At 40.0% G+C, this 122651-nt stretch overlaps 1 protein-coding gene across 1 annotated transcript; it reads right to left on the reverse strand.

The window, feature by feature from the left end:
* Window positions 1-1432: 1432 nt before the first annotated feature.
* LOC124789102 (aspartate aminotransferase, cytoplasmic-like) lies at window positions 1433-81497 on the reverse strand. Its single transcript, XM_047256390.1, has 8 exons — window positions 81306-81497; window positions 34499-34680; window positions 19250-19358; window positions 18813-19030; window positions 18529-18679; window positions 18277-18442; window positions 18044-18186; window positions 1433-1575 (listed from the first exon to the last, which is right to left on the reverse strand). Exons 1-8 carry the CDS (start codon window positions 81445-81447, stop codon window positions 1433-1435), a joined length of 1254 nt encoding a protein of 417 aa, XP_047112346.1. The 5' UTR covers window positions 81448-81497.
* Window positions 81498-122651: the final 41154 nt, after the last annotated feature.

The following is a 122651-nucleotide window of genomic DNA, read 5'->3' on the forward strand; positions in this document are numbered from 1 at the left end:
TCGGATTAGGAAAGGGTGGAGAAAGAAGTTGCCCATGCTCTTGCAAAGGAACCATCCCAGCATTTGCCTGAAGCGATTTAGGGAAATCATGGAAAACCTGAATCAGGATGGATGGACGCGGGTTTGAACCGTCGTCCTCCCGAACGCGAGTCCAGTGTGCTAATCACTGTGCCACCTCACTCTGTGCATAGATCATTGTGTGAATTGGATACAAATTGTGAGGAAATACAAATAACCATGATAGTTGGTTATGAAAAATTTGTTTACTTCCATTAACTAGTATTTGAGCTCTTTTCATGCTCGTCTTTAGATGATGCAGAAGTTACATATTCGTGGTTGTTAGATGTTCATGGTTTGCACACATTGTGAATGTTGGGAGGGCTACAGAGTGGTACAGCAACTGACATCATAGTAAAACTGAACTGGAGCAGAAACGGTTTGCGAGCATGTTAACACAGCAAACATAAGATTTACTTAACTTGTATTGCTCCAAGCAAATGAAGACTCATTACAAATGTTGCAGCAAGAAATGAAGTCCAGCTCTCAGTGTCAACAAGGGGAAGGCTCTCTGAACTAAGCATGAACAAAGGTGTCAGAGCCATGGCAAGGTGCCACAGACATAGCATCACATAGCAAAGAGGTTTCAAGTGGGAGTGGAGTGAGTGGCTGCCACTGGCTATCCTATATCACAGTGACAGAGGACGATCATGGTACAGAACCACAAGAGGCATAGCTCAGCGGGCACTCTCCACTGGGTCTGCCAGATACTGCATGACCGCTATTGACATGTGAGGGGAATCTTGCAATTCCATTGCCAACTTTGATGGTCATGGTGTGGTATTGATATGTGACACCACAGTTGTATTGTGATTATGCATACAGGAGCTTGCTTGTTGTGGCAGAAAGTCAGTATTGATCATAATATCCACCTCTCACCTTCCATGTCCATTGCCTGTCAGCCACAGAATTAACCTCTGTTCAATACAAACGCTGAGTGTCATCAGAAGTCAGCCACCATCCAGCATTCCAGTACTCTCCATCACACCACAAATGTGACTATGTAACAGCTGAATGCATTATCTGAAGATCACTCTGAAAAGGGTTGTAAAGTAATAACAGAAATAAACAAATCTTTCGTAGGTGACTGGTCAGTGTTATCTGTATTTATATTAAATTAATACATACTCACAATGTTCCATAATGTCCACAATGAAAAAGTTTAATTCATGAGTGAAGTTCTATATCTGGTTTCCCAGTGACCCAAAATGATATGAAGGAGTGAGTAGTGTTATTGGTTATGCAGTAGAATTATAGAGGCTGTACATTTCATTGATACTTTATTAAAATTTCATTTATGTTGTACAATTATTTTCATACTTTCTGGAAGTAGTATATCTACAAAGAGTTTCATTTAATGTATAATTCTTGAGAGTTATTGAGACACATTTCTGATAGCATCATTAAATGCCTTTGCAACATAACTGACATTGTGTGTGTTTATACCACACATATTTGCTCTCCCACTCCGCATAAGATAAACATGCCATTTATCCTTCAGGTAGTCAACTTGCTGGGCTGCAATAAAGCAAAATATTTTACCTTCATCTGTTAAGAACAATATTATTTTCATTAGTAACAGATACGTGCTCAGAAGAGAAGAAGAAGAAGAAGAAGAAGAAGAAGAAGAAAATGCATGATGAAGGAATTATCAAAATGGGATGGAAATCGATAGATGTGATGTACATGTACAGACAAACAAATTATCACACTTTCAGAAAAAAGTTGATTATTTATTCAAGAGAGAGCTTCACAAATTAAGCAGGTCATTAATGTATTGTTCCACCTCCGACCCTTATGCAAGCAGTTATTCAGCTTGGCACTGATTGATAGGGTTCTCGGGATATCATACCAAATCCTGTCCAGTTCATGCATTGCATCATAAAATCCTGAGCTGATTTGAGGGCCCTATCCATTATGATCCAAATGTTCTCAATTGGGGAGTGATACCATGACCTTGCTGGACAAGTTCGGATTTGGCAACCACAAAGACAAGCAGCAGAAACTCACGCTGCATGCGGGCAGGCATTATATTGCATGATTTGCCATGAAGAACAGGGTGCAGACTACCATCAATGTACCACTGTGCTGTAAAGTTGCCAGATGACAACCAAAGGGGTCTTGCTATGAAAGGAAATGGTACCACAGACTATCATTCCTAATTGTCAGGCCATATGTTTGGTGACAGTCAGATCGGTATATCACTGCTGTCTGGACCATGTCCAGACACATCTTCTCTGATCATTGGGCTTCAGTTTGAAGTGGGACATATCACTGAAGACATATCTACCCCATTCAATAATATTCGAGCACAAATGTGCCCAACACTACTGCAAATGGGCTTGTTGGTATACAGAGATGTTACATAGATGATAATGTTGAACCTGGTGTCTTGAGTGCCTCTCTGACAAATGCTCGGTCCTCTTGTTGTGTCATCTCTCTTGTCTGAACACTTGGTTTTTGATACTCTGTTTAGCTACGGTTCACCCACTCCTGCCAACACAATCAAACAGTGGTATCATCCCTATTCAAATGTTGAACAGTTTGCAGGTTACTCCATTTGGGTTTTTTGAGCCCACCATATTTCCTCTTTCAAATGCTGATATGCATATATTATTCACATGCCTGTGTGCAAGGTGTAGTTACTGTCCAACTGAGTGAATGGAATGAAATTCCTGAAGGCTTTATGCCCTGGTCTGAAAATGTCCACTGCTTGCTATCCTTGCCAGCTGCACAGCGAAACTGCACTGCAGCATCATACATTCATCCAATGGCTGTCACAGATTACAATTTTACATTTTGAGTTGACACATGAATGAATATCAATTTGTGACCAATTTGCATAACCCCTTCATGGTGCATGCTGTTAGTGTGTGCAATGCCACACTCAGTACCAACATATAAAGTATAAAACTTAAGCCATACAGACTGTTGAATCCATATGGACAGATACTTTAAAGAATGGACTGAAGATGTTTTGATGTTCACTTTTAACTGACTTATGCTTCAGCAGTTATGTGTCCATTAGTTACACCATATGTTCACTAACACATAATGGTGTGGAATTTGTGATTATGACAAAGAGAGTTTTCTAAATTGGCACTTAATTTACTGACTGCTGTCTGACATAAAAAGATTCTGCACTAATAATGATACAAACACAGTCAAAGAGATAAAAAATAGTAGGAAAGTAGTAGAAAAGTAATTATGATGATATGCATGCTGAAACTAGTGAAATCAGCCATATCAGCTATTGAAATCTAATTACTACTTCATTTTGCAAAGTGAAATAATGTTATAATTTTATGTCATTGCTATCAGTTTAGGGAATATGCAGGTGTATATAATGCTCACTCTTTTCTGAGTGTCAATGTAGTGCACTAAAAAAGCGTACTTCATCACAGAGTCTTTAGGAACTTACACTTCCTTCATTCCAGTTCATAAGACAATAGCTACTACAAATCAACAAATGTTCATCTATGTGCTACCAATTTGCTGTGGGGAAAGAGAAGAGTAGAGCAAACTGGACAGATGTTGGCAGTTTGAACATCTAATATACTGCTCCTGCCTTATTTATATATCTATGAAGCACTAATATTCACAAAAGGAATCATGTTAAAAGTAGAAATTATACTTAAACATAGCTATGATTTTCACATTTATGATTCTAGGCAGAAGCATAAGGTACATCTCCATGTAGTAAGTATAAGCATTTGTGAAGAAGGAGTAATTCATAATGGCACTATGCTGTGTAACCACATGCCATCCTATTTCAAACAGATACCAATGTTACATATGTTTAAAGTGAAACTGAAATAGTAATTGCTTGACTACTGTTTCTGCTCTGTTTCTGATTTTTTGGAATACCATACAAATTTGTATAATGGATCACACATTCTTAAGCACACTTATTGTGTACAATCATTTTATTTGTATTTATAAATATGTTACCAATATGCAACATTTACTGAAATATCATTTCAGATTCAGAGTAAATATAAATTGCATTAACAATCTGAAACCTGGCTTGCATTGTATCACATGTGCAGACTATGCACCAAACTATGGATTATGGAACCAATAAAGAATACAAGCACAAATACCAAAATAAATGACGAGCATAGGAAAGGAGATGCAACAGAGTCAATGCCTGTTCACATTGGTTTGTAGAGGAGATTTGAATCCTTTAATCCCCCTATGTTACAAGTCTATGCTGTGAAGCAAGTCCTCAGAACAGAAATCAAAGATAGTTTACTATATCAGCTGTTTGAATACAGGGATTGTGAAAATAGCTGCTAAAATGTACTTCATTGTGGAATCATATTAATAAAAACTGTATAATTTATTCTAAAATGTACATTCAGCATATTCTATTCTTTTGTTTATTTTGTAATTACTTACTATATTGTGCTACCAACATTTGCCATTTGACTTCTGTTATACGATGAAGGCCTCCTCTAGATGCTTCTGTACATTACAGTCATTGGCAAATGTATCCATGACCTTCTTGTAGGCTTCCTGGTGACATTCACCCACCTCCCATTCGGTCATCACCTTAGTCCTTTCTTATCACTTGGAGTTTAGTGAAGATTGTCTTTGGCCAACCTACCACTCATTTATCTGGTGGCAACATGTTTCACTAATTACCATTTAATTTTCATTATAGTCATAAATACATATTTCCCCTCAGTCTGTTCTCAGATCCATGTGTTTGCTTTCTTGTACCTCTGACTCATTCCCACCACCCATATCTCTAAATTAATGACTCTATTTTAATTTGAACACCATATTGCTTCCCCCAGTAAAATATGATAATACACACTGATTGTAAACTTTTCTTTTCAGACATATCAGAAACTTAGTTACTGAAATCTATTTATTTTATCAAAAGCACTCTAGGCTAATTTTACCCTGGTGTTTATTTATTTTCCCACTCAACCAGATGCTGTTTTCAATTCTCTTTGTAACACCATAGCTCTAATGCTCTACTGATTTATTTTGCCTTTTGTTTTATTTAATGTTACATCATTGAGCTTCTGTAAATGTGTTTGATTGAATTGATAACACAAAATTGTATACTCCTTTCTTTGTAAAAACTTTTATGTCTTTTAGAGTGTAGGAAGTGTAATCTTTGTAATATGTACAGTATGAGCAAATTATATGTTTTGTCTTTGTCACATAATCTCTTTGGTTATCTTTAAAATTAAATAATTTTTTGTAGAAATGTCAATATGTGCAAATGTTTTGTTTTATTTAATATGTTTGGTTGCTGTTATGTAAACTGCTGATCTTCACTTAGGGTTCTTAGTTATTTTGTATGTAAAAGATGGTGTGGTTCCCCTCCAGAATGGAACTTAGTAGCACGCGCGTAATGTGGTTGGCCTAGGTAGAAATGGTGGAATTGAGAGTCAGTCGGGGATGAGCTACCAAACTGTCAACAGCTCATGTAAAAGTTGTATATTGTGCTGGTGCAAAGAGAGGCTTTCTGTGCCATTTTACATTGCCTCGGATGGATAGATAAAGAGCTGGAACTATTCTGGAACTGATATCTATCATTGCCACCAAGAAATGACAGAGTCCAGCAATTCTATCCGTAAATCCACCTACCAACATGCAATCGCCACCACATTGCGCAATCACTGAAAAGGAACCAAGGAATAGTAGAAATGTATGATGAAGGATCAGCATTGGATGTTTTAGTGTGCGCAAATATAAGGTAACTTATACTCGAACTCTTATATCTACCTCGATTTTTTTTATCGCTAGTCACACAACCACTTAGGGTCCTTCCCATGTCAAAAATGCTTACCAAGTGTCCATATTGTGAAAATAGGAAAGCCAGTGTTTTACTAATTAATGCCACTTGAACATAGTAAAAAGAAAATTAAAGTTAATGTGGCAAGAGAGTGAGCTAAAGTACATGATGCTTGCTGAACATAATTTTTGTATTAAAACTGCTTGTTAATATGTTGTTGCCAACTTCAAAATTAAAAGTTCTTAAAACTGAGGCTTATAAAGTTTTGCTTAGTAAATGATCACATTGCTGCATGTTGTAAATCGCAAAAGGTGAGTCAGTATCTCACAAATATGTCAATTTTGTGTCTCACTGTAGTAAAAGTTGAAAACTGCAGTTGTGGAAAGTTATATACTCATGCTTGCTAATCACTTGTTTCTCTTACGTATTGAAAGTGTATATTAATAGTGTAATAGGATCCACAGTGTATCCTTTATGTTCATGATAAATAACAATTAATAGAAAGACCACTATCTATGAAAATGGTAACTTCTTTATTCAAAAGACAGTGAGAAGTAATTTGTTAGTGAACTCCATTTAATTTTCATTCTAAGTAGAAAGTAGTGAGAGACTAAATCTATGCACAGTTACTAAATTTGCTGTGAGCCATATCCATATTTCATGTCAGATAGGAATTTGTTTGAAATGTAATACTAAACCTATGTCCAATTTACGATTCTACAGTGAATATTAAGAGTAAAGTTATTGAGACCATTCAGTTTGACTAAGTCCTCAAGATAATAGTGTGTTTTGCTATCTATTATATTTATGCAAATAGTTTGTTCTGATCTGTTAGCTCCAACCTTAACGTGAACATACTGTATTCATGTGCCAAGGTTCATTGCACTCGAGTGTGGCAGAGTATAGGTTGTGTTTGTCCGTTAAAGTTACTCATACCTATTTTCTTGAACAAGAATGTCAATCATTCTCATGCCTAATTAGGCTGGCAACAATTTTCTTTATTTTTTGAACAGTGTAGATAGAAAAACTAATTGTTTGTTACTGTTTAAATATTTACGTAATTCTGACTTTCACTTCTGATAAGCCACCTCCGTTAGATATATCACGGTCAACACAACTAAATTCCTTTCAGAGGGTAATACTGCTCTGCTTCTTTGTACTGTAATTGCTTTAATAAAAATAATTTCACTATACGAACTGCATCCAACTTAGAGGTTATGGTATAGTAGTAGCAGACAGTAGTGTTATATCCCGAATACGGAAACTGATCAACTGGTACTATGAATTCATTGCTAATCAGTACTATTTTCTTTTCGGTGTAATTGCTGTATATTTTTGTGTTATTTCAATTATACTCAGGATTACTTTCAAACTTACTCTGCAAACTTCTTCCAGTAGCTATTGAAGTTTATCTACTTTAGAGGTGAATAGTTTAATCACTGTAGTTGATATATTCTTCATGAGAGAGCGGCAAGTGTATTGTGTGGTGTAAACATACCACATTTGATAAAGCAATGTGTTCCACAGTGTCTGTCTAGCTGACAAATCATAATTGTCACAGTAAAAGTACTTGCTATTAGTCAGTTTGTTTAGAAAAGTACAGTGTTATTGTTTGTGGATGTATACTAGCCTTCACGGATGCTGTGCATCTCCAAGGTGGACAATGACAGCAGTTTTGGTATGCATTCCAGTACATTCTGGATGGGTAGTTATTCTTTGCATGAGGTACTGGTTCAGAGAAGCAGAATGTGCCATCATGAAAATAGGCAAGTCACAACAGTTTGAGTGTGGTCTCAGCTCTCTGAGACTGCAGACGTGTGTGCAAGTTGCATTTATATATATATGTGTGTGTGTGTGTGTGTGTGTGTGTGTGTGTGTGTGTGTGTGTGTGTGTGTGTGTGTGCCTCTCTGCATGTGACTGATTGTCTAATGCATCTTTTTAAGCAGTTGCAGTCAGAGCTCTTCTGAACAAAGGTGGAAGAACAACTCAAAAATTTGGAGTCTCTTTTTCAAATTTTAACTGAGAAAGGGCTCAAGTGTAATTTGCAGAAATGTTCATTTTTCAATACTGAAACAGAATATTTAGGTCATGCCACTGATGTCTGCAGCACTCATCCCTCACCTAAGCATCTAGAGGCCATACAGTGATTACCTTTTCCTGCAAAGCAGCAACTCCAACTACAATATCGGCGACGTCTTTCTCCACCACACCCAGCTCACTGCTGGCAGCTATGCAAGAGATGCACTTTTAAACCTTCCACCAGCACACCACTGAGTGAGCAGCACTCTTCCATTTCTCACAGTTTCTGATGAGGGGTTGCCACGCATGTGCCACAAGCGGATGCTAAAATTATGTGGCCTTACTGTGTGCATCTATGATTGGCCTTCACATCTTTTTAAGCAGCCACACTCAGAGCTTTGCCCTGAGATTCATTGTACTGATAAACTTATCAACATTAGTATGGAAGACAGCATTGAGAGCAATGCATCAATGTGCCATGTCACTAGTAAACTTTACTATTTGTCAGTGACTCCTAGAAGTGCTATAAGTGTACTGACATTCAAAATCATTACTACTATGAAGAAAAGTTGTATTGTCAGCAATTAGCATGTATAGGACTTAATAAATGATGGGAGGTCATTATAAGAAGCAAAAAGTGGCCCTGTACAGATCCCTGTGGAATACCTACCTTGTTCTGTACTGGGCGTGTCTCTGTCAACACACAAAACCTGCTTATGATTCTTTCAATACTAATTAACAGTCAAGAGATTCGCTTAGATCACAAAAATTGTCTTGAGGAAAATCTTTATCCTGGAATACTCGAAGCAGGTATTTGGCTACAGAGTCAATAGCATCAACAGTTGACAAGTTTTTTCTAAAACCATATTGTGACCCACTAATTATTCATAGATTTTCAAATTATACAGACAACTGTCGGTAAATTACACATTACAGTACTTTCTAAAAAAAACTAGGACAATGGAAATTGGTCTGTAGCTTGAAGGTGAGTCTATATCTACTTTTTTATATTTTGGAACTACCCTCCAACATTAGGAAAATATCCTTCGGATATACATTTTTTTATACAGTACCTTAAAAGATACAACACAATCTATTTCTTTCTATAGTATGCTGTAAGATATGTCATTTATATTTACATTGTCTGATAATTTCAGCTGCTTTACTATTTTTAGGACAAAACCAGGTGAGAAATCAGAGAAGCTAAACATTAACTGATCAGCCAGAACATTATGACTACCAACCTACTATCTATATAAACCCATCCAGGTTATAGCAGCATCATCTAACAAGGAATGACTACTAGTCAGACGCATGCATGGTGCATGTAGTATTAGGGGACATTCTGTCCATGTGTAGAATGGGAAAGGCATGCAATCTGTCTGAGATTGACCAAGGGTAGACTGTGGTGGCCAGAGGCTTGGCATGAGCATTTCAGAAATTGCATGACTTGTCGGGTATTCAAGAAGTGCTGTGATGAGTGTCTTCAACATGTGGTGAGACCAAGGTAAAACCATGTCCAAACTTCATGGAATTTGACAGCCATGCCTCATTACAGATATCAGATGTCATAGGCAGGGCAGACTGGTAAAACAGGACAGGTAGTAAACTGTGGTGGAACTAACATCAGACTTTAATGCTGGGCAGAGTACAAGTGTGTCTGAATACATGGTGCACCAAGCACTCCTAATGATGGGCCTTCACAGCAGACAACCCATGCATGTGCCAACATTAACATCATGACATCGGCAACTACAAGTGAAATGGGCACGTGACCATTGGTACTGGATGTTGGCGCAGTGGCAGAGTGTTGCATGGTCTGATGATTCCTGATACCTTCTTCATCATGTGATGGGATGATGTGAATCTGTGGTCCTCTGGAGGAACAGCTCCTTGTCACCTGTACTGCAGGATGGAGACAAGCTGGTTGTGACTCCATTATGCTGTGGGGAACATTCATGTGAGCATCCATGGGTCCAGTGGAGCTTATGCAAGGCACCATGATGGCCAAGGAGTATTGAACACTGGTTGCAGACCATATATACCTCTTCATGCACTGGCAGTGGCATTTTTCAACAAGATAATGCACCATGTCACAAGGCCAGGAGTGTGATGGAGTAGTTAAGGAACACAGTGGTGAGCTCAAATCGATGTGCCACACTGTAGATGTGTAAGGTTGCTAAGCAACTGTAGAGAGGTTACATTACCTAAATAAGACTGTTTCAGGAGCTTAAGTGGAGCATTGCAGGATGTTAGCATTAAGTCTTTGAGGATTGGAAGAATGTTAAGGGAAAATGTGCCCTGATACAGTACTATTTCTTAATTTCCTAAAAGCATTTGACTCAGTAACACATCTACCCTTATTATCAAAAGTACAATCATCTGGGGTATCAAGCAAAACTTGTGACTGGAATGAGGATTTCTTGATATGGAAATTGTCTTGGATGCAGAGCCATCGACAGATGTAGAAGTAACTTTGGGTGTTCCCCAGGAAAGTGTATTAGGATCCTTACTGTTCACACTGTATATTAACAACCTTGTGGACAATTTTAATAGTAATCTCAGACTTTTTGCAGATGATGCAGTTGTCTGTAATGAATTATTGTTTGAAAGAAGCTGCATAAATATTCAGTCAGATCTTGGTAACATTTCAAAGTAGAGCAAGATTGACAAGTTGCTTTAAATGTTCAGAAATGTAAAACTGTGCACTTCACAAAATGAAAAAAACATAGTATCCTTTGATTATAGTACCAATGAGTTGCAGTTGGAATTGGTCAACTCATACAAATATCTGGGTGTAACACTTCATATGGATATGAAATGGAATGATCACATAGACTCAGTAATGGGTAAAGCAGGTTACAGACTTGAGTCTACTAGTAGAATACTGTGACTTATTCTAGAGTACTGCTCAAGTCCATACAGGACTAATGGTGGATATTGAACATATGCAGAGAAGGGCTGCATGAATGGTCACAGGTTCATTTGTTCTGTGGAAGAGTGTCACAGAGATGCTGAAGAAATTGAACTGGCAGACTCTAGGCGATATATGTAAGCCTACTTGCAACATTTCGAAAACTGGTTTTAAATGATAATATTTGGAACGTACTACAACTTCCTATGTATCACTCCTATAGAGATCATGAAAACAAGATTAGGTTGATTACAGCACATATGGAGGAATTTAAACAATCATTCTTCCCATGTTCCATATGTAAATGGTACTGGTAAAGTGGTAAGCACTCTATGTAATGCACTTCACAGTGGTTTGCAGAGTACAGAGGCAAATGTACTCATAGATGTAGATATTTAGAGCCACAGCAGCATAATGTTCTTGCAATAAGCAAAAATCAACTTGGGTCACGTTCAATGGAACACAGAGGAGTACACTTAAGAGACAGCAGATGGGAAATCTCAGTAATCCGATAGTGATTCTAAGTAAAATAGTAACAATTTATCTCAAGGTATAGGGATAGAGAGATAAGTGCTGTATAATATTAAACAGCATACTGTACCCTTATATAAAAATCAGGTAATGAATAGGATAGGTGTACCAAAGCAAGGAGGACCTACACCTAAAGGGGGATGAAAAAGATTATACATATAATCTGATAAGCCTCCTTGTTTCACAACTTTGGAGAAAGCCTCCACACTAGCAGTATTCTACTTCTGTAGAAACTTTCGATTACACCTTGACCTCCTTTCTCAAAAGGCCATCTTGTAGCCATCAGCAAATTTTCACAGAAATAAAGATAGAGGGGAGAGAGATAGAGAGAGGTCATTGAAAGCTTCTATAGAATAGAAATGGAATACTGTTCATTTTGAATCTACTCCAAAGTTGTGTAATAGAGGGGCTTACCTGATTTGTAGCAGGTGAATTTCTATACTGATTTACTAAATGAATAATAGTGATGAAAGATGTTGAACTTTGTGCACTGTCCATAATGTAGGTAATAAGGATTAAAGAAGTGTAGTATACAAGGCAACAAAAGATTGCTAGTTGTTCCAAAGTTGTAACACATCTTGATTGGCAGCAGCAATGAAATCAACACAATCATATGTATACTACTAACTGCACCTGTACAGTATCCTCAATATGTTGCAAGCTGTAATGATTGTAGTCCTATCGGAACCATCACTCAGTTACTAAAATGTTCAATACCATCTAAATTTTAGACAGACTTAGTTGATTTTCTTATGTAAATTACATAGTTTTAATCTGTGAATGTTCATATTGATTTCTGATTGTCAAAGACAATATTTCTCACAATACAGGACGCCCCACTCAAACCTCCCTGATTTCAAGGACCCAGGAGAGGAAAACCACAGTAGATACGACAATGAAAAATGCGCCACATTGTAGAGCATCTCAAAGAATTTATATTCCCATGTCAGAAGTGAAAAGTATTGTCGGCAGAGTGCAGCATGGTCACAAACTAAATGTCTGGTGCGGGGCAATGCATGAGAGGATTGTTGGACCATTCTTCTTTTTGCGGAACAAACGGTGAATGGGTCAGTGTATCTGGTCATGTTGAAGCAGTTTATGTACCATCAGATACAAGACTTGCAACCTAACATCATTTTTCAACAAGATGGAGCTCCACCGCATTGGTCAATAGTGGCTCGCAGGTTGCTGGATAGGAAATTTCCCAATCATTGGATCAGATGTGGAGGACCCATTGCCTGGCCACCATGTTCACCTGACATTACGACACTTGATTTCTTCATGTGGGGATTTCTGAAGAATTACATATATGCAACCAAAATGAACGATATTCCTACATTGCGACATCATACCACTAATGTGATAGTCTGCGCCTGGTAGCTGAGTGGTCAGCACGACGGAATGTTGTACCTGACGGCCCAGTTTCAATTCCTGGCTGGGCTGGAGATTTTCTCCAATCAGACACTGTGTGTTGTGTTGTCTTTACCATCATCGTTTTCTCCCTATCAACACACAAGTTGCTGAAGTAGCGTCAACTCGAAAAACTTGCATCAGGCAAACGGTCTACCTGACAGGAGGCCCTAGCCAAATGGCATTTCCATTTGCTAATGCGATTGCAACACTAACAGAGGAAATGTTACAAGAACTTGGCAAGTACTTGAACATAGACTCGATATTCTTTGCGCTACAAATGGTTTACATGTAGAGGTGTATCGATGATAAATAAATAAATTCTTTGAGATGCTCTATAGAGTGGTGCATTTTTCACTGTCGTATCTACTGTGGGTTTTTACCTGGGTCTTTGAAATCCAGGAGGTTGGAATGGGACACCCTGTATACTTATATTGTTTATATATTGATGTATTATCAGGTATTGATCTTACACCATGGAAATTAGTAGTCATAATTTTAAAAGTAAGTGATCTGAAAAGAAGTCTACATTAGGTACAATAATTTCTATTGTTAGTGTTATATACGAACAAAATATCTGTCTCCATTTATAATTTTATTAATTTTACTATTGATAATGTAATCTATTTTATAAAAAAAAGGAAGTTTCTATTTTTCACATTTTCAAAATCTGTAACCTTTGTTACTTACCATTAGACCTGTAAATCTTCATTTTAACAATAAATTAATAAATAAAAAATTAAAACTGATAAACAGTTTCAGTAACAAAAGCTATCCTAACAGTAACTTAGTTTACTACCTGTTCTCAAAACTTCTGGAATGCATGGTTATAACATATATAAATACAATTTTTTTGTGCCGAGCATGTTAGAGTTTTGTATTACACTTCATGAGATTAGTCCAGGCTACTCTCAGATTGCTATCAGACAGTTTTCAATGATGGTATTTGAAAGGCATCAAAATACACATTTTCTACAGTGTGTATTTGAAAAACTGTATGTAGTAATTATGGAAGCATGTGTGTTCAAATGTGAAGGGGCAAATGAACACTAATTGTGAACTGAAATCATTAATTCTTCAGCCAAAGTTAATGGTAACACCCAGGACCTCTTTGCATAGAACATTACACAGCAGCTGCAGAGATCTAGACACTGAGGCCATCTTGAAAAGATAAGTAAAGTTTCTCAACTTAATGTAATGCAATCTATGTTAAACCTAGGAAATCATTGTTAGAACATGAGAGAAATTACATAGCAGTGTTATTACAATGAAGTAATTCAACATTTTAACTGTGGAACATATAAGGTGGGGTCATTACAAAGTGTCAGTCATATTCAGAACAGTGCTCCATGTAGTTGCGAGTGCATTATATCAGAGCTAAAGGGATTCAAACATGGGAAAACTGTCGGTGCTCATATGGAGGGTGCTTCTATAACCCAGAGGGCCCAAGTGTATGGAGTTTCAAGACATACTGCATTGAAGATTTTTACTGTATAGAGGAAAAGTGGAAAAACGCCATTTGCTAAGTCACAGTGCAGACAAATGTGTGTGTTGAGTGGTCATGACAGATATTCACTGAAGAGACTTGTGATGACTTTTGGAATGATTTAGAAATTTATTGAGATAACTTACAGAATCGGTAGATGTGTCAATTTGCAAGAAACAACCTCAAGTCTGTTGATTTACATAATGTACCAGGACCCCATTCTGCTACCAGGAACACCAGCATAGTGCACACTTAATATGGATACTCTCACTGTTCTGGAATGAGCTTATTGTGCGTTTTGGTTTCGTGAATCAGACTCTGCAACAATGGTTTGGCTTAAATTTCACATCATATATGCCAAAGAACCTCAAAGTAGGCCTATAATTTATTCTTGGCACAAGAACTTTATTGAGACAAGTTGTTCACTGTGGCAGGATAAATCACCAGGATTATTACATCAAACAGGTTAGGGAGAGTTTTTCCTCTAGTCTGCAAAAATCAATGCAATGTACATCTTGTGAGACTGGCATTTCACAAAAGACTGTTTGGCAAGTAGTGCATAGATTTTTGCACTTGAAACAATGCAGATTCACAATAGCACAGCCCATTAGCGATTCTCATGGGGAATTCTGAGCAGAAATGTTGTGTTGGATAAAGGACAATAAGACATTCCTGAACAAAATAGTCTTCAGCAATGATTCAACATTTCATATCAGTGGGATGGTAAACACCCTCAGTTACAAAATATTGGACAGTGAAATTCCATATGCAACCCTGACACACATTTGTAAGATGCCCAAAGTTAATGTGTTTTGTGCGCTTAGCAAATTGAAAGTATATGGCCCTTTCATCTTCACAAATAAAACTGTCCTGCTATTTGAAAACTTCTTAATTCCATAGATCAGTGAAGGCAACTAAGATAGGATGGTTTACTATCAGCAAGACAGTGCACCACCTCATTTCATCATGGAGGTTTGAGGCTTCTTTGATAATCACTTCTCAGGTCAGTGGGTTGGCCATGAAGGGCCAATCGCATGTATACCTTGCCCCCCAGACTTGACACAACTGGACTGCATTCTCTGAGGTTTCATAAAAGACTGTGTGTATGTTCCTACCATAACAACCAATTTAGCTGACCTGAAAAATTGAATCTATGCTGCCATCACAAAAGATGCAACTGATTATCTGCAATGAGTGTGGGAAGAAATTGATTACTGGTGGGATGTTAGCCACATTGGGACAAAGCAAGCCGGGATACTTTTACTACCCCTCCTTTTTTGTCATTTGCATCCTTAAAATTCATTTTTTCACTTCTGACTGATTACCATTAACATACAAGAATATAATCTGCATTTTCATAAAAGAGAAAGGTAGGACCTCAGTTTTAAAGAATATAACACCAGTTCTAATTTTGTGCTTAGTTTTATGCATGTAATTGATTTTCTAATTTATTTTGACTATGCCTAGTTAGTATCTTTTGTTATAGTGTGAAATCAGTAATTGTTTCACAAATTAAATTCTATTGTTGATGTATAAACAAATAGAAATTCTGTATTAATTATAAATATTTGGAAGACGAATTACTAATAATCATAAAGTACCTTTACAGTATATTGATAATTTTTACTTATGGACCGTCTGACAGCAACTCAATAAAACACAATTTTAGTGCCATATGCGTTTCACATTTATTTTCTGCAAGGCATCATCAGTGGCAGGTTGCGTGGACAATTTCTTACATATTACGCTCCTGTTGCATTTTTGGTGTTGTTCTTCTTCTTATGAAGACCAATTTGTGGTTTTTTTCCCACATTCCACAGCACTATGAACTGAACACTTGTTTTAATGCAATGCGTTCAGTTCATGTGCTGTGGTATGTGGGGAAAAAAACTGCAAATTGGCATTCATAAGAAGAAGAACAACACCAAAAATGTAACAGGAGCGTAATTGCATTAAAACAAGCATTCAGTTCATAGTGCTGTGGAATGTGGGAAAAACAAACCACAAATTGGCATTCATAAGAAGAACAACAACACCAAAAATGCAACAGGAGCGTAATATGTAAGAAATTGGCCACGCAACCTGCCACTGATGATGCCTTGCAGAAAATAAAGGCGAAATGTGTATGGCACTAAAATTATGTTTTATTCAGTTGCTGTCAGACGGTCCATAAGTAAAAATTATCAATATACCATAATATTACACACAACTGAGGAAGACAGGACTACAAAAGTTGAAAATCTTAAAGTATGTATTTGGCTCTATTCGAAAACATGTTAGCAAAGCCAGCCCTTCATTAATTCTAAAGTAATTAACAGTTTTGTCAAAAGTATTGTTCATGTATCTATATATGTTAATTTCATCATTTAAATAAATAATTCAGCTTAACCTTGTAGTAGAAGAAACTGTTAAAAGGAATGAATTTTTTCATGTATTCAGATAATTTAATGAGTTAAATTTTGGTTGTAAGTGTAGTTTAAGTACCTATTATTGTGAGGATATATAAGGGCCTGATTTTTTGTCCCAAGACAGTCAGTCCATGGCCAAGTTTCAGATGAGAAACCTGGGTTGATTAGAACAAGAACAATGCTTCAACTTAACTGTGAAATAACTGTTACACAATTAGACCATGTGTTAAAACAATGACAGTGTCTGCTCCATATGTACCTTTTCATTCTTCAAGAAATCTGAATTATGTGGTTATGTTTTTTTACTGCTCATAGACATTCAACAGTAAGCTATTGTAGCAGTATGTGGATGTTCGCCTGAAAACTATTAATGAGGGATATCGAAAGTTAAACAATAGTGCACTGGCCATATTAAATGTGTATGTGGGGGGTTGTGAAAAGTGAAATTAAACAACTGTGAAATGCAAATGTGTCCCTGTCAGCTACATTATTTACAGTAGACAGTACTGCACTTCCACCCCCTATTTTTTCAGCCAGTACGTCGACACTGAGGACAACAAACAAAGAAACAAATCAGGGAATGTCATCACAACATCACAAATGGCAGTCACATGAAACCAAAATGACACTTGACATCTTTATGTGAAACTTGAGGTTATTCGCTACAAACTAACACATCTATCAATTCTCTAAGTTATCTCAATGAATTTCTTTCTCGATCCAAAATTGTAAAGTCCTTTTTGACTCACCTTGTATGGGAACAACAGTTGCAAAAGTCACTGCAAAACTGAATGTCAAACTCATGTACCCTGTCAACACCAAAGCAACATGAAGGAGCTCTGTGAGCAGGGAATTGGAGAATTCCAGGGCAAGCTGGAGTTCCAAAACCATTCATCAGTGATGCAAATGCTTGTATCAGAGGAAAATGCATAAAACCTGGACTATGTGGCAATGGAAGAAAGTCATTTGGTCAGACAAGTCTTGTTTCACACTGTTTCCAACTTTTGTCTGAGTTTAGGTCCCAGGAGTGAAACATGGTGAGGATTTTTTGATGGAGGGGATTTTGGCAGCCACATTGTACTATTGCATGGGCATAATAAGTCACAAATTGATGGAACACAGCTTTCACTATGGAACAAGCCTCAGAATTTGTTTGTTAAGAGCATAAACTTGTAATCTATTTTTAAAATAAAAATTTAAAATAAAACCAGAGAATTACCAAAGAATTCACTCAAGTGCATATAATTCTGAAGCAATTAACTTTGGTTTAGTTAGCAACTCTCATTCAGTATTTTCTGGTCAGTAAATCTATACTGAGCATTGATTGAGTTTTTATTCTGTGTGAGTTAATATCAAACCGACAAATTTTATTAAATCCATCAATACCACACATATCTGAAAGTAAAAATGGGCCATAGAAAGGTATTGAACAGAGATAACATATTCTAAGTGAATGATGTACCTGTGAGGCCAGTGTAAGAGAACATTCCTTTATGTTCAGTTATGTGGTCCCAGTTACCTGGGGTCTTCAGCCTTTCAAGAGACAGCTTAAACTCTGATCTAATGCTCTGCAAACGTTTTGTCATGCTCTGCAAACATTCTTTCCTGAAACACATACAGAAAATGGAACACAGCTGATTTGAACTACATTATATCTGTTGATAGACACTATACATTTCCATTAAATCTACTAACCACTCTTTAGTCAGCTCTGGGTCATTAAGTATACAATCAACTACTCGAGCTCCATGAGCTGGTGGAGTCAGATACATTGCTCTGACGATAGTGTGCAAGTGAGATTGTATTTTTAATTTGTCTTGGATGTTTTTGGGTACTACTGCCAGATTTCCAACCCTTTCACCTAAAATATTGACATAAAAGAGGTATTAGATTTTAAGAGCCATGTGCAGACTATATCCTCATCTAGTGATTGTGCTTAATACATACTGTATAGGCCAAAATTTTTTGAAAATGATTGTGCACAAAACAGTTCGAAACCTCTCTCTTCAAAGTATCTAACAGGCCAAGCATCTTCATCCAAGTCCCCAGATGCAAAGCCAAGATAAGCTCCATCAAAGAAAGGGAAGAGCTTGTTCTCCTACATGAAGAAAAATGCATCATAGTTCACTTTACAATAAAAACTTTTAAAAATTGAAAAGAACATCGCTTTCATTTGTCATAAATCCTGAAGCACTTTGTATTTCATCTAAATGCAAAATCTTTATATTTACCTGCATGACATCAGCAATTTTAATCCACTGTTCCTTTGTAGGATCACAACCAGTTGGATTATGAGCACACAAATGTAACACAATGACAGAATTTTCTGGTGCAGTAGAAAGATCACTTATCAGACCATTAATATCCAAAGATCTTGTTGCATTGTCCCAGTATCGGTACTGCCGTATATCACCAAAGCCAGAGAATTGTAGAATTTTTTGATGGTTATCTGAAATTCAGATTTGGCCTCATTCAAATTGACTTTTCAAAAAGCAGTTTTCTAAGATTCTAATTGTGACATATCAAGTCATGTCACTGACTTTTTTGTGAAATAATTTATATTGAAATGTTATACAGAAAGTAAATATTTTCAATAGCCTTTTTATGATTCCAACAATAAGGCTAAATATATCATAAAAATCTCATTAGAAGGGCAAATACAACATACCCCATGTTGGAGTGGGAACATAAGCAATATTGAAGTTTAGTATTTTTGACAGAAACTCTGATCCAATTCTGAATGACCCAGTCCCACTGAGTGAATGCACGCCAAAGGCCTTGAAAAGATTTAATGGAAAATTATTTTTGTATAAAAGCAATAAAAAATGCAGTGGCAACTGCTATAACTGCCACTTCAAAAAAAGTAACAGTAATTAATAACAAATAAAATATGAACTCTTTGAAAGAGAAAAACCTTTATATAAAAGTTAATGATGCTATTAATAATTAATATCATAGTCAATAATATTTTACACAGAAGAATAAAGTCTACTTACCAGCAGCTGAAAAATAAATAGCTTAAGTTACTCTGGTTGTGCATCATTAAATGGCTGTTAGTACGCACCCCTCTCCTGTCTTCAAGACTACTTTTAATATTCAAATTTTGCTTTAATGGTAGTAATGTATTTTATGGTATTCTCAAACAAATACAGTATTTGTGTTCATGTTCCATATATTGTGAAGTTCAAAGCAGAAACTCTTTCACCATTCTGCTTGATTGGCCTATTTACAAATGACGAAGGAATGGTAATTTCCTACATATGTCTGGTAAGTTCAATGATTTCTCTGACATTATCAGTGTGGTCTATATGTGATTTCTATGTCATTGGCAGTAGTTACCCTACTGTTTGAATGATTCTCTGGCACAACACTAGATGTTGTTGTGAAAACTGTATAACATTGCAACAGGATGGCTGCTCTTGAACCACTCCCTTATTAAACCCACTTTTATTGACTAGTGGATTATAGCCTAACAGTTTAGAATAGTTTGACCACGGGTAACTGTTGAAGGCTGATCGGTTAATATTTGCACGGGAGTTGTCTCGTATCAAATCCAATAAAGCTAATTAGGATGTCAGGTAGCAATAATTGGTAAATACTTGGTGTTAATTTTCTTTATTTATTGTCGAAACAGCATGAATGAGGCAGTTACTCCCTACATCTGACAAAATAATAATGGCTAACTCATAACAGGTCACCTATTAATGTCGCCACTTGCCATTATTCTTCATGTGGCACTGAATGCACAATCCTCACTGCAGTCCAAATCGTGGGTGTCTGACACGGTTGTTGCATAATCACAGTATGCAAATGAACACTTATACACATCAACAAATCACTCAATTAATGCCATTTATGTATTTGCTGGAGGTCAGGCCCATGACATTGGGTGACACACACAGCAGTTAAACAATTGTAACTGCAGTTGGCCATCCTGCCAAAATCTGCCCTGCTCACTTAGCAGCCAACAACTCACTTGCTTGGAGTCTCAACACTGACTACTCTCTGCTGCACTCAGCGCTTGACTATCCATAGTACCTACTGTGACCTGTGTGAGGCAATGATATATTGTTCTCAATACATAAGGGGCGGTTAACCCCTTACACTCTCCATCTTGAGGTGCGCCTGTGGAAGCTGCAGTGGAGAGTCAGTTCAAATTCTAGCTTGCTAGAAATGCACTGACAGGGGAAGTTGACATTCATAACACCCTGCTGAAGAAACAAGCAACGGATACCACCACACTGCACAGCTGGGGAAGCCTGGCTGCAAGCTGCAGGTCTTGGCATAAGTGCTCCAGAAAGTTGTTGATGCCTTACCCAGCTGTCCTGAATTTGAACCCCCATCAGTGTGTCCTCTTTCAATTTGTTTCTCTCCAATTGATGATGACTTAGCGCACAGTCATGGCTGGTTCCCATGCTTTGTTGAGCCTCTTTAATGACCAAGTCATTCTCCATATAAGGAGTAGTTATAAAGTTTCAATTGTCACCTTAAAAATAAAATTACAGTTTTATTCTTTTCATTTTTGTAGGTACATATCTGCAGTCCTAGTACACATTGAACTCTCCATGCCTAAGTACCATAGCACACTGCTAAGGGAGCCAAAACAAAACGGTGCTGCCACTGATAAGTGGAGTGCTGTTCGGTATTCTGGTGGCCTACATAACATTCCACAGCTGTGACTCTGGCATGCAGATGTATGAGTGCCACGGAAGTCAGAAGATGACAGCACTGGCAGAAACCCCATATTCTTGGATGTGTATGCAACCCCTCCAGAGTGCACTTGACCAGCTGGCCGGTGACCTATCTAGAGTTGAGCCTGGCCAGTTTCGCACACAGTCTGATATTTACTCCAGCTGATGTGACAAGAGCCAGTAGTGCAGCCACTCCATGGCTTCCAGCTGCCAACTATTGGTGTGTGAGACCTCATGCAACTGGGTAATGGACAGCACTTCATTGAGGGAAGGGTTTTCCAATTGTATGGCTTGTTGCTGGACTTCCTTATTAGAAGTGGTGTGGATTATAACATTGCAAACCACATTGTCGTGTGCAACTCTTTTGACTTGGACACAACGAAACGGCACTTGCTACTAAGGCCATGGAGAGTTGTGTTCCAGGCATGATAACATGATGGGACTGTTTCTTGCATTGGTAGAATTCAACCCTAACAGCCGCAACATGTGAGCAGCAGTGATAATAGGAAGACAACAGCAAGCACAAACTGTCAAAAGATAACGAAGAAGGTTCCTGTAATGGGGCCCACTGCCACAACATCTGATATGAGGTGGGAGAAATCTAGGAGTGAAACAGTGCATGAAATACCTCTGAATCTATGGAAGGCATGTAAATGTTGCTGTAGGTGGTGTCCATGTGCTTCCCAATCTTCTGCTGCCCCATCAAACAGAGGGAACAGAGGAGGAAAAACAGCCAGAGATGAAGTGGGAGAGAGCAACATTGGCATAGCCTGTCCAGGATTGTGAGAAGTTCTGTCTGTTGTTGAACTAACATTTGAAGCAGAGATTCCACATCACAACAAGAAAAATATCACAACCAAATCCAGAAAGCAACCACATAATATGAGGGTTGGAACTTACACAGTGGCAACTATTTATTCACAACTGATACAAAAGAGTTACAGTAGTAATATTGGTAATTTTTGCCTCACAAACTGTAGTATATGCTCAATAGTAAATGCCTGATGGCCTGAAGTTATCAAACAATTGTAATGTAAAAGAAATGAACCGTCGCATAGCAACAACAGAATCTATTATTCTTTATCTTTGCGACTCCTGCATGGTGGCTGTAAATCTCTATGTACACATATTGATTAATGATTTAAAAAGAATTCTGTTGTTTCAAGGTTGCATAAAAATGGAGGATGATGACAACACTTTGCAACCAAGCAGCAGTAAGATGACAGGTGCTCTGCAAGATCAACAGCCTCAGCACACAGCACCACAGGGAAAGAATGTGAAAAGCAGTAAACTGCTGGCATTCTGGATGTCAAGGCCAGAATTCTGGTTCTGCACATGGAAAGCGGTTTCTGCCAACATGATATACAGGATGATACATTACTGTTCCATTGTGTTGTTGCCCACTTAAATGAAGTTCAGTCATTGCAGAAGGTACTTTATGCATGCTTAGTTATGCAGCACTTAAGGTCTGCCTAATCGAGTGCTTGGCACAGTCACCAGAATACAGGCTCTGCAGCGTAATGGCAGTTGATGGCTTAGGAAACATGTCCACCACCCAGCTACTTTGCAACCTGCACTTGCGAGTGGGACTGACCTATTTTTCAAACAGTCCCTCCATATAATACAGCTCAGCAGTCTTTCAGAGAACATGAGACTTATCCTCACAGCGGATAAAAATGCTACACTGCATATGGTGGCAGACAAAGCTGAAAACATGGTGGCTAGCATAAAAGGATAGTGCAAGAGTAGTCATTCTGCCAGCAGCCCAGGCCCGAGTATTTCAGCAGCCACCAGAAACTTCTGCCCTGATGCAAGTGTGCTGGGTGAAGCATTGGCCCCTACATCTGATCAACTAGCCCTAGAAGTTAAAGCACTTGCAGAATAGGTGGGAGCACTACACAGAGCACAGTGTTCAGGAGAACAAAGCCAGGGCAAACAACAGGATTGTGATTAACTAGATGGTGGATGGCACCAGAACAATATGAGCAGCTGGTGCTGATATTACTGCGGTTCCACAACAAAGCACACACTTGCTCAGCCCTGCATCAGTAACTAAACTCACCCAACAGCTGCTAAAGGGCTTAGCTCAACATTCAAGCCACTCTCCCTCTGCCACAACCACCTTGCTCATTTTTAAGGAGTCTCATACCCACACTTTTGTTTATAGCTTGCACCCAGGTGAACAATGTGCAAAAATGTCTGTGTTGTATTTCACATTGACATCTCAGTTCATTGACTCAGTGGCTTCTCCATGTGTGTCTTCAACAATGGGATTTCACGCTCATAATGGACAGGAGTAGCAGGATGACACACGTGCATATAAGGAGAACAACACTTTTCCACTGGTCGCATGCACAGACACAATACACATGCGCTGCAAATACATTACCACCTTTCCTGGCTATGAAACCTTCAACTTTGAAGAACTGAGTTTTTATGGCAGTCCTATGCAGATCCTCACCCATGGATCACTTTTGGTCAGTTTCACCCACTCACAGAAAATTTAAAAGAGGCTCTTCGTGACAGACAAAATATCACAGTTTTTAGGGATCACTGGCTCTAACATCAGTGTTTTACCAAGTAAATTGTTTCAACCGGACTGTATGAACACTCCCTTCTACATCACGGCAGCTAATAACACATCCATTTTGGCATATGCTGAGAAGAGATTGTTCATCGGCATAGGTCTACAGGATCCAATCATAAGGAATTCATAACTGCATACGTCGGGAAACCTACCGTTGAGGCGGACATACTACACCATTTCCAGTTACTCATGGATGTCCTCATGCCTGACAGCTCAGGCATGTTGTTATATGGACAATTTCCTCATATTTTTTCAATCACTGACACAGCGTGCTAAGCACCTATGACTTCTTTTTGAATGACTCCAACAAGCAGGGGTTGTGATAAACACAGGTAAGTATGTTTTTGGCCAGGGTAATGTCACGTTCCTAGGGTTTGAGATGTCAACAGCAACCGTTTTGCCTCTAGTGGAATGAGACAGACTGATTTAGGAAATGACATGACCAAGGAAATTCAAGGACCTATGATGCTTTTTAGGTATGCTCAACTACTATCAATGCCACCTACCTCTTGGGGCATCATTGCTCACACCTCTCGCCATGTTGCTTAAGGGAAAACACATGGTGACTTGGAGCGAGGAAGCAATAGCCACATTTCAGTCATTGAAAGAGTATGTCATACAAACTGTACTGCTGAGTCATCCACACAAAAACATGCAGACAGCTATTATGGTGGATGCAAGCCAGGTCATGGTAGGCACTGCCCTCCAAGAGCACACTGATGGCACATGGCAACCCTGACATTCTTTTCCATGCTGTTAACAGAGAACTGAAGAAACTGAAGTGCCATAGATCAGGATATGTATGCCACTTATGCAGCTGTAAAGCACTTCCATGAGTGTGTGGAAGGCATAGGGTTCATGATTTTCATGGACCACATCCTTGTCACCACATTGTTTAAAAAAGGATCACCTAACAGTGTGTTTGGATAGATCAGACAGGTGGAATTTATTTCTCAGTTTACCATTGATGTCTGCCATGTAAGTGGCTGCATGACTATCATTGCTAACTGTTTATTCAGACATTTCACCAGTTCTAGGGCCATGTAATGGAATCACATTGCACATGCCCAGGTGCTGGACAGGGGAGTCAGACATGCTAAGGTAACAACAGGTTTCAAGTCTACAGTTATGGAGAGTCAAATCATGATGGGAAAATGTAACTCTGTCATGGGATGTGGCACAGTGTACCAGTGTGCCTACATTCCACACAAATTCCAGAGAATCATTTTTCGGCCTTCCATAATCTTGCACACCCGGGAGTATGGGCTATGGAGAAAGTAAGGAAGAGTTAGGTGGTGTGGCCCAGGGTTGACAGAGATTTCCAAACATGGGAAAGCAGTGTGATTGATGTCAGCAGGGCAGAATTGGCAACCATGTCTTAGACCCACAAGGATCATTCATCGCACATTCAGACATATTTGGGCACATCCATGTAGACCACATGGATTGGTCCCCTTCCATACTCCAGTGGCTTCTGTTATCTGATAACCTTACTGAATTGCTTTGCCCACTGGCTGGAGGCCGTACTTGTGACAGACATCACAGCAGGTACAGTAGCAACGACTATCTTAGGGGAACAGATCGCAAGGTTCAGCCCACCACTCACCATCATGATGAACAAGAGCTGGCAATTCATTTATTTTATTATTTATTTATATGTCAGGTTCAATAGGATCAAACTGAGGAGCAAATCTCCAAGGTCTTGGAACATGCCAGTACATGAAATTACCGAATCAAGATGGCAGCATGTATACAAGTTGTAGAAAATTGCTCCATAAACTACGAGTTTTTATCATCAGTGAAGTATCGCTTGTGTGGTGAAAAAAAGAAAACCGGTGTTAGAACGTGTCCAGTAAAACATATATGGTATCATTCAAGCTGCTTCGCAAAAGTAAATCACAATAATGTATTTTCGTGTGACTGTAATCATCCGTGTAACGGCCGAGAAGCTGCCACAGAGATGTGTAACTCTGAGCTCGAACTAAGTGTGAAAAATGAAGTACTCAAAGACTTAAAAGCAGCTAGAAAGTACATTAAATTATTAGAAAGCATGATTCAGCTTCTTACTGAACCCGCTGAAACATCAGTTTTTACGCCAAAAACATCATACTCTGCCAACAGCACAGAAAATGAGGTAGGCCTAAATATTTACTCCGATAGTCATGGACGCGGTCTTGTGGAAATTCTCAATAATCATCAGGACTTAAAAGCCTACAGTTGCGTATAACCAGGTGCTCCAATGCAGGAAATTATAAAGGACGTTATAAAAGACAATAACAAAAGCACAAATCGTTATATTTTATTAATTGGAGGTGCCAATGATGTGTACAGGAATGAGTCACTGAATGCTGTGCACAACTTAAGGAAATTTCTTGACGGTACTAAGAAGCAGTACGTGATTGTCACTAGCATTCCTTGTAGACATGACCTTATCCCCACTTCGTGTGTAAATGCCGAAATTAGGGAAGCCAACTCACAATTTCAGGAAATATGCAAAATGTATCAAATACAAACTTTCTTTGTACAGATTTTCTTAAGAGAGACTGCTTCACGAAACATGGGATGCATCTGAACAAAAAGGGCAAGAAACTTTTGTTTGGTAAAATCAGTGAAATGCTAGAGAGACTGAACAAACATAGTGACAGCATGTCATTACCATTAGCTCCAACAGTTTTAAAGCAAGCACCAGCAGAAGTATTTCCACAAAAAATGCTAAAAGCATCAGAAACAACCACAGCAACAACAACAACAACAAAAGCAGCAACAGCAGCTACATCAACAGCAGAGCCACCTCTGCTACCAGCAATGGCAACAGAATCAATGGTAGCTGGACCAACTCCGCCAAAAGTAGTAAAAGCATCAAGAACAGTTACACTAACAACAACAAATGCAGTAACAGCTCCATCAACTGCAGAGCCAGCCCTAATACGAGCAGGAAAATCAACAGCAAAAGCAACAGAACCATCATTAGCAACAGCAGAACCATCCACAATAGCAGCAGAATCAACTCCAACATTAGCAGAACCAGTACTGTCAACAAAAAAACTTCAGACAGCAGACGGAAGCCAGTGCCTCTATACCATCTAAATGATTTTTTAGTGGAAACCAGAAAGAGGAGGAAGCCCACAAGAGAAACAGAGATTTGACCACATTTAAGTCAGTAAAGCAGAGAAATCTACAACAAGGTATTTACAACTTTAAAATAATCCACCAGAATGTAGAGGGCTTGAGCAAGAAATATGAACAATTAGACGTGCTTGTAAATGAAACTATGCCTGATGTGCTTGGTATTAGTGAACACTAGCTATCTGATGTCAAATTAGAACTTTTTAAACCTCTAAACATGGTACTAGCTAATAAGTTTTGCAGATCTACTATCAGAGGTGGGAGTGTATCAATGTATGTAAAGAGCACATTTGATTTTAATTCTGTAAATGTAAATAAATATTCATTAGAAGGAACAATTGAATTATGTGCAGCACGTATAAAGATACCAAATGATGAAATTTATGTTATATGTTTATATAGACCGCCAGGTGGAAACTTCGAAGTTTTCTTAACAAAGTTTTGTGATATGATAGAGAATGTTTTTATATCACACCTGAATAAGTTAGTAATTATAGGAGATTTCAACATAAATATATTAGCAGATAAGTTACACACTAGACTATTCAAGAATACTCTGCCTGAATATAATGTAAGATACCTGATAAACACTGCAACCAGGGAGACTGAAACATGCCACTCTGCAATAGATAACATAATCACTGGTATTCGTCTTTACGATTTTATATCTTCTGTTATTATAAGTGCTTTGTCAGACCACCTTGCAGTAGAACTAAGTGTGCACATAAAAAAGGTTCCTACACACAGTTGCTATATATATATTAGGATGAATACAGACCAAAATATAACTCAGTTGAATAATATGCTAAGGAATGTGGATTGGAACATTGTTCTGATGACACTTCATAGTTATGGCAAATTATCAAGTGAACTATTCTAAATTCTTAACCAAGCCTGCCCATTAATAAAAAATAGAATTCAGTCACATGCTGTAATCTGAAACTGGATATCAAGTTCAGTCACTGAGGCTAGAGAAAAACTAAGATGGTATGAGTATGCTATGTTAAATGACTTGAGCAATAAAAAATTAAAAGAAGAGTTCAAAAAGTATGAGAAATACTATGTAGACCTCCTAATTTCAGAAAAACAGAAACATTTTGAAAGTGTCATTCAGAACTCAAATAATATCTCCAAACCATCATGGTCACTAGTAAATAGAGAAACAGGTAAATCTGGGAACCATACAACTGAAAATCACTTGCTGATAAACGGTACAATAGAAACTGATCAGAATAAGATAGCAGATCTATTTAACAATTACTTTGCTTCTGTTGGCTCCAGCATAAACAATCAGCTTAAAAATCATAAATACAAATTCACAGGAACACCAGTGTCAGGAAGTATATTTTTGATGCCAACAAGTAAAGAAGAAATAATTGAAATAGTGAGTAGCTTAAAGAATTCCCATGCAGCAGGATATGATGATCTTAGTCTGGACACTCTTAAGAAATGTATACATAAAATTGCATCACCTTTATCAACAGTTATCAATTCTCATATGGAAGATGGTCTATTTCCAGATGAGTTGAAAATTGCCCGAGTTGTGCCTATTTTTAAGAAAGGAAACAGGAATTTAGTAGAAAACTTTTGACCCATTTCTGTTCTTCCAATAATATCCAAAATCTTTGAGAAAGTAATATACAAAAGAATCTGGAACTTCCTGGTATGCATAAAAGTGATTTCTAAGGGGCAGTATGGGTTTGTCAAGGGGTCATCCACCATTACAGCGGCATGCAACTTAATCAAAGGTGTCACTCAAGCAATAGATAATAAAGAACATGTATGTGGCATCTTTCTAGACAAACAAAAAGCATTTGACTGTGTTGATATGACCATATTGCTGGACAAACTGTGGAACTATGGCATTCAAGGCACAGCCCATAATCTGATGAGGTCCTACTTGACAAATAGGAAGCAGTTTGTGTCTATTAGCACTACAGAGGGAGCATACAAATCAAACACCACTGACATAAATTTTGGTATTCCACAGGGGTCAATATTAGAACCACTTCTTTTTATTATCTATGTAAATGATATTCAGTCCATAACAAACCATGCAACAGCTATCTTATATGCAGATGATACCACGTTAATATGCAGCAATTCAAGCTATTCACAGCTCGAAGTGGAATCCAATACTGCAGCAGGCTTAATTCTGCAGTATTTTAGTGAAAACAAACTAAAACTAAACACCAAAAAATCTGTCTATATTGAATTTGATCTTGGGAGGCAAAAAACTCATGAAAACCAAATCTTAATGGGTGATGAATACATTAAAAAACAATACTCAACCAAATTTCTTGGCCTGACACTAGATGCAGAGTTAAACTGGTCTGATCATGTGAATGATATTTGCAAAAAGCTATGTACTACCACATATGTCCTAAGAAAACTGACACCTTTTTGTAACATCACCACTCTGAGACAAATATATTTTGCACTATTTGAATCCTATCTAAGTTATGGGACAGAGGTATGGGGATCCACCAGTAAAGGTAATATGAAAAGTGTACTTACCTTACAAAAGAAGGCACTTAGAATTATGGGAAAGAAATGTGCCAGGGAGTCCTTCAGAAATTTGTTTAAAGAATTTAAAATACTAACTGTTCATAACCTGTATGTGCTGAAGATAATCATTATGGCAGTAAACAGTAACAAAACACTTAATAAAGAAATACACGATCACAACACTAGAGGTAGAGAGAGACCCCACATCATCTCTCATAGAACAACACTTTATGAGAAAAGCCCTCACTATGCAGGCATAAAACTACTGAACTGCTTCCATCCTAATATCTCCAAATTGCCCATTACAAAACTAAAAATGAAATTAAAATTATGGCTCCTAAACAATCCTGTATATTCAATAGATGAGTTTCTAGATTTAGTACACTCGTATGATGGAAGACCATCTATCTAAAAATATATGTAATCTCAGATCTTAGACTGTGTCACAAACTGTAAATATTTGAATGTCAGATATGAATACTGTGTTACAAACTGTAGATTTCTTAATCTAAGTATGGCAATAACAATTTTTTTATGTATAGTCCATATATGTAACTCTGTTCTCTCAACTAAATTTAGAAAAAGTTGTGTAGATAAAAGTGCCAGCAAATAATATGTAACCCTAGTAAGTAAGGCTCTGACTTATCCAGAAGACTGGAACAAAAAAAACCTTTTTTTGTAATCAGTTGATATTGGATCAAAATAAATAAAATAAAAATAAAAAAATAAAACAACATAAAAGTAATAACAGATAAAAATAAAATGTTTATGAACCTGAAAAAAGTCAATTCATAAGTTTAAGTAAACACAATCAACAATACAACAAGAAACAGCTTAATTTTTCAAGGAACTCCTCAACAGAATAGAAGGAGTGACCCATGAGGAAACTCTTCAGTTTCAATTTGAAAGTGCATGAATTACTGCTAAGATTTTTGAATTTGAGCAGTAGCTTATTGAAAATGTATGCAACTGTATACTGCACACCTTTCTGCACAAGAACCAAGGAAGTGCAGTGCAAATGTAGATTGGATTTCTGCCAAGTATTAACTGTGAAAAAAGCTGCTTATTCTTGGGAATAAGCTAATATTGTTAACAAGAAATGACAGTAAGGAATATGTATACTGAGAGGCCAATGTAAAAATACCCAGACTCGTGAACAGGGGTCGTTACTTCAGGAAAGCTACAACTATAGTTGTTCTCGCCATCAGCTGCCCTCCACCCAGCAATGGTATGATGGAGAGGTTGCATCATATCTTGAAGGTGTCATTGTTATGTGTCAACACTACATGAACAGATGCACTGCTGCTCGTCTTGTTGGGCCCGCATTTGGCAATCAAGGAGGGTCTACAACATTCAGCAGCACAGCCATATAAGGCAAAGAGCTATGCCTGCCAGTGGAACTAATTACCAACAAGCTTTCTGACCTACCTCCACCAGCCTCTGTTACCAAGTTCAGTTAACACCTCAGAGAAAAGATGACCCATATACATTCTCCACGCCACAGTTACATGGACACAGGAACATCTTCAAGCACAAGGAGCTCTCAGTATACCTTTCATCTGGTTGCAGGATGACTCAGTCTGCCCACCACTCATGCCACAGTATGGTGGCCTGTACAAGGATCTGTAGTGTGGACCACACACTTTTAAAATTTAATACTTGGGATGAGACAAAATGGTTTCCATCAAGTCACTGCAGCTGGCACTCTTGGACATGAAGGCAGCAGAGGAGACTTCTCCAGTACCATCCACAATGCTGTTAGCCACCGCCAGACAGTGCAGTGCCAAAGGACCACACCCTGACTGGCTGTCACCAGTGGGAACTGCCACTAGCTCCGATTCCAGAGACTATGAAATCTGACTGTACTGAAAAACACCAGTTCCCCAACATACATGGTGCCTAAGTACTTTTTTAAAAACTGATGTAGTGACACAGATCAACAAACAAGTGACAAAATACAGTCAGCGTTAAATATCTGTAACTGAAGGACTTTGGGTCACCCTCTACTGGCACAATTCCCTATCTTGTGATGTTGTATGTTGTTCTGAGATATAGAGTGAAATTAAATGGTGTGCAATCTGTGTTCTCCATTGGATTATCTCCACTTTCGATGACATCCCTACAAACCTATAAAGAATGTTTTGAGAATAATTCAGTTTTCATATATATTGTAATGTTAAATGACGCATTATAGTTAGATTATACAAAACAAACATATTCAATAACAGGATTCTAGCACAATATAATGTTGACATTTCCTGTTGGGGAGAGTGTTGTACATAGAGGATAGTGTACCTAGAAAAAGTGATGCTTTTTGGCTGGTACTTCAGTGTAATGACTAATTTTAGAATGACTCAAAGGAATGCATACTAGCAACTGCCGTAAGCAGTTTCCCCCATTTTCTACAGTTTTTTTCACATTTAATTCCTGTATAATATATTACAGCTATTTGGTATATATTGTCAATTATTCTTTTATGGTAAGAAAATTCTATACATTTTTAGAAATATTTATGTAACATGTGGACAGTTAAGCCATACTTTGTCAGTCATGCAGCATCTTGCAGCTTGAAACAGAAGGTCTTTTACCATGGACTGAATTTCTTTAATGTCTTAACAATTTTACCTGTACTGAAAATAGAAATCTGTGTTAATTTCCAACAGTATACTTAAAAAGCATTGAACTTGTAACTAGTTTTTGATAATACTTTAGCTTAATTTGGTTTCAGATACTGATTATTGATGTATAATAGAGTAATAATGTAACAGATAGATGATTAAATACAGTATTGACAAGGTTTTCTCAATTGTAGTACTTTTAAATTTCAATAGAATATTTGTTCCTAGCTACCTGAAATGTTATGTTTTGGAACTGCTTTGACATTTGTAAAAACCTGAATTTTTCAGAGTAATTTTTATAATTTCAGAAGAAAGACTGCAGCACATACAAAGTGAGTGCTGTCATTTAAAAATGGAAAATGAAAATACATGAAATTTCTGTTACAGGGCTGGCTAAATGCAAAAGTTTGAAATGTGAAACAATGTTTACTCTCCCCTTGCTGTTACAATGAGGTTTCATGGTATTGTTGATGCCACTTCCCTATTTATAGTCAAGTTTGATTCCTGGCTTAGAGTCAGAAAACACCAAGGGAATGTCCATTTCATGGAATAATGATGCAGCTGGAGACAAATGAACCTTACTTGAAAAAACAATACCCTGGTGACTATAAAGCTGTCGAACAACTCACAGTAAAAAATTGTCTAGATACTAAGATGTTGTGGCAGATGCGTTTCTGCTACACTGCCCCTGTACAGTCCTCTTGTCTGTGGATTTTCCAGCAGTTTTCTAGTTATACTGTTTTTCAAGTGAAGTTGGTATACACTGATGAGCCAAAACATTATGACCATCTGCTTAATTGCTGGTTCGTCCATCTTTGGAATGAAATACATAACTGATTCTGCACACCAAGGATCCAGGTTTATGGAGGTACATGGCAGTATGTTTCTGTGAACAGGGCACGTAATTTGTGTAAATAATGGGCTGCTGATTTGCGTATGTGGTGATGGTGCCCGATAGCAACCCAGATAGGTTCCTTAGTATTTATATCAGGCAAATCTGGTCACTGAGACAGCAACATGAGTTCACTATAACGCTCCTCAAACTACTGTAGCACAATTCTGGCTCTCAGACACAGGAAATTATAATGCTGAAAGATGACATCACCAGCGGTGAAGATATCAAGCATGAAAGGATGCAGAAGGTTCACAGTTGTCAGCGTGCCTTCAGTTACTACCACAGGTCCCACGCGAGTGCAGGAGAATGTCTCTCTTAGAATAATACTGCTCCCATTAGCCTGTTCCCATGGTGCGCTGCAGGTTTTGAGGCACCATTCAGCTTGATGACAGCATTTGTGGAGACAACCACAGACCTAGTTTAGCAAAAATGTAATTCACCTGAAGAGCCAACATGTTTCCATTGATTGATGGTTGAATCTTGATAGTCTTGTGCCCACTGCAATCATAATTGACAATGTCATTGGATCAACATGTGAACATGTAATGGGTGATCTGCTGTGGAGGTCCATTTTCAACAATGTACCTTGAACCATGTGCTCTGAAGCACTTGTGCTTGCACCACCATTGTGCTCTTTTGCAGAGATGCCACAGATCACTGTCTATCCTTCTTTACAGAGCAGAAAAACATTCAAACTCCACATTCTGTGAAGAGTCGTGGATGTCCAACCATTTAGCACGTAGTGGTAATTTCACTGTCCTCTTACCTCTTTCCGCAGATGCTTATGACAGTAGCTTGTGAACTTTCAACTAGCTACACCATTTTTGAGATGTTCACAGGCTCTGTGTAAAAATAATCTATCCTTTGTCCAACTCACTTATTTCAACAGATTTCCCTTTCGCAGCCTATATCTTCACTAGGGTGATCCCTGATCCATGTCTGATCTACTTACAGTCTTTTATTACCATGTCACATCCCTTCTCCTCCATCAGATGGCATCCAGTGTCATGGAGGGTAGTGGTCATAATGTTATGGCTTATCAGTGTATGCAGATGAAGAATGTATACCCTACATATGTATGAGAAAGCACAACTTGCAGATCTTGATTGATGTATGCATCTTTTAAAGACACCTGAAGGTGAAACCATCTAATTTCAAAATGACAATTGCTGCTGAGTGTTTGAGTGTCTGTTTAGTTGTGCATGTGCATGTGAAGAGACTGAGCGTAATAGCTAGCAAACACTGTTTTCTGCTACAGGTATCTATGTAACACACATCAGTCTGCTATAGATGAGTGGTCATCTTTCACGTATTTCACATATTATTCCATCCAGAAATATCCATTATTATAATAATTTCAGAACTGACAGGATGTAAAAATTACACAAGTAAATACAGCAGAAGAAAAATTGAGAAAATTAAAATTTGCCAACAATCTTATATGTTCTACATCGCAAATACAAAAATAGTATTGTAGACAGTATTGCCATACCCGGTTTTCAAGAACAGCTCTTGATTTTTCACCCAACAGAAGTTTAGTGGCAGCAGAACTGAGTGACTCAATCCCAAGAAGCATTAGATATTCATGGTTCAGGCTTTTGTCAGCAGCCACTTTCTCTCCAATTCTTTGCACTATTGGTAAGACCCACGGCTTGCCTTCATTGTCCTTGTAAGCTAAACAATGATAAGTTCTGTGACATTTTGAAATAAAAGTAAAATGTAAACTTGTGAAAAACAGCACGTAAAAATATTGACATATTGGTATTGGAATGTGGCATAGTCTCTCATGCAGATCATCAACATTAAGCATATAAAATAGTTATGTTCATACCAAGCATATAACTTTATTTTTTGTACTCTACAAACATGATGCATTAGCTACTTCAGACAGTATTACAAAATATCCTTCCAGATTGTCCACTTGCTGTTTTGGAAACAATAACTCTTTATTATACTTATTGCTAACTAGCATTTTTATGTGATATTGCATTGCTGATGTTGTTCAGGAGGACAATGCAACAGGCACTGAAGTAAATACAGCCTCATGAAATACATGAATTGCGAATATGGACAACCATCAGCTGTATAATGGAATGATGACAATGAAAATTTGTGCTGGACTGAGACACGAACCAGGATTTCGCACTTATCATGGGCAATTGCTTACCATTAGGCTATCTGATCATGTCACACACCCAGACCAAACTTGGTTATTGATATATGTGAGTCTGGATATGGCCATGAGCTAGCTTGAATGCCTAATGGTAAAGTGACCACTTGTGATAAGAAGGAAACGTGGGTTCGAATCACAGTCCAGCACAAATTTTCACTGTTGTCATTCCATTATACAGCTGATGGTTGTCCATGTTAACAACTGTGAATGCATTTTGTGTAAGCAATTTTATGTGTATAATAGATCAGTCAATTTGGCCTGTCATTCTGCAGTGAATTTTCCCAGACATTATATAAACAGGATCTTCCCTTACACAGCACTTTGTTCTTAACCTGCTCTCATGATGCTGCTCTCTTTATGCACTTATCAATGTACAATAGCCAGTTGTTTTCTACACCTTTCTTTAACCGCACTCCAGCTTTTGACCCAACTTCACAATACTACTTCATATTCTCAATCATTATTAATGATCACAGGAACTAGAATTGGTGGTTGTAGTGATAAAAATTACATGCTGAATTCTATGTTCAAATGTTCCTTTACAAAGGTAGATCCAGGAGTACTACACATTTTAACTCTTGCAGCACCTTGGAGGTGAATGATATAGTTACTAATGTCACTGGTATTGACAAACAGTTGAAGTTGTTAAAATTGAATGAGTCTCTTGGGTCCATTGTAATCTCTGTCAGATTCTATATAGAATTTGCAGGTGAGCTACTTTTGTTCTTAACCATAGTTTATCATGTACCTCCCAAACAAAAAATTATGTCCAGTGTTTGGAGGAAAGTACAGATCACAATCTCTGGAATGTCAACAAAACAACTGTCTAATATAATTGAAATCTGTCTATTGTAAAATCATAGAACATATGACTGAGCTGAAACATAATGAGGTATCTTGAACAGAATGACTTCATTTATGCTTTATGCTGAAAATATAGCTCACTCATGATCCTCTCATATTATAACTTGAAAGCCTCGGGTCAAGGGAATCAGGTGGATGAAGTTTTCTTCTTTTATTTCTGAATACTTCTTGACTCTTAATCACACCAACATACATTAACAAAGGATGATTACATGGGGTACTGAATTGAACAAAATTGTAATTGGATTTGATAAGATGCTTTAATATTCAAAAATCTAAAACTATACACTACACAAAGTGCAAAAACATAATAGCTAGGAGATAAACATAATATCAAGGAGTCACAGATGGATCACATAGTATCAATAATAGGTAAAGGAAGTGGCAGACTGTTTCATCTGTAGGATATTGGGGAAAATGCTGTTTATTTATGAAGGGAATTGTATACAAACATATGTGTGACCCATCCTAGAATATTGGCTAAGTGTGTGAAACACATACCAAATAAGACAACATATTGGACATAGGTCAAGGAGGGCAGCACAGATTGTAACAGGTTTGTTTGACTTGTAGTAGAGCATCATAGAAATAGCAAAAACCTGAACTAGGAGGCTTTGGGCTTCATTTCACAAATTCTATTAGACTTTGTCAGTTTCAGACATAGAAAAAAACTCTTGTAGAGAGTCACACAACTGTTCATCATATTTCCATCTAACAATGTCTCATGCGTCCTAAACAAATATGATTACTTAGTTTACTCATATCAACCTTAAAGGGGTGATATGTAGTGATTACCTAGGAGAAGAAGAACTTCTTATCCAAGATTACTAAAAAAAAATCTTTATTGTTGATAACAGGTTTCAGTAAAGCTAAGTTACCATATTCAGATCTTCATAAAGGTTATTACAAACATCTTGTGCCAGTGTGTAGCTGGCACAAGATGTTTGTAAAAACCTTTATGAAGTTCTGAAGATGGTAACTTCATTTTACTGAAACAGGTTACCAACAATAAAGTTTTTTGTAGTGATCTCAGCTAATAAGTTCTTCTTCTCCTAAGAAATATGATCACATTTAAAATACCAAAACAAAATTCTATACTACATTACCAGAAGATTTGAAATGAGGAAAGTTTGTAACATAAGCCTGACTGCTGTATTTTGAATTTATTCACGAAGCTCAAGCTCAATTTTTAATTGGAAAAGATGTTATAAAATTTTATCACCTCAAAAATATAAAGTTACATAATTATTCTTTGGTTTTGTGGTGATCACTTGACAGCAATGAAGCAATAGCGCCGGTCGGAGTGGCCATGCGGTTCTAGGCACTACATTCTGGAACCGAGCGACCGCTACGGTCGCAGGTTCGAATCCTGCCTCAGGCATGGATGTGTGTGATGTCCTTAGGTTAGTTAGGTTTAATTAGTTCTAAGTTCTAGGTGACTGATGACCTCAGAAGTTAAGTTGCATAGTGCTCAGAGCCATTTGAACCATTTTTGGAAGCAATAGCCAACCCGTGAAGTATGTTAATCTGCAGGAACAGTGTGCTTTAGTTTCCTGTCTGGGTGATACACATACTTGTTATTATTTGTACTAATGACATAGTTGAGTGAATAATGGTGAATATAGTCAGCTGTATTCAGCTGTTGGAGTAGATGGTAACATGTATTGCTATCACTGTATGGGCATACCACAGTCACCGAGCAAGGTGGCGCAGTGGCTAGCACACTGGACTCACATTTGGGAGGACGACGATTCAATCCTGCATCCGACCATCCTGATTTAGGTTTTCCGTGATTTCCCTAAATTGCTCCAGGCAAATGCCGGGATGGTTCCTTTGAAAGGGCATGGCCAACTTCCTTCCCCGTCCTTCCCTAATCCGATGGGACCAATGAACTCGCTGTTTGGTCTCCTCCCCCAAACAACCCAACACCAAACCCAGACCACAGTTGGTAATGGAATGGCAAGTTTCCATCCAAGGCTGATAACAGTCATACAGGATCCAGTGGACCCCAAGTAGCACATCCACTATGGAACACCACCATGTGCACCTTCTGATGATGATGACGATGATCTTTGGTTTGGGGGGCACTCAACTGCACATTCATCAGCACCCAACAAAGCACCAGTTTTTACACAGTCCAATTTTTTTCACAGTCCAAGCTAGTCTCTGTCATAAATGATGAGGAGGAGGAGGAGGACAACACAAGCACCCAGTCCCCAGGCCGGGAATCAAACCCAGGACCCCGTAATCCAGTAGCAGCAACGCTAGCCACTAGACCACAAGCTGCGGTGTGGACACACGCACCTTCTGCTGCCGCAATATTGGATGGCCAGCAGCAGCAGTGACTCACCTACTCGCACTCAAGGTCACTTCACTACAGGATGCTAAGCAAATGCCACTTAGTCACAGCATCGACACCATCAATCATGCTTCAGTACAATGAGCTTCTTTCTAATGGACATTGTAATAGCTGGTCTCTGCTCCTTAATCATTTCTTTGTAATGAATCTTTATTTGCTTGGAGAAAAACAAGTTAAAGTAAACCTGTTTGCTGTGTTAACCTGTTCACTAATCATTTCTGCTCTTGTCCAGCTTTCCTGCAATGACAGTTGCTGCACCACTCTGCAGTACACCTCTCCTTACCATTGTGTAAGAAGCTGTACACAACAGACTATTCCTGTCTCTTAGTGAATAATTTTATGATGGTGACCCCAAGTCAAGTTTATTTGGTGTAATCTATACTGTGTGCAGTTATCATGTGACACTGTTCAACATGGGTCATTTATCGTTTTGCACAGTTGGCACAGTGGCACAACAGCTGATTACATCTGATGGCACTTTTGCAAGTGATTTGGTTCATCAGGCAGGTTGTGTACACCACATGGTCAACATAACCTCCCACAGACAGCAGTGGTGGGAACCATACAAGGTGACACATACATGCCTGCCCAGAGCACACCAAGTACGGAACCATGCTGGGTGCTCTGGACAATGACATTTCATGCACAAAATCTGAACCTCCATCTCAATGTTTTGTAGATGTTTCTCACACTAACATGGCGGATCCATACTGCCAGTATCAAACTGAAAATGTCCCACCACTAGTGTCACACATGGTTTCATGGCAGCCCATTTTATTTCTCAAATAAGTTCTGTGTCATTTCCCAATGACCACAGTCAATTCTGCCATGCCAGTTGCACATTTATCTGTGCCCACTGCGTCATGCAGCGTGTGCAGTCATCATTTCGTCCCATCTATGTGGACCTTGGGTAATATACCACAGGAGGACAGCACTACATTGGGCCATTTCAACTGAGATTTCGCCTCCAGTGCACTGGATGCCCCTTCTCCTCAGCTTCCATTGACTTGTTCTTCACTTCTATCAGTCATCCCACAACATACTAGCTGACTTGTTTCCAAAATTACTACAGCTGCAGAAGTACAGCCCAACAGCATGGTTCATGCTTGTGGATAGCCTTCTGGATGTCCATGGAATCATCGATGATGACACGCATTTGATGTGTCTGGTTAGTCACTTACATGACTGCACAGACCTAATTAGTGATATCCTGAACCCACTGTCATTTTGTAAATAAGACACCACCAAAACCATCATCACTGAATGCCTCTCCAACATCTCTGCAGACACCATTCACCACACAATCCATGAGGAACATTTGGAAAACAGATCTCCATCATAACTACAGCATTGTCCGTGTACACAGGTGGGGCTGGATACATGCTGGTTCTCACCTTATACACACTTTGATAGGTGAAGCTACTTCAGGGGCTGCAATTACAACTTTTATCACATGCAGCTGACCTCTTGGACATTAAACTCTGGTTGGTTGATGAGGTACACAATATTATCCGACATCATTGTATGGTTCTGATGATGACTGAGCCAAAGATTTTTGCAGGTGGCAAAAATGATTCCACCCTTCTGCCACTGGGCAGCAGAGGTCAGGCCAGAGCAGGTACAACATGCCTACACAAATCACAACCAACTGGTGGAGAGCACCAATACTTCTCTCTATCCACTTGCCGAGTCATTCCAACTTTTCCTGGCATGTCACCCTGTGATAGTTCTCCTGCTTTATTTCTTCATTGATTGTCCTTGGTGTTGACGTACTTCGTTGTGACACTGGCTGAAAAAATAGGGGGTGGAAGTGCAATACTGTCTACTGTAAATGATGTAGCCAACAGATGCACAGTTCTGTTTTACAGTAGTTTACTTTCACTGTTCACAACCCTCCATATACACATTTAATATGGCCACTGCTCTGTTGTTTAACTTTTGATAAGCCTCATTAATAGTTTTCAGGTGAACATCCACCTACTGCTACGATAGTTTACTATTGAACTTCTATGAGCAATAAAAAACATAACCACATAATTCACAGTTCTTTTGGAACAATCAGGTACGTATGGAATAGACACTGTCAATGTTTTAACAAATGGCCTAATTGTGTTACACTTATTTCACAGTTAAGTTGATGCACTGTTATTGTTCTAACCAACACAGGTTTCTTGTCTGAAACTCGGCTGTGGACTGACTGTCTCATGACCAAAAATTGGGTTCTTATATATTCTCACAATAATAGGTACTGAAACTACACATCGTTCAAAGTTAAATTTACAGAAATTACAATTAAAACTTAACTCATTAAATTAACTGAATGCATCGAAAAATTTGCTAACATGTTTTTGAATAGAGCCAAATAAATCCTTTAAGAATACTATTAGTTGTTCCTCCAAATGTTTATAATTAGTACATATTAGCACAGATTTAACACAGTAGAATTTAAGTTGAAAAACAATTATTGATTTCATCCTATAACAAAAGATGCTAACTAGGAATAGCCAAAATAAATTAGAAAATCAATTACATAAAACTAAGCACAAAATTAGATCTGTTATTATATTCTTTAAAACTGAGGTCCAGCCTTTCTCTTTTGTGAAAATGCAGATTATACCAAGGTATGTCAATGGTAATTAGTTAAAATTGAAAAAACGAATTTTTAAGGAGGCAGACGGCAAAACAAGAGAGGAAGTAAAAATATCCCAGTTTGCTTCATTACAACCCGACCGCCCCAGGCAAACCCACTCTGACCCAGTTTACCCTCTTAGCTGGTTTCACAGCACATTCAGGAATGTGGCAAGAAACTGAAGACCACTTTGCACATAGACAAATGCCTCATGTGATCCAGTTTAGGCATCATGACCTGCAAAGACAAGGATGGGTGCCACACAATACATTGGTCTGTTGATTCTACATCCTCACTTGGATGACCATATGTTTGAGACACCTTATCCCATCAGCAGCTTCTAGGGGGAACAGTGCTCACACAATCATCATACCAATGCCCATTGCCCCACCCCATACACACACTTCGCCAGTGTAACTCTCCTTATGTGCACTGAACAAGACTAACATCTCAGTACAGAGTGTGGTCAAATTACCAATCTAACTGTTTCTTGGCATGTATTTTAAATGTACCTTCCACATTACTGATGTTAATGAACCTGTCCTCATTATTGACTTCCTACAGTTTTTCGACCTCTCCCCAGACCTGCAAACGATGTCTTCACTTCACCACAAGATGAGCACTCGAATCATGTGTGCTGGCTGCAAAACAGACACTCTCCAATCCACTGTCATCGGCTGCCTCTCTATCGACGTGGCTGGCCTCCTCGCTCATTGACCTTACCACCAAATGCTTCGAGATTGATGCTCTCCACATGCAAAAGGAAGAGACAAAACAACCAACAGATGCTGCTTCAGAAGAACTGGTACTCACACAATACCTACTCCATCGGCTCAAATCTTTGCAGCTGTCATCTGGTGCAGGACTTATGTTGGCAGCTGTTCAACATCATCCTGACCTGTAGCTCTCAATATCTCACATTATTGACAGTGTTATCTCCAGGAATGACAAGCACACCCCTTCTCTGCTGTTATGTCATGGTAAAACAGACACAGTAATGAGTGGCACATGCCACTGGATCAGTACTACGGATGACCTATAAAACTTCACAAATCATGTGAAACAAGTGTTCCATGAACTCCTTCAGATGGGCATTATTTGCCCTTCAAAAAGCAATTGATCGTCCCCTATTCACTTGATACTGAAGAAAGACTTTTCATTTCAGCTGTGTGGAGACTACAGGCACCTTCATACTCACATTTTCATTGACAACTTCCCAATCCTCCATATTCAGGACTTTACACAACTTCCTAATTGGGCATGTGTTTTCAGTGCCCTCAGTTGCTGTAAGACATATCTACACATCTCTATGTTCGTCGGTGACAATGTTAAGACTGCACTGATTGCTTCATTGGGCTTGTTTGAGTTTTGTTTCAGGCCCTATGGCCATCAATATTTTCCTTGAAATCCACCTGCAACAAGTCAAGGTGGTTTTACTATACAGTGGCCTGGAGAGCAACCATGACAAATCTCAACTGAACTGTAAATCCATCACCTTTCTTGGGCATACTGTGGGTGCCAATGGCATTTGACCACCAGCTGATCAGGAGGACTTCATTCACAACCTCCCTCACCCTTCTACTTTTTGGGAATTGTATCAATCCCTTGGCACCATCAATTTTTACCGGTGACATCTTCCCAAAGCTGCCATCATCCATGCCCCCCTCACAAATCTCTTGGTTGAAAATCAAATTTCTGGTAAACATCAGAGCAGTGATTGGACAAACTGATCCAATCATTTGCGGCACTGAAAGTTACATTAGCTAATGCCATCACAATCATGCACCCAATTCTGGATGCATGTACCTCTGTCACCATGGATACAGTGATTTCATGATAGGTGCTACCCTCCAACAACATATAGGCAATTCCATTCTGCCATTATGCTTCTTTTCCAAGAAAGTGTCAGGTTCACAACCAAAGTAGTCCACATTTGATTGTGACCAGCTTATGGTTTATGAAGCAGTTAAATACTTCCATGATGACATTGATGGTTGTGAAGTCACCATATTTACTGACCATAAACCCCTGGTGGATGCTATTGTAGCCGTCTGGTGGATGAGATTTGCAGCCCGGTACTGGATCTACCCCTAAGAAGCTTTTGGCACATGGACTTGATTGGCCAAAATACAACAGATGTACATTATGGGAGCAGACAGTTTAGTTCCAGATTACCTGTCCAGAGTGGCAGTGATTACTTCTCCCTTGGACTTCCAAGAGCTAGCTTAACTGCAGGCAGAGGACACGGAAATACAGGTACTGGAACAAGATACAGCTGCAAACCTTAGAGTGGTTCTTCAATGTCTACCAGATCCAGCTACCCCAATTGTGTGTGACATGTCCAAGGGTGGCCTGCACCAGATTGTACCAGCTGTTCTTCAGAGGAAGGTGTTTTCAGCCATACATGACCTTGCACATCCCATTATTAAGGCCTCCAAATGTCCCATGACTTCTTCTGCCAAATGTAAAGAAAGACTGCCAGACGTGGAGTCATTTGTGTATTCCCTGTCAACAGAGTGAGGTTGGCCATCATAACCATCTCCACTAGACAAATTTGGGATATGGAAAGGGTGATTGCATCACATCCACCTTGACATCATTGGCCCCCTTTCCTTGTCTGAGGGATACTGCTACACAATTAAGGCCATCAATAGAGTGACTATGTCGAAGCTGTACCACTCACAGAAATTACTGCTGATACTGTTGCAAACACACTTGTCAGTATGTTTATTGCACAATTTGGCTGCCCCTCTTCAGTTATGACTGACAAGGGCCACCAATAAGTCCCAGCTTTCTTCGAAACTGTCAGCATTGACAAGTTCCATATCACCGCTGACCATCCCCAGAGCAATGGACTCACTGAATGTTGGCAGTGCATGTTTAAAGTGTCCCTCAAGTGCCATGAGGAATATGGACTGAGACATTATGTCTTGCTCGGCATTTGTTCGGCATTCAAAGAAGATTTAAGGGCTTCAACCACACAGGTTCTTTACAGTGAGCCCCTCATGCTACCTTCTGAGTTCATGCAATATTCACCACTTACACATCCAGCTGAGCTTCCTCGTCTGGTTGAGTATGTTAGATTGCACACTTCCCAAGGTGTGCATGCCTACACATTGGCCACATTCAGCATCCTGAGATTTTCTTCACAGTGAGCTGCCTCATTCTGAATTTATTACGCTGTGTGGCAACACCGTGTGGTAAACACTACAGCCTCCCTGCTCAGGCCCTCACCAGGTGTTAGCCAGGGTAAACAATATTATGGATATTTTACAGAATGGTAAACAACAGACCTTTTCAGTCAACAGGGTGAAAAAGCCTGCTTGGCCTTTGGATGATGACTCACCTGCAGGCATGTCCCAGTTTTGTGTGAAAGATCTTTCACTAGCTTGTGATGTTCGTTCTCCCCTGTTTTCTGTCTTCTCTCTTCTCTTCTGTTGAGGTTGACTCTAGCCCAGCTCACCTCTCTCCCCCCCCCCCCCTTCCCCCTGATAATGTCAGTGTTCCAGTTGATCAATGCATGCTCACTCTGCCACCACCCAACACACACATGGCATTCACTATTGACATATCTGACCATCACATCAAGGACCACAACACCGTCTTCACATTGGCACACCACCTTCCAACTGTGATGAGGCTACCAAGTTGCATGTGACACTTCTGTGTTCATTCCAGATATGCCTGGATGCAGACAAAGATCCCATTGCCATTGTTGATATTGGTGGGTATCTCACCATCACCTTGTCTGTTCCTTTGGCCTTCCCAAAACTCTGCTCTCTTGAGTGGGCTGTCATCCGTGTCCCCCTTAGGGGCTACATGACTATGTTGTCTCTGGGGTCCATTCCCACAAAAACAGCGATCCACTGAGTAACAGTCAAACCATACCCTCCTTCAGGATCTGCAATCACATGTTTGGTCATACAAACTTCCTCCCACAGCAGGTCAGTATCAATGGACTCCCTCTCAACTCAACTCCAATATGCTCCAGTGTCACTTTAGACTACCTTCCATCATGCTCTGCACTACTGGGTGGGTGGCAACCACCAACAACAATGAACAATGATCAATCAGTGAAACATGTTGCTCTGCCTGAATAGTGTACTTTGGTTTTCTGTCTGGGTGATACACATGGTAGTTATTGTTCATATTAATGACATCGTTCAGTGAATAAAGTCAGTTTTAACCAAGTGTTGGAGTATTCCCATCTGCTCTATTACCAGTAGGATAGTGAATAATTTCTGTAGTTTGTTTCAAGGTACATGTCTGCAGTCCTGGTACATGTTAAATTCTCTGCACTTCAGTATGGTAGCATATAGCCAGATGAGCAAAAAGAAAGTGGAGGAGCCCAATGATTAAGTGGAATATTGTGCAATAGTTATTTTCTGCATTTGCAAGAGAACAATGCTGCACCAATCCATGCTAAGTTGCTGTGGCAGCAATTCACTATCATGTAACTCAGTGATTAGTTTGGACAGATGCTTGCAGTGTGGTCGGGCATGTCCAAATGATGAAGAACAAAGCAACAGAAAATCTCTCTGTGGAGAACTGGGAATCACTAGACAAGTGGAGGCCTTGGTGCTCAAAGACCAGCAGACCTCCATCGAGGCAAGAAGTGAAAAACTGAAAATCAGTAGCATTCCATGACAGTATATCCCCATTCAAAGAGCCTGTCAAACAAAGGTTGCAGTGGAAGTGTTGCAGTTGTGTCAGTCCAATTTAGATGACTTGTTTAGTAGCTTAATCAACAATGGTGAGATCTGGTTCTACTACTATAATCCTGAGACATATAATCATAGAAAGCTGTTTACATTTGAATTTCCCACTGCCAAAAAAAGGCAAAGAGTCAACTATTATATGGTAAGGCAATTCGATGTGTTTTGTGGGATTGCCATGGGGTGGTGCTGACAGACTGTCCTTGTAAGGGGAGAACCGCCACAGTGGCGTACTACTGAAATCTCCTGGTGAGGCTGCAGGAGTCAGTTATGACAAAATGCCATGAGAAGCGTGAAACAAAGTGATTTTCATTTTGCAGGCCCTGGTTATTACTGAATATTATGAGGGCTATGCAGAAAGTACATACCATTTCTGCCTGCAGCAACAATGATCTGAGCTAGCATAGCCATTTTGCTATCTGAGCTTATGTTCTTTCAATGAGCATCCAGCCATGCCCATGTGAGGTTCATGTCATTTCCCATTATTTCACAATAAAAGTTTTAAATGTGCACCACCATTGAAAATCCTGTGAGTTAGGCAGTGCAGTCAGTAGTAAGGTTTTTGTTGGCAAAAAATCATAAACCAACTGAAATACAGGAGATTATAACGAAAGTTAAACTTTCAAACCACTGTAGAAGTAGCACCACTGGTCAGAATGACATCAAATTGCAACAGAATATTATCAAAGAAGGGGGAAAACATATGGCAGAAGAAAAATAAATAGTTACAAAGTGTAGCAATATATGGCGCTGTAAGCATCATAATTTAATAGTGGTCAACTACAAATGACAAATGAATCACACAGCAATGCCTAAGGTGTATGTTTGATGTTAAAAAAACTGTACTACTCAGTGTGCATGGGTGTACAGGTGTAATACTGTTAGTTATGTAAGCTTGTCAACCCTGGCAAGGTCATATCACATTGGATGTGAAAAATCTGCTTTTAATTGTCCTTAGGCCAAAAAGCGCATAAAAAGCATCAATCAAAATCAAATCGGTTTATTAATTCCTGTGTGACTGGCGCAAAACATGTTCAATATGCTGTCCAGTGTTTTCTGCACCAAGTTAAAATCGAGAAACAGCATGTTCCACAACTGATCAAAGTTTTTCTGGGGTCACATTCAGAATGTGTTGCGCAATGAGTGCCTTCAATGCAGCTAAGTTTGGAGCACAACATCTTTCAGATAGCCCCACAACCAGATGTCACAAGCATTAAGATCAGGTGATCAACATGGCCAGGCTGTAAGAAAATGGCAGCTGATAATTCTAGTATATCCAAAACAGCACTTCAGCAGCTACTTAACTGGATTTGCAATGTGTAGAGGTGTGCCATCCTGCATAAAAATGATCCCATCCACCCATCCATGCTGTTGGAGAGCTGGAATGATGTAGGTTGCTCAAAAGACACTCATTGTGCTTACCAGTGGCGGTACAGGTAACTGGACCAGAAGCTCCTGTCTCCGGCCCTGTAATAAATTATGCCATAAACCTGCACCACACAGTGACCTTTTCAGGATGAAGTGGTACTGGTTGATTTGTGTGTGGAGTTTCTGTTGCCCATATTCAACAATTCTGTGTATTAACATATCCTGTCAGATGAAAGTGGGCTTTGTCTGTCCACAAAATCTTCCATGGCCAATCATTGTCCACTTCCACATGAGCAAGAAATTCTGAAGCAAGCTCTTGCTGGCAGGTCAACAGGAAGCAACTCGTGCACATGGGTAATTTTGAATGGATAGCAAAGAAGGATGTTTCGTAGGATTTTACACACTGTGCTCACAGTTATGTCCAATGTTTGGGTAATTCTTCATGCACTATATGTTTGCACATCACCACTTGTCTCCTCCTGCATTGCTGTGGCCACTGCTTCCACTAATGTTGAATCAATTTGTTTCCTCCCTCTACCAGGTTGCACACCAAAAGAACCCGTCTTTTCGAATCTGAATCATTTTCTTCTGATCCATGGCAGTCATCAGACAAATGCTTTTCTTCAAACCTGTCAGTGTCCGGAACTTTTGCAGAGTGATGTGTGCACAGTCATCATTTGTGTAATACAGCTTTACAAGCAGCATTGAGACAGTCAAGGCAAATGTTGCAGACATGAAAGGAGGAAAAACCATGTATCTGGCATTTTTATACCAACTTCAGTGGATTTTGCACATGACAGGTGTTTTATTTAACTACTCTGACACATACAGCACCATATATTGATCAATTTTCACACTATTTTTTTTCTTCTGCCATACGTTTCCCCCCCTTCTCCAATAATATTCCATTGCAATTTGACATCATTCTGATCAGTGGTGTTATTTCTACAGTGTTTTGAAGGTTTAACTTTAATTATGATCACCCTTTATATCAGCAACTGTGTGAAATGTGTTAAACAAGTAATCATTGCAGGTGGAGTGCACCAATGGTGTATTAGTTCTGAAAGTGACCAAACTAATGTTCACGGTGAAGAGTGAGGTGGATAACCAAGCATTGTGACTGATGACCTGGGCACAAAAGTCAATGAGAAGATTCAAGAAAACTACCAGTTTACAATAACAGAGCTCTTGTTTAGTTCTGTAGTGAAGAAGCTAGGAAGAAAGAGAAGAATGACTATTTTTTGGGACAGGAAGGTGTGCTTCTTTCCAGTTTTCTTCAGCATGGTGCAACAATAAACTCTGTAATGTATTGCCAAACTTTGACAAACTTAAGAAGAGCAGTTCAGAATAAGCAATCAGGAAAGTAGAGTCCAAAAATTTTCTTCTTGCATGACAACACTTGACCACACAGCAATTTGCACTCAAGAAGTCCTCAATACTTTCAAGTGGTAGACACTTCTTCATCCATCATGCAGTTGAGATCTTACACCCAGTGGCTACTAACTGTTTACAATGATAAAGACCTGGCTTGCAACATAGCACTTTCATGACTATGGTCAACTGTTACGGGGCATGACTAACTGGTTGAAGTCTTATCTGGTAGAATTTTATGACAATGGAATTTCAGAGCTGGTTCACCACTAGACAAGTGCCTAAATTTGCGTCCAGACTATGTTGAAAAGTAGTATTTAAGTGTTGCCTTCAAATGATTAAAATATCCTTCTTTTTATATGTTGTCTATTTTTGTAATACGAAAAAGTAATCTACTTTCTGGATAGCCCTCATACATTATATAATGTTGTAAATTAAGTTAAGGAATAAATTACTGCATACTATGCAGAAAAATATGCAGTGGAAAATTTGTGATTAACTGATGCAATCCACATCTAAATCAAACTCATGGTTCACTTTCTATGCAGTTTTTAAGTGAGTGCAAGGTAGCCATTGTTGCCACTGTTCTGGATGGTGAGAGGGGAAATGACCAAGTGAGCTTCAGGGATGCTATAGTGGGCAGAAGCTGTATAGTATAGAGAGAATAACACGTGTCTTTCTGACACCTTCTTTAAGGTTGGTGTATGGATACACTTGCAGCAAAACGAAAAGTAAGATACTTTTTCAGCACAGAGATACCCATTGGGTCCAGAGGGAAGGGCTTGTCCATGTGCCTGAAGTGGAGAGAGACATGAAATTATTCACCAATATAGGTGCAGTTTGGAAATATAAATATTGAATTTCTCATAACAGTTGATCTGAGTGTGTGTAAGTGTTTGTCACATATGATGCTAACAAAATAATTTCTGTTACATTTGCTATGAAAACTGATGCATCTGACACCACAGGCAGGGGAGAGTTTACCTGTACATGTAGTGGTCCATTCATTGGAAGAGACTGTGATCAGAGTTGGCTGAGTGTAGATCATGTCACTGGTGCCAGTCAGATCTCAATGCCGTGATAAGCTGAATTATCGGTTTATTTGATGTTTCAGGTCAAATATTTACAGTCACATTGAGTGTGACTTTGATTAGTGCACAAAAGTTTTATTTTGATTGGTGATAATAATTACAGGACTTAGATATGGTTAGATGAGATGGACATGCTACTCCATTACATCATGGCTTCCCACTGTGCTGGTAAGTAGGGCTACACTAACCAACTCACTGCAGATATTCTCAGTGTTGCTTTAGGAATCACAGTTGGCCTTACAATCATGACTGAATGCGTAAAGGTAGGTATGGAGAATTCTTTGGTGAATGGTGCCAGGCAGTATTTCAGTATTCTGGTGTTTAGTGCAGAAAGTCTCACATGGGAGAATATTCTGCATAGCCATTGATGAATGTTTGTGAGTAATGCTTGCCTGGGTATTTATCTACCACTGTTGTTTTAGGTTGAGATATGGAGTGTCCATAATTAAAGTTCCAGTTTCAAAACACTGTAGAAAGAGAAAAGAGAGCCACTGCTCAAAATGATGTCAAATTTGAACAGCATATTGTTGGTGCTGGGAGAAACAACATGGGAAAAAATCCACGAAAATTTGACCAAGAAATGGCGCTGTAAGCATCAGAATATGCACATCAACAGACACACAACACACAGCTGTTCCTCACTTTGTGTCCGAGGCACCCAACATGCCTCTCTCTAGGAAGATCATATGGTACTGGTAAAGCTCTTTTAAAGGAGCTGTGACTGTGTGCCAGTAGCTCTGGAGAACTGTTGGACCCTCAGTGGTATGTAAAAAGGCATTGGCCCAATGTCTGCTCAGGGTCTGGAGAAAATAATTACAAAATTCAAAAAGACAGGTTCATACAAAGTGCAATGTGGCAGAGGGAGAAAAGCAGTTGATCCAATGAATGTAGAAGAGGTGGCCACAGCATTGCAGGAGGGGTCAGGTGGCGCTGTGTAAACATGCAGTGTATAGGGAATTGCCAAAACATTGTACATGCCTGTGAGCATAGTTCATAAAATACTGCAAATCATCCTGCATTGCTATCTATACAAAATCAGACATGTTCAGGAGTTGCTTCCTGCTGACCTGCCAGTAAGACAAACATTCACTCTGGAATTTCTTGCTTGCATGGAAATGGACATTGAATGGCTGTGGAACATTCTGTGGACAGAGAAAGCCCATTTCCATCTCCAAAGACATGTCAATATGCAGAACTGCAGAATATGGGCAACAGAAAATCTGCACACTCACTGAACGGTGCCACTTCATTCTGCAAAAGTGACTTTATGGTGTGAGCTGATGGCATTCACTGTAGAGCCACATTTTTTTGAGGAGTTGAGTCCTGTTACCTGTATCATCATTCATAAATGCTGTGAGTGTATTTTGTGCACCAATACCATTCCAACCCTTCAACAGTTTGGATGCATGGGGAAGATCATTTTCATGCAAGACGGTGCTGCTTCACATATTGTGCAGCCAGCAAAGTCACTACTGCAGAGGCATTTTGGAAATTCTAAAATTATCTAGCATCATTTCTCTACTACCTGGCCATCCGGATCATCTGATCTTACCCTGTTTGACTTCTGGCTGTGGTATTATTGGAAAGATGTTGTGTTAAATGCTCCAATTATGAATGTGGTTTAATTGGAGACATCTACCAAGTAACACATTCTGAATGTGAGCCCCAAGACACTCCTATCTGTTGTGGAACATGCTCTTTCTCAATTTCACCTTGCAGAAGAAAACAGTGGACAGCAAATTGAACATGTCCTGTGACAGTCTCATGACAATTAGAAATTGATGTCATTTTGCTTACTACAAGTTAGTGGCATCCATGAAGGCCTCTTGAATTCTAGTGTTGCATGCATATCAGTTTGATTGTGAATATGATACACTGACTTAATTGCAGATCACAGGGCCTAAACAATATAGTCTCCCTTTAACAGGTAAGTTTGATATTTATTTGCTATCTAGCCAATGGCTTGCCTGGCCTGTTATTTCATTCAATGCATACAGGCAAGTCACCAGAAGGGCCACAGTGCACCGCATCTTATGCTGTGAAAGCAAATCTGGTGAGATTTACAGGCTGCATTGTTGATGACCTCACAACTCAGGTGGGTGTGAGTCAGAGAATGACTGTGCATCCATGTAGCTTGGCTAACTCCCAAGGCAGGGTGCTCTTTTTCATTGAGACATTGTACTTGTTTACTTTTCACTTAAATAGTAAAACTGTTGCAATATTAGGAATCACGTGAATACATTACAAGTTGTCAAATGGAATATTTTTTTCTCTACTTCAACACCTCAGCTCTTTCTACTCAGGACACAATCACACATGCTGCTTCTTCAGAGTAACAAATTTCATCTCACCCTCAGTGATCTCCTAACAAGGCACCCAGTGACTTCTTATTTCTTCAGATGAATAAGTCATTGCAAGGCAGGCATTTCTGGAATGATGATGAGGTGATTTTTCAGGTGGTGTTTTCCCTGAACAACCAAAAATGCAGACTTCTACAATCTAAGTCTGTGACAAGTCATCCATTGTTGTGTAAAATGTTTCAGATTGAAGGGCCAATGCATATAGAAGGACTAGCACCACTACTTAGATTCATGACTGCAGCTTGATTTTTTTGAGATGATTATTAAAACTTTGTGACCACCTGTCAAAAGTTGGAGTGATACACACCTGACATGAAAATCATTACTGTATTTTCAGGCAAATTAGTCACTTACTAAAAATATAACTTTAGCCATAAGGTCATATCAATTAATTTAAAGTTTGCTTCTCTTAATGATCACAAAATCCAGCTGTAAGTGGTAAAACTCAAGTTTATCATCATTCCACACTCTTATGACAGTAAAATGCTAAGTAAATACTATAAAATCTGTCACTCCACAATATCTTACAACACTTCTCACTTCTCATTACACATATTTCCCATACTTTGACCATTTAATATGAATACAAGCTGCTGACTAATTTTGCAAATCAACCATGTGCATAACTCTCAAAACTGGCATTGTAGTTCTGTGAAACAACAGTGCCCAAGACAAACCAACCATGCAATAGCTGAAAGAAGACTACTGGTGGGGAAAAAAAAATGGTTCAAATGGCTCTGAGCACTATGGGACATAACATCTGAGTTCATCAGTCCCCTAGATCTTAGAGGTACTTAAACCTAACTAACCTGAGGACATCACACACATCCATGCCTGAGGCAGGATTCAAACCTGCGACTGTAGCAGTCACGCGGTTCCAGACTGAAGTGCCTAGAACCACTCGGTCACCAGCGGCCGACAGTGGAAAAAAAGAAAGAAAGTAAATCACCTAGGCTAAGAATGAGTGTACACATTACCCTTATAAGATGCTTGAAGACAGATACCAGCTGTCCTGTAAAAGATTACTTACAAAGCTTCAGAAATTAGTACTAAGTGAGGAGCCTAGGAATACACACAGTCCAGTCACATTATTCATACCTTTTGTACTTCATAATGTAACTTCAGTGTTACTTTTGTAAAGGAGTTACATTATGTTGTGGTTTATTGGTCTGTAACTTTGTCTACATCTACATACATACTCCACAAGTCACGATGTGGTGCCTGGTGGAGGGTACTCTGTACCCCTACTAATCAGTTCCTTTCCTGTTCCACTCACAAATACAGTGGGGGAAATGAATATCTATATACCTCCAAATGAGTCCTAACCTCTCCAATCTTGTCTTCAAGGTCCTTGTGTTAAATGTATGTTGGTGGCAGTAGAATTATTCTGCAGTCAGCCTCAAATGCTGGTTCTCCCTAAATTTTCTCATTATTTCTACTTGAAAAGAATATTGCCTTCCCTCCAGTGATTCCCATTTGAGTTCGTGAAGCATCTCTGTAATAACTGCACATTGTTTGAACCTGCCAGTAATAAGTCTAGCAGTCCCCCACTGAATTACTTCAGTGTCTTCCTTTAATCTGACCTGGAGCAAATCCGAAACACTGGAACAATACTCAACAATGGGTCATACTACTGCCCTATATGCAGTGTCCTATACAGATGAATGACACTTTCCTAAACTTCTCCCAATAAACCAACATCATCTACTTGCTGTCCCTACTATAATCTTTACATGCTCATTCCATTTCATATTGCTTTTCAATGTTATGCATAGATCTTTAAGCAATGTTACTGTGTCAAGCAGGACACCACTAATGCTTTATTCAAACATTATGGGTTTGTTTTTCCTATTTATCCCCATCAACTTACATTTTTCTTCTACATTTAGAGCCACCTGCCATTCATTACACCAACTAGAAATTTTGTCTAAGTCATCTCATATCATCATATAGGCACTCCTCTTCAACTCTTTCCCTTACGCTGCAGCAACATCAGCAAACAGTTGCATATTGTTGTGTACCCTGTCATTTACATATATAGAAAATAACAGTAGTCCTATCACACTTCCATGTGGTGCTCCTATTGACAACCTTGTCTCTGACGAACACTTGCCATCGAGGATGACATACTGGGTTCTGCTGCTTAAGAAGTCTTCAAGCCACTCACATACCTGGAAATCCATCATTATGGTTGTACTTCCATTAACAGTCAGCATTGTGGCATCATGTCTAGGAATAAAGCATCCACTTGTTGCCCTTCATCCATGGTTTGCAGGATCTCATAAGAGGAAAAGGTAAGCTGAGTTTCACATGAGTGATGCATTCTAAAACCATTCTCATTTGTGGATTGAAGCTTTTCTCTCTCAAGGATATTTATTATATTCAAACTGAGGATATGTTCAAGGATTCTGCAGCAAACCAATGTTACAAATGTGTGTCCCTGTTCTTTTACCCTTCTTATATAGAGGAGTCACCTGCACTTTTTTCCAGTCACTTGGGATTTCGCACTGGATGAGAGATTCATGATAAATGCAAGTCAGGGGCAGGTGCTGTGGAGTACTCTTTGTAAACTGAACTGGGATTCCACCATGACCTGGCGATATATTTGCTTTCAACTCTTTCATTTGTTTCTCTGTGCCATGGATGCTTCTTACTATATCCTCCATATGGAAGTCTGTGCAATGGTCAAATGTTTAAATGTTTGTATGATTCTCCATGTCAGAGGTTTCTTAAATGTGAAATTTAAAACTTAGGCTTTAATTTTGCTGTCTTCTCCTGTCACATCAGATTGTTCAAAGAGTGTATATTTCACAAGCCACTGCATAAATAGTACTTAAAACCGTTGCTAGCTGCTGTCATTCAGTTTTCATGTATGCATTAAGCAAGAGATAACATACTCACTATTGCATTTTCCATCCATCTATATTAGTAATATATGTAATACCTTTATGTAAATGCTGTGCTATGGTTAAGACAAACATCCATTACAAATTCTGCCCATTTTATGATGCTTGTGTATAGTGGTGTAAGAAGTTTTTCATGTCCTCCAGTATATTTTTAAAAGTTAATGATAATTATTGGATTAATTTGTATCTGAAAATTGCTCTTTTCCTTCAAATCCCTTAAGACTACTTCATTTAGGACCCCTAGAATGAACATTAAATCTAAATTTATTAATTTGTGAGTCATGTGCACTTTCTATGTAATGTTTTCTGGTATATTATGACTGTATGATATACACTGGAGACCAAAATTTCCTTATGTGATATCTGAAATAGCCATACTCTAAATTTAACTAACAGTCATTTGTGATGAGACCACTAAAATCTTTCAGAAATTTTGTTTTATATTTTCATAATTCTGTCGTAGCTGGTGCCAAACCCAGCTGCAAAATGAGGAGGAAGGGCAGTGCAAAAGAACCACTGCTCATCTGACTCCAAATGACAGCATCTTGTAAGGGCCTAGGATTACAGGTGAAGAAGACCAAAAACTTCATTGGTGGAAGAAGATGACAATCTCAACTGCAGAGAAAGCCAAAGAGCCATCCTTCCTGATGGCGACAGCATTGCTGTCAGTGCTGTATCTGCAGTAGTGGAGACAAATTGCAAATGATATTTCTCAATCTGTTTTTATTAGGAAACACTAATAAACAAGGAAACTGCTGATTTCGACAAAGTAGTCAAAACAAAACACAATTTAAGCAAGAAACAAAGCATGGATCCCACTGCAGATCTTATAACAGAAGAATAATGAAATAAAATGTTATCCTCACAAGTCTCTCATCTGAGAAAGTCCACCAAAGAAAAGTCAGAAACAAAACTACTATGGAATGGTCAACACTGCATTACCACAAAGCTGTCCATGGGAGGCCAGACCACCATTACACAACACTCTTGAGTCACAGTCCAAAGCTACCACTACTGCCAATCCAGGATTACCAGTAGGCGAAGTGTATGGATGTTGTGGCCGGGATGGCAGATCCCTGCAAGTCGAGGTGGCATGTGGAACTGTCTTCTGGCCAGTGGTGTGCCAGCTTATAAGGCCAGTTGGCAGATGGATCTTCTGGGACTATTCTGGATTACATGAGTGGCATAGGAAAATAGGCTGCTTGTTGACTGAGACCTCTGGTGCTGTTGTCGATCCACGGTGCACAGATAGTGGGCTCTGGCGGCCGCTGGCTGAGGCATCAGGCTCTGTTCTTGTCTCCAGTACTGCCCTCAGTCATACTGTTAACATCTGTTTTGGTTTAACTCACTGTGATGAAAGTGTCCCATATCTCTGTTTTGTCATGCAGAATGCCAATGTTGCAGGCAGACAGGACAGATGCTGTAATCACTATCATGTCAATGCAGAAGACAAGGGCTGTGTACCTGGATTGTTACTAAATATTTACTGGCATGGTCAAGGCATCTTTAATGGCAGTAAAACTGTGATTTGATAGGCAAAAGAATATCAGCAGATGGTTTTGTAAGTACAGCAACTGTGGAGAAATAGTGGAGAATGGTTGCAGTGACGAAGCGTGGCATTCAGAGTATGATGATGGTGTTCATATTAAACAGATTCATGCAGAGGAATAAAACATAACATCATACTATTGCAGAACAAAATTAAGAACTGGGTGTGGTGGAGGGGGGGGGGGGAGGAAGAAGAGAGAACTGTATACTAAAAAATCACTGTTAAGTCCAAGGCACTACATGTTAATTAGCAATGTGTGCTTCCTGCATCACAGTGGGACTTGCAACACACAAGACAGTAATGCTAATAGGTTACTGGCTGACAACAGGAACAGCTTAAGTGTCTTCAAGCAATTAGAGATAGTATTGATAAGATTATGCAACTTTAATAAGAGGCTCATTGTTTGTAAAGACTTTGATGTTCATATTATCTCCACCGGCACTAACTGACGATATGAGTTTTTGATGTGCAGCTTTAGATTAATTCCGGCAGTCAAGTTCCCAAACAATCAGCCACTGTCAACTTATTTTCAGGCATATCAACTTTCATTTATTGAGATATATTTCTTCAACATTATTTGTTCTTTCCAAATTTCAAGTCTGACATTATAATTAAAATATTAGCACATCATTTTATAAACAGTACAAGATGTGAGCACATTTGCTCTTTCTCTTCCTTCACCTTTGTGCTATACAAACAGGTGGGACAGATTTTTTTAAAATTTTTGGTTCTGATATTAAAGGTGAAGTTATATGCTGTACCTTCTGGCTGTGATGTAGTCTCAAAACGGACTATTTCTGGCACAGTAATATATTCTGCATATTTATGGGGGCAGTTCAATAAGTAATGCAACACATTTTTTTTCTGAAACAGGGGTTGTTTTATTCAGCATTGAAATACACCAGGTTATTCCTCAATCTTTTAGCTACACAACACTATTTTTCAACGTAATCTCCATTCAATGCTACGGCCTTACGCCACCTTGAAATGAGGGCCTGTATGCCTGCACGGTACCATTCCACTGGTCGATGTCGGAGCCAACGTCGTACTGCATCAATAACATCTTCATCATCCACGTAGTGCCTCCCACGGATTGCGTCCTTCATTGGGCCAAACATATGGAAATCCGACGGTGTGAGATTGTGGCTGTAGGGTGCATGAGGAAGAACAGTCCACTGAAGTTTTGTGAGCTCCTCTCGGGTGCAAAAACTTGTGTGAGGTCTTGCGTTGTCATGAAGAAGGAGAAGTTCGTTCAGATTTTTGTGCCTACGAACACGCTGAAGTCGTTTCTTCAATTTCTGAAGAGTAGCACAATACACTTCAGAGTTGATCGTTTGACCATGGGGAAGGACATCGAACAGAATAACCCCTTCAGCGTCCCAGAAGACTGTAACCATGACTTTACCGGCTGAGGGTATGGCTTTAAACTTTTCCTTGGTAGGGGAGTGGGTGTGGCGCCACTCCATTGATTGCCGTTTTGTTACAGGTTTGAAGCGATGAACCCATGTTTCATCGCCTGTAACAATCTTTGACAAGAAATTGTCACCCTCAGCCACATAACGAGCAAGCAATTCCGCACAGATGGTTCTCCTTTGCTCTTTATGGTGTTCGGTTAGACAACGAGGGACCCAGCGGGAACAAACCTTTGAATATCCCAACTGGTGAACAATTGTGACAGCACTACCAACAGAGATGTCAAGTTGAGCACTGAGTTGTTTGATGGTGATCCGTCGATCATCTCGAACGAGTGTGTTCGCACGCTCCGCCATTGCAGGAGTCACAGCTGTGCACGACCGGCCCGCACGCGGAAGATCAGACAGTCTTGCTTGACCTTGCGGCGATGATGACACACGTTTTGCCCAACGACTCACCGTGCTTTTGTCCACTGCCAGATCACCGTAGACATTCTGCAAGCGCCTATGAATATCTGAGATGCCCTGGTTTTCCGCCAAAAGAAACTCGATCACTGCCCGTTGTTTGCAACGCACATCCGTTACAGACGCCATTTTAACAGCTCCGTACAGCGCTGCCACCTGTCGGAAGTCAATGAAACTATACGAGACGAAGCGGGAATGTTTGAAAATATTCCACAAGAAATTTCCGGTTTTTTCAACCAAAATTGGCCGAGAAAAAAAAAGTGTTGCATTACTTATTGAACTGCCCTCGTATTATTGCTACTACAGTAGTTTTGGGAGCACAAGCAACATCAGCGTCCTTAGCAGCAAATTCGTTATCTTTCCTCCACTCATCCAAGAAGTCTTTTTTCTTCTTCCAAATCAGATTTCTTGAATGGAACACAAATGTCAAACTGATGTCTTTGGAGCTTTAACAAGGATTCCTCTTTACTCCAAAAACTTCAAAAGTATCTTTCTTTCAAGCCAGTTGGATCATTCCTTGCAGAACAGTGTTCTGTCTAGTTGTGGGTGCATTATGTTGGAGCTAAAGTGAAATTGAAAGTGGGCAAGGTGTTGATGCTTGTATGGTGGGTGCTTCCATAACCAAGGTAGCCCAAGTGTTTGGTGTTTCATGAGGCATCATATCGAACACTTACACCACATAAAAGGAAAGTGAAAAACCATCACCCACTCACTTACAACACAGGCAAAAGTGAGTGTGACAGTCATTAAAGAGGATTGTGATGAGAAATAATAGGACTACAGCTGCAAAACTCGATGCAGAAATGAATGTCACACTCCCAAACCTTGTGAGCACCATAAAACACAAAGGGAACTTCATAAGCTGGGAACTGCAGGGCAAGCTGGAATTCCACAACCACCAACCATGTAAACTCACACAACAGGAAAATGTGATTCTGAAACCATAACACCAGGACTATGTAGTTGACGGGACATTAAGTTCTAATCTTCCTTCCTTTTTTTGTACTCTGTAGCAATGGAAGAAAGTCATTTGCTTCAATGAGTGTTGTTTTACATCATTTCCAACTTATAGGCAATTTTACATCCCAAGACTGGAAAACAGTGGGGATCCAGTGTTGATTTGGGCAGCCATGTCATGATATTCCATGGGCCCAATGGTTACTGTACAATGTCACATTGCTGCCATGGATTATGTGCCAATTTTGGCTGATCAGGTCCATACCATGGCACAGTGTTAGTTCCCCAGAGATGATAGTGCATTCCAAGATGATAGGGCCCCTGCTCCCATAGCCTGCATAATCTAGGACTGTTTTGTGAGCACAAGGATGAACTATTGCATCTCCTCTGACCACCACAGTCACCATATCTCAATATTGTTGAATCTTTTTGGTCTACTTTGGAGAGAAGGGAGTTTGATCGCTATCTGTCTCCATGGTCATTGACTGAACCTGCCACTATTTTGTAGGAATAATGATACAAAATTCACTTGAAAACCATGCAGGACCTGTATTTATCCATTCCAAGAAGACTGGAAGCTGTCTTGAATGCCAATGGTTTTCCTGCATGACAGTGTGTTACGTTTTTGGTGTTTCCATACTTTTGTGGTGGTGGTAGTAAGTTCCTATGGAAACAAACTGCTGAGGTCATCAGTCCCTAAATACTTTTGTCCACCCCTGAATATATACAAGTGATTTAAAAGACCTGCTCGTGTAGGCTGATGCCCAGTGATTGTGAGGCAGGGACATGAGGCAAACCTAGACTGAATCTTCATGATGGATTACCAGATAATTGTCTGGTACTCCAGATAGCTTGCATATGGTTTTTATGTGCCATTCCACACTCATTTTGGCAAATACTGGGCTTGTCTCTAATCTTCACTTCAGAAAGTGTAACACACAAACAGCTGAAATGAGGTAACAGACAAAGTGATGTTTATACAATTCACAGACTGGTGGCAAAGTGACTTGACTACTTATGTAATTGTGGTGACAGGAAAGGCATCCAGGGACAAAGTTAATAGAATAAAATTTCCACAATCATGGAAACTAAGGATCCCATATGATAGGATAAATGCTAGTAAAGAGAGGTACAAGTAATTCAAAAATACACTGTCTGACAAAGAAAGCGAAGCACCCAGAAACGGAGGAGGAAATGAAATGAAACTTCACGTGTTGAAAGGGTATGTCACATTATCTCATTGATTACCATTGATTACAAGCCATGTCAAATTTTCACACAACTTAGCAGTATGAGCCCTCTTATCAGTACAATGACATACCCCCGCCCCTCCCTCAGGCCTGAATGCAGGCACTGATTCGATTGGGAAGAGTGTTAGAAAGCCACTGTATCTTCTCCTGAGGCAAGCTGGCCTACAATTGTTGTAACTGATCACTGATGTACTGGATACTGGCACAGGGACGGAGTTGACATCCGAGCTAGTCCAACACATGTTCTATCAGCGAAAGATCTGAGGATTGTGATAGCCTCGGGAGTACCTCAGATCATACAGAATGTTGACAGAGACACATGACATGTGTGGACAAGCATCTGTACATTCCTCAAAGCATTTGTGGTGTGACTACAAATGTTTCTGTTGAGTCTGGCTCTAAATCAGGGAAGTCACTGTTGTCTGTGGTATAGAGTCAGACTGTAAATGATTCATGGGAACCTTAGAGCTCAATCTATCTTTTAGTTATCTTTTCCCAATGTTTTGCAGTGACACTCAGCCAGTAACCTCTTCCCTGATTTCAGAAACTGTCATCCTCGTACTCCTCATAGCCAGTTGAAAGCTTCTACGCTTGTCTTGTGGTGTAGTCCTTCTGAAAGGACCAGTGCCTACACTATTTGCCATACTGTTGTCACGAGTCCATCTCCTCACACACTCACTGTATGCTCATTGCACTACAGCATGCTGTCCGAATGATCTGTCAGTATGATACTCCCGTGATTTGACCTTTATCAAAGTCTGAATGAAGTCTATAAAGTCGATGTAAATGTTATCTGGTGTGCTGTGTTGCATTCCAGTACCATGAGAGATGTTAAGAAGATGGCGGCAAGTGTACACGTAACTTTAAACCGCTCTGCAGTTTTTGAGGACTTTATTTCAATCAAGTGTATTGTTTGTGACGAAACAGTGCTAAATAGAATTAGAATATGCGTGTTTAAACATAAATGGTGCCATTCACACTGCTTTGCTCAAGAAGATTTACAAATACAGTGTAAATGTGACATAGAGTGTAACGGCCGCGAGATCGCGAGTGGAAAGTACTACGCGGGAATAGAAGACAGCGTGCATGACGAACTTCAAAAAGAACTTGACATTATAAAAAATATATATAAAAACAATGGAAAATTTGGTACTAACCATACGGGAACTGTCTGAATCCTCAAGGCAACAAGATCTTATTAATGCTAACGATAAAATTCATAGGTCTGCACAACCAAATGTACAAAGTGTAAACAGTACGACTGTAACTAGATATATGAACGAACTGATCACTCAAAAAGACACAAGTGAATTAAACGCAAGAAAAGAAAGTGTTAATATTGCATCTATGGATAAAAATATGAACAAACTATCCACACAAAAATATACAAGTGGATTAAACGGAGAAAAACACAAGGTAAATATACGTAAAGAAAAAAAAGTAAACAACCACGTTATGCATAAGCAAGGACACAAGCAACAGACATATATTTTTGCAGATAGTCACGGGAGAGGAATTACGGAAATTATGAGAAGAAATCACCCAGACCTTAATCTAACAGGCATAATCAAACCAGGCGCGCCATTACGCGAGATTCTGAAAAACAGTGACAACATATTAACGACCGGTAACAGCTGCATCATAATAGGAGGCGCAAATGATGTTTACTGTAATGAAACTTGGCGTGCAACGAAAATCCTAAAGGAAACTGTCAAAATGATGCCTCGAGTGCATTTCTACATTGTCAGTATCCCCAGGAGACACGATCTGATGGAAAACTCGTGCGTAAACATCGAGATTGTTACAGCAAACAGGCTATTTGAGAAAATATGTAGAGATTTCCAGAATACGACTTTCGTAGAGATAAACAGTGTTCACAGAGAGCACTTCACAAGACATGGTCTCCACATGAACGTAAAAGGGAAAAAGATTATTAGTGCCGAAATACTTAAATTCATTAATGAGTCATCTGTAATGGAAGTGTCTCCAATCCCAATTCCGCCAAAACAAGAGTTGTCTGTAACAGTGGAACCATCATTATCTGCAGTAGAGCTACAACAAACACCAGTAGCAGCAGCAAAGGCTCAGATATTCTCAGCAGCAGTGTCAGATAAACCAATAGCGGCAGAATCACCACAATCATCAGCAGAGCTGTCGTCATCAGCAACAGCATCCAGAACAGCAGACCCCATAATACTACCTCAAGGCAATGAAAATGCATGTGAGGAAAACATACAAGGGTCATTAGCCGCAGCAGCTAACAAAGAAGGGCAGTCACCAAGTCGGGGAGCACAGGAGCCACCTGCAACAGCAACCACACAGAAGAGGTACCTGAGGCCTGGGAGATCAACAGCAGAAGCAGCTTCAAATCAAGACAGATGCCTGAGAACTAGGAGACCTGCTACACTAAGTGAGGATTTTTTATGGTACCGAGTAAGCAGGAAGAGAACATGGAAAAAGATCTAAGTAAAACTGTCCATCTTAAAAAAGCAGCTTCCAATCAAGACAGATGCCTGAGAACTAGGAGACCTGCTACACTAACTGAGGATTTTTTATGGTACCGAGTAAGCAGGAAGAGAACATGGAAAAAGATGTAAGTAAAACTGTCCATCTTAAATACCAGTGTGACAATAGTGAGAGGAACATAAACACCGGACAAAGATACGATCCAGGTTTAATGACACAAACTGAAAAAAAAACATTGCATAGTACCAGAAGCAAAGGCAGCAAGTGAAGTGCTTAGTATAGTACAGGAAGTACAGGAAGGGGAACTATTACATTTAAAGCCAACTGTTAGAATACTTCACCAAAATGTTCAATACATAAACAATAAAACAGAGGAACTAGAGGCAATATTACAGGAGTATAGGCCAAACATTCTAGTAGTTACAGAACATGGGCTAAAAGAAAATGACATAGGAATGCACAACTTGAAGAATTATGTGAGAGTAGCCAGTTTTTGCAGAACTTCCTATAAAGGTGGTGGGGTTGCCATTTTTTCCAACTATAAATCAACTAAAGCCATAAATATAACAAAATATGCTATAGAATTGAGCTTTGAAGCTACAGCACTGGAAACTAAAATTGCTGGCAATTCATGTTGTGTATTAGCTTTGTATCGATCACCAAATGGTATAATCAAAACCTTCTTTGAACAGCTGGAAGATATAATCCAACACCTCTCAAAAACATATGCGTATTTGATAATTATAGGAGATATGAACATAGACATAAGTAAAAATACAGACAATACTAAGACCCTATTGGACTTATTGTGCATATACAACCTAAAAATAAAAATAGATAAACCAACCAGAGTAACAAAGCATAGTGAAACTATAATTTATCATGTAATAACAAATATTCCTACAAGTTATTGTGACACACAGGTAATAAACTCCACATTAGCAGACCATTTTCCAGTCATGATAGACATAAATATAAAGACTAGTGATTCAGTGCAGAAGATATGGGAGATGAGAAGACAGAACTACCCACATAAAATAAATCTGCTAAAAAAGATGTTAGAGGCAGAAAACTGGGAAACAATATATGCAGCTAAAGATGCAAACACCAAATGGAACCAGTTTTTTTCTTTATTCAATTATTATTATGATGTTACATGTCCTGTTAGTAAAAGGCTTGTCAAACAGCAACAAAAAAAGAAAAGCTGGGTGATTGGAGAAGTAATCCATGCCAGAAATAATCTGAGAGTGTATTATGACCTATCCACACAAAAAAATACTGAGGCCTACAACACACTGTATAAAATAAAAAAGAAAGAGTACTGTAGTTTTATCAGAAAAACTAAAGCACCATTCATCAGGATGTCTATAGATAAGGGAAAGAACCACTCAACAGGTTTATGGTCGTTCATTAATGAAGAGAGAGGAAAAGTAACAAATTGGGCGGAGGACATCTGCCCACTGATGAGTGGGAAAAGCAATGCAAACCCTCTAGAAGTAGCCAATACTTTTAACAGATATTATATTACTGTAGCAGACGAATTAATAAGTCAAAATAAAACAAATGCAGTAAGTAAATTGTTAAACCCCCCACATACAAATCATACTATGGTTTTCATACCTACAACGGATGCAGAAGTGTCAAACCTAATAAAACAACTTAAAATTAAACATTCATCTGGCTTGGATGGTGTCACATCACATCACGTAAAGGAATGCAGAGAATGTATATTAAAACCATTGACACACATGCTGAATGCTGCGATAGAAGAAGGTATATTTCCAGATTCACTGAAAGTAAGTAAAGTGAAGCCAATATTTAAGAAAGGGAACAGGGATGAATTAGGAAATTACAGGCCAATATCATTGATCTCAACATTTGCTAAAATCTATGAAATGATAATAAAGAATAGAACTGTAAGTTTTATAACAAAGTACAGTATACTGCATTCATCACAACATGGTTTCAGAGAAGGGAAGTCAACAAAAACAGCATCAACAGATATAATTGAGCACATTCTTAATTTACTTGACAGGCAACAAAAGACTTGTGGGATTTTCATGGACCTATCTAAGGCATTTTATTGTGTGAACCACTCAAAATTAATGATGAAATTATATCAGTATGGAATTAGAGGAAAATGCTATGACATACTTAAATCATACATTACAAATAGGAAACAATGCACAGAAATCAGACATACTAGTGGGGGAAATATAACAAACTACAGATCAGAATTACAAACAGTTAAACACGGTGTGCCTCAAGCGTCTGTGCTCGGGCCAATACTATTTATACTCTACGTAAATGACTTCCCTAGCTATATAAATCAGAAACTTATAATGTATGCTGATGACACAACAATCATTTGCACAGCTGACACAAAGGAGGAGCTTGAGATGGAAGCTCTCCTGACTATCGAAAATTCAAATACATATTTAACACAAAACAACCTGTTTATGAATCAGTCTAAAACAATTAATGTAGTATTTCAGACCAAGCATAGTGAAAATTATAATATAAATGTTAATGTAAATGGAAAGACTATTAAAGAAGTAACCAGCACAAATTTTTTAGGAACTATAATAGACAAACATTTGGGATGGGGGGAGCACATAGATGCACTGTGTAAAAAGATAAACAAACAGATCTTCATCATGCATAAAACAGCTAAGACTGTGGAGGATAAAGTCCTCAGATCAATGTATTATGGACTTGTCTTCCCACATTTGTCTTATTCAGTTCATGTATGGGGAAGTGCACAAGCTGGCTACCTAAAAAGAATATTCACAATTCCGAAAAGGGCAGTGAGATGCATTGCAAAAATACCACCAAGACAGACCTGTAGGCAAGCTTTTGTACACTATTATATTATGACAGTATATTCACTGTACATATACCAAAGCATAATGGCGGTAAGGTCAAGTGATAAACACCTCCTAAATAAAGATATACACAAACACGGTACAAGAGGAAATGAAAATTACTACATGATAAACAGAAATCTAAAACTGTCTATGACTGCCCCAGAAGAAGCAGGCAAAAGGTTTTTCAATAAACTCCCCAAAATCATTAAAAAAGAAACAGACCTAACATGTTTTAAAAATCATTTGAAAATATATCTCACAGAGAAATGTATATACAGTTTGAGTGAATACTAAGATGGTGTTTAATATGTTATATCATTACTGAAATGTACGTTTAAAAATTATCATGTATGTTGTTTGGATTTGTGTGTACATATAACGTGAAACATTTAATACCTTTGTATGATTATGGACTATTTCTGTTTAATCATTTGTTTCATTTATATATAATGAAATCAAGTTTGATGTTAATAGCCTATTGTTTGACACACCCAATACTCTCAGCTGAATTTTCAGCTGGAGTCCATGGGCAAAGAGTAAATAAATAAATAAATCCCTTTCCATCAGTGTACTTGTCTGTCATGAGAGACTAGTCAATAGCCAATACAGTGCAATATCTGGCTTTTACATTTTGTAGCGACCGCTACTCATGTTGACTGCTCTGTCCATTTACCAATAGATCCTCCTCATGGATAACGGCACCATATATGTAAAGTCTGACATTGAAACTAATACTGTCCACTGACAATGAGTCATCCGTATTAGAAAACAGCTCTCACTTACTACCTGTTTCAGGTTGTCCACCTAATGGCCTCCCGAGATATCAAAAATTTGGTTTTCAGAACTTCATACAATTACAGACCAAATTTAAAAATCTAAAACGCTGGTATAATTTACTCATGAAAAGGTATAATTTCATGTTAAAGGTTTAATGTAATATGTGAAGTCTTGAAGTAAGAAACTGTGTATAGGCCGTAAGTGTTTGATAGATGATGATCTCCTGTTCAAAAAAACCTTAAGGCAGTTCCTATTGCAAGGATCATTTTATACATTAGAAGAGTTCCTGAACTACAGTGTTTAACATCTCTTGTATTGTGAAATGCCCAAATTTGTGTTTGTAATACCGAATATTTTTATTGTGAACATATATTTTGCAATATTTATTTCTTTGTAACACTTATTATTTTGTAATCTTTATCTCTCTCTAAAATGTATTTTTGTAGTGGGACCTAAGTTACTGTTCACTGTTTTTTGTTTTGTAATCTCTATCTATATCTAAAATGTATTTATTTGTAGTGGGACCTAAGTTACTGTTTACTGTTTTTGTTTTGTTTTATGTATTACCATAAATTCTGGCCAAAAGCTTGTAAAATTGACACGTTCCATATCCTGTGATACTGTCACAACATGGATCACCGGAACAAGAGATAAATAAAAAAAAAATAAAAAAAATAAATAATAATAAAAAAAAAAATCTTGAGGCAGCATTAATGCAGGGTGAATAAATGTTCCAAAGTATGTTTCTCCGTTATTTGAGAATGAGAGGACATAGTGATATCAAACAAACTTTACATATAATTTCAAAACTTTACGAAACCTTTTTTCACTGGCAGCCTCCACAAAATAACAAAAGGAAAAACATTTATCACTTACTACATTCTCGCTGTTTGTACAGCAAACCTTCTGCATCAGGACATGACTTTTTAATTTATTACTTCTTTTGTACTAACTATTTCCTGTACATTTTGCTGATATTGTCCACATTTATCGCTGAATGTACCTACCAGGAAAATTATACCATTGTGTGACAGATGCTTCTACATCTACATCTATACTTCACAAACCACCATGAGGTGCATTGCAGAGGGTATGTCCCATTGCACCAGTTATTAGGATTTCTTCCTCTTCCATTTATGCATGGAGCATGGGAAGAATGACTGTTTGAATGGCTCTGTGCATGCAGTAATTATTCTAAACTTATCCTCACAATCTCTATGTGAGCGATATGTAGGGGGTTTTAGTACATTCCTAGAGTACTCATTTAAGGGCAGTTCTTGAAACTTTGTTTCACAAGACAATTGGGGTGTTGTGTCTTCAATCACAAAAGCTGCACATCAAACATTAATTTATTTGTAAAGAAATTAGACTCTGAAGCTGCTTTATAGACAGAAGTTCAATTATTTAAAGAATCTGGAGTTAGTTTATGTAGGGGCCTATAACATTATCAGCAAAGTTTCATTCACATTTCCCTGTGGGACAGCAGATTTTACTCCACTGACAGTAAATGATTATTCATCCAGAAAAACGTAGCGCTTCCTGCCTATTGGGAAATTTTCAGTCTATTCCAAAACCTGGATATTTATGCCACAGGAACGTATTATCTTTCAAAGGTATCAATGTGGCACTAAATCTAAAGCTTTTCCAAGAGGTCCTCAGCTTTTTGAAAGATACCAGGCGAATGCTGGAACAGATCCTCCAAAAAGGCCTTCATCATTCTCCAACTGAATTTGTGCTGTCTCCAATGGCATCGTTCACTATGGAATATTGAGCACCAACCTTCCTTCCTTACTTCCTCCCTTTCTGATATACTTCTCAAGTCAGTCGTTCAATGCAGTTCTGTGGTTTGATTCAGACGTTTATAGCAGATCGAACTCAACACATAGTTCTTAATGAGATGAAATTGTCAGTAACTTCAGAAGGTCCCATGGGATCATTTCCTGGCCATTACAGTTTACAATATACGCTGGTCAGCCAAAACATCAAGGCTGCCATCTTTATAGCATGTTGGTTCAACTTTGGAAAACAATACAGCAACAATTCTTTGTAGCATGAATTCAACAAGTCCTTGGTAGATTTCTGAAACTATGTGGCACTAGATATCTACATATAAATCACACAATTCCCATAAATTGTGGGCTGATTTTTTTGTGAGCACAGCTGGCGTCTGATAATGTCCCAGATGTGTTACATCATGTTCAGATTGGGCTAATTTGGTGGCCAAGATATCAGTGTGACTTCATTGTCATGCTCCTCAAACCACTGTAGACTGTAGGACGATTCTGATCTTGTAAATAGTCTTCACGGATGTGCCACCGGATGACGTTGTGCAAATCCCACAATATTTCCTCGGAGCAACTGTCCGACATCATCAGGTGGTTGAACCTCGCTCGGCCACTCCGGCTGGCTGACCTAAATCCATGTGACTTCTGGTTGTGCAGATATCAGAAGGTTGATTGGTTGGTTGGTTGATTTGGGGGAGGGACCAAACAGTGAGGTTGTTGGTTCCATCTCACTCGGTATACCAAAAGGATTGTGTCTATCAGTGATGTTTCCAGGCCCTTCTTGATCTGAAGGATAGCGTACAATGACATATTACTCTGACTGCTGCAAGCAACTGTCGACTGTGCAGTGTTATGGATGCAGCTTATTGCTGAGTTAAGAGACAATATCAAAAAAACATATTGAGTAAATGTGCAAGAACAACCACTATCATGTGTTTCATCATTTCCCCTCTTTTTCCACATACACACTGCATTCTGACTGCTTACAGAGTCATATTTTCAACTGGTGGTAGAAAGTGGAACAATTAGTTCTTTTTCAGCATATTCCACAAATGCAGCATGAATATACATACAATGTTTCAGCATCCTGCCATGTATACACCCACACTACAGCTCTCAGAACACAGTCAGTCTAATTATAATCATCTGGTACTTTCCTCACTGCCATGACATGCTCACAATGCCAACACACAGCATTTATTCTCGTGGTGGGCATAGGCCATCATTCTTTTGGCTCATCAGTGCAAATAAATGAACTGCGTGGAAGTGAGTTATGGACTGTGCAGAACCCAGATAAGATGAGATGTGGTGTTGTAGCTGAAAGATATTGAAATTAAATGGACTGTTAATTTAATAAGGAGGTGCTTCATAGAATCGGCGAGCACAGGAATAGGTGTTAACCACAGACTGGAAGAATTAATACTGAGGTGCTTCATGGAGCCATGGAGTTCAAACAGTGTAGGCGAAGACAAAGACTGGAATATTCACAAAAAATAACTCAGGAAGATGGGCGATAGTGCTCTGCTGAGATGTAGAGATTGGAACAGGAGAGGAACCCATGGTGAGTTCCATCAAGCCAGTCAGGAGACTGATGAGCCAAAAAAACAAAATGTCTGGTCGATATCACAGGAAGCTTCTAGAGACCATGCCCAGATGATGTACTACTGCTTACAGGACATATGCAACGCCTGAAAACTATAGCAAAATGCAGAAACATGTGCAGAAAATCCAGGTTGATACAGAAGCTGGCAGTTGGTCCTCGACATAAGTAAATGCGACATGTTGTTGCTGTTCGGTGAACAGTGCAATGGAATGCCTGAGACTAGTCTTTAAAAATTACTTCAGTAAAATGGAAATGACACTCATGTCTCCTAAAGAAGTAGCATCCATCATAAAATCCTTAAAATCTAACTATTCCAGTGGGTATGATAACATATCAACAAAGATAATCAGAGAGTGCTGATGCGAGTTGTGTTCTATCTTAAGTTATTTGTGTAATCAATCTCTTATCAGCGGAAAATTTCCAGAATGGCTAAAATATGCTGAAGTTAAGCTTCTTTACAAGAAGGGGGATAAAGAACTATCATCAAACTATCGACCAGTTTCACTTTTGCCAGCTTTCTCAAAAATATTTGAAAAGGTTGTGTTCAAGTATCTCCTTAAGCATCTGACTGTAAATAATATATTTTCCAAGTCACAGTTTGGATTTATTAAGGGTTCTGATATAGAGAAAGCCTTTTACACTTACAGCAAGAACATACTTAATTCATTAGATAATAAATTAGAGGCTACTGGCATTTTCTGTGACCTGTCAAAAGTCTTTGTGTGTACCACAGGATTCTCTCAAGTAAATTAGAATATTATGGTGTAACTGGCAATGCTGCAAAATTGTTTGAGTCTTATCTATCTAACAGGAAACAAAGGGCATTGCTGCGAAATACCTGTGCAGCAAGCAGTCAGTCTTCATCTGACTGAGAATTAATTACATGTGGTGTTCCTTAAGGTTCCATCTTGTGTCCACTGCTTTTTCTCGTGTACATTAATGACCTCTTATCTGTTACATTGCCAGATACTAAGTTTGTGTTGTTTGCAGATGATACAAACATTGCAATAAGTAGCAAGTCAAGTAAAGATTTAGAAATAGCAGCTAATCAAATTTTCACTGACATTAATAAGTGGTTTAAAGCTAATTCACTGTCATTAAACTACACTCCTGGAAATGGAAAAAAGAACACATTGACACCGGTGTGTCAGACCCACCATACTTGCTCCGGACACTGCGAGAGGGCTGTACAAGCAATGATCACACGCACGGCACAGCGGACACACCAGGAACCGCGGTGTTGGCCGTCGAATGGCGCTAGCTGCGCAGCATTTATGCACCGCCGCCGTCAGTGTCAGCCAGTTTGCCGTGGCATACGGAGCTCCATCGCAGTCTTTAACACTGGTAGCATGCCGCGACAGCGTGGACGTGAACCGTATGTGCAGTTGACGGACTTTGAGCGAGGGCGTATAGTGGGCATGCGGGAGGCCGGGTGGACGTACCGCCGAATTGCTCAACACGTGGGGTGTGAGGTCTCCACAGTACATCAATGTTGTCGCCAGTGGTTGGCGGAAGGTGCACGTGCCCGTCGACCTGGGACCGGACCGCAGCGACGCACGGATGCACGCCAAGACCGTAGGATCCTACGCAGTGCCGTAGGGGACCGCACCGCCACTTCCCAGCAAATTAGGGACACTGTTGCTCCTGGGGTATCGGCGAGGACCATTCGCAACCGTCTCCATGAAGCTGGGCTACGGTCCCGCACACCGTTAGGCCGTCTTCCGCTCACGCCCCAATATCGTGCAGCCCGCCTCCAGTGGTGTCGCGACAGGCGTGAATGGAGGGACGAATGGAGACGTGTCGTCTTCAGCGATGAGAGTCGCTTCTGCCTTGGTGCCAATGATGGTCGTATGCATGTTTGGCGCCGTGCAGGTGAGCGCCACAATCAGGACTGCATACGATCGAGGCACACAGGGCCAACACCCGGCATCATGGTGTAGGGAGCGATCTCCTACACTGGCCGTACACCACTGGTGATCGTCGAGGGGACACTGAATAGTGCACGGTACAGCCAAACCGTCGTCGAACCCATCGTTCTACCATTCCTAGACCGGCAAGGGAACTTGCTGTTCCAACAGGACAATGCACGTCCGCATGTATCCCGTGCCACCCAACGTGCTCTAGAAGGTGTAAGTCAACTACCCTGGCCAGCAAGATCGCCGGATCTGTCCCCCATTGAGCATGTTTGGGACTGGATGAAGCGTCGTCTCATGCGGTCTGCACGTCCAGCACGAACGCTGGTCCAACTGAGGCGCCAGGTGGAAATGGCATGGCAAGCCGTTCCACAGGACTACATCCAGCATCTCTACGATCGTCTCCAAGGGAGAATAGCAGCCTGCATTGCTGCGAAAGGTGGATATACACTGTACTAGTGCCGACATTGTGCATGCTCTGTTGCCTGTGTCTATGTGCCTGTGGTTCTGTCAGTGTGATCATGTGATGTATCTGACCCCAGGAATGTGTCAATAAAGTTTCCCCTTCCTGGGACAATGAATTCACGGTTTTCTTATTTCAATTTCCAGGAGTGTATGAGAAGGCCCACTAAATGCAGTTCAGAGCCTGTAAGAGACTTCCTTCCAGCAAGTGTATAACATATGAAGACACACAGATCAAAGAGGTTGACAGTGTCAAATTTCTGGGACTACAAGTTGATAATAAAATCAGTTTGGAAGGACATACCACAGAATTGCTTAAGTGCCTAAACAAGTCTGTATTTCCAGTGAGAATGATGTCAGATGTAGGAGATATAAACAGAAAAAAACTTGAATACTTTGCTTACTTTCATTCCATTATGTCATATGGGACCATACTCTGGGACAACTCATCAAACCGAGCAAAGGCTTTTAGGGTGCAAAAGCATGTGATAAGAATCATTTGTGGCGTAAATTCAAGAACATCATGTAGAAAAATGTTCAAAGAACTTTGTATTCTAACCACTGCTTCTCAGTATATTTATTGCTTAATGAAATTTGTTGCAAGTAATACATCTCTATTTCCAACCAATAGCTCAATGCATAGTATCAATACTAGGAATAAGAACAATCTACATAAAGGCCTAAAATCACTTACCTTGGTCCAAAAAGGGGTCCAATATTCAGGAACACACATTTTCAATAAATTGCCAGCAACCATTAAAACTTGGTTTCAGATAAAGCACAGTTTAAACAGAGTTTGAAAGACTTTTTGATAGGCAATTCCTTCTCCTCCATAGATGAATATCTTAACAGAGACTATTAACCCAGCTCAAGTAAAAATATCTGTTAGATTTCAGTTCTGACAGCACTTGGTTACAACTGCCAAGATTAGGTATTTTGTGTATGATAAATGTATTAATAGTGCATAACTATGTTTCATTCTGAATGCATGTTAATTCCGTAAATATTAGCTGTTCCAGTTTACTGCACTGTATTCACCTATTTTGACAATCTCCTGACAAATGATCGGGGTGGTAAGTACTATATTCAAATGTTTTATGTTTTTATGTTATACTTTCTGATATGTTCCTCATCCACAAGAATCATCTCATTTTTTGGGTCTATGGAATGAAAACTGAATCTAATCTAATCTAAGCCTATACATGATGTTAATAAATTTATCTTCTTGAGAAATGCTTTTCTTGCCATTGCCAGTCTACATTTTATATCCTCCCTACTTCAACCATCATCAGTTATCTTGCTCCCCAAATAGCAAAACTCATCTACTACTTTAAGAGTCCCATTTCCTAATCTAATTCCCTCATCATCACCTGATTTAATTAGGCTACATTCCATTATCCTCGTTTTGATTTTGTTGATGTTCATCATATAGCCTCCTTTCAAGACACTGTCCATTCTGTTCAACTGCTCTTACAGCTCCTTTGCTGTCTCTGACAGAATTACAGTGTCATCGGCAAACTTGAAAGTTTGTATGTCTTCTCCATGGATTTTATTCCTACCCCAAATTTTTCTTTTGTTTCCTTTACTGCTTGCTCAATGTATAGATTGAATAACGCCAGGGGTTGGTTACAACCCTGTCTCACTCCCTTCCCAACCACTGCTTCCCTTTCATGCCCCTCGGCATCTGGTTTCTGTACAAATTGTAAATAGCCTTTTGCTCCCTGTATTTGAACCCTGTCGTCTTAAAAATTAGAAAGAGAGTTTTCCAGTCAACATTGTCAAAAGCTTTCTCTAAGTCTACAAATGCTAGAAATGTAGATTTGCCTTTCCTTAATCTATCTTCTAAGATAAGTTGTAGGGTCAGTATTGCCTCATGTGTTCCAACATTTCTACAGAATCCAAACTGATCTTCCCCAAGGTCAGCTTCTACCAGTTTTTCCATTCATCTGTAAAGAATTCAGGTCAGCATTTTGCAGCCTTGACTTATTAAACTGATAGTTCAGTAATTTTTACACCTGTCAACACCTGCTTTCTTTGCAATTGGAATTATTGTACTCTTCTTAAAGTCTGAGGATACTTCACATGTCGGATACATCTTGCTCACTAGATGGTAGATTTCTGTTAGTGATGGCTCATGCAAGGCTATCAGTAGTTCTAATGGAATGTTGTCTACTCCAGGGAGCATGTTTCTACTTAGGTCTCCCAGTGCTCTGTTAAATTCTTCATGCAGTATTGTATCTCCCATTTCATCTTCACCTATGTCCTCTTCAATTTCCATAATATTGCCCTCAACTACATTGCCCTTGTATAGACCATCTATATACTCCTTCCATCTTCCTGTTTTCCCTTCTTTTCTTAGAACTGGTTTTCCATCTGAGCTCTTGATATTCATACAAGTGGTTCTCTTTCCTCCAAAGGTCTCTTTAATTTTCCTGTTGGCTGTTTCTATCTTGGCCCTAGCGATACATGCTTCTACATCCTTACATTTGTCCTCTAGCCATCCCTGCTTCGCCATTTTGCACTTCCTGTTGATCTCATTTTTGAGATGTTTTTATTCCTTTTTGCCTGCATCACTTACTGCATTTTTATACTTTCTCCTTTCATCAATTAAAATCAATATCTCTTCTGCTCCCCAAGGATTTATACTAGCCCTCATCTTTTTACCTACTTGATCCTGTGCTGCCTTCACTGTTTCATCTCTCAAGGCTACCCATTGTTCTTCTACTGTATTTCTTTCCCCTGTCCTCGTTAATCATTCCATAATGCTCTCTCTGAAACTCTCTACAACCTCTGGTTCTTTCAGTTTATCCAGGTCCAATCTCCTTAAATTCCCACCTTTTTGCAGTTTCTTCAGTTTTAATCTACAGTTCATATCCAACAGATTGCGGTCAGAATCTACATCTGCCCCTGGAAATGTCCTACAATTAAAAACCTGGTTCCTAAATCTCTGTCTTACCAATATATATAATCTATCTGAAACCTTCCAGTGTCTCCAGGCCTCTTCCACACATACAATATTCTTTCGTGATTCTTAAATCAAGTGTTAGCTATGATTAAGTTATGCTCTGTGCAAAATTCTACCAGGTGGCTTCCTCTTTCATTTCTTACCCCCATTCCATATTAACCTACTACTTTTCCTTCTCTTCCTTTACCTACTATCGAATTCCAGTCCCCCATGACTATGAAATTTTCATCTCCCTTCACTACCAGAATAATTTCTTTCATCTCATCATACATTTCTTCAATGCCTTCATCATCTGTGGAGCTAGTTAGCATATAATCTTGTACTACTGTGATAGATGTGGGCTTCATGTCTATCTTGGCTACAATAATGCGTTCACTATGCTGCTCATAGTAGCTCTCTTCATTATTATTATACTTACTTCTGCTTGACCCCTATTTGATTTTGTATTTATAACCCTATATTCACCTGACCAGAAGTTTTGTTCCTCCTGCCATCAAACTTCATAATTCCCACTATATCTTTAACCTATCCATTTCCTTTTTTTAGTTTTCTAACCTACCTGCCTGATTAAGGGACCTCACATTCCACTCTCCGATTTGTTGAATGCCAGTTTTGTTTCTCCTGATAACTATGTCCTCCTGAGTAGTCTCCACCTGTAGATCCGAATGGGGGACTATTTTACCTCCAGAATATTTTACACAAGAGGACACCATCATCATTTAACCATACAGAAAGCTGCAGCTGTATGCCCTCGGGAAAAATTGTGGCTGTAGTTTCCCCTTACTTTCAGCCACTCACAGTACTAGCACAGCAAGGCTGTTTTGGTTAATATTACAAGGCCAGTTCAGTCAATCATCCAGACTGTTGCCCCTGCAACTACTGAAAAGACTGCTGCCCCTCTTCAGGAACCACACATTAGTCTGGCGTCTCAACAGATACCCTCAGTTGTGGTTGGCACCTACAGTACAGCTATATGTATCACTGAGGCACATATGCCTCCCCACCAATGTAAGGTCCATGGTTCATGGGGGAGCAAGATACTGCACATAAATTGACCGGTTACTGTTCAGTTGATACAGAAACTGCCAGTTGGTCCTCGACATAAGTAAATGAAATATACTGCATATAAACTGACCGCTTACTGTTCAGTTACACTATTGACAGTAAATGAATAGAGACAGCAACAACCAAAAGTATGAGTATCTGGGCATGGCCATCCAGAGTGAACTGAAGAGGAGCGAGCATATAAAAACTGTAACAAAAAAGCAGGTGTAAGGCTTATATTCACTGAAAGAAACCTAAGAGCCGCGCAGGATTAGCCGAGCGATCTAAGGCGCTGCAGTCATGGTCTGTGCGGCTGGTCCTAGCGAAGGTCCGAGTCCTCCCTCTGGCATGGGTGTGTTTGTTTGTCATTAGGATACTTTAGGTTAAGTAATGTGTAAGCTTAGGGACTGATGACCTTAGCAGTTAAGTCCCATAAGATTTCACACACATTTGAACATTTTTTTGAACCCTAAGAAAGACGATTCTTGAACATTCCTCTTCAGTCTGGAACTGTTACCCGACTCCATTAGTAAAAGAGACTGAGATGATCCTACAGAGATTGCCACATAATGTCTTGAGATCGTTTGGTAAGCCTGATAGCATTATGGAGGTGCATTGTCCATCATTACAATGAGGCTTGCTGTCGAAATTCAGAGGTAAGACATGCCAAGAAGAGTTAGGCAATGTATTACTTCCTCCCACTAACGTTTTGCACTACAACCGACAGCCATTGTTCCCACAAATCACTTCCAAATGGAATGGGAGAGTAAGTAACAGATGTTCCATCCACCACACACCGCCAAAGGAGGTGACACACGACTTGCCACTTTGTTGATGTGACATCATCACTGAGCTGAGGTTCACACAACTTAGGGTGTTAGGGGCATAAATGCAGATATTTCTATGGAGCAGGGTAGACGGTGTACTGAACAGCATTAACCAGTATTTACTTTATTTGCAGACTAATAATTATAGCTATTATGAATAGTACGTTTTTTAGATTGGAAAGTACCTCTAAGAACTAGCTATCCATTGATACTTATTTTTCCCTCAGGCAGCAGGTTAGCTATTGAGGTGTGGCTGCATGTATGCGAAACACACAATCTATATTCACAGGCGTAGTCAACTTCCCAGAACAGCTACGACCATAGAGAAAACATCAAGTAGTAAATTATGTGATGTGTTAGTTGGATGACTGCAAGGTGCAGATAAAAAACAACTTACACACTGAGGTGGGTACATGTTACGATACCAATGGTCAAAAGTTCTGCTCCTATACTGCTCACATCCTATATATACACTATAAGATAAAAAAACGAAGCACCACGCAGGAAGTATTCGAATGAGCCGAAAATCGTTAGATGTGAGGTACCTATAAAGACAAACAAATGATTCTAATTTCAGAAAAATTGGATGGTTTATTAAAGAGAAACAGCTTCATAAATCGATCAAGTCAGTAATGCGTTGGTCCACGTCTGGCCCTTATGTAATCAGTTATTCGGTTTGGCATTGATTGATAGAGTTGTTGCATGTCCTCCTGAGGGATATCATGCATAATTCTGTCCAATTGGCGCGTTAGGTCGTCGCAATTCTGAGACTGTTGGAGGGCTCTGCCCATAATGCTTCAAACGATCTTAATTGGGGAAGACTCAGCGACCTTGCTGGCCAAGGTAGCCTTTGGCAAGCACGAAAAAAAAAATATAGGAGAAACTCTCGCCGTATGTAGGTGTGCATTATCTTGCCGAAATGTAAGCCTAGGAAAGCTTGCCATGAAGAGCTACAAAACGGGGGCATAGAATATGGTCGATGTACCATTGTGCTGTAAGGTTACTACAGATGATAACCAAACGGGTCCTGCTATGGAATGAAATAGTACCTATGATGACCACTCCTAGTTTTTGGACCATATGGAGCGCGACAATGGGTTGGTATCCCACCACTGTTCGGGGAGTCTCTAGACACGCCTTCGGCGAGGCATTTCATTGGCTGGAGTAAAACTGTTTTCAGTGATGAGGTTCACTTCTAACTGAGCCCAATGAACAGCAAAGACATGACTGGTGACGCCCCCTGACAGTGCAAGGCTGCCAACTTGACTGTCGCCCGCCATACAGCCCGGTAGCCAGAAGTGGTAGTCTGGGGTCGACGATCGTCAAGCCCCCATTTCAGTGCCCTTCATGGCAAGGCATCCTAGGCTTTCATTTCAACAATGTAATGTCGACCCGCACAGGGCGAGAGTTTCTATTGCTTACTTTTGTGCTTGCCAAACCCTACCTTGGCCAGTAAGGTCGCCGGATCTCTCTCCTATCGAGAATGTTTGGAGCATTATGGGCAGGGCCTTCGAACCATCTCGATGATCTAACACACCAGTTGGAAAAAATGTGGCATCATACCTCTCAAAGAGGACTTCCAAGCCGAATAACTGCTTGTGTAAGGGGTGTAGGTGGAAGAACGTATTATTGACTTTCTCATGTGAAGTGTCCAGTTTCAGACCAATTTCCATAATCCTTATCCTAGCTAATTTTATGAAGTCTGTAATGAAACACCAGCTATAAAATTACTTCGAAGACAATAAACTCTCAGGACATATAGCACGGTTTTCACAAGGCGAAGTCGACAGTTACAGTACAGCAACAATGGACGTACTTCGGAAGATAAGGCATGGGTTTGGAGAGAGGGATAGTGTAGCACTGACATTCTGTGACATCAGTTAGGCGTTTGACTGCATCTCGCACAAAATGTTGCTTAGTAAATTAAAGTGTTACGTATTGGAGGTGTTGTGCTAGCTACTCTTCAGACCTAATTTGAAAACTTAAAGTAAGTAGTATCAGTTCATGGTGCAATCACCCAAGAACAAACACTGGAACATGGCGTACCCCAGGGGTTCGTCATAGGCCCTCTCCTTGTTTACGTCAACGATCTGTGTTGCAACAATCGCATGTTACAGTTTCCTTTTTGCGAAAGGAAAAACTGCTGCACAAGTCTGCACTCAACAAGTGACCTCTGTGAAAACATCAAAGAATTGTTCATGGACAGTAAGATAAAGAAGAAAAAACACAATATTTTACCAACGTTGGCTACCACAATGATATGGATGCTGTCAAACTGCTGGGATTCATAATTGATAGCAAACTATCAATGAATGAGCACACACTGTATGTGTGTTCCAAGCTCTCTCCTGTAATACACCTTCTAAGGAGAATTAAAAGGCGTATTGACTGACAGAGACCTTGTAACAGCGTTTTATGCACTATTTCATACCCCACCATTATGGGGACACTCTGCAGGTCTCTACAAAAGAAAGCGGTCAGAATCATTGCCTCAAGCAAAAGACTGGAGCACTCTAAGCCTATATTCACCCCATTAGAGATAATGACAATCTTCAGTCAGCACATGTTTTTATGCCTCATCAGTGTAAAGGAAGACCAAGGGTTTCTAACATGAGGCTAGACGTACATAATCATGTCACTTGCGACAAGAGGAACATTGATATACCAAGCTGTCGACTGTCTGGAACACAAAATAGTTTTCCAATTGTTGCTTTAAAAATGTTCAGTTCCCTGCCCCAAGAAGTGCAATCGCTGCCACCAGGGCCATTCAAAAGGAAAACTGCACGGGACCTGGAAGCTATCCACTATACTCCATTGGAGAATTCTTCAATCGTGAGCAAAGTCAATGAACAAAATAATAGCGTTTTATCTTTTATAAACAGTAATTATACGAGGGTTGGAACTTAAATAGTGGTAACTATTTATTTACAGCTCGTACAAAATAGATAAGTGTTTGAAAGTTTTACTGACCCTCATAGTAGTCACCAGCAATGTGTACCACCTGTTGCCAGCGATGTGGAAGTCGTAGGATACGCTTAGCAGTGCCAGTTGTGTTGACAGTTCGAGCGGCGCGGTCTACTGCCTGACGAATTTGTAGCAGTTCTGCAGCGGATGCTGTGAAGTGTTTCCTTCAGGTTAGAAATCAACTTGAACTCACGAGGGCTTAAGCCAAGGGAGTGCAGTTGGTGGTACAGCACTTAGCAGCCCCATCAGTCAAACAAATCAGCAACAGCTTGCACTGAACGTGCTTGAGCATTGTCCAGAAAAATGATGGTCAGGTCCTGCAGAAAGTGTCAGCACATCTGTCTCTGTGCTGTTCATTTTTCGAACACAACCTATGACCAGCTTAGAGACAGAAGTGATGACACTTTCTGCAGGATCTGACCATCATTTTGCAGGACAATGCTCAAGCATGTACAGTGCAAGCTGTTACTGATTTTTTTGACTGATGGGGCTGCTAAGTGCTATACCATCTTCTGCACTCCCCTGATTTAAGCCCTCGTGAATTCAATTCGATTTCTAAACTGAAGAAAACACTTCACGGCATTCGCTTCAGAACTGTTATAAATTCGTCGGACAATAGACCACCCCACTCGAACTGTCAACACAACTGGCACTGTTAAGAGTATCCTACGACTTCTTCCACATCGCTGGCAACGGGTTATACACAATGCTGGTGACTACTTTGAAGGTCAGTAGAACTTTGAAACACGTATCTATTTTGTACGAGCTGTAAATAAATAGTTGCCACTATTAAAGTTCCAACTCTCGTATATTGTGAATGTTTTTCTTCATGAATATGAAAAATTGTGAATAACTCATGTGTGGATATGTAAATTGACGCAGTCTGTCCACTCATAACTGGTGAACGATGCAAATCTTGTAATAAAGTAATTTCTGACGCTCTTTCTCTTGAAGAAATCATCGAAGTTTTTAAAATTGTAATTATTTGTTTGTCTGTACTTGTACATCACATCTACCTATTCGGATAATTCCTTCGTGGTGCGTCGTTTTTTGCCTTAGTGTGTGTGTGTGCGTGTTTGTCAGTCTGTCGCATGCACGCTTCCTTGAATCTCGTAACGCGCCTTAGCACCTTTAATTTGCATAACTCATCTGTCTTACCTCCCGCACCGAGATCGACTTTGTTCTCGTTGGTGTCCTGCATGTAGTCTATCCTCATTTTCACGAGTTCCACCGGGGGCGCAGCTTGACCCGGGTCTAACACAGACTTCTCGTGTCCCGAGGCCGCGCCATTCGTAGCCATGGCTGTGTTGCGCTGTCTGAATGCCAATATAAACGGGCGACGACACCTCCCTGCGCTCTTTATCACAACTGACGTCTCTCAATTACGTCCACGGCGGCTAGCAGGTTCGGCACTAGTCGGAAGCAATCGTGAATCTTCGTTCCTCCAGTACTATAAAGAACGCCTCCTTGACGACTCGGAGATAATCACGTCTGCGGAATACAATTTGCACTCTGCGTGTTACGCAATAAGGGAGACACTTGTCGCGTTATCGTTACATCTTGGATTTTAGGATTTTCTAATGAGTGTGCACTGTACTCCTGTTCATTATCGTAAGCTGGGTTTCGTTATGCAGTGATTACTGCCGATGTTTTTGTGGTCTTCAGTCAGGAGACTGGTTCAGTCCAGCTCTCCACATCACTCTAACCTGTGGAACGTTTTGGAAACTACTTCCACCGGCACCTGCTTGCTTAACCATTTGAGTCCCAACAAAATAAAAGCATGATTATTACAGCTGTTCACTAAACTGGCCTTTATCAAAGTAGCAAGCGACGAATACAAGAACAAAGCGGCAAAACATAAACAAACAATCATTTTAAGGATATGGTTTCACTTAGGAACCTCTGAGACATGCAGTTTTCATTTCATGAGATACAGTTGAAACCAATTACGTATTTTTCCTAGACACAGTCCCACATCTCGCACTTCCTTGAACTCATAATGGCTAAAATAAATTATTGTCCTATATAAAAAGCAAAAATCGGTCTAAAATTTAACAAATTTATATCAAAAGTACACGCTACCACAGTGGTTTCACCTGGGCGTGAGTCGTGCTTCGGTAACTCAGATGGTAGAGCACTTGCCCGCGAAAGGCAAAGGTCCTGAGTTCGAGTCTCGGTCGAGCACACAGTTTTAATCTTCCAGGAAGTTTCATAACAATATATTGGTTGATTCTTCTAGCAACGTACGCTCTCGGAACTTTAACAGTAAGCCAACCTATGTTGCACGACACCTCTCTTGCAGCGTCTGCAAGATTTTAAGCATCTCTGTGAAGCTTTCACACTTGCTAAATGCACCTGAAACGAAACGTGCTAGCTACTCTTCTTTGGATCTTCTTTCTTCTTTTTCCTCTACCTCGTATGGATCCCACACTGATGAGCAATAGTCAAGCATCGCTCGAACGAGGGTTTCGTAAGCTATCTCCTTTCTTGATGGATTACATTTCCTCCGGATTCTTCCAATGGATGTCTGACATCTCCCTTACGTCAGATTAGTTTCATGTGGCCGTTCCACTTTAAATCACTCTGTACACACACTCAATAGATATTTTGTGGGTGTACTGCTTCCAGCGACTGTTCCGCAAATGTGTGATCATACAATAATTCCTCTTTCTGCTTATTAATGCGTAATACGCTACATTTGGTAATGTTGGGGGTCAACTGCCAACCCCCACACAAAGTATCGATCTTCTGTTGGTCTTCTTGCATTTCGCTACAATTTGCTAGCATTGCGACTTCTCTGTGTACAACAGCAGTATCAGCGAAAAGCCTGATGGAACTTCCTACGTTATCCAATAGGTCATTCATATACACTCTATGACAAAAGGAAAGACACACCGCGAAGGAATTATCCGAATGCGACGGAAATTGGTAGACATTATGTACACATACAGACATACAAATGATTAAAGTTTCAGAAAAAATTGAGTGATTTATTCAAGAGAAAGAGCTTCACAAATTGAGCTAGTCAATAATGCGCTGGTCCACCATTGGCCCTTAAGCAAGCAATTATTCGGCTTAGCATTGACTGATAGAGTTGTTTGTTATCCTCTTGAGCGGTGTCTTCCCAAATTGTGTCCAATTGGCGCGTTAGATCGTCGAGTGAAGAGCAACAAAACGGGGTGTAGATATCGTCGATGTATTGCTGTGCCGTAAGGTTGCCACGGATGACAACCAAGGGTGACCTCCTATGAAATTATGAAATGAAATGGCACCCCAGATAATCCCTTCGGGTTGTAAGGCCGTTTGGCGGGAGACAAGTTGGTATCCTACTGCTGTCTGCGGCGTCTCCAGACACGTGTTCGCTTGTCATCGGGGCTGATTCCGAAGTGGGATTCATCACTGAAGACAGGTCTACTCCAGTCAATGAGATTTCTCCCCGAAGCCGTGTCTGGAGATGCCCCAGACAGCAGTGGGATACCAATTTGACTGTCGCCCACCATACGACCCGTGTACTAGTTGCCGACAATATTTATTGATATGGAATTTCGAACTGTGCTATGAATTAAGACTTTTATGATTCTTGAAAGACATATGTAAAAATGACAGAAAAAACATTTATCAGTCAACGTAGTTATATTTAAAAACAACATCGGATTATTCCGTGTGTTATTCTTTGTTCTATGTTAAAACTATTAACCCATTCCAGCCCAACTTTTATTTACTTGTGGGAAAAAATATTTTTTTCACGTATTTCCCTACATAATGATTGGAATAATATATATTTATAAGAAATTTTGTTATTTTTTTATTTTTGGAGGGAAATTTGGGATGACTCCATATGGCATCATTGGGCAGGATTTGTTTCCTTCAGTCAGATGATTGGGATGTCACAGTGTTTGGTAATGGAACTTGAATGAATATTTTAATTACACAATTTGATGCAGTTTATTAAAGAAAAATTAGTACATACAATAATGCAACTTGCATTTCAGGACAATTTTATGTTTTTTCCAGCATGATTGTTACTTCACATGAAAATTTAAGAAACAGTTCCTGTCTTTGGTAAAGCAAAGAGGTTTATTACATTTGATGCATTTCGTTCGAGAATATGCTGTAATGCACAATTTACATCTCTGTTTGTTTTCTACATGCTGTGGCCAGTGTCCAATGTTGTCATACCACAGTCTAACATAACAGTCGCGACACTCACTGCTGTAAAAGTTGTTGCCGTTTGACAGATGGAACGACACTAGCGCTCCAAGTGGCAGGTAAGGTGAACGTCAGACGCGTCGTAAGCATAATGTTTGTTTACATCCATTTCCTACGTAATTTCCGAATTATTCGAGTTATTCTTGCCTCCAAGAGTTTGTGTAGTATCAGGAGGCATATATGTTTCTAAAAGTGATTCTAAAATAAGCGCAAGTATGGACAAAAACCATGAATAGAGTGGCAAGCTACAACACATTCGTGAAGAAACACTTGTGACATTGGACAGAATTGCAGCTTACCACGTTGATATCAAAAGAATATAAACACACAGATTCACATGTGAGAAGGACAGAAATGTACCTCTACATGCAAAAGCGATCGACAGCTCGTTTATCGTTCTGTAGGCCTACTGTGTGTGTCATTGCCGCCTGTTGCCACAAGTATGACCTTCACCTCTATATTATTCTAAGTGGGACAAGCAACTGCCAAATAGTGGGAGAAATACGCTGAAAATATTATAATTAGCTGATTACATTACATTTCACGAAAAACCACATATTTGAATAATTTTCAAACAATCTGTCTGTAGGCACTTTGCTTGTCCCGTAATAGTTTCGCTCGATCTGCACATTCTGACACTTCACACGCTTTTGTAAGACACGAACAGCTGCACTTAATCTAACCACTTCATCGCCAAAGCATGTCTGTGTTGATGTTCACACGAATCTGGCACTGATACATGGAGAGTTGAACTGGCTGCTTCTGTGTCATAGGACTGTTTTACAGCTTTAGATTGACTGTCGAATCTTTGTGGCAGTTTCCTCTTCATCGTCAGTTGCGGTGGTTTATTTGGAATGTCAAACAGTGTGGGTACTGCACTCCACACGAGTTTGTTATCGTCTGCGTTCATGAACTGGTTTTGTTCGAAATGTAGCGGACAAAACCTAATATTATTGTACAGGTAAACTGGCTCTTTCTTCATAAGGTCTTCTCGTCTGCTATTAACTAGCCATTTTCTGCTCCTAAAACGAAACATTCATCATTTATTCACATATAGTTTGCAAGTGAATCCTGACGATACAGTTTAGTAACATGATGGTATATACCTCTCAGGATCCTTAGGAAACCTAAAAAAAAGACAGCTGTGGTGTCTTCTTCAATTCAAAATAAATAATCACTATTCGCTTTCACGATCGCGCCGAACTCACAGTTCAACCTACCGACCGCTTGGGGCGCTGCTGGCGCTGTAGGCAACAAAATCGAGGCGAAGTGTCGCGACTGTTATGTTAGACTGTGGTTTAGATTAGATTAGATTAGATTAGATTTACTTTCATTCCAATTGATCCGTAGTGAGGAGGTCCTCCTGGATGTGGAACATGTCAGAAAAACAACAATACATGACAAATATTTACAACTAAAACAAATAAGCTAATGTACCATTCCACAGGTCCGAAGTGGAATGATCGTCATTTTTAATGAACACTAAGAGTCATTTTACAAATACTAATGCACTGAATTTAAAATAAAAAACGTTTTTTATTTATTTATAAGGTAATAAACATGTAATACAACTACTGTAATACTTATTTACAATGAACACATTACTGCACTGAAATGGTGCAGAAGTTAGATTATACTTACACACACACACAAATTTTCAGTGAACACATTACTGCACTGAAATTGTGCAGAAGTTATGTTGTACTTATATACAAATCAGTTGGTTTTACTAAGAAATTCATCAATGGAGTAGAAGGAGTTGGCCACCAATAAATCCTTTAGGCTTCTCTTAAACTGAATTTCATTGGTTGTTAAGCTTTTTATGGCTGCTGGCAAGTTATTGAAAATGTGTGTTCCTGAATAATGCACACCTTTTTGTACAAGACTAAGTGACTTTAAATTCTTGTGAAGATTATTCTTATTTCTAGTATTGATTCCATGAATTGAGCTGTTGGTTTGAAAAAGTGATATATTTTTAATGACAAATTTCATTAAGGAATAAATATACTGGGAAGCTGTAGTTAGTATCCCTAGTTCCCTAAACAGGCTTCTGCAGGATGTTCTTGAGTTCACACCACATATAATTCTTACTGCACGTTTTTGTGCCCGGAAAACTTTAGCTTGGCTTGATGAATTACCCCAAAAAATAATCCCATATGACATTATGGAATGAAAGTAAGCATAGTATGCCAGCTTTTTCATTTTTATATCCCCTACATCTGACAAAATTCGCATTGCAAACAGAGATTTGTTAAGACGCTTCAGCAGTTCTGTGGTGTGCTCCTCCCAATTGAATTTATTATCAAGCTGTAATCCCAAGAATTTAACACTGTCCACTTCTTCTATCTTCTTGTCATCATATGTTAGACATATACTCTTGGGACACCCCTTACAAGTTCTGAACTGCATGTAGTGTGTTTTTTCAAAGTTTAGTGACAAAGAATTGGCTAGGAACCAGTGATTAATGTCCACAAATATTTTATTGGCTGATCTTTCTAAGACTACACTTGATTTGCTATTTATTGCAATGTTTGTATCATCGGCAAACAAAACAAACTTGGCATCTGGTAATGTTACTGATGAAAGGTCATTGATATACACAAGAAAAAGTAAGGGCCCCAAAATGGAACCTTGTGGGACCCCACATGTAATTAGTTCCCAGTTGGATGATGCCTGATAGACATGTATCAAGCTCTTTCCTAATAACACCCTTTGTTTCCTGCCAGAGATATAAGATTTGAACCATTTTGCAGCATTTCCTGTTACACTATAATATTCTAGTTTACTTAAAAGGATATTGTGATTTACACAGTCAAATGCCTTTGATAGATCACAAAATATACCAGTTGCCTGCAATTTTTTGTCTAATGAATTAAGCACATTTTCACTGTAAGTGAAGATAGCCTTCTCAATATCAGAACCTTTTAGAAATCCAAACTGTGACTTTGACAGTATGTTATTTGAGATAAGATGGTTATAAAGACGACGGTACATTACTTTTTCGAAAATTTTTGAGAATGCTGGTAACAGTGAAATTGGACGGAAATTTGATGCTATTTCTTTATCTCCCTTCTTAAACAGTGGCTTAACTTCAGCATATTTCAGCCATTCAGGAAATATTCCACTGATAAACGACTGGTTACACAGATAGCTTAATATGTTACTTAGCTCAGAATCACATTCTTTAATTAACTTTGTTGATATTTCATCATACCCACTAGATGTTTTTGATTTTAAAGATTTTATGATGGACATTATTTCTGTTGGGGTAGTGAGGGTCAAATTCATATTATGGAAATTACTTGAAATGTCTGGTCTAAGGTAATCCATAGCAGCATCTACCGAACCTGACAACCCCATCTTTTCAGTAACAGTTATAAAATGTTTGTTAAAAAGTTCTGCAACACTATACACATCTGTCACCAATGTATCATTTACTCTTACATCATCAACTGGGCTGGGAGCCGATGGGGATCGTTTCTTCACAACTGTAGGCGATAGACTGTCATCTGATGGCCGTCCTCGTCTTCTTACCAAAATGTCTCCTGCTTTTAGTAGTCCATGAGCTATATCAGACCGAAAAATCAACAGAGACATGTATTTGATAATTCCTCTTTGCCTGCAATGTCAGCGGTATAGGAGCCACGCATTCACAACACACATGTCAAGGAGGTGGAATACGATCCTTCGATAAAATCTTTTCACACCAATATTACTCTTATACAGAGCAACCAGCATGTCATGCAGATCAACTCCTCCCATCGAATGGTTATATTCTCTAACAATGTCTGGCCTTGGAACATCAATATATTTTCGTTCTCCCACTGACCAACGTTTCACTGGTTCTACTGGACTTACTCCTTTGTATAATGATGCAAGAACGACAGATTTGTTGTCATACCACTTCAGCGCTATGATGTTCCTTTCTGTTTCAGTTCGATAATCGTATAATCCTCGTCCCTGCTTTTTCAGCTCACTGTCTGCTTTTAGATTGCAGCCTTGAAGTATTGTAGGTCTAACAGTTCCAACAGCCAAAATTCCATAGTTTTTCAGGGCAGAAATAAGATTGTAAGAGGTGAACCAATTGTATGTAAACACTTTAAAATTTTTATATTTTAGCAGTCCTTCCACAAGCCTTATCACAATATCACCACTTATACCAAGACCAGTACCATTATGTACAGTTCCTTTCCCTCGGTATATTTCAAAATTGTACACAATTCCACTAGAACCAGCACGGGCAAAAACTTTTATCCCCACTTGTGTGGTTTGCTTTTTACATACTGTTTCAGGGATGAATGACCTTTGAAAGGAATGATTAATTCATCCACTGAATGATATTCCTCAGGTTCAATAATTGAAAAACCTTGTTTGATTTTGTCAACAAATGGTCTCACTTTGAACAACTTGTCATAATCGGGGTCCTCTCTTTGTTTCATTTTAGTGTTGTCATTCACATGTAAATAATTTCTTAGCTTGTCAAATCTATTTCTAGGCATTGTCAGCTATTGGAGAAAATCTTGTAGCCTTTGCCCAGTACATTCTGTATCTAGGCATTTTCACAACACCTGCTAGGATGTTTATCCTTATATACTTTTCTATTTCACGAGCATTTGTATCTAAAGATGCACCTGTTTTCTGTGTGCAGTAGAGATTAGATTGCTCGACTAAGTTCTGGATAATGTCATCACTACACATTGTTCTGAAATACTGCAAAGGTGTCAGTTCATCTCCTGGAGGGCCAGAAAAACTGCATTACATGATGTGTCCACTTCGTCAATGTCCTTCATTCTCCACCGAAGATCCCAGTGTGTATCACACTGAATTTTCTGAGCTGAATGACTTGGTGCAAGATTTGGCTCAGCAAGTAATCTTGAAGCTAAGGGAACACCACCTTCATCATTGGCTTGAGCGTCCAGAATTTCAACCATATCAAGGCCCATTCCTTGAAGAAACTGTATATCCAGTGTAGTAGGGTCCTGCTGCCGAGCATTTTCAATCTCTTCCTCCACATCAGACGTATCAAGGTCCAAATCAGATAAATCACCTACGAGAAGCAGCAATATTTTTTCTTCTGATAACGATTTATGATTGTGAATCATCTGGTAAACAAACCAGGAATTTTTTACTAAAGCAGCAAAAAAACTGGTAAATTATATCAATAAAAATTTTAACATATTAATATTAGTTAGTATAATAAAGCTTCAAAAGAAACTTGAAAATATTAGTGCTACACATTATGGTAAACTTTAGATCAAGTTATTGCATGTACTACATTTGGTAACATAACAAATGCCCAATGATGCCAAATGGAATCACACTTGTTTGTGACTTCCAAGCCGAAAATTACCTTAACTAGCATTATTTTCAAAGCGTTTACTAGTTAATTTACACTTTCAACAATAATTTATTAGTGCAACTTTTATATTAGTTTGCTTGCTTTACCTTGATACAATATTTTAAAAGTCTAGATGGGTGCACTGTACCGTAGACACCATGCAACAATACTTTTGTCAAGGCATTGTAGCCTGGTGCTCTCTGTTTTAGCGAATTCACGGTAGCCAACCTAAGAACAATGAACTTTAGAAAGCCCTGCACACTTGTTTATAATCTTTGGACAAATAGTTTGGCCTTGGGAAAAAGTTAAATATGATGATGCCATATGGCATCACTGTGCTGGAAAGGGTTAATAACTGTGGAATAGTCTAATGATTCTATGTAATTACTCTCTCTGGTCTTAACCTTGGATGAGTATTGTCGTGACAGACATTGTGAGTGTACTTACGTTGTATTTTGATTAAATATATGTGTTTATTTGCTCTTAAAACCTTTATTTATCTATCATTACCATCCCTAAGTGTAAGGAAACTAATAACGTATTTTTTCAGAATATCAGAACGCGCAATACAGCGCTAGCTTATGAATGATTGTTGTCGGCCATTTGCACGGCCGCCACGTCTTATTTGAATATTGTCAGTATCAAATGGACAGAGCCGCTGCAGTAACTTACAAGTTTGCACTTTATTTATAGTATATAATTTCAGTGTCATTTTAACGTGCCTGCAAATTAATACTAGTTTTCATTAAATTCTTGTGGTTGACGCATAACGGTTGTCTTTCATCTCAGCTAAGTGAATTCACAGAAATTACTCCGAAATTATCCGTGATAAATACGCCACAGAATAATAGTTCTCTACGCGAACCCACGACATTAAAGTAGTATTAATTTGAATTAATTTGCATTGCAAAAAGAACCTGAGATTATTTGTTAACAGACTATCTAGTAGGTATGGTGCTTCACACTGCTCTTAACGTGTTTCTTATTGCAAACATTAAACCTTCAAATAATATTTCCATAAAAAAAACTGTGTAATTTGCCCGTGATCAGTTGTGTTGTCACTTTAGTGTGTGTTGCGTCATTTGATGTGTAACTATTCGTATATGTGCCTACAAAGCATACAGTTTAATGAACTGCGCATGTAGACACAATTAAAGCACACCCCATGATGTACACAACGGAATACAACATAATATTAAAAACAACGCACCTGACAACCAGTAGTGGTTGTTCCGCTGTCCCAGGCGGCCTGTGGCGAATTAATTAATGGATGAGGACTTTTACTTCTCGTATAGCTTCTGTTGTGACTGTATGTCGTCACGTCGCAGGTGCAAATCGTAGTCTAATCCAGACTCAGACAAACCCACAATAATATTCATGTAAGTCAAATCATCTATTTAAATACGTTTATTCTGCAGCCGACTTTTTGGCTAACAAAGTGTAGATGGCTGGATAATTTGGACATAGTGAGGAAAGTTCGTGATATTGTGAACAAACGAAGACGCCGAACATCGTCCCAGCTACACGATAATCTCTGGTGTCAGGGTCCCCTTTCATGCACTTTTGTAATAGCAGTATTCACCAGTACTCCTTTTCTCGAGTACGCAAGGGTTTAAGTAACTCACTTCAAATTACATAACAAACTGCACCTCGTCAGTAAAGTTTAAATGTTCATATTCAAGTCAGCTATAATCGCAATTGCTATTCGGAATAATGCTTGTTGACATACCACTAAAATTTAATTCTAACTGACTTGCAAGGCTCCAGCAATGTAGCAAAAACCACAGTTAAATCGTAAACGTCGTTCAACAATTCTGTTCGGTTCACTCGGCACAATTTATATACTCTGGATTCACAATCGTAGTAATATCGTTGATTGCGTTTCCTCCAACCATTAAATCACTATTAAACTGGTGAAAGATGCATTAACAGTTCATAAAGCTTCATGAGAGTTCATTACGCTCTGAATGCTGAAATGAAAAATAATCATTCTGAATCTTCACAATATTAACTGTCAGAGATATTCTACACTTCCGATCCTATTCTGCGCTTTAGAACAGTTTAAACTGGTACATCACAACTTTTAAATGTTTACAATTTGACATCAAATACGGAAGTGAATACAATTTTATGTTCATTTATTAGCTAGTCAGTCTCGACAATGATTTCTAGGACGTCTGCCGCCCTCTGACCACCGGTTGGACCCAAATAGCGCCCGGTACACCTGCTGTCGCGTCTTCAGAACGGCACTCTTAACACCTTGCCGAGTTCGATCGTGGGTCATTAAACAAATACAAATAAATATTTTCAGTACATTTACTCAGATAAATTATATAATACAAAATTATAACATCTATTCATGCATGCCTGTCGTCGCTAAGCGGAACTTATCAGTGTTTGTCACGATATATCTAAACACTTCGTAATCCCACTGTTATCTGAGCGAATCCAGGTTTAAATTAAGTAGCAATTAATAGTTTACGCTGGATTATCAAGCATCTTGTTCTATTTTATGACTTTATTTCACTACAAAAGTTACGTAAACTCGTCTACTACTCTCGTCTTCGTCACAATCTCTTACCTCTTTTATTTTAAGCAACAATGAGTCATTTACTCGTATATTATTCGTAAGTTACATCATTTGAGCTTATGACACTTATCTCCATTCGGCTGTTATTTCCTTTATTTTACTCGGAATAACATGAAAATACAGTACTTTGACGTACATTAGCGTTGCTTTCTGTATTATGGTTGCCACAGTGCGATAAATAATAATCTTGACATTCGTGATTAATCGACAGCATCTCTTAAACATACGGATCTTTTGAATCTTCGCGGTTTTCCCGCCGACTGACACTCCATTAAACTATCTAACTTTTTATTGGCTGTTCATCTATCTATCTTTTTACTGGCTGCACGTTGCTGAACATTCGCGTTTCCCTTTGGCCAACGGTGATCTTATACTCAGGGGTTACCTACTAATATCGTGTCGGATCTCCTTATGCCGAGGCCCACGAGAAAGACAGCCCGCGGCGCGAAAGTCACGAAGGTAGTCCTGAACTCGCTCGGTCGCTCAGCTCAGCAGACAAAATGTGTTTCTAAACATGTTAACTCGCAGCTGGCCGTGTAAGTACTAAGGAGAATTGCATCTCCCACTGGAATCTGCTATTATGAAGTCTTACTGATTAACATTACTACAGCAAAATTTAATTTAATATTTACTAAGATGGTATCTGTTCTTTCGCCCACTTGACCATCTTCTTCTTCTGTGCGAATGCACAAACAGTTCCCGAACTCTTACGGGAATCGGCAACTCGCCGCGAGTAATGAGGATAATGGGCGGGGGCACTACGAATGTAGTGCGGGACAATACGTTGAGAATGTGGGTTTCGCGGGAGGCGTGCCAGAGATAAATCCCTGCAGTCGCGCTATCCTCTGTGTCCTCGGTGGCTCAGATGGATAGAGCGTCTGCCATGTAAGTGGGCGATCCCGGGTTCGAGTCCTGGTCGGGGCACACATTTTCATCCGTCCCCGTTGACTTATGTCAACGCCTGTAAGCAGCTAAGGGTGTTCATTTCATTGTAATTTCAAAATTAAATTTAAGATAAACACTCGATATAAATGGCATAACGGCGTGTTTATAGCATTTAGTTCAAATGACTCTGAGCACTATGGGACTTAACACCTGAGGTCACCAGTCCCCTAGAACGTAGAACTACTTAAACCTAGCTAACCTAAGGACATCACACACATCCATGCCTGAGGCAGGATTCGAACCTGCGACCGTAGTGGTCGCGCGGTTCCGGACTGAAGCGCCTAGAACCACTTGGCCACTGCGGCCGGCTAGCATTTAGTCTCTTCTGCTTAACAGTACTCATTACAAGCTGGAAGTACTGTAATTTTCTTTTTGTAATAGAACTCATTAATATGACTATTTGCTTGGTTGTCTAGTGAACTGAGTATGCAGGCTTCCTAGACACCACACATGAAGTCAGTGAATGGCTGCAAGCAGTCTCCACGTAGCCGAACGTCATTTCCAGTCAATGATCCGTTCAGTTGGACCAGAGGAGCCAGTCCATTCGATGTAAACACAGCCTACACCGTTATGGAGCCATCACTAGCTTGCACAGTGCCTTGTCGACCACTTGGGTGCATGGCTTCGTGGGACCTGTACCACACTAGAAACCTACTGTCAGCCGTACCAACTGGAATCGGGACTCATCGAACCAAGCTACGATTTTCCGGTCGTCTAGGGTCCAACTGATATGGTCACGGGTCCAGGGGAGGGGACCTTTGCCTTTCGGGTGCAAGTGCTCTACCGGTCCGACACACAGTTTTAATCTGTTAGGAAGTTTCATATCAGTGCGAACACCAGAGTGTGTATTTCACTCTGGATGTCATGATGTTAGCAAACGCACTAGTGTTGGTCGTCTGCTGCTATAGCCGATTAACGCCAAATTTCGTCACACTGTTCTAAGGGACACGTTCGTCGTACGTCCTACATTGATTTCTGCGGTTATTTAACGCAGTGCTGCTTGACTCTTAGCACTGACAGCTCTACACAAATGCAGCTGCTCTCGGTCGTTAAGTGAACGCCGTCGGTCACTTAGTCGTCCCTGACGAGAAAGAATGCCTGTCAGCACACTCTTGACAATTTGGATCTAGGAATATTGAATTCTCATGGAATGTCCCATGCGTGTAGCACCGTATTTTGGGACCAAGTCTTCCATCCTCGTCGCCTAACAAGCCGGAACTATCAGAGTTTCTTGTGGGTGGCTTTGCCTCCCCTGTTGGGAGAAGTGCCAGTTGATGATTCGAAGGGTTATGTGACCGCTACATGATGGTGCTCCAGCCCACTTCACCGTTAACTTCTGGATGCATCTCAATTGTGTCTCCCTGGTTGATGGATCAGACGAGAAGCTTCAGTTGCATGGCCTGCTCATTCACTGGATCTCAACCTGTGCGATTTTTGGTTGTGGGGTTATCTCGAAGTATCGTGTATACGGAGCTCATTCCAGAGGTGTAGAGTCTGGAGCAGAGTATTCATGCTGTCTTTGACACTGTTCGGATGCAGCCTGGCCGATGTGAACGTTTGAGACAGAACGTGTTTCGACGCATATACGCGTATGTTGAGGCTCATGGAAACCATTTTCAACACATACTGTAGCTGTGGCTGCATGGTACAGCGCGTATTAGACCACATTGTCAATAACAATGTGTGATTGAATAAATGGTCTGTAGCATGAAAGTCATGCATTTCTGGACGTAAGTTCGTTAGACCTTTTTTATTCCATATCCTGTCATCAGCCAATTCCTAGAGTTTGTACATGGTGGAAAAGGTCACCCTGTATATGCACAGGACGCTTTACAGACAATGCTACGACCACAGGAGTGAAACTCGTTTAGAGACTTCCAGTAACACGACCTTGGTTTGCTGCCACGCCGCTTGGAGCACTACAAGTTTATCAATCCTAAGGCACTGAATAAATTATTCAAGGATTTAATCAGTCCATCATCTCCCTTTCCTATTGGCTGATTTTTAGTCTTCCAAATTTCTTTTCATTTTGTAGTTAAGTTGGTTTCATCATATTGTGCTTCTAATTATGATTTCTCATGCATATTTCCTCTCTGAATTACGTTATAAACATGTTGCTCATATTCTGATTATGTTCTGCTCGCATCTGTAATGTTTGGTGGGATAAATGATTTTGTATTCATTTTTATTTCATATAAAACATAAGCTGCGTTGATTGCTGGGTGCTCTATGTACTTACATGTAGACCTATTCGTTATTGCTTACGAATCTGTGTGTGAACTGCTCAATTTAAGTTCACTTTTAGTTATTACGTTTATTCTGCTTTATTTATGTTTATGTCCGTTTTCCGTTCTTTCTCAAATTTAATGGAGAGATTCGTCTTAGCAACTTTGTTTTTGACAGAACTGATATTCGAGTTTATTACATTTCGTCAAAGAATGAATGTGTAATTCTGCCTTGAATGACATTGCTTCTTTCCAGTGTATGCTTTGTAGTCTTTGTGAGGCATGCATCTTTTCTCGCAAATGTTAAATATATGACAGTATTTATGCAAATGTTTTCACGGATTGTTAACAGGTACAACAAAAAGTACATTTTAGCAGAACTCATTGAAAATTTCGGTGGCTTCCATTAAATGCGGAAGTACGAAAAACGGATGGATATAAAAATATGGTCGAGTACGAGCGGTATACTTACAATGCATATAAATCGAGAAGTTTACACACAGATTCGTAAGCAGCAACAAATAGGCATAAGTTCACATAATGCCATGCGACGAAACCAGCTTCTGTTTCATGTGAAACAAAAACAAATATGGTATCATTTTCCCAACCCAATATTACGGATCAGAGCAAAATTTATGCAGAATACAAGCAACATATTTACCAAGAACGCAATACGCACAAGAAGGTCATAATTAGGAACATAATTTCCACTTCATAACAACCACATGGCCGAAAATGCAGTGTTAGGTTTCACAAATAAATATCTTTTACCAGCAGACTATCAGACTCATCTAAAAGTATAAACGAAAATTATCATCATCTTAGTACTCGTGTTCGCAAACATATTTTGCTCCGTAGTTTCCCGATTGCGAAGTTCATTGCCAGGCCACTCGGAGCGCTACTGTAGCTCTCTTTTTTTATGTGTTCTGACGTGCCTTTATTTGTATATACAACACGGGAGGTACAAGTGGCTGATTTCGAAGATATACTTCGGCACTCTCCAAGGCACCGATAGATGTCGTCGAGTCATAACTGCGGTAACAATTGTAGCAGACGATTTAAAATAGGAGCTGTCATTATTTCTTCAGCAGGTTCAGCCAGAACAATTTTGAAAAGTATTGCTGTCTCTTCCTTCATTGAAAGCGTGAAGTTGCCTTCTTCAACCTCGTTATTTAAACATGTATCACGGAAAGTACTGAACGAGAAGCTCCCCAATGGTAAACAAATTGCTAGTTGTGTGAGGTATGTTCTAGTTTGGGGATATCAATCATCTTTTTTGAATGTAAATTATATGAAACTGTACGGCATCATGATATCATGTGACCAGGCAGGAAATGTATTGTAGGTAATGGGGAGCGGGTGTGGTAATTACGACGACAAATAATCACTCGCACTCCCGTCTCTCATTAAGAATACTTTATTCTCACAACGTATACACAATGCGTGCAGCATAGAGCGCGTACTACAGAGAACTGATCTGATAAACACATTTGTTCTTGCTGCAGTGCGGCAGCGATATTATTGGGGGGTAGAGCCAGTGGTTCTACGTCCCCACAGTATGTTGACAACACAAAATTTGTTCTATGTTTTTGGGTGGCGTTCGCCTTTAGCAAAACACAATTTTGTTTTTTGTCCCAGACATGTTTCACTGCAGTTGCAGCATCATCAGTGGTTTTTTATTTTATTTTATGGCTGTTAAACATAAGGAACGTTCTTTACCGTTTAAATAAATGTACATATTAGTTTCTAAACCGTAATAACAGATTTTTGAAGAGCAAATAAATTGTGTATTCATACCTTCTTACCACATGGTGTGGTTTTCTTGCTGTATTACGTTTTTACAGTGTGTGTTTTTCTTTACAGTTTGTTATCAGCAACCATTTATAACTTCATATAGGCAAAATATTTACGCAAAATTACGATTTCTAAACTGTTATGGCTATGCCTGAAATTAATAATTTTAAGTGAAAGTGTGTGTGTGTGTGTGTGTGTGTGTGTGTGTGTGTGTGTGTGTGTGTGTGTCAACGAACACAGTGACAAAATTTTAGAGTATTGTGGGAAGAGATAGTATGCATACAAGTTCTATTCAAAAAATTCCGGAACTTTGTCAACAAAATTTTTCTACACTTACCTTTTACTTATTGTGCTTAATCTCTTTCGTAATACTCTCCTCCACAATTGACACACCGCTCCCAACACTGTTTCCACTTTTGGAAGCAGTCTTTCTAAGCCTCTTGCTGGATCGCGCGGAACTTCGTCTGCAAATTTTCTTTTATCACATCTATCTTTGCAAATTTTCGTCCTTTCAGCGGAGTTTTCAGCTTTGGAAATAAAAAAAGTTCGCAGGGTCCAGGTCTGGAGAGATTCTCTTACAGAACTTCTCGTTCACATTAGTGCGATCCAAAAGCTCTTCACAGATTGTGAGGCGAAGTTTTCTGGTCTTGACTCATGAGCCGTGTGAGAAACTTGGTGGCAACACGACGCATTCCCAGATGTTGTGTCAAGATTTGATGACATGATCCAACTGAAATGATGGATTCTTCTGCAACGTCTCGGACAGACAGTCTTCGATTGGCACGCACCATTTCATTGACATTCTTGACCTGAGCGTCGTCGATTGACGTAGAAGGGCGTCCTGAACGAAGGTCATCTGTAACTTCCATCCGGAAATTTTTAAAGAGTGTGAACCATTCGTAAAACACCAATTGCGGCTTAAGCACTCGTCGCCATAGGCTTCCTACATCATTTGGTGTGTAAGTAAAGGTTTTCTTGAATTTAACTCAAAATTTAATGCAGACGCGTTGCTCCTATTACTCTACCATCTCGAAATTCACGAACTGTGTGATACAACGTTATACTCAATACAGCATTGAAAAATAACTAACAGACGTAGAACTTGAAACTTCCGTCAGTTAGCTATTAAACACAGGTGCGTTCAGGGACGGCAACCACATTTCGCTCCAACACAGTACTGGCGCAAAATGAAGAATGTCCGAAACTTTTTTTAATAGACCTTGTATTTGGAGGAAAAGAACTGTCACAAGATGAAAAGAAAAAGCTAGGTTAGTTGATCGGCCTTTATTTTTGTAATAGCATTACATTTTTACATGTATGAATTATGGCATCAGATGTTAAGCGAATCAGTCTTGCTATCGTAGTGGATTTATTGTTACAAAGTAATATGCAAGTATATCTCTGTTGTCAATAACTCTGAGCTGTTCCTTTTTCAATATCGTCTAAACTTTCTTGTAGTATGTGTGAATTCTGCTCGAAATTAAACCATATACTTCACGTGTAAAGTTGTGAAGTATACAACTAGCATTAATAATGTTCTTTTGGCAAGTTTATGTTAACATTTAGAGGTCAGTGTAATATCCCCCATTTATTAGTCAAAGTGCCAAAAGTGCATTCAACATATCTACGTGCTCTGTTAAGCCGATAATTAAATAGTGTTTTGATTTTACTTAAATTATTTCCTGCATATGGTCGTAAAACATGTTGTAATAGGCTGAATTCCTCCTCGTCAACAATAAAATGTGGAATTTGCCTTGAATACCTTCTACTTCCTCATCGTTAGGTGTTCCGAAATTTCCATCCGTTAGATGTTTGTACAAGAACGAATCTTTTAAAACCGACGAATCAGTACATTTTCCGTATGCCTCAACATCAACATATATGAATTTATAATTGGTGTCACGAAGTATCATTAGAAATATTGAGAAAAAAGGTTCATAATTGTAACAAAGCGATCCTGAGTTGCTTAGTTTTATTACACGGATGTGTTTCCGGTCTATAGCTCCTATAACATGAGGAAAATCTGCTGCGGATTCAATTTTTCAGCTAAATCTAACCCAAATTCCGTTGTCGGCTGGGGAAGGCATTCTGTTTTCATCTTGATCCATATCGCTCGACAAACTTGCTGCACAATTTCGCTGACGCTATAGGCGTAGTGAATGTCAACAAAAGAGCATCCAGAAGCCAAGTACCAAAAACATAAAACACATTTCTTTTCAGGTCTGTCGCGGCAAAAGAAATGAAAAAATCTAATAGTTTTGTGAAAGACGATCAGAAAATCAGCAGTTTGAAAAGTGAGTCAGGTGCTACACAGAAGTTCACGTACATCTACTTTAATCAGCCTATGTTTCTTGCAGACTTTGTTGCAAAAGATAACACGGATGACAGTTTGAGTTCAACTGAAGTAGGACAGAAGGACACAGAAGCTAGACATTCTGAAGAATCACATGAGACTTAAGAGTGCAGGTCTCCACGATGCTACTCCAGGCGGGTGTAAAATGAATGTGCGCAACGGAAAATACTGAACGCGAAAATGAAGATTTGGCCCTGTCTGATTACCCCCTGAAGCAGATCTTAGGATCTCTTAATGGTGATATTATTTACTCCTTCTTGCTCTTTACCATGGAAATCACAACATAAACATAAATGAATGATTGAGGGAGCTAGTGATTACAAAATGATTAATGCTGTTTCGGCTTATACATTTATTGTAGATTAAAACCCCTTAATAGATTACAAATGTTTATCTATTACTGTCCAATGAACATAAAGAGACACAAATGAATTTCATAACTAATATTAGTGATCAATCTTCCCCTTTTTATGGCTACGCGATCTAATATAAATAATGCAAGATGACTGACATCATCTACGTACCAAACTCTTTTACTTTCAAAGATTATCTACAGCCGTGTGCAACCTCTGTGGAAATAAAAGTTACGTGATCACAGATGTTTCGCTTTATAGCCCCAATAAGTCAAAGCAATTAGCAATATCATCGCATGTACTGCGTCTGGTGCGTCGGAGTGATGGTTCTCGTACATGTCTGCGACGATGAAAGAACTCCGCCACAAAATAAGAAAACTCTTTCAAACGCTAGGACGGCTGAAAGCGGTCCTCTGACTAGTATGATCTAATACTGCCTTCTCCTCTCTGTGTTCTACAGGCAAGAAACGCGAGCTCCCAGCCACAAGGGCGGAATTCCGATAACGTCTCTACGTCAGTATAGACAGAAGAAGTGCTCTCAATCACTGAACGCTGCATACTCAACGACAACTCCCTACCTGGAGGCGAAGTCCAGATTCGTATAAGTTCATAACAGTACGGTGCCTAACTTTTCTAACTACAAAATCTCCTGAAAGCAAGAGAGCAAGTCCGTCTGTAGCAACAAAAGCCGATACTGAGCGACCGTCAAACACGGGCGCTCAAAACGGAAAATTTCATTCTCTCCACTGCTGTCTTCCCAGCAAAGCTCGGCTCCCCTCCCTCATAACTGCAGAAGGAGAATCGTATTCTCGAAACCACGGAATATTCTCGCTCTGTACAGATTCTTCCGAACGCTGACCAACCATATTTTAGTCTTTTGCCGGCCGTTGTGGCCGTGCGGTTCTAGGCGCTTCAGTCTGGAACCGCGTGACCGCTACGGTCGCAGGTTCGAATCCTGCCTCGGGCATGGATGTGTGTGATGTTCTTAGGTTATTTAGGTTTAAGTAGTTCTAAGTTCTAGGGGATTGATGACCACAGATGTTAAGTCCCATAGTGCTCAGAGCCATTTGAACCATTTTTTTTAGTCTTTTGTCGTTCAGCGTGGAAAGTTTGCCAGGAAATAACTACCCCCGTGAACCAGGAATTCATACGGTGTGCTTCTCAGAGCAAAAATCCTCGGAAATAACCCAGCCTGCGTGATTTCCGAGGTAACGCTTCCTTGTTCCTCTCTGCTGCGTCCAAGATTTTCAGAGTTTCCGAAGTATTATCCGGCTATCCTTTTGGCCCCGCTACAACACCGGCTGCCCGCTGCTGTATTGTGCTTCAGCGCTCAGGTGCCCCGACCGTCCGTCTTGGCTACTTCCTGTGTCAAGCAGAACCAACACTCCTGTGCGGGCCTTTCCACCCAGGCCGTGAGTTACACCTGCCATTTCATTTCCACTGGCGTTCCAACCTATACTTGTATAGGCAAATCTTTCATTACGCCATTTTGATAATAAAGACACTCCATCACCTTTCATGCAATAAGCATTAACAACTATTTACAAGGTGTACGTGACAATGTCAGTCTTCCTTAAATATGCATATATACTATGTACAACCTATCAAATTATACCTAATTCCAGTTGTAAATCACGGAAAAGTATGTAGATGAGTGCTTGTTAGGATCGAAATTATAGCCACCTTATAGGTCATCAAGATCGAAAAAGAGAAAGGATGATGACACAGAAACTGAGAAGATGGAGATACAGCTTGGGAGAATACTGAAGGAAAGTCTAGCAAGAAACGACGGTGACCCTGATCGCCACTTTCTGTTGTCATTGTTGAATGATTTTAAATGAGTATATGAGCATTTGAAGACAATAACCAAAATCAATATTACGAATGTTACAATAGACGCCTCTTGTCAACAGGAATTACCAGCCTAGAACTATCCACGGAATACCTGTCATAAATACTGGTCGGCCATCAACTAGGTGCACAAATACTCTGATTAGCCAGAACATAGTGACCACCGACCTGCTGTCCATATAAACCTGTTCAGGTGGTAGCAGCGCCACCTGGTGAGGAACGACTGCTAGTCAGAGAAACGCACAGAGCATGTAGTGTCAGTGAGTGTGCTGTCTGTGTGTAGAATGAGGAGAGCACATAATCTATCTGAGTTTGACTGAGGGTAGACTGTGATGGCCTGGAGGCTCAGCACGAGCATTTCGCAAACTGCGCGACTTTTTGGATGTTCAAGGAGTGCTGTGGCGAGTGTCTTCAACAAGTGGCGAAACCTACTTGAAATCACGTCCAGGCATCGTAGGATTGTGTGGCGATGCCTCATTACAGATGTCAGACGTCGTAGGCTGTGCAGACTGGTAAAACAGGGCAGAGGGCAAAGTGAGGCGGAATTAACATCAAACTTTAATGCTGGGCAGAATACAAATGTGTCTGAACACACAGTACACCGAACACTCGTGACGATGGGCCTCAACAGCTAACGATCCATGTGTGTGGCACTGTTAACACCACGACATTGGCAACTACAACTGAAATGAGCACATGACCCCTGGTGCTGGAGTGGCAGAGTGTTGTATGATCTGGAAAATCCCAGTATCTTCTTTGTCATGCTGATGGGAGGATGAGAATCCATCATCTTTCGAGGAAACAGCTCCCTGGCCCCTGTATTGCGGGGTGAAGACAAGCTGGTGGTGGCTAGGGAAGATTCATATGAGCGTCCATAGGTCCAGTGGAGTTTGTGCAAGACACCATGGCAGCCAAGGAGCATCGTACACAGGTTGTTGACCACATACCCTTCTTCATGACAATCATGTTTCCTGATGGCAGTGGCAATTTTCAACAAGATAATGCGCCATGTCACAAGGATAGGAGTGTGATGGAGTGCTTCAAGGAACACAGTGGCGAGTTCCAATCGATGTGCTGGCCCTCCAATGGGCGAGATCTGAACTCGACTGAACACATGTGAGATGTGATTGAATGCGACGTGTAGTGTGACAACATGCCACCTAGTGAATACCAAGCATGGTCAAGGCGCAACGGTAGAGAAAGTGGACGCTTATGCCATCTGTGGGCCAGAATTGAAGAAAAAGCGGAAGTGCTTCCGCCTGGTGGCAGTTAAATTAAAGAACGCTATGCAGGAGACAGTGTCTGGCTTGTGCTGCACTCTGACAGCGAACTAACAAAAGAATTAAACTAAATAATATTGTTCTGTGCAGTAAAAATATAAGTGTAATATTACTTTAATATATGAAAATGACTGTAATTGAATATTGTAATGCTATGGTATGCTTAATTGTAAATAGAGAACTTGGCGTAATGTAAAATAATGTTTAGGTGTGGGGGGAATTCCCAAGAATGAGAACAGTGTACAGATTGGCGCGTAATATTGGCGATAGAAGTAAGTTTGCGTAGCTCTGAGGTGGAACAAGTGTTAAGTGGCGTAAAAGTGACTGCCGGTGTGTGCTACAGTAACGTTGCTAACAGACCATTTAGAAGTGAGCTGAAAACAGGTATGGACTTCGTTTATCGTATGGCTACAAGCTAAATGGACACTAAGGCTTGTAAGACGCGGTATTTCGACGGAGATGGGCTGTGAGCGGCAAAATAGTACGGTTTCCCGCTCTGAGGTACATGGCACTGCATGGTGCAACGCTGTGTTAATTCCGACGAGTTGCTTGTGCCAACGGCGAGATGTGAAGGGACCAGTAGCTGCATCCAACAGCGTATTGTGATCTCAATAACTGATGAGGTCCATTGGTGAGCTCACTTCGGTAGCAACGAACTAGAAGCTACCTTACAAGAGTATTATTATGAACAGTGCTTGTTATACCGACGCCATTACCAGTACATTTATATTTTGTGAATCAGTTTGTGTAATAGTAAAACCAAGTTCTCTACAGTGTGTAAAGTTAGGAGGCAATAATAATTTTGTGGTTTAAATTGCATTCCCCGAGTGTAATCAATTATTTAAAGGAAGTAGCACATTAGTACCCAATATCCAGTGATTTCTATGTGCTGCCACATCAGTGAAAAGTTATGGTGCGTGAGTATCGGCGTAGCTATATTACAAGAGAAAATAGTCGGAATTAACGCCGAAATTGCCAGCAGACGCCGCTTCATGTAACGGATGGAAGATGCCAGGTACTTTGTCACCTTAATTACTATCCAGCTCGATGTGGTGGCTTTTCAGTACATTGCCATAGTCATAATTACTCGGTTCCGTCCGAGCAATGTGATTCTCAATTAGCGTTTTCAGTAACTATATTGACAAGCAGATCTATATTGTTCTTTAATTAACCGTTAAAGGAAATAGCTGCCACCACAGTACACATTGTGCCTTCAGCACAATGCAAGCTCAATAACATTAAATTCAGTAATTACAATTTGTGCAGTTTACATTAACCTAAAACAAGTTCCAGTGCTTAGCATGTGTGTTTATGTATTGTGAAACGATTTCAGGCTGTAGTATTGTTTAAAATGAATAATGTCCTCCTCCTGCTAGGCGATATCAAACCTACCGAATTAAGTGCTCCCTGTTCAGTCACTTCAAAGAGATTATCAGTGCTACTAATAATCAAATATAGACGTAAAAATAAGTTTTTACGCGCCATTATCATTATTTATTCCAAAAATTCTGTTTAGTAGTTGGATCACCATAGGGCGTCTATTCAAACCTATTACACGCGAGAGCCGCTTTCCGGAAGTCCGATGCCGCATAGTCTAATAATAATACAGTAAATTTAGGTAGTGGCATCGCAGACGTCAGAGCTCATCGTCCCGCCTCCCCAGAATTTACAGGTATCAGGTGAATCGTGTGTGCAATTGTGGTGCCAACTCCCTCCAGCGACCTACCAGGCCTCATTGCTTCCGTGCCGTGATCCATCGCCACTGTTATCCGCACTGAAGGTGTGCATACCGGCTATTAGGTAGGTGGTCGTAATGTTCTGGCTGATCATTGTATATATGAAAATATAACAGACGTAAGATATCCAGCAACTTCATCTCATATATTGGATCATGCCCAAGCAAGCGACCATTATGAACAATTTAACATATGTAATAATGTCAACAATTGGTATTGAGTTTCAATGAAAATGTTTATGTTATTGATATATGTAGTTACTGTGAAATCTTATGTTATTAAAATATTTAAATAGAACAGTGACATGCATACCTGATTGTTACCACAGCTTTTCTTTACGGTCTATGCATGGGCACAAGTTTGTTGTCATTCCAGTTATTGTTCCTCTAATTTTGGAAAGTAGTTCGCCAAAGGTAGATTTAAAAAATTTCACTAAATAAATGAAATAAATAAAATCTTTAAACCAACAAAGAAAATAAAAAAATTTAAAGATAATGGCAAAAAACTTTTTCAAGCTAAGTACATTATTACATTGTGGTGTGATTAAAAAAAATTAGGTTCATAGTTTCTTAACTCCTTGTAAAAGGCGATAAAAGCACCGTTGGCATTTATTTCCTGCAACAAAGGATCCATCCAGTATAGGTATTTTCTGCTTCTGCTGTGTCTTTCCTTCTTCGAACGATGTACCAAGAGCCAAATGGCCGCAGCACTTCCGCAGACATTTTTCATTTTGGTTTATTAGTTCCAAAAACTCGAACAAAAAAAAACAATATCGTCCGTCCATTGTATTCCGATCACAATGACTGAGAGAGCAACAACTACAGCGGAACATTCTGCGGGCAGCGGGCCACTTCGTTGTTGCCCTTACACGGACTGTCTTGCTCTGCAAGTAAATCCAGTGTCCGTGTTGATGCTTGTCTTGCTCCACAAAGTCCATTTCTGACTCAAGGTACGAGACGCAGCCGTACGATCAAAATGTCTGCTCTGTCAGGCACATGAGGCAGTTGGGTTCCTGCATGAAGAGTGAGAGACTTTAGCACCTGTTGACGTAATTTAAATTGACACCGAATAGCACTCGCATTAATACAGCTCTAAACTTGTCACAGGCATGTAATAGTTATGGAGAGCTTGTTTTGTTCACGGTAATGTACTAATTATCTGCTGTTTCTGACTTCTAGTCTTTATACAAGTCGCTCATCGGTTTCACATGCGCCCAATATTCATTCAGATCCTGATCATTGCCAACACGATATCATGGAACATAAACCACGCTTTCAGTAGCCTATGCGCCAATCGCCGCCGAATTCCTGCACTTAGTGATACAAGTTTCTCCTTCTTACATGGCGCACAACTCGCTCTTCCCAGAAATAAACAGCAGTCACATTCGATTTCTGAGTGAGAAATGTATATTTGAAAAATAAAGTTTCAACATTTGGTCAGGAAATTATGGAATTAACGTCCACTGAAACGTGAGCTGTTGAATGATCCACTATCGCCTCCATCGCGATACGCCAGTCTCACCGCCTACCAGCCGAGGAGAGGGGCCAGGAGGGACAGTTGCCCCACACTTCAACCTCTGGGGGGAGGGGGGAGGTACGGTTTCCGTCCCCCCCCCCCCCCCCCCCACGAATTCAATTGGAGTTTTATTTGATCTACAGGCAGATCCAGTGAATGAAATGTGGGAGCAGTATATTTCTTTTTTTGTTTGGCAGCGATTTTTGCTTTAGATTGAAGCATCTTATAACACCTACTACATTCTGTCCTCTCCCTTCGTCCCATTTTTTGTCTATGACTGCCAATGGGGGACAGCCTCTGTATGCATATGTAAAAAATTCTGCATAGCACTTCCTGACAGTAGTTCAGATTGACCGCGTCCTCAGGGCCGGCTATGTCGTGTAGGCGAATTACAGAGTGGCCAGCGCGCCGAATTTGGCGGAGTAGCTCCAGCTTAATTCAAACACCTTGACTGTAAAAAACTGGTGTGCTGTCTCTTTACGTTGTTAACAGTGATCCTCTGCACCTGCGTATACTGTTCAATACAAGTATTACCACCACCCTCATTACTTACTGTTCGTCCAGCCGGAGTGGCCGTGCGGTTCTAGGCGCTACAGTCTGGAACCGAGCGACCGCTACGGTCGCAGGTTCGAATCCTGCCACGGGCATGGATGTGTGTGATGTCCTTAGGTTAATTAGGTTTAATTAGTTCTAAGTTCTAGACGACTGATGACCTCAGAAGTTAAATCACATAGTGCTCAGAGCCATTTGAACCATTTTTGAACTTACTGTTCGGTTTCCCTTGAATCTAAGTCCACACACGTTCGCCGATCTGCAGGTGGTGGAAAAGTGTTTTTGATCAGTTTAGCCTCGCGATCACGCAGGCACAAGCCACATGCTGTCGTATCTAAAATGACAAACACTGGCCAACAATGCCCAAACATCATTCGGTACGCCTCATCTGGCTCGCCGCTACGACAATATCCGTCGCGCTCTACGAAGAAAATAAAAACAAAATAACTAGCCAGTTTTTTAATATCGGGCCTCCATTTCTCTTGCGGTACCTGGTGTTTAACAGAGAATGGTCTGTGCCTTTGCTCTTCGTCAGTCAGACTTCTTAGACCACACTGGAAGCATCCATACAACCACTGTCAAGGTAGCAACATGGAGTAGAATCATCAGCGGAAAAATGCTGCTAATGGAGCACAAAAATGGCGAATATTCTCCTGTTTAAAAAACTTTCTGGTAAGTCGGGTACCAGCTGCCTCATTCTACCTTCCTCAGCCCATTTAAAAAAAATTCCAAAAACTTTTTAACATGCAGCTTATCTCTCTCTCCCACAAGCTCCCGTAATTGTAAATCGCTCACACCCACAATGCCATTGCTGTAAATTGCTTGTACCTAACCACTCCAACTTGCCTATTCTCACTCCCTCATTCAGCCCAATTCATTGTCATTATCTCCTTGTGTCACTCTGTCACAGTTTCCTGTCTCACAGTCATAGTCTCCTCCGTTCTGTCCGACTATTACTGTCTCCTCCCGCTGTCACTGTTTCCCTCTTGCTCTCTCTCACTGCAACTATCTCATTCGTTCCTTCTGACTGGTGCTCTCCTTTCTGACTGTCACTATCTCTCTCCTCCTCGTTGTCATTGTCAACACACTCTGCCTCCCGTTATCACTGGCTCTCACAGACTTCAACTTTCTCCATCTCTTTACTCCTCTCCCACTGGCACTGGCTCCTTCATTCATTTCCTACCACTGATCTCTCATTATGAACTACGTTCGACTGCCACTGTGTCCCTTTCTTTCTCGCACACTGCCATTGTCTCCTTCACTCTTTCCACACCACAACACTGTCTACTATTTTCTAGTATTTATTACCTTCCCTTCACTTCCCCAACGCCTCTGTCTATTCTTTCTGAGTATAAAAAAATGCGAATATGTTTGTATACCAAAATTTTTAAATGAAGCAGATAGAACCCTACCTTTCGTTCAGTCTTTTAAACAGGAGCATATTGTCCTTTTTTGTTCTCTGATAGGCCAGCCAGAGTGGCCGAGCAGTTCTACGCACTACACTCTGGAACCGCGCGACCGCTACGATCGCAGGTTCGAATCCTGCCTCAGGCATGGATGTGCATGATGTTCTTACATTAGTTAGGTTTAAGTAGTTCTAAGTTCTTGGGGACTGATGACCTCAGACGTTAAGTCCCATAGTGCTCAGGGCCATTTGAACCATTTGCTGTGATAGGTGCATTTCTCCACTGGTTCCCTTCTGTTCGCTGCCACAGCGTGGCATGTTACTCATGGGTCAGTAACATTTTGATAGTTTACTTATGTGAAATTGAAATAACGCAAAACTAATTTTGTGCATCAGACTGGATTTATGTGTAAAAAAAAAAACTGCATGTGTTTCAGTACTACAACATGGAGTTCCCATAACTCTTCTGATAAAACTGGAGACACTTTTCAATATACAGGGTGATTTTTTCCACCGTGTACAAACTCTAGGGATTAACTGATGAGAGGATACAGAACAAAAAAAGCCTAATGAACTTATGTCGGAATTGGATGGTTTCCATGCTACAGACCATTTATTCATTCACACATTGTTACTGAAGCTGCAGTCTAATACGCACTGTACCATGCAGCCACAGTTGCAGTATGTGTTGAAAATTGTTTCCATGTGGCTCAGTGCATGCATGTACACACCGTAGGATGTTCTGTCTCACACATTCACATCGGCCACGCTGCATCTGAACAGTGTCAAAGGCAGCATGAATATGCTGCACCAGTGCCTCCACAGCTGGAATGGGCTCTGCATACACAATACTTTCGAGATGGTCCCATAACCAGAAGTCGCACGGCTTGAGATCCAGTGAACGAGCAGGCCATACAACTGGACCCCCTCGTCTGATCCATCAACCAGGGAGACACAGTTGAGATGCATCCGGATGTTAAAGACGATGTGGGCTGGCACACCATCATGTAGCGACCACATAACCCTTCGAATCATCAGTGGCACTTCTTCCAGGAGGTGAGGCAAAGTCACCTGCATGAAACGCCGATAGTTCCGGCCTGTTAGGCGACATGGATGGAAGACTGGCCCCAAAATATTGTCTTCAGTTATCCCGACCCACACATTCCGGCTGCACCAATGCTGATGATTGGCTGTCATGGGGATTCTGCATACATTCCCGCAGATGGCTGTTATGAAAGTTCAAGATACCACTCTATGTAAAGGTGGCCTCGTCTGCGAATAGGATGTATGACACAGATCCAGGAATCGTGATTGCGTGGTGAAGAAACCAATGACAAAATTGCTCCCAATTTGGAAAGTCTGTTGCCAGTAAACCCTGCACACGCTGTAAGTGATAAGTGTACCAACAATTGTCATGGAGGATGTTCCACACTGTCATCTGGCTTACCCTGTACTGGCAGGCCAACTGCCAGATACTGACACGGCGGTCGCCTTCCTCACTGTTAATCTCATTTTCCTTCAAGGCTGATGTCCGAACATTTTGGGTACATCCTTCATGATGTCTTGCTTCTGAAACGACACTGCCTCAGACAAATGGCGAAACACTGTTGCAAACATTGAATGTTGTGATTGTTGTCATCGAGGATAGGTCTCCCGATACAACATTGCTGCCCGCTGCCATTCCCATTTGTCTTGCCATAAGTAAATACCATGTCAGCAGCCTCTCGATTTGCATATAGAACCACTGTGTACAATGCTGTATCACATACACTGAAAGGTGAGTCAACAAGAGAAGTGAATCGGACACAACATTGCCAATGATTGTGGCAGAAGAGGGTGCTAGAGCATGATGTATAAGGAAGAGTACCACCCTCTAGGAGGAAACCATGCATACTGTAACTGTTGCTGCATGGTACATGGCGTATTAGTCCGCAGTCTCTGTAACAAAGTATGATTGAACAAATGGTCACTAGCATGGAAACCATGCATTTCTGGACATAAGTTCATTAGACCATTTTTGTTCCATATCCTCTCAGCGATGAATCCCTAGAGTTAGTACACAGTGGGAATTTGTCCGTGCTGTGTCACCCTGTAATCTACGTTTTTGCTTCATACTGGATTTTACGTGCGTATTTTACATGTACAGATAGGTTAACCTTGAACCTCTGTATCTCAGATACGGATACGATATCAATAAAATTTTCAAGATTCTTCAATATCAAGATCTCATTAATATATTGTAACAATTTCAGTCATTTGCTGTGCACAGCCGCCTTGGAATCCGCGACTCTGTTTTGGTATGAAAAAATGGTAAAAACAACTTTTTTGGGATTTTGGAAGGGTCTGCCCACGAACTTGTGGCGCCTCTATAAGCCCCTTAAGGTACACCATAGACCACATCAAATGCAAAGAGAACCAATTGATTTGTAAATAATAGATTTCAGCTTTTTAAATTTTATTAGCAGATTTAGATTTCAGCTAGAAACTAGCCATCCTCAATGTACTATCATTTTTGATCGATGTATGTAATGCCTGTTGATCGGTCTTCATCCACAGTTAAGACTACGAAGTCTTTCGCGATGGAGCCCTTGCACAAAAAGTTCTCGATTTACTTGCTGCGTCAAATTTGCATAAAATCCTGAGCTTTCGATGACTACCTCCGTCATCTTCGTCAGGGATAAAACTGACCCCTTACGAAGATGACGGAGGTAGTCATCGAAAGCTCGGGATTTTATCAAAATTTTATGCGGCAAGTAAACCGAGAATTTTTTATTCATCCACAGTTCATTGAATACAATTGATTTGCTCCATTTTCCTAAGAAGAGGAAGTGTGTATGTGACATTCATACTTTGACCCTGCACTGCAGGACAGTTGACTAAGACAGTCCTTCTGTTGGGTATACAAATGATCCCCAGCCCAAAGTCTATCCAAAACAACTTACCTGCCATCACTGATAGAGCCCGATGTCTGAGCCCTGGAAGAATCCCGTTAATTGTTAGCGTTTTGTAACATATTAAGTAGCGTACACTGTCACAGTCTTACTGATTGTGTAATCTGGTGGTGCAGTATTGCCCTGCACTTCCGCCAACTAAACATGGATTGCTGCGGCTTTGTCCCCTTTCAAGGGGCAAGACTGGTACAACACTTTATCAATGGGCTGCGCCATTTGCTTTGATTCCTCTAGGTGCTTGCTTCGGCACTGTGATGCTGGAATTTCATAGGGTCTTAGGTCTTCAGACAAGTACTGTACCTGCAAATAAACAAAACGAAATTACGTACCGATAACTTCATTTTTTGAGGTAGTAAATAATACTCTGTAATTTTTAAAAGTACGTTCTGATTTTAATTAATTACGTTTTTCTATGACTGACAGTGTATTATCGATGCATGACAATGAGCTGGAGTGGATTAGATTATGCTCCAAACGCTTCCTCGTAACTGGTTAAGAAAAGAAGGGTGAGAGCCTTAGCATCTGTTGACACAATTTGGTTTACATTGACACCGAACAGAAGTCACATTAATACAGCTGTAAACGTGTTACAAATGTTTAATAGGTATGGAGAGCTTGTTTTATTTACAATAATCTAATCGTAATATGCTCTTTCTGACTTCTGTTCTTCATACAAGTCGCCATTCTCCTACTTCACCTCATCTTAAGAGAACTTAAATAAAACTACATTATTTTGGATACAATTGAGCGTATTTAACAGAGACTGAATTTATTTTTCTGTGCAGGTAAGTAAGGAAATTGATGAAGTGTCTAACAGTGCATTATGTCACCGCTTCCGCTAAAAATGTTATCAAATAATGAGGTGGGTGAGAGTATCAAGTGGCTCTCAAGCTCATGTGTGTATCTTCCCATTGTGTTGACTGCTTGTTTCATTTCTCTATTCTCATCATGGGCCCACGTGTCTGACAAGATAATAAGAGCTCACATGTGGTCATTAAAATGAATAACATTAACTTATGAGCGCCAAATTATCAATTAAACAACTACATATCTGTAAAGGAAGGAGTTTTAATTACACCGCGTGTTACCTTGTGCTGTTTATTGTAAATGCTTTACAGTTCCGACGGAATATCAGTGTCCATAACTGGAACCTAAGAAGAAAAAATTACCTTCATCACTTCTCACTAAAACTGACTTTAGCTCAGAAAGATTCGAGACATATCATAATTAAGTACTATCTGAAAAACATCTGCACGGATATCCTGTCGGTGTTGATAAGATTTCAAAGTAGTGAGAAGAAATGTATAATTGTGCACTGCACAAAAAGCAAAAACGTAGTATACTGCGACTACAGTATCAATGAATACAATCAGAGTCACCCAAATCATACAAACACCTGGTTGGGAGGATAGTTACTAATGAAAATGCACATAGTGTGCAAATACTAACAAATATGAATCAAAAACAAAGCTGAGTTACGTTACTCTAGACCTCGTTTTCTTCTTTTATTTCTTTTTCGTTATGGTCACCTAAGGACCGTGCGTCAGTTTCATTGCTTCTTCCTTTGTTCTTCTTTCTTCTTCCTCCAGTGTTCTTTCATCTTCTCACTATGTATCCTTTTTCTCTGAGCACACCATTTCGACCCTGTCTTCTTCTCCCTCCTGCCTTGGAATCTTTTCACTTTTAACACTTTCTTCTTAAAAATCTCTCTTTCTATTGCACCTCTTTCACTTACGTTGTTCCTTTCCAAATCTTTCCTAACTTCTCGAATCCAGTCTATTGTTGACTTCTCCTCTGAAAAATATTTGAAAATTTGTTTGGTTAACGTGTAGCCGTTCACTCTGTATAAATGTCCAAAAAATAGCAATCGCCTCTTCCGTAGCATTTCAGCTATGTTTTCATGTTGCGATATACTTAATTTCCATTCCTCTGTATTTCTTAGCGGACCGAGTATTTTTCGAATAATTCTTCTTTCTAGGACTTCAAGTTTGTGTAATTTGTAATTCAATACTAAACATTCACTTCCATAAGGACATTCTGGTTTTACTACTGTATTGTATTTTCAAATTTTTGGACAGAGGCGTTTTGTTGTAAATGTTCCTGGTTACACCATGTGATTTCTCCATTCTATGTCCTCTTTCTTCTGCAGCGAATTTTTCTAAGCTGTTTTCTTGAATAATTTCTCCCAGATATTTAAAGTTATTAAGCCTCTTTATCTGCCCAATATCTGTTAGTAGCATTTCTGGAGAATTTTTTATGTTTGTCATAAATTTTGTTTTGTTCTGAAGAAATTCTTAAACGTTTTCATTTACAGAAATTCTTGAAGCTGCTTTGTTGGCTGTGTCTTCTAAGAGATTGATTTGTATTTCTGCATTTGTTAGGTTTTCAGAAAGAATGATAAAATCATCCGCAAATGCCCCAATGCCTTTGTTCTTAGATCCCAGTCTTATTGGTGATAGCATATGTTCTTTTAGTTTTTCTTCCCATTACTTTACTACACTCCTGGAAATTGAAATAAGAACACCGTGAATTCATTGTCCCAGGAAGAGGAAACTTTATTGACACATTCCTGGGGTCAGATACATCACATGATCACACTGACAGAACCACAGACACATAGACACAGGCAACAGAGCATGCACAATGTCGGCACTAGTACAGTGTATATCCACCTTTCGCAGCAATGCAGGCTGCTATTCTCCCATGGAGACGATCGTAGAGATGCTGGATGTAGTCCTGTGGAACGGCTTGCCATGCCATTTCCACCTGGCGCCTCAGTTGCACCAGCGTTCGTGCTGGACGTGCAGACCGCGTGAGACGACGCTTCATCCAGTCCCAAACATGCTCAATGGGGGACAGATCCGGAGATCTTGCTGGCCAGGGTAGTTGACTTACACCTTCTAGAGCACGTTGGGTGGCACGGGATACATGCGGACGTGCATTGTCCTGTTGGAACAGCAAGTTCCCTTGCCGGTCTAGGAATGGTAGAACGATGGGTTCGATGACGGTTTGGATGTACCGTGCACTATTCAGTGTCCCCTCGACGATCACCAGTGGTGTACGGCCAGTGTAGGAGATCGCTCCCCACACCATGATGCCGGGTGTTGGCCCTGTGTGCCTCGGTCGTATGCAGTCCTGATTGTGGCGCTCACCTGCACGGCGCCAAACACGCATACGACCATCATTGACACCAAGGCAGAAGCGACTCTCATCGCTGAAGACGACACGTCTCCATTCGTCCCTCCATTCACGCCTGTCGCGACACCACTGGAGGCGGGCTGCACGATGTTGGGGCGTGAGCGGAAGATGGCCTAACGGTGTGCGGGACCGTAGCCCAGCTTCATGGAGACGGTTGCGAATGATCCTCGCCGATACCCCAGGAGCAACAGTGTCCCTAATTTGCTGGGAAGTGGCGGTGCGGTCCCCTACGGCACTGCGTAGGATCCTACGGTCTTGGCGTGCATCCGTGCGTCGCTGCGGTCCGGTCCCAGGTCGACGGGCACGTGCACCTTCCGCCGACCACTGGCGACAACATCGATGTACTGTGGAGACCTCACGCCCCACGTGTTGAGCAATTCGGCGGTACGTCCACCCGGCCTCCCGCATGCCCACTATACGCCCTCGCTCAAAGTCCGTCAACTGCACGTACGGTTCACGTCCACGCTGTCGCGGCATGCTACCAGTGTTAAAGACTGCGATGGAGCTCCGTATGCCACGGCAAACTGGCTGACACTGACGGTGGCGGTGCACAAATGCTGCGCAGCTAGCGCCATTCGACGGCCAACACCGCGGTTCCTGGTGTGTCCGCTGTGCCGTGCGTGTGATCATTGCTTGTACAGCCCTCTCGCAGTGTCCGGAGCAAGTATGGTGGGTCTGACACACCGGTGTCAATGTGTTCTTTTTTCCATTTCCAGGAGTGTATTTTCTGTAGGATGCAGTTGAAGAGAAGTGGAGACAGGCCTTCACCTTGCTTTACACTTGTTTTTATTTTGAATGCCCCATTAGGAATTTCAATACTGTAGGAGAATATAGATTACTATTTACCATAAAGGGGGGAGAATATAGTTTGCTACTTACCATAAAGAAGACATGTCAAGTTGCAGACAGGTAAGTAGCAATATATCTTTTATTACATTGTTTATTTTGAATACCTTAGACAAAAAACTTTATTTTGATTTGATGTCTTCGAGCGTTTCACAAATAAGTTCTACTAGTTTAAGTATAATTGTTGACACTGTTCTTTACCTGCATTTTTTTTGTATGATGTCTTTCACTGTGTTCATTACGCAATTCATACACTGAAACACGTATGTAACGTAGCAGCGATGGCGAGGCATTGCAGCGTCTCTGACCAGAGAGCCATTTATCGTAGTTAGTCTGCGCTTGACCGCGCGAGTGTTGCGAGCGGTTCTCAGTCTGTAGCTCGATTTAGTTGCGAGCAGTTCGCTAGTAGTCGTCTTGTAGCGCAGTTGGCTAGTAGCAGTCGTGCGAGCAGTTCAGTAGTAGTCGTCATGTAGAGCAGTTCATTCGAGTGGAGATGTGTGTGTAAGGAGTCGGGAAGCGTCGACATGGCATTCTGGTCAAGAGGCTAAATGAGGTATATTCTTAATTAAGGTAATCAATAGATAATGTAAAGTTTATTAATTGTGATTAATTTCCAACAAGTGCCCCAATAATAATTTTTATTCCAAAGCAGTTTTTTACAAACAAAATTTATTTAATTGCACTTCCCCTTTCATTCCACTCCCGTTAAAGAAAAATTTCAGTAAAATCACAGAAAAAAGGAATATTATTATTTGCAATGCAGTTCCTCCAAGCCGTGCGCACGAATAAGAGCAGAAATTTGACTACCAGTTACAATGAGGTAAGACTTTAATTCTGATTGTTTTACACAGGGCCAAAGACCGATATTTCGGTTTAATTGAATTTCATTAGCACTGAATTGTTTTTCATTATTTTTGTGGGAACATACATCAGAGTCAGATTGCGAATTTCACATTTTTATTGCCTTTGTCAGTATATTTCATTACAGGGAGGTTATTCTTGGCTCCTATTCATTTATTATTTCTTCCTTTTAAATTTTTGTGGGGAGGTTACAACACGCATTTCTCGTTCGACTGGTGGAATGTCTTGTTTTAGCAGAACTTGTGGTGGATTCCGTGTGTTGCATATCATGTTATCGCTTGAGGGGTTCGTAGTTTGCTTGTTTCCACTCTTCTGCCATCATGTTGTCAGTTGAGCAGAAGTCGTTCCAGATAGAGTTGTGTTTTCAATATCTGGCATGCGCTTTCAAAGGCGTTGGTGTTGGGCAGGAGCATTCTTCAGTATCCCACATACCAATGTCTTCTGTGACGAACGTATCTTTCATTAAGACGTACGCCAGTCTAGAAGGCGCTGTCTTCCCGACGCCCCGTATTCGTTTCGCGTAGCAGGGCTTGACTTTATCTGGTGTTACTAGGTCTTTGACTTTAAGTTTGTCCCAGATTGTGTGGATTCCGTAAGTTGTTATTGGTGCTATGGTCGTTTTAAAAGGTGTCATCGCCATTTTCATGGAGAATTTTTGGGGCTGTTGGATATTGTAAATTGCTTTTATTGCTCCTGTTGCCCTTTCTTTCCCATAGGTGTTAAACGGTGTTAGTGTTGTCTGCAGAGTGACTCCGTCATTTTTATATCTTGGTATTATACGGACACTATATCGTGACAATTTTAGGTGGGGTGTGTTCTTAACTGTGGCTACTTAGGATATCGGTAGAGATTGGGCCTGAACTACTACTGCCAACCGCAGCAACCAACTGCGCTACAGCCACTACCAAATGCTTTGTTACTCTAATTTGGCTTTTGTTGCAGACTGCTTTTTTTCCTATTGTAAAATGATAGAAGAGACTAATCCTGGTGCATAAAGGGATTCGACTGTGACTCTCACCACAGCAAAAGGAATCAGCGATCCCTATGATCGTTACGTCAGTTGTGCTTTCTCGGAAGCAAAGAACGCGGGTGTAGGATGGCAGCCCTTCGAGGGGGAGGCGGGGCTGATTTCCCCACACCGCTCCTCTCCCCTGGTGCACACTAAGTTCTCGTTTGTTTCGGTCGCGGCTTACTGCCACGACTCCCATGCGCATAATTCCACTCCTAAGAAGTTTGTTTTAAAGGACCAGCGTTTCTTTTGGTGAGTCTATCATCTCTTATGAAAGTAATCCGGATGGGAGAATACCAAATCTAATATTCACATAGGCTCATTTGTTGGTAAAGCGGACGGCATTCTTCAGTTCATCGGTAGGGTACAGGGAAAATACAGTCAGGCTGCAGAGGACACTGCTTACAAAACAGTTGTGCGTGCCACCCTAGAATATTGCTCAAGTGTGCAATACCAACACCAAACGAAATTAACGGGGGATATTGAACGTATACGAGTGATAACAGGTTTGTTTGACTGATGACTCGTGGGAAAGGTGAATTGCATGGCGTTCCACGTTTCAAAATCCGATTAGTATTTTCGGACAAATTACAATATTCTGAACTTGAGATTTATCTGTTTTGAACATGAAACCGGTTGCTGTCTCATATGGAATTTCATGACTTCATTCCCAAATAAGGAAATGCCACCTCAGATAATGTGCAAACAGTGTGTTGCTCTGTCGCAATACTGGTACAAGGGCCACAGAGGAAATTTGTACATCGTTTAGTGAGAACCTTCTCACAATTCTTCCAGGCAGAGAGAGGAAAATGGTTCAAATGGCTCTGAGCACTATGAGACTTAACAGCTATGGTCATCAGTCCCCTAGAACTTAGAACTGCTTAAACCTAACTAACCTAAGGACAGCACACAACACCCAGTCATCACGAGGCAGAGAAAATCCCTGACCCCGCTGGGAATCGAACCTGGGAACCCGGGTGTGGGAAGCGAGGACGCTACCGCACGACCACGAGCTGCGGACTCAGAGAGAGGAATACGATGTTTTGCATCCTTTCCGTAACATTCGAGGTGAATAGCTTGGTCCTGTCACCTTGTATATACGAATCTGAAGACTGATCGTGCCAAGTTAGTCTATGTTAAAAGCAGGAATGCGTAAAAAAAATCCGTTCTGAAAGTCAAGCAATTATACATTCTTAGTAGTACAAAACTGTTGAGGTTTTCTTGACCACTTTTTGACGTATTGTCGATTGGCTTTCATCTTGGGATCTTCATCCAACTCTGTCATTTTCCAAAGCTTCTCTCTCCACCGCTGATGGTGGATGAGAGTCGATTATGCAGCCACAGATTGTTTATACCCAAGCCAATGTCTGAGAGTCTTTCCCTGATCACTACTGCTGTGGTCCCTTGTTACCTGCAAATGTAGTTCTCCACAGCAAGGCAATCCAGGGTCAATTTCGAGTAGGTCCCTTTCACCCTTTGCCGATCTGAGACAACTCTGATCTTTTTGGTCAGCTTGTAGACTGTCTTCAAACCGTGTTTGAGCATTATACTGCTGATTTCATCTGTCTTCCTGGGGATGTATGGCAGAAAAGCCAATATTTCTTCTTCTGATGTGTCACTTCTCCGAATGTTAGGCCGCTGTGACCGAGCGGTTCTAGGCGCTTCAGTCCGGAACCGCGCTGCTGCTGCGGTCGCAGGTTCGAATCCTGCCTCGGGCTTGGGTGTGTGTGATGTCCTTAGGTTTAAGTAGTTCTAAGTCTAGGGGACTGATGACCTCAGATGTTAAGTCCTATAGTGCTTAGAGCCAATCGAATGTTAGGTTTCGTGACGCTTCTTATGCTACAGCCATTGCTCCTCAGAACACTTTCCATGTATTGCATTTGACATCCAAGGTGCTGCAGCTAGCACGTGTTACAAGCAAGTTACTGTAATTACTTCTTTTCTGGCTAAGGTGATGATTGAAAAGTTTGTGCAGGTATCAATCCTTGTATGTTGGTATCTGATACATGCTGTGTAGCTTATAACAAATCCTCATAACTAGAACATCTAGAAAGGGTAACTGTTGATTGTTTTCTATTTCCATAGAAAATTTAATGTTGGAATGGAGACTGTTCAGGTGTCTTAGGAAACCAGCAAGCTGCTTCTCACCATGATTCCGCACAGCAAAGGAGTCATCGTTATACCTGCATCACATCTTATATTTACAAGGTGCCAAGTCCAGCGTTTAACTTTCGAAATATTCCATGAATAAATTGGCAATCAATGAATTAAGTTGGCTACGAATGGTGATGCCTTCCAACTGTTCATAGAAATTGCCATTCCACATAAAGTAACTCACAGTAAGACATTCATGAAACAGCTTGGTGATGTCCTGTTGGAAAATGGAACCAATATCCTCCTGAGAGTTATTGATTGTCACGTTGATAAACAAAGAAACAACGTCAAAACTGACCAGATGTCATGTGGTCCAAGGTTTAGTTTCTTCAACTTCTCGGTGAAATGTCTAGAGTCCTTTATGTACGAGGGCCGTTCAGAAAGTAACCTCCGGTTGATTTAAAAAAATACACCAAGTTAAATAAAAATATTTTAATATATACATCTTACAACTACATCTTTGCACTATTTTTCTACATAGTCTCCATATCGATTGAGGCACTTATCGTATCTCTTCACAAGCTTTGAAATTCCTTCTGCATAAAAATCACCCGCTTGTGCCTGGAGCCAGCCTGTGACCGCATCTTTGAGCTCTTCGTCGTCATCAAACCGCTGTGACCCGAGCCATTTCTTCAAATGCATGAAGAGGTGATAATCACTTGGCGCCAGGTCTGGGCTGTAAGGTGGATGGTTGATAACGTCCCACTTGAAGGACTCAAGAAGGGCCGTTGTTCTGCGAGCAGAGTGAGGACGGGCGTTATCGTGCAAAAAAACGATACCGGAAGTCAGCATACCACGGCGTTTGTTCTGTATAGCCCGTCGTAACTTTTTTATTGTTTCACAGTACACGTCTTGATTAATGGTCGTACCACGTTCCATGAATTCAACCAACAACACCCCTTTGGCATCCCAAAACACCGTTGCCATCAGTTTTCTGGCAGAAAAATCTTGCGAGGCTTTTCTTGGTTTGGTAGGCGAATTTGAATGTGTCCACATCTTTGATTGTTCTTTTGTCTCAGGGTTCACGTACTTAATCCAGGTTTCGTCACCGGTCACGATTCCGTTTAACAATGGTTCTCCTTCGTCCTCATAACGTGACAGAAAGTCTAATGCAGAGGCCATTCTTTGAGTTTTGTGGTGGTCGGTAAGAATTTTGGGCACCCATCGTGCACAGAACTTACGGTAACCCAATCTTGCTGTCACTATCTCGTACAAGAGAGTCTTAGAAATCTGTGGAAAACCAGTAGACAACTCCGACATTGAGAAACGTCGATTTTCACGAACTTTTGCATCAACTGTCTGAACGAGTTCGTCAGTCACCAATGATGGTCTACCACTCCTCTCTTCATCATGAACGTTTTCTCGTCCACTTTTAAATAAACGCACCCATTCACGGACAACTCCTTCACTCATAACTCCTGGTCCGTACACGGCACAAAGCTCGCGATGAATAGCTGCTGCAGAATATCCTTCGGCTGTAAAAAACCTTATGACAGCACGCACTTCACATTTCGGCGGGGTTTTCTATTGCAGCACACATTTCAAACTGCCACAAAAACTAAACTAGCGCAGGTACGACGTTCACTCGACCACGGCTTGATGCCGACTGACCTGTTGAGTGCGTGAACGCACAGATGGCGTCGCTACTCCCCCCACAACCCGCACTGTGACCAATCGGAGGTTACTTTCTGAACCGCCCTCGTATGAATTCATCTTTCCTATGTACGGCTAAAGCAGAGAGGCCCAGTGTTTCAGTAGTTTACATGTTGGTGGCAGTGGCAGATTTAAAAATTTTGCGCTCCTAGGCACACCATATCATACGCCCCCCCCCCCCCCCAAAAAAAAACATTTTTGAATAATAACTATTACCCGATCACTTCACAGTTGTCGTTTTGGGCGGGAGCGCAGTAAGCTGTTTCCATACTCTGCTATTCGTTATTCTGAAGGATGCTTCAGCGATCTAGTCGCGCTCAATCTAAATGTAATATGGTTCTTGAACTGTACTTGGTGTACGGTAGCGGATAAAACAAACTGAAAACTGCAGTGTGTTAACACATTCTTCCGTCGAAAGACAACAGAAACGAACACAAGGAAAATAACTTTTCTGTTATGGCCTAAAAATTCACCAGAGCGTATAGGAGACATACACTTTTCATATGTTCTTTTACACGAAACCGTTGAAAATGAAAATAAAGGAGTTGTGTTACGATCTAAAAATTGAAGCGAACGTGTCATACATTAGAAATTATTACGCACTTTTACAGAGATGCGTTAAAAATTAAAATTAAACTGTCGTTTTACGATCTAATAACTTGAATGTGTAACAGATAAAAAAACACGTTCGGTATTAATACATGAATCTGTAGGAAAGCGTAAGAAATGAAGTAGAGATTTCGGTGCATTATAACTAAATACAGACAAATAAACACAGAACTGGATTTGCTAATACATAATTTTACAGACTAGTCTGGAAAAATAAAATTTATTTTATAATCTAATAGTTAATGTGTAAAGCATTAGGGTCTGTGTAGCTAGATGCTGCATAATAAGTGTACACAATACCTTTAATTCATGTAAGGGCCGAACAGTTTTGTACAGCAACTACTGCTCTCACCATAGCTTTTTCTAGCGATATTAGCAAAGCTTTTACGTATTTATTGACAGATCTGAACTACGGTATTTATTAACACTTTTTCATCTGAGCGTACTCTCCGATAACGAATATTTCTGCGATAACTATTCATCTGAGCAGACGCCAAAAATACGCATCAGTTGTAATATACTACAGTATCAGTATGACATGACTGTACAGCGACGAGCGGCCTGGGTCATTCGGGTATTATTTAGTATTGTCGGGTGCCTTCGGTCACGTCTGCACGTAAACGAGGTTTAGTTCTGCGTTCTGTCATCGTCAATTGTAAAATAAACAGGTAATACGTAGTTTCTAAATCCAATGAATGTGTTTTAAGTTATAATAAAAATCACATTACAATCTTAATTTTTTAAAACTAATATGAATAAATAAACAAACTCACCAATCACCAAAGTTTGCATCTGCCTTCGACGGCAGAAAACTCGTTGATCGTATCGTCTAGTTCAGACGGTTATCAGTTAGGAGGTCAGCTTCGATGTGAAGAATGGGCGTGGCGTTCAATCTCTCCTCAGACAACGTAGAACGTAGGTACAATTACTGTCTTTTAAGAACCGAAAAAGAGCATTCGGCTAAACAATTTGTAAGTTCCATACATAGAAATATTCTAAGAGCAATGTCAACATTCGGAAACACGGACTGTAACCTCGCTTTTCGTACAATTTTATTCATTTCGACTGGTATATCAC

Source organism: Schistocerca piceifrons, chromosome 3, assembly GCF_021461385.2.
Source record: "Schistocerca piceifrons isolate TAMUIC-IGC-003096 chromosome 3, iqSchPice1.1, whole genome shotgun sequence".
Classification (NCBI taxonomy): domain Eukaryota; kingdom Metazoa; phylum Arthropoda; class Insecta; order Orthoptera; family Acrididae; genus Schistocerca; species Schistocerca piceifrons.

Excerpts from the sequence above, each read along its gene's own strand:
- LOC124789102 (XM_047256390.1), bottom strand. The coding sequence starts at position 81,447 with ATGGCTACGAATGGCGCGGCCTCGGGACACGAGAAGTCTGTGTTAGAC. Across the intron at positions 19,031-19,249 it reads TGTTCCCACTCCAACATGGG|ATAACCATCAAAAAATTCTA; the intron begins GTATGTTGTATT and ends TCTGAATTTCAG. Across the intron at positions 1,576-18,043 it reads CTCTTACACTGGCCTCACAG|CCCAGCAAGTTGACTACCTG; the intron begins GTACATCATTCA and ends GCTTTATTGCAG.